This window comes from Neomonachus schauinslandi, chromosome 3, assembly GCF_002201575.2.
Source record: "Neomonachus schauinslandi chromosome 3, ASM220157v2, whole genome shotgun sequence".
Lineage (NCBI taxonomy): Eukaryota > Metazoa > Chordata > Mammalia > Carnivora > Phocidae > Neomonachus > Neomonachus schauinslandi.
Window position 1 is genome coordinate 149,759,217 of NC_058405.1, and position 113,952 is coordinate 149,873,168.

Genomic DNA, 113,952 nt, shown 5'->3' on the forward strand with positions numbered 1-113,952 from the left:
CTCTCTTACATGCAACAAAAAGTCTCCTAAAACATTGACTTCATGAGTGTTTTGACAACAAAGCACAATCATAATCCTTTTTTCAAGTTCAATTATCTGAACTCTCTAGAATCTGAACTACAATGAAGATCCCAGAAGTAATCATACCACATATCCAAGTACTACAAGCTGTGTTTTTGGCCAGAGGGGTGCAGAGTATCACTCCTAGCTGTGCCTGACACTCCTAACTATCCCCTCCTCAAAAAACAGTCATTCACCAAATATCTATTGGGCAGCAGCTACATATTCTATATCAGGCCAAATGCTGAAGGTTTGAAAGCCATCGAGACAGAGCCCCTGCCTCCTAGGAGCTTTCAATCTAACGGAGAAGTTGGGTAAGTAGAGTGTACTGTATTCCCCTGACGTACGCTGGTGAAAGAATTCAGTCTTCTGTAACATCACTCTCAGTGAAAACCTCAGCGTTGAAAAGGAAATAATAATACTATGCAGATGCTATTTGTTTAGTATTTCAAGAAGCCAAGCATAAGCGTTAGCTACAAAAATCTCAAACATTTTGAAGGTATGACTAACTTAAATTCTTTTGAAGATTTTGGATGAATGTTGCAGGGTTCTAGATGAAGAAGAAACAATGTCTTTCAAGATGCTTACATATCTAACCCAATGAAATAGATTACACACAATTTAACTTCCTTCTACTGGTTGTGTGGAATGGGTCATATAGTACCCCCCCAAGTGTGATAGGATCATGTTGGATTTTTGACCAGGTTATCTATGTTGACAGTATAGCAAAGTCCTTATTGTCAAGGAAACAAGCCTTACTTAGATACTGTCAGAGATCAGTTATAATGTCAACTGACGTTAAAAAATTAAATCTTTATATTAATATTTTACTACTTTTATATTAATTATGCATCACAGATCATATGCTGTTTTTGTTAATATGGTATTCAGAAAGGCTTATAAAAGTAACTTTCATCTGATTACAAATTAACACATATTTATTGCAGAATATTTAGATAATAGACTAATATGGTGTCACTTAATCCACAAAACCATTTTATTGCCATAGTTATAACTTTTATATTTTAAATTTTTTAGATCCTTCCTTGCTCTATCAGCAGGAAGTCTAACATAGATTCTCCCCAAATTGTCTAAAGGCTCCAGGGGCTTAGTCCAAAGGTGAATAAGGCTGAGTCATATTTCCAGTGCAGGGTTGAGAAGGAATTGGTCTAGACCCTTTCACCAGTGCACAGTCCATGGTATGGGAATGCCCATGATGGTCATGGCCATTGTGCAGACGTTGGTGGGGTCTGATCTGGGGCTCTGCAGTTACAGCTCTCTTAAGAGTCCTTCACATACTCATACATTGGGCCAGGATGGCTGTGTCCCAAGGAGATTCCAACTTAGCTGTGTGCTAGGCTTCCTCCAATAGTGCCTAGGCCCTTAGTTTAAGTCAGAACACCAACTTAGGTCTGCCCATTTCTAAAGATAATTTTCTTTCAGGGCTTCATTATTCTTCTCTGATAACAAGCTTTAGCCAGACTCCCCTGATAAATCTCAAAAAGTACAGGTGAGTATCTGTCTCTGTCTTCCCAGTCAGTCAAAGCTCCATACTCAAATTGTCCAGCTATTTCATCAGGAATCAATTTTATGGTCATTGTAATGTGTGGCAATAGGTGGTCACCACAGAGTAAGTTGACTATATAGATTACAAGGAAAAAAAAATAAAAATAGAGCGGCTGGCAGAGGGAGAAGCAGGCTTCCAGCTGAGCAAGGATCCCAATGTGGGGCTCGATCCCAGGACCCTGGGATCATGATGAGAGCCAAAGTCAGACGCTTAACCAACTGAGCCACCCAAGCATCCCAACATTTACTTCATTCAAGGCACAGATTGAATGTCACTTCTCTCTGATCTCATCCTCTGGTGGAAGCTCCACCTACTCCGACCCACCCCAATCTGTACCTCTCTAAAGTCACTTATCTTATGCCCTGTATTGTTCTTATTTTTGCTCTTAAGTAAGAATTTCGTTTTACTCAACTTTTTATCCTCCATGTCAACTGCGGCAGTGTTTTCCTTGCAAATAGTGCATACTTGACAAATACTTGTTGGAAAATATATGGATGCACAAGCTATAGAAAGATGACATATCAATTTACTTAGCCCAAATTCTTTAACTTTATTAAAATCAAAATGATAAATGTCAAGTACCTATTACATGTAAGACACCAGGTATTTACAACTTCAAACTTTTCTTAAAATCTACTTGGAAAAAGTGCAGATGTGAAAAATTATAAAGAGTAACAAATAAATACCCACATACCCGCCATCCATATTAAGGAAGAACATTGGGGGTTACTCTTTCCAGGTCTTTATGTTTTAACCATATTACACATTACTTATAATGTGTGTTTGCTGCATTATTTAAGATTATTAGATTCTGATGTAGAAAATAAGAGAAACAAATACACAGGAAGAAGAATGAAACTAAGAATCGAAGCAAATAGCTTAAGAGGCAAGCAAAATATATGTTAAACAAGAAGAAGTTAGTAACCTATGAGATAGGCTAGACATAGATAAAGTAGAGCATTTGCATAATGAACATAATCAGAAAAGGATTGAAAGAATAAGAGACTCCAAATAGTCATGATACATAAATATATATGAGGCCATGAATCATCAAATATTCATGACACACTGAAGATACATGAGGCATATGAGGCATTTGTTATTATCAAGGTCTTATTTCAGGCAACCATTGGCTCCTCATGTCCTCTGTGCAAGGAATGCAAAATAGAATCCATAGCCGTCCATCAGGCTTATATGTGAGCTACAGCTATCAGCCAGAAGCACGTGATTCCAAGCCTACAGAGCTACTGTGTGTTTTGACTTCAAACACCTTCTGAGTGTTCAACTCTCAATTCTGGTCCTTGCAAATATACCCTTAGCAAGGAAGACAGAAGGGACTGAGGACCGGGTAGTGTCATCCTTCTACCCTGCCTACAACATGTTTTAAATGTGTTAACCTAACCTATCTTTTCACCTTGCTTCTTGCTGTGTGTTTTCAATTGATTTAATAAACCAGGTGATTTAAACATCTTATTTTGGTCTGTAAGCCTTTCTGTTTTGTAATCTCTTGGATAGCTTGCTTGTTACTGTACTTAAAGACTTCCATTGTGCAAAGGTAGTTTCCCACACAACAACAGTATTTACAAGTTTTAATCTGGATATAAATGGCATCATATTGTACATATTCATCTGCAATGTGCTTTTTTACTCACTATCATATTTGTGAGAATCTTCCAGAGACATATGTAGATCTATTTCATTTATTTTCACACTATATCCACTATATGAATATGTCACAATTTGTTCATGAATTCTTCCGTTCATCTAATGTAGGCTGCTTCCAATTTTTTACTATTGCAATCAAGGCTGCTGTGAATATTCTTGTACATATCTTCTTAGGCACATAACTCCTTAGGATGATCTCAGAATATAACCAAGAGTGCAAATTTCTGGGTCAAAGAGTATGCATATCTTTAACTTGACTAAATATTGTTAATTGCTCAACAAAGCGATTGCTTCAATTTATACTCTTATCAGAAGTATATGAGTCCCTATGTTCTTTTTTTTTTATTTGAGACAGAGAGAATGAGAGACAGAGAGCACGAGAGGGAAGAGGGTCAGAGGGAGAAGCAGACTCCCCGCTGAGCAGGGAGCCCGATGCGGGACTCGATCCCGGGACTCCAGGATCATGACCCGAGCCGAAGGCAGTCGCCTAACCAACTGAGCCACCCAGGTGCCCTGAGTCCCTATGTTCTTAATCCTAGCCAACAGTTTGTGTTGTCATACTTTAAAATTTTGGCTAATCCAATGAATGGAGGCACTCTGGTTACAAAGAAGTAATGACTGTGACAGTGAAAAAACCTTATAGTATTCTTTCAGTACTTCAATTATGAGGAAAAAATATGTGCAAATTTTGTCTATTTTTGAACTTTCCCATTCTCTGTTTAAGGCCAAGTAAAGTTTCCCCTTTTTCTTTCCAACTCCATGAACACCAAAGAAAAAACAACTTTGCAACAAAATTTGCCATTTTTTTCCTGTAGGGAGTAGGGTTGGGAAGAATACCACGTTGGTTGCTTTATGTCACAAAAGTATCCCTCTGATTATAAAGGGGCACAAGAACAAAAACTTAGCTGTATCCATGCAAATCAGCCATCATTAAGCATACGCCACAATGATAGTGGGTCAGTAGCTGAACAACTATTACTCATAGGCTGAGAATGCATTCACTTAAAAAATTCTAGAAAGTTGCTCCTTGTCCCACAATACCTATCATAAGGGCTTCTTCCATGCCTTAAATTAGACTATTAGAATGTACTGGGAGTCAAAATTTTCATACTTAAGAAACCTCCCAAAGAAACTATATCTCAAAAAATACATTTAGTACTTAGAAATCGCTAGCACCTTTATTTGTCACATCTCTTTCAAAAGCACGGATGGATGGGACACAGGACCTGTAAGTTCTATCGGATTTAAGATGGAGAGCACCCCCAACATCTTCCTCTCCCTAAACTAGCACTTTCAGACAGGCAAATCTTTGTTAATTTCTTGCTTAAGCCTTTTGGATCACTCCCCAACAGCCCTAACGTTCTCAAACGTGGTCTAGGGGTCCCTTTTGCCTTTGATCCTCTAACAATTATAATTGTTTAAAAAAATGCAAATTCATTAGTCCCAGCCCAGGCCTACTCAATCAGAATGTCTGAGCCCTGGAATTGCGTTTTCTATAATTTACCCAGCTTGATTTTTTTCTTTTTTGCGATTGAGAAATATAACACACATTAAGTGCTAAAACCAGAAATATGCAGTTCAATAAATGATTACAAAGTGAACACCCATATAAATGCCCAGCCAGCGCTTCAGAAGACACCCCCCCACCCCCACTTCGGGGCACATGCGTGGCTCAGTTGGTTAAGCATCCAACTCTTGGTTTCAGCTGAGGTCATGATCTCAAGGTTGTGGGACCGAGCCCTGCGTTGGGTTCCATGCTCAGTGGGGAGTCGGCTTGAGATTCTCTCTCCCCTTCTCCCTCTGCCCCTCCCCCTACTCACGCACACATTACTGCTCTCTCTCTCATGAGTAAATCTTAAAAAAAAAAAAGCCCCCCTCATTCCCCTTTCAATCCTGCCCCTCTTCCCAACTATAACTACTAACTTGCTGTCTAGCACTAGCAGCTTGCTTTCTGCACGCACTGAAGCGAGAACTAGTGACAGGATACAATCCACACTGCTTCTTGTGCAGGACTTGGTCTTGCAACCTCATCTTCTGCCTCTGCCCTCTTCACATGTCCTTCCCAAGTCTTTTGGAACCAGTTATGTTTCAGTTTACAATTACTGCCCTCAGTCAATGCTCACGCTTCATGCGGTTTCACTGCCTCCAGACTTGCTGGGGAATGCCTGTACTTCCTGAGTCTTTCTAGCAAATTCGTCCTTCAAGACCTGTCCAGTTGTCACTTCCTTATAAGCCTCATGATGTTTGTCCCTCCGCCCCACCCAAGGCAGAACCATGAGTCTTTCCATCGTGACTAGGAAGATCTATGTGGAGCAACTATTCTTTTACACGTCGGCTCGCCCTCCTGGACCGGGAATTAGGGCAGAAAAATTTTTTTTCAATCCTCGGGAGCATGTAGGCTTAGTGTGTGTGCCTCAGTAGGTGCTTAATTGTTGAACAAATGAATAATCTCCAGGTATGAACACCTGTGGAAAAGGAGCACACCACAACACTAACACGTCCAGGTCTGTCTGGATCGGATGACGTTCTTCCTTCAGGAAGTAACCTCCAGCGTCAGGAGAATACTGGGTGCCAGAGAGGAGGGCGAAACCAGTGGGATGAAATGCAAAGAGAGAGGCGGGAAGCTAGAGTGAGGTTGCCTGCAGAGCCCTGAGAGTAAGGAGCAGTCAGACCACTCCAGGCAGTCTGAGGGAGGGGGTGGGTGGTGGCAGAGGGGTGGGGGGGAGGTCTCCTTCCTTGCCTGAGTTCCCCCCCCACCCCTTTTTTCTCCGACAGGACTTCTAGTTGTTAGACTGTTGTGCTGTGTGGGAAGCCTAGATTGTCCAGGCTTCTTCACAACACCTTTTCCTGCCTCTGAATTGTCCCCAGACCGTCCACCGGCTTCTGAATGTCGACTCTTGCTTGAGAAATGCCCCTCATGAGTAACCTGCCTTTTCTTGACCTTAGCATACAAGGAAGGTAGAGCATTCAGTTCTTCAAAACTCCTACCCATCCACAGTATGTGTGAGTAGGAGTGTAGGGTGAAAATGAGACACACAGAGGGGCCTTGTGGAACTGCCCTGGTGCTCGGAGGATCTGGATCGGAAGTACCGGGCAGCCTGCCACGGGAATCCTCACAGCGATGGAAACAGTCCTTACACAAATGAGCCTCAACTGTTAGGCACGCTGAGAGGTCGCAAGAACAGGAATGAGAAGAATGACTCAAATTTTACATAATCCAGAAAAGATACTGTAAAATAAAATTTTAAAATCTATCAAAAAGTAGTCTGAAAAAGAGCCACTGCCATGGCTGGATCCCTGGGATGCGGGTAGGGGTGGCTTTCAGTTTGGAGGTGATCAAGGCCAGCACAGAGCTGGCCTTCCTGGGAGATAGGTGTGTTTGTGAAATGCAGGAAGGCTGGGGCCCTGCCCACTGCACTCTTGCAGATAGTGGGCCCCTCTGTCCTCCCCTAAAGAACCACAGTTGCCTACAGAAGGGTCTCGAGCAGCACTGGACCAGCACTGTACATGGTGGGCCCAGCTTTCTGCAGCAGAACAGGGGCAGTGAGAAACAGTGACATCAGAGGCTGCTCAGACACCAAGTCTGTCATTCTTTGGATGTGGAAGCCCAGATGAAAGAAATGAATACCACTCTTTGAATTACTGTGCAAAAGCCCTGGGACTGTGTAAGTCTCGGTAGTAGGGGCAACCACAAGTAGATACATGCTTGAATGATTAATCAGAAAAAAAAACCAAAGAGATATGACTGTATTTGTAATATGAGATTAAAGCAGTTCAAGCAAGCTAAACCTCTATCTCTACATCTATCGGACACGTGGAAGACTCTCAAGACATAATTATACAGGATGGATTACATACAAAGAGCTCAACACATATTTGCTAAATAAGTTCTTGATTTTTGTTGCCCTCTTCAATTTCATTTTAATTTTTATTTCATTGTAAACTGCTTTTGAAGCAGAATCTTTGTTAAAAATAACTCTTAAATTTTCCCCGATTTTCAAAGTAATGCATGTTTGTTGCTGAAATTTTTGAAAATTAAAAAAGCATAAAAAATTAAAATGACCTATAATACCATCACCCAGAGATAATTATGCTAACATTTGGTAAACGTCTTCCCTTATTTATTTAGGTAGAGAGATTACGGATTGCTTTGCTGTTCTATTTTGACTAGTAACATTATATCATGAGCATTTCCCAATATTATTCAATTGAATATTTTCCATCATATTGATGTGATATAACTTAAGTAATCCATTATTTTGGATGTTTAGGTTTTCAAATTTATAAATAATGTTGTGATTAATATCCTCTTCTTAAGTGTTTATAAACTTAGGATAATATCCTAGAAGTGAATCTGTTGGATCAAATAAAATGAATACTTTGAAACTATTGGTTCAATTTGCTAAATTGCCCTTCTAAAAGGTTGTTTCCCTTTTTACCAGAAATGTGCATAAGAGCTCCTAACCTTACCAAGAGCAGGATGATTTGGAAAATTTTATTTAAGGAATATATTTTACAGCTGGAAACAACTCTCACTCTGTCACTATTAGAGATGTTGTTTCAGTAGGAAATGAAAAAATATAGCAATAGATAGAAAACGAAGAAATCAAGGTCCTTATATTTTTTGACTTCCATAAATTATTGCCAGTTCCGGGCAAGGCGATGCTCACACTGTATAAATCTGGGTGCGCACAACAATGTAATTCAAACCACAAAGGTGTAATTTGGAAATTACATGTGAACAGAATGATGTCTGATTTACTTTTATTTCAATAGTTTTAAATCTCTTATTGTTCAGTACAGGCATTGCTCCTTCACTGTGTCTGCTCCTAGAAGGTAGTTAGTGTTGAGTACCTTGTTGTGACAAGTAGCCCAACTCATTAACACACTCAATTTCTTTATATCTAAACTAGTGCATGGTGGGTATTTTTTGAACCTGTTCTGCTTTTCTTTCCTTTTTCAGATATATACATGTACCTGATATATATGCCACCTCTCCCAATGCAACTAAAAGATAATATACAGGTGAATGTACAAGTGAAGAGAGAGCAGGATCATCACTGTTTCTCTGTCCCTACTTCCTGAGGATCCATCCCAAACGCTCCATCCCATCACTGCCATTTGTCTCAGGTCAAGAGCACACTTTTGTGGAATTTATGTGCAGATGATCTCTGTCTCTTCTTTGTTCTTCTTCAGGAGAGTCAGGTACTTGGGTAGTTTTCCTTTGTTTTTTGCTTCCACTTCTTTCAGCATAGTTATGTCCACTCTAGTCAGCTTCTCCCAAGTGCACAGTTACTTTCTGTCTCTTCCTCTCCCTCTACTTTCTTCCATCTCTTGCCCGCTTACTTCAAGGAAGGCTCTCTACCTTCACATGCTATTCCTATTCCCTTCCTCCTTTCATGAGCTGGAAAAAGCCCTGCATCTTGGCTGCCACGTCACACACTTTTGGCAAGGAAAAAACCAAAATCTTTCATCCACCCTCATGTGTAATGCTTAAAAGAGGTGCTCTAGCTGGTGGGTCCTCTGCCTGCAGAGTGTAGGCCTGAAGAAAGAGAGAAGCTAGGAGAAAGATGGAAGAGGGAGTATAGACTTGCTAGAATCTCAGCCAACTGGGTGGAGAACAAAAGCCAAACATGGGACTGTGAGGAACAAGAAAGCCCAGAATAAGGTGTGCAAATGAAAGATGATTTGGATAAATTCCAGAGACTGTGAGCAGAATATTTTTCACCTACTCTCCACCCCCTGCTTTGTGGAGTTGGCTGGGAATTATTAGTGGCCAGTGTCTTAGTTCATTCAGGCTGCCATAACAAAAATACCACAGACTGAGTGGCTTGAACAACAAACATTTATTTCTTCACTATCTGGAGGTACAAGATCAAGGTACTGGCACTGGCAGATGATTTGGGGTCTTGTAAGGAGCCACTTTCTGGTTCATAGATGCTATCTTCTTGTTATGTCCTCAGGTGTTAGAAGGGGCAAGAGAACTCTTTGGGGTCTCCTTAATAAGGACACTCTCTGGGGCGCCTGAATGGCTCAGTCGGTTAAGAGTCTGCCTTCGGCTCAGGTCATGATCTCAGGGTCCCAAGATCAAGCCCTGTAACGTGCTCCCTGCTCAGCAGGGAGTCTGCTTCTCCCCTCTGCCCCTCACTTCTCCTGCTCTTTCTCTCTCAAATAAATATCTTAAAAAAAAAACCAGTCAGATTAAAAAAAAAGGACACTCTGATTGATAAGGGTCTTACCCTCATGACCCACTTCCTAACAGTGGGGATTAGCATTTCAACAAATGACTTTGGTGGGCGGGGGCCAAAGACATTTAGTTCATCACAACCAGGAACAAGTGGACAGTAGTCAGTGTTGTGGAGACCTGAAACAGTGTTATGGAACAGTTAACTATACAAGTCCTGCACAGTGGATGCCAGAGAAGGCAAAAGGTGGGAGAAGCGACAGTAGCTGAGCTGTAACCACTGCTGCTAGAGAGGACAAAGGAGGAAGAAAAACCAGGCCCAATTCCTTAAAAAGTGTCCAGAAATTGTCTTTGCAAAATTTTCCTTACATGCTCTTCTATCTTAAACACAAATTTTTAAAATAAAACCAAAATTACTCCTCATTCAACTAAACGTTTGGCTGTATTTACTGTTCAATATTATATCAGTGTTTTTTTGCTGTTCGTATTAGCAATGTATAGTGTAAATGTCTTTATCTGCAGAAGTCAACCAACTGTGTTAGATGACTTCTAAGATCCTACCTGGTCACCGCAAAGTCTGTAATTCTGTATTTTCACTAGCATTTTACAAGCATTTGTAGCCCATGCTGGGAATCTATCTCATTCCTTTTTGTCACCCCAATAGGGATGGCAATACAAGTTAAAAATAACCAACTTATAAATAAGCTATTAGAACTAAACTAGTTGTATGTTGAATTTCTGCAAAGTATTTGAACTATTATGAATATACACAAGAGGCTGAATTAGGTGAACGTCATAATCCTTACATCTTAAAATTCTACAGTGTCTTAAAATGCAATGTCTGAAGATATGCATTTTTTTTTTTAGAAGAGCAAGTATTTTTAGAGTCATGGCTCTTGAAATGATCAGTATTAAATATATTCTTACCAGCTTACCTTTAAGAAACTAGTTTATAATTGCAGTATTTTAAAGTAGTCAAATCTCCATACAGTTAAAAATCTACTTAATCTACAACAGACATCCAAAGCTTTAAATTTCATATTGCAAAGTAAGGGTAATTTTAATTATATTTCTGGTAATATGAATATTATACATGACTCAGTTAATTGAGGGCCACCACCACATAGAGTGGAAAATTCGTTAAGTATAGAATTGTTCTGAGGCGGTAATAGGAGAACCGGAGGATACCATTATATTCTTGTAGGTCATAAGCCATAATATTATTCTTTCTCTCCCCTAAGAACATTTTAAATCTATTATGAATTCTTTTGTTTTGAATCACTGAAGCATTTTAAAGTAGGAAATCTTTCTGAAAGTAATAAATTAATGCTCTTTCAGTGAAATTTTCACTCAAATGTCAGAACCACTACCAAATTTGTACTTTTTTTTTTACTAAAAACTTTTTTAGTTTCATAACGTGGAAAAGGTTTTGTCCAAAGAACTCCTTATTTTTGCAAATGTACTAATCAAGTACTTAAGTATTTTTTTTAAAGATGTTATTTATTTGAGATAGAGAGTGAGAGAAAGCGCACCAGGGGAGGAGGAGGTGGGGAAGGGTAGAGGGAGAGGGAGAAGCAGACTCTCTGCTGAGCAGGGAGCCCAAAGTAGGCCTCAATCCCAGGACCCTGAGATCATGACTGGAACTGAAGGCAGACGCTCAACCAACTGAGCTACCCCAGGCACTCCTGAAGTACTTTTAATAATAATATTTTAAAAATCCTGGCACCGCCTGGGTGGCTCAGTCGTTAAGCGTCTGCCTTCGGCTCGGGTCATGGTCCCAGGGTCCTGGGATCCAGCCCTGCATCAGGCTTCCTGCTCGGTGGGGAGCCTGCTTCTTCCTCTCCCACTCCCCCCTGCTTGTGTTCCCTCTCTCGCTCTCTTTCTCGGTCAAATAAATAAATAAAATCTTAAAAAAAAATCCTGTTAAACAAATACGTTATTGAATTCAAGAGAAGTATAAGACACACTTACAGGATAGAATGGGATATGGAACAATCAGAATCTATAATTGCTACCTTATGGGATGGAGTGCCTTTCCCTAACAAACCACCAGGGCCTGGCAATGGGAGATAACTCTGTGTGTCCAGGGTGTGGGGAGGGGGTGGAACCAGAGGTGGTGTTTAGGGTGGCATGGGTGACAGAAGTGGTGAGGAGGTCAGTAGGAACCATGCTTCTTTATTTGAGTTGTCTCAGATGCAGATGAATGCCTCCATTCTCTTTGTGAACAGCCATACTGACTACACTGTTGTCATACGGACACTGTAGACATAGAGAACTGGATGCCTAAAAGCTTAAAAATTTATCTTTTCTTCATTTTCCTTCCTCCCACCACTTCCCCCAGCACCAGAGAGTGTTTAAGGCAATGCAAAGTGGGCCAAAAATACCATTCTTAATGTGGGAAGAATATACTATCTAAACGTGCCCAGAAAACAAACAAGAGGGGATTTTAGTGTTTAACTGTAGAAATACAGTAGCCCCAGATTTCACTTTCCATGGTTTCCGTAACCCATGGTCCAGAAGTAGATGACCCTCCTTCCGACATAACATCAGAAGGCCAACAGTAGGCTGAAACTATGTCACATGCCTAGTCATTCACCTCACTTCATCTCATCACCACAAGAAGGGTTAGTATAGCACAATAAGATATTTTGAGAAAAAGAGACATTTATGTAACTTTTATTACAGTATATTATTATAATTGTTCTATCGTATCATTAGTTACAGTTGTTAATCTCTTACTTGCCTAATTTATAAATTTATCATAGTTACAGGAAAAAATATATATAGGATTTGGTACTATTTGTGGCCTCAGACATTCACTGGGTGCCTTGAAACCTCTCCCCCATGGTTAAGGGGGAGCTATTGTAACTAGTCACAAGGCAGAAGAAAAAATATCTGCCTTAACATATTTCCTTTTCAGCATCATGTTCAATACTGGCCAAACACATACAGGCTCAGGAAGAGAATTTAATGTCGTTTCCGCCAACTCTGAAACAATTCTACTGGGAGGCTCAATAGTCCAGGTTAAGACTGGTCATTTCGTGACTTGTGAATTATTAATTGTACAAATTTACAGAAGAAAATCTGGAATCAAGATTCCAGAGAGAAACTAGAATTTTGCAGATTTCATTGCTTGAAAATTTCTTAACTGTATCTTTCCACGAAATTGTCTTTATTTTATAACCTGTTAACTGTCTCTTTAGCAGAACAAGGTCCACAGCAGCAAAACCATGACAATCAGGCTAAGACAAACCTCCAGCGGTGATTTCTTCAGTTGAACAATTTGAGGAAGCAAGCATGCTTATTCATTTGATACATCAACACAACTACTTCATACAGAACCTTTCGCTCACACTGGAAAAAGAGGCTTAATTATATACATCCCATTGTGGTATTACTCATTCTTTCAACATGTTTTTGAAAAGAAGAAAAGAAGAAAAAAAAAGTTCACTAATAAGGTCTTTTTCTTTCAATGTTATCATCCCATCCGTTGCTGCAACATAAAGATGTGGTATGAAGAATTTCCCATCTCAAAGAATGCCTTGTATCCCCACCAGCAAAGTAGGCACACTCTGGGAGGCCAGCCAGGATGTGGGAATGGCTTCCTATAAAACTGGATTTCTATATGTATGTTAATACGGGATTCTACCTGTATTTGCAGTAGTTGTAGATTTTCTAAATGTGTTCTATCCTTCAAGAGCACATTGCTAAAATTCGGGGAATTCTTTCATTTTCTCGTTTTTGCAAAGAGAAGATAGATTCTAAAATTTCCTTTTTTTTTTGGCAATAGTTGAAGTACATTTATGGAGGTGTTTCAATACTTTATTTGGTTAGAAAAGTTTATGCAAACCAAACTCAAAAATTCTATAGAGTGCCTCGGGAACTCTATTTTAATATACCCCAGGACTGTTCTAAGCGCCATCGGATTTCTTCACCATGGAAATAGAAAATATTAACCAGTAAAATAACAGGCAGTTTTTCAGGAGGGCTGAGAAGGGTGGAATTAAGTTACCCAGCAAGCAAGACAATCGTCAAAGCTGCACTTCGGGTTTGTCGGTTCCCACTCTTCCCCTCCTCCCCGACTCCCAACGCCGAGACAGAGCCGTGGAGGGGCAAGATGGGCGAGGCAGAGATTCTCTAGAATCCCCCGTTTTTTCTCCAGCGCTGCGCACCTGCCGCCCCCACTCCGTGCGGTCGCAACCAACTTCCCGCAGGACGCCTGGGACCGAAGGGCAAGGGGCGCACCTGGCGCACCAGCCTCCCCTGCGGGGGCGAGCTCGGCGCCCAGATTAGTGGGCCGAGGGCGCTTTCTATTTTTTTTCAAGTCAGCCTCCCGGAGGATGTTGGATTTGGCGGGGTGTGCTCTTTGAAATACTATATTGGGAACCTCACACATTAAAAAAGAATTTTTTTTTTTTTTAAATTGCAAATCTTCCCGGTTCACTATGCAGCTGGAGAGCAGGCCCGAGTTGGTGTCCCCTCCCGCCCTCCACCCCCGCTTCCCTCCTTCCCGCCCCCTCCCCCCGCCCGGAGCGGGACTCGCGGGAGCCGCCCCCTCCCGAGCGCCCACTTGGTTCCTCCCAGCTGCCGTGTGAATGGGCCGCCCTCCGGGTTCCGCGGAGGGGGCGGCGGGAAGAGGCCGAGCCCGGGCCCCGGCGGCCGCCGCCCCCGCCCCCGCCCCCGCCCCGCGGCGGCCCACGCCGGGATCTGCGTCACTCGGCCGCGCGTGGGCGGGAGCCGGAGCGGCGAATGTAGCAAGAGCGGAATCTCCCAATGTGACAGCGCGCGGGGGGTGGAGGCGGCGGAGGCGGGCGGGGGAGGGGGAGGATACAGTGCGCGCCGGGAGGAGAAGGGAAGGGAGGAAGACGGAGGACGCGGCGGGGGAGGTGCCGCTGCCACCGCCCGCGCGCCTGAGCCCGGAGGAGCCGCCGCCGCCGCCAACGCGGCCGAGCGGAGCGCCGTCGGGGCTGGCGGGCAGGAAGAAGCGGCGGGTCCGAGCTGGGGGGGGAGCAGGGAGAGCGCGCCCACCACCTTCCCTTCCCCCCTCGATGGGAGCGGGGGCGTCCCGGCCACCGCAGCCGCCTGAGGAGGGAGAGCTGGGGGCCGTCACTTCGGAGTTGGGGCTGAGCCGTCCTCGCGGGAGAGCGTGCCAAGACCGCTGCAGCCGCTGGCCGAGTACGTACCTGCTCGCTGTACGCCAAGTACGAGACGCGTTGGCGCTCGTGCGGCCGCGGGCGAACTTGGGGCGGCAGAAACGCCGGGCCGCGCGGGCACTCGGGGGCCGGCGTCCAGGGGAACGGGCCCCGCGCGGCCGCCACCGGAAGGAGAGGGCGGCATCTGGATCGTGTGGGCGATTCCCAGAGTAATTCGGTGCGCCGGGGCAGCGAGAAGAGGGCGAGCAGGGCAGCGGGCCTGAGTTGCGCGTCTTCCCTCCCGAAAAAGCCGGGGGGTGCGAGTCCATTCTCCTAACGCAACTGGGGTCGTCGCGCGGGGCGCGGGGGTTGCGTGGTGTATTGTGCGTGGTGGGTGCGCGCGCCGGCCCCCGAGTTTTGCAGCTATCTTCCCCAAGGCCAGAATCTTTTTGTTGGTTTGTTTACTTTATTAAAATGTTGCACTTACAGTCTTAGTTTTTGTCTTGGGTATCCTCTCCTTCTGAATATAGTTTTATAAAAGCGGAAGGAGAGTTTTGCTTGGAAGTGGCTTACAGAAACTTGGCACCAAGGTGCAGGGAAGCGAGAGACTCGTGCTCGCTAAGGCCGAGTGTGGAATTTGCAAACACATGTGGGACATACAAGCCTTGATGCAGAGTTGTGTGACCGTATTCATGGAGAAATAAAGTGCAATCAGATTTATGATTTTCAACCTCAGTGTTCACAAAATTAAGATATGAAACGATACTTCCAAGTAAGCCTAAATGTTCTAAGATCGGAAAAGGATAATTGAGTTGGAATATGCACGAATAGGTTCTGCATACCAACTTTGCAGCAGGTGATCAGAAGGAATCTTTGACTTGCGTATAGGTTTATCCCACTCCTTGAGATCCGGCGGGCATGGAAAATTGGGGGGTAGCTGTCAATATAAAATTTCTTGAGAAAGAGTTGATTTGGAGTAACCTGTCACTACCAGTTGGTTTGCCAGTGACTGTCTGCAAACTTAAGGAGTGCAAAGATCAGAAGCTGAGAGGGAAATTCTCAGATCTTGTTTAAAAATATTTTGGCAGTTTTAATAGATAATATTAGATTGCATAGGAACAGAGGAACGGAATTTAAAATAGATTAGTCACGTAGGAAATGCTAGGCTGTTTTGTTAGAAAAGTGTGCACACAGTGAATTACCTTCTTAGATTTTCACTTTTTTGAAAATTTTCCCTTGTAAGACATACCAAATTATGACACGTCATAATTTATATGTGGGTTTCAAGACGAAATACTAGAAAAGGGATGCTTAGGATTTATTTTGGGGTGGAGGTTGATATTTTCCTGAAGACTTAAAAGAACTGCTTTCAATCTAGTGCCAGTAAAAGTGGCTCTTAGATTCAAGGGTATCCATTTTCCTCCATTTTTCAGTATTGAGACATCTTAATATTGTCCTTTAAATTTAAAAATTATGTTTTCCTTACGGGTATTAATATGCATATAAAGGTTCTTTTAGGAATACATGGCTGTCTGGCAAGGTCAGCCTTCTTTATTCTTGTTTGGGTGTTGGATGCTGGACAATTAGGTCTTGAAAGAAAATAATTTTAAGGAACCATTGGAAAGTTTCTTGTTTTAATTTTATTAGTTAAGGATCTTGTACGAAAGTTAATATGCTGTCCTGGTATTGGAAACGCTTCATATTCCTTGGCTCTGGTGATTCCCTGTTATATGTGAATGAATCAATAATAAAAACATTGAGGCATTCTAGATTTTTTATTTTATTTCATTTTGCCTGCTAATTGTGGATGTAATTAAAATGACAGAAATCCTTAGGAATACTATAGCTGATAAAAGGAAATTTAGTGAGTTTATATGTCTAATAAATAATTTGATATATTTAATAAGTAATTTGCATCTTCTTTTAGAGAATTATTAAATCAATTATCTCGACTAAATTAATTTAAAATTCTCCCTTTTTGTGACTAGTAAATAACACCCATCGTCCTATAGGGAAGTTAATATATTTTCATTCCCCTGGTTAGAGAATCAGTTAAAGTATTTGGTATTTTAATCACACTTTAAGGACATAATGGTTTATTGTTCAAGATTTTGGGGGTTTGCACTGTGGATGCTTTGAAAGAACAAATTAAATGTATTACAAAGTGGGAGAGACCTTTGAAGAATCTGTTGCTTGAACTTTAAATATTTAAAGTAAAAGGTAGTTAGTTGGATGGAAACAGATATGTGTCAGTTTTTGTGTCTCTTGACCTAAACTCTGTTCTAAGACTTGGGCCTCCTCTATCCCATTAGAAGTCTTTTTGTTTTGTTAGTGCTGTTCATGTGCATCATGAATATGGTTTTATGTTACTTTCATGGGAATGAGCTTTCTTTTTTTAAGATTTTATTTATTTGAGAGAGATTGAGACATCTGTTGATCACGAGCAGGGGGGAAGGGTAGAGGGAGAAGCAGACTTCCCAGTGAGCAGGGAGCCCGATGTGGGACTCTATCCAAGGACCCTGGGACCAATGACCTGAGCCAAAGGCAGATGCTTAACGACTGAGCTACCCAGGCGCTCCGGAAACGAGCATTTTATAATATGTTTTGAACAATCTAAGATCCTGCTAATGTATAATTGTCTTGCATATGCATATTTCATCGTGGAGTTTATTAAATATATTAAGGAATAAATAATACCCTTTCAAGCATAATATAAGATTCTTAGCCCCTTTGTTTTGGATTTAATTTTATCTTATCTGCTTCTTTCATTCTTTTTAGTGGAATGAAGAATAGTAGTTATGATATTAAATGCAAATTTTCTTTTTGATCTGACATGTTCAAAAACTAGTACAATAGTAGAATATACTCTCTTAAACTTAATGAAACAAGTGGGAAATCTGAGAAGTTGGTGCTGGAAAAAATAGTAATCCTCATCTTGTCAGAATTCTCACAGCTAAAACATGGCATTAAGCTTTCAAATTGTCATTTCTCCAATACCTTGTATTTAGAGGGCTGCACAGTTAATTTGCACAGTATGTTAATTTAATTTTAAGGAGAAATTTCTGGAAAAAGTACGCCTTCTACATGCTCAGAGGACATTAATGTTTGTTGAATGACTTGTCTGATGGTTGATTGAAGAATTTCTAGCCATATCCTGTGAAGGGATCTGTAAGACATTTTTTCCTCCAGGTTTATTCAGAATTCAGAAAAAAATCAATGGAGGGTACATTTTAAGTTCTGCAAATTACCATTAATTCATTAGGAGCTATATGTTTAACTCATAGCTATGATAGTAATAAGATGCTGAATATTTTAAGATCACTGAATGCTTACTAATAAATTTGTCTAGGTAAATTATTTGGTACTTGGAACATATAAACACCAACTCTTACAATCTGAAGTAACCCATGATGTAGCTGAATTTTATATTTAATTATTTTAGCTTGAGTTCTAGCACTAGGACAGAAGTTTGGAAGAATTCATTTCCTAGGCTTAAGACTTATCCTTCCCTAAGCCAACCTCTGGCTTGTCATAAACCTTTTCCGGTTCAACCTGTAGTGTACCCACTACTCCCTTCTCACCAGGCCCCTTTCTTCCAAACTTGGTGGTGCTTCCAAGGCTTTAAATGCGGCTCTGCCCTCAGTTTCCTTATTCCTTCCGTACCATTTCCAGTCCCTGTCTTTCATTCCTTTAGCGTGCACTGGATCTCTATCTAGATGTTAAAAGGAAAACAGTCTGGTGGAACTAATTCACCTTAATCTGTAAATGACTCATGAGCTAACTCTTCCCAAATTTTTTTCACATTTTTTATAAATCTGTAAGAGGCTGCTGTTAACTTAGACAGTTTTAAAGTAAAAATTTCAGGCTCTGTTGGGAGGAAGGAATTTATAGTCCTTTGCATAAAAAATAATTCAGATCTTACTGGGATTCTGCCCTTGCTTTCTCCTCACTCCTGAAGAGTCTCTGTTCTTTGGAATGCCACAGACTTCATAAAAGTGTTTGTATACTGTGTGTGTGTGTGTGTGTGTGTGTGTATTTCCTACATAAAGAAGAGGAGGATTCAAGAGTAGTGATTATGAATCCATTTGATACTTGTTTTGTTTTGTTTTTTTTAAAGAATTTATTTGTCAGAGAGAGACAGCGAGAGAGGGAACACAAGCAGGGGGAGTGGAGAGGGAGAAGCAGGCTTCCCGCAGAGCAGGGAGCCTGATGCGGGGCTCCATCCCAGGACCCCGGGATCATGACCTGAGCCGAAGGCAGACGCTTAACGACTGAGCCACCCAGGCGCCCCCATTTGATATTTGTTATTTGTGGATAACTTATATTGCATTTTAACTTACAGGAACAAAGAAGGAAAAAACCTAGAATCTTTATGATCTTTTAAAATGCTGGTGTTGGGACTGGACTAACACATGAAGTATATTATAGTAGTAATCACATGTAGTTCCTGTTCTGGGAATACATCCTTAGGTCTTTTGGAAAAATAGCCATGTTATGGAAATCCAAATACAGCCTTATAAGAAAGAAGTATTGAGGATGAGAGAATGTAAAAGCTTTTAGGAAAAGTAGTAGCTAGAGATGGGTCATTTGGACACCATTGGGGCACCAGTTTACACAGAGAGCATTCCTTTTGGAATATGAAAGGAGACTGCTGATCAGATTCTGTCTCAAAGTTGGGTTTCATTCAACAACAACCTTTATAGAGATGTTATCCTACATTGAACACTTGGCTGGAAGTGGGGGATAGAAGATGAATGAGACCCAGTTTCTACCCTCAGGGAGCTTATATCCTCTATTCTGCAGAGCCTGGTGAGGTTGCGTCTTTATTCCATGGCTCCTTATGTATAACACTTAGCATAGCATTTATCACAGTGTTTAAGTGTCTGCTTATTTGTCTTCCTTCATCCTCTTAGCTCATTCTCCACGAAGGATCATTTGAGTAAGTGGGGAAAAAAATGAGAGAGAAAGTAGTGAAGGGTTCAGAGAAGGGACAGGACACCTACACCAAGGGGGTGTGGGAAAGATTTTATGGAAGAGGCCAGTGGAGGTGGGCAGGAGGGAGTATGCCTGGCACAGGGGCTGGGAAGTGGGAGGCACATTGAAGGAATGCCCGGTGTATCTGTTTGGCATAAGCACAGGGCCATGTTAGGGATCAGACAGAAGGCTGGAAAGGTATAGGTTTGGGTCTGGGATGCCTGTAGGAGAAGTTTGGGTATCTTTCTCTTTGCAATGGGGAAATTTGCACAGGTGGGTAAAGAGCCACACCTGTACTTTAGGAAGATAAAGTTGGTATTGCAGTGGGAGGTGTATTGAAGGTAAGGAAGCTGTTTTCAAAGTTGAAGCAAGAAGCAGTGAAAACTAGAATTAGGTGCTTTTGAGGCAGAGAAAGAAAAAGGATGGCGATGTGGCTTAAGGAGATGAAGATTTGAGGAAGGAGGAAGAAGAAGAAAGCACAAAGATGAAAGAGTAGTGATGCGACTAAAGAAGAGCATTGGGAAGAGTAGATTTGGGATGCCGGAAGAAGGGAGGAAAATAGATACTTGCTTTTGGACTTAAAAAGTTGAGATTTTGACAATCTCCAGGTGGTAGTCGAAATGCAAAATTATCAGAAAAATGATTTGTGCTGATGGTTCTCAAACTTGTCCATTATGAAGATCACTCTTTAAAAAATTACAGATGTTCACTGCTACTTTTTCTTTTAGTATTTGTTGATTGAGAATACGTATACTGTAATGATGACAGCTACTATGAATTCGGTTATGCTTTTAAGTGAGTTTATAAGGCAGGGAAGAGATCATAGTGTGCCATTAGCAAAGTCAGGTAGAGCGCATTGTCAAGCTGTAGAGAGGTTAGAGGGAGAGGCCAGTGATAACTCAGTAGTTACTTGAGAGCTTTGATCGAGTCCTAGGACCATAAGGTAGACTGAAGCTTCTTGGAATGGTTTGAGGCAGTGAAGGCCTCTGTCCTACACTGAATCCCCACATCCCAGCTTGGAGAATGTCAGAGAAGTTTTACTTCCCATAGGCATATTGAGTGCTTCCTTGTGGTTTAAGGACAAAATAGGAGTTGACCAGTCAAGTTTTCTGGGCCAAGCTAACCCCTTATTTCATTGAGCAAGTTTGAATCTGACAGATGACTGATCCTACCCGGTTAGGAGGCACAGTTCTGTTTTGTTTTATTTTTTAAGGTTCTGGAACAACCATTACCATTTAAAATAGATTAATGAATAACAAATGATAACAAATGACAACAAATGGCCTTAAACGAACGAATTGTTGCTTAATTCCTCTTCCTCTGGAACTGACCAGGCTGGGCAGTGTTTAAGCTGGTGCAAGTGGAGATTGCTGTGTATAGGTAGCAGGTCTTTGGTTTGGATTTTGAATGCAGTAAAAATTAGTAACTGGTTTCTCTTAACTGTGGAATTCATGAAAAGGTCAGACTCAGCATGGTTGTTACAGCATCCTGAAAAGGCCAGGTAACAGTAGTTTTCAACTGAGTATTTACCTCTACTATTAGCTACCTCTTTATAGTGTTGTTGTTACATCTTCTCCTATCTACTTCAGAGTGAAGAGCTGCAGCTAGAGGCTTGCTCTTGATTTATGTGACCTTCATGTTGAAGCATGAATAGATACAGCGTTTGTAAAAACAGAAAATCTCATCTTTTAAGAATTTTCTTTTAAATCAAATCAAGTTAATGTATGAAGTGGTGGGTGTTTAAATGATCACAACAGGCTTTTGTACGAAACTGAAACATTTTCCTAAAGCAAAAGCTTAAGGAGAAAACTCCTTTCCCAGCAGTAAGTCTGGGCCCTTAGAAGCCTCTTGGGACTGTGACTAGCTCACTTATGTCTTTCATCTGGTATCTTGACTTTGGAAATGCACACTTGGTCCTATCAGTCATTACAGAGATAGTATAATAATTACTACCTTCTTTTTTTTTTTTTTTTTTAAAGATTTTATTTATTTGAGAGAGAATGAGAGAGAGAGAGAGAGCACATGAGAGGGGGGAGGGTCAGGGGGGGAAGCAGACTCCCTGCTGAGCAGGGAGCCCGATGCGGGACTCGATCCCGGGACTCCAGGATCATGACCTGAGCCGAAGGCAGCCGCCTAACCAACTGAGCCACCCAGGCACCCTAATTACTACCTTCTTATTGGTACTGCTTTCTTACCCCCTTAGGAACTAGGGGGTTTCCTTTCTTTCTGGGTAAAGATGAGAAAAGGATAAAAATTGTGAAATTAATTATTTCCAAAATTAGAGACATTTTAGAAGAATAAAACTTAAATTTGGGTCTTTAATTCTCCTTAAGTTTCTCTTTTATGTTTATCTAACATATTTTTTTCTTATTGCTAATAAAAAGATTCAAAAACTATTCTTACAGATTTTTTCACATAGTCTTTCCTCTGTTCCATAATTTTGGGGAGCACATATGATGAGATAATTGATGACACCATAAACCTTGCAAGGTTATAGCCCTCCTAAAAAAAAAAAAAAAGATTGTGTGAACACGGGGTTTGACTGATGAATCACTGACCTCTACCTCTGAAACCAATAATACATTATATGATAATTAATTGAATTTAAAAAAAGATTGTGTGCATGCGCACATGTGTGGTTATATGTGTATATGTATTTTTTTTTTATACTCGAGTTGAAAGCCTTTGAAGCTCTTGCATTAGGTGTATGATGGGAAAGGAAGTTTCCTTTCTCCTCCCTCAGACACTTTCTAGAAGTCCTTCCATTTGGTATAATACAGTTCAATATAGACTTTAACTTGTGTCTATAATTCCCAAGAGTTGTCTTTTTGTGGGTTAGTGTCCAGTGGGATGATACACACTCTCCCTGGAGAGTCTCCCTGGAGTGGGACGGTAAGCCTCTGTGGGTGATTTAGAAGATGCAAGAATGTTTTTATCCAGAGGGGTAAAGTGGCCTGAACCTAAAGGTAGATTTAAAGAATCTGGATGATCACGGAACATGTAGGAGTTTGTGGTGCCCAGAAGGTATACTAAATAGGGATCTTCTAGTGTAGCTTGCCAGATTTGCCAAATCATGGGAGTCTCCTAAGATACAACTCAGTGACCTGGGAAATTGTATTTTTTAAAGATTTTATTTATTTGTCAGAGAGAGAGAGCACGCACAAGCAGGGGGAGTGCTCTGGCAGGCAGAGGAAGAGGAGACTCCCTGCTGAGCAAGGAACCTGATAAGGGACTCGATCCCAGGAGGATCATGACCTGAGCAGAAGGCAGACCCTTAACCAACTGAGCCACCCAGGCATCCTGGAAATTTTATTTTTTATTAGCACTCCAAGTGACGGTCCTGGGTGCTAGCAGAAAGCTGCTGCTCCCCAATTCAATCTTTTTTTGGTATCTCTCGGGAAGTCGTCAAGTCACCTGGAAACACCCTTGTAAAATAAGGACCATAAAATTTGAGGAGGTCACTAGTTGATCAGAGCAGATTGTGGATGACACAGAGGTTCCTGAAGATGGGGCTTCCCGGAAGTCAGTCCTTAGGGTTGTAGGGAGATACGTTCTCCTTGAATGGGATGACTGAGACTAGAATTTTGATAGCATTCTGATTGATGGCATAAAGAACAAGTCCCAGATTTGGTGACCTCCTGGCCTTCAGAGATGTTCCTGATATTCCTCTGCTTGCCTTATCTCCCAGTTAACTGTTGCTCTGTACTATTTTGAATTAAGAGTGGAGCTTCCATTTTCCTCTGATGTACATATATATTCTTTTGCCCTTCTGTAATTTTCAACATAGAGAGCCACAGGGTCCTTTTTAATTCTAAATGTACAAGTTGATTACAACATGTTTGTGTCTCTTAAATGGAAGTACTTGGCCAACTCCTCTTCGTATGTGGGAGGTCTCCAGGCAACTGTGAATAACTTTTAAAGGCTGCTAAGAGGTCAAGAAGTGCTTTGCTGGGTCTTGTTCTGTCTCTTTAAAAGCAGGCTTCTTGGTCTTGATTGGGCCCTAAAATTATGTTTCTTCCTTGACTCTGTCTTGGGCTCTCTGTTGCTTCTTTGGAGGGCTCTTCCACCCTCCTCTGCTCCATCCTTTATCTCTAACCCTTATACACACTGAGATTCCAGTCTGTTACTTTGCATGCAGGGCAGATCTATTGAAGCATTCTACCTTACGCCATTTTCAGGTGCCAAATGTTTATTTTTTATAGCGAGAGCAGGAACACAAGCAAGGGGGAGTGGGAGAGGGAGAAGGAGGAAGCAGGCTTCCCGCTGATCACGACCTGAGCCGAAGGCAGACACTTAACGACTGAGCCACCCAGGCACCCCCAAGTGCCAATGTTTAAAAGAGAGTCCCATCATCCTGATTTTTTCTGTACCCCGATGCCTGTCGCAGTTCTTAGACTCTCAGAGATGTAATCCCATGGTCAGTCTATTACTCTTTTCTTCATGGACTCACAAAAAAGTGTCAAAAAATGGTAGCCATTTCCTTTCCTTCATCACTTGTACCTAAGTGATCACCAAATCTTGTCATTTATTTCTTCGAATTTTTCCTGCTTTTTTTCTCAGTTCTTAAATATACCACCTATCTTCTCACCTCCAATTCACACTGAAATCCATTTTCCTCTGCCTACCAGACTAATCTCGCTAACTTTTCTTTATAAAATGGGAATTATTATACCAGTCTCGCAGGGCTGCTGCAAGGATTACAGATCTTTTTTTTTTTTTTTTAGTTTTTTTTTTTTTTTTTTTAATTTTTTTTTTTTTTTTTGACAGAGAGAGAGACAGCAAGAGAGGGAACACAAGCAGGGGGAGTGGGAGAGGGAGAAGCAGGCTTCCCGCTGAGCAGGGAGCCCGATGTGGGGCTCGATCTCAGGACCCTGGGATCATGATCTGAGCCAAAGGCAGATGCATAACAACTGAGCCACCCAGGTGCCCCAGGATTACAGATCGTCTTGACTTACAGTTGGGATTACATTCCAGTAAACCTATCATACGTTGAAAAATGTTATGAGTTGCATTTAGTGCACCTAACTTACTGATCATGATAGCTTAGCCCAGCCCACCTTAAATGTGCTCAGAACACTTACCTTACCTTGCAGTTGGGCAAAATCATCTAACACAAAGCCTATTTTATAGTAAAGTGTGAATATCCCGTGTAATTTATTGAATACTGTTCTCAAAGTGAAAAACAACGCTTGGTATGGGTACGGAATGATTGTAAGCACATCGGTGGTTATCCTCAATTGTGAGGCTGACTGGGAGCTTTGGCTCACTCTTGTTACCTGGCATCACAAGTATCACTAGCCCAGGAGAAGATCACAATTCAAAATGGTATGGTTTCTACTCAATGCGTGTGGCTTTCACACCATCATAAAGCTGAAAAAGCGTTAAGTTGAACCTGTAAGTTGGGGGCCATCTGTAGATGTAAAGTGTTTATCATGTTGTCTAATGCAAAATAAGTATTCGGCAGATGGTAGCATAAAATACTTATTACCTCCTTCTGAATATGATTATTCTTGGCTTCACCTTCCATACCATGGAAGCAAGCAGTAAAGTGAATAGTCAAAAATACGGGATGTAGAGCCCTTTGAGAGCCTTCGTTTGAGTCCTTAGACTTCTGCTTAACCAGTTGTGAGATTTCAGGCAAATTACTTATATTCTTTATATTTTTCACTTTAAAATGGAAACAATTATACTGACCACTAGGATTGGTAGAAGAAGAAAATGAGATAACTTTTGTGGAGGGGGAATGCTTCCTTAACAGCTGCTTTGCAGATGCGCCTTGTTTTTGTTCTTCCCGTACTGCATTTGTGAATCCTGTAGTGTCTGACAAGGAGGTGTAAGAATTTTGGAGCAAGTGTGATGAGTGTTTCCTCTCTTCTTCTTGCAGGTTAAGTCCATCCACAGTAATGGCCGCGGCCTTACCCAGGACCCTGGGGGAGTTGCAGCTGTATAGAATATTACAAAAAGCCAATCTGCTTTCTTACTTTGATGCCTTTATTCAACAAGGTGGCGATGATGTGCAGCAACTCTGTGAAGCCGGAGAAGAGGAATTCTTGGAAATCATGGCACTTGTGGGCATGGCTAGCAAACCCCTTCATGTTCGAAGGCTACAGAAGGCTTTGAGAGACTGGGTTACAAACCCCGGCCTTTTCAATCAGCCGCTGACTTCCCTGCCTGTCAGTAGCATACCCATCTATAAGTTACCAGAGGGGTCACCAACGTGGCTGGGAATATCCTGCAGCAGTTACGAAAGGAATAGCAATGCCCGGGAACCTCATTTAAAAATCCCCAAGTGCGCTGCCACCACCTGTGTGCAGAGCCTGGGACAGGGGAAATCCGACGTGGTGGGGAGCTTAGTGCTGCACGGTGTCGCTGAGTCCAGACTCTGGCAAGGCCACCATGCCACCGAGAGCGAGCACAGCCTCTCCCCAGCCGACCTGGGCTCCCCAGCTTCCCCAAGAGAAAGCAGCGAGGCGCTGGATGCCGCTGCCGCGCTCTCTGTGGCCGAGTGTGTGGAGCGGATGGCCCCCACGCTGCCGAAAAGTGACTTGCATGAAGTGAAAGAGCTGCTAAAAACCAACAAGAAGTTGGCCAAAATGATTGGTCACATCTTTGAGATGAGTGATGATGATCCACACAAAGAGGAGGAAATTCGAAAATACAGTGCAATATATGGCAGGTTTGACTCAAAGAGAAAGGATGGGAAACATCTCACGCTTCATGAGGTAAAAGCCCACGTTTTTCTTTGTATGTATGTGGTGTGTTTTGCTTCTTAGAGGTAAGTTTGGAAATATTTTGCAGCAAAGGAGATGCGCTCCCTGAAAACAGTACTAAACACCTTTAGGTGTTAGCAAAATATTAACTCTTTCATGAAAATAGACCATATTTTTTGTGTTAGGGTGTTTTTGTGTTGAACTCAAACGTGCTGAGCATTGGAGCTACAGTGTAGGGTGACTTTTGGAAAAGTGTCAGAATTTAAGCAGTGAAAGCATAAAGTCTTTGCACTTAAAGGCAGTTTGTTTTTTAATTAAGAAATAAAATAGGAGGGCGCCTGGGTGGCTCAGTTGGTCAAGCGACTGCCTTCGGCTCAGGTCATGATCCTGGAGTCCCGGGATCGAGTCCCGCATCGGGCTCCCTGCTCAGCGGGGAGTCTGCTTCTCCCTCTGACCCTCTTCCCTCTCATGCTCTCTCTCATTCTCTCTCTCAAATAAATAAATAAAATCTTTAAAAAAAAAAATAAAATAAAGTAGGATTTTCAATTATAACCATTCATTTAAAGGGCATTTGGGGCGCCTGCATGGTTCAGTCAGTTAAGCATCTGACTTTTGATTTCGGCTCAGGTCATGATCTCAGGGTCATGAGATCGAGCCTTGCATAGGGCCCCACGCTGGGCCTGGAGCCTGCTTAAGATGTCTCTGCCCCTCCCCTCTGTCTTTTAAATAAATAGGTAGATAGATCAATAGATAGCATTTTTGTAGATTTTAGGAAAAAAAAGTGTAAGAAAATGACCAGAACTCAAAAGTAATTTTCAGCTAGCATAGACAATAAAATTATATTAGATGAATGTTGTAAGTATTATTATGGGTTTGAAAATTGTTTGGGTTTGACATTTGGCATTAAAATTCTCATCATTGTATATTTGTAGCACTCTATCCAGAAATATTCTCCTTGAGTAGAAGAATGCATACATACCTCTTTTGCATGTATTCCCTTTTTCTTCTAGTCCATCTGGTCAGTGCATCATTTTTACCATGGAGCGCAAGTATAAGCTTAAGTCTGTTCTGATATGTTTTCCCACAAGTAGAATGACCTTCCCTTTCCTTTCCATTTTTACCCTACATACACTACTGTCATAGTAACTTCAACATTTTATTGTACTTATTTGTAGACTAGTCTGTTCCTCACAGTATACTTTGGTTTTCTTCAAGGCAGAGATAATGTCTCATTCATTTTTATATCCTCAGGGTCTAACACCACTATACATGCTTGGCAAATAAATGCATTTTCAAAGTTAAAAAGGCTATTTTATTTTAATTAATTTATTTTTTAAAATTTTATTATGTTATGTTAGTCACCATACATTACATCATTAGTTTTTGATGTAGTGTTCCATGATTCATTGTTTGCATATAACATCCAGTGCTCCATGCAATACATGCCGCCGCCGTGCTCTCTGTGGCCGAGTGTGTGGAGCGGATGGCCCCCACGCTGCCGAAAAGTGACTTGCATGAAGTGAAAGAGCTGCTAAAAACCAACAAGAAGTTGGCCAAAATGATTGGTCACATCTTTGAGATGAGTGATGATGATCCACACAAAGAGGAGGAAATTCGAAAATACAGTGCAATATATGGCAGGTTTGACTCAAAGAGAAAGGATGGGAAACATCTCACGCTTCATCTTTAATACCCATCACCAGGCTGACCCATCCCCCCACCCCCCTCCCTTCTGTAACCCTCAGTTTGTTTCCTGGAGTCCAGAGTCTCTCATGGTTTGTCTCCCTCTCTGATTTACCCCCCTTCATTTTTCCCTTCCTACTACCTCTTTTTTTTTTTTAAACATATAATGTATTATTTGTTTCAGAGGTAAAGGTCTGTGATTCATCAGTCTTACACAATTCACAGCGCTCACCATAGCATGTACCTTCCCCAATGTCTATCACCCAGCCACCCCATATCCCGCACCCCCCCACCCCTCCAGCAACCCTCAGTTTGTTTCCTGAGATTCAGAATTCCTCGTATCAGTGAGATCATATGATACTTGTCTTTCTCTGATTGACTTACTTCGCTTAGCATAATACCCTCTAGTTCCATTGACATTGTTGCAAATGGCAAGATTTTGTTGTTTTTTGGTTTTTTTTGATGGTTGCATAATATTCCTGTGTGTGTGTGTGTCTGTGTGTGTGTGTGTGTACACACCACATCGTCTTTATCCATTCATCTGTTGGACATCTAGGCTCTTTCCATAGTTTGGCTATTGTGGACATTGCTGCTATAAACATTGGGGTGCACATACCCCTTTGGATCACTATATTTGTATCTTTGGGGTAAATACCCAGTAGTGCAATTGCTGGGTCGTAGGGTAGCTCTATTTTCAACTTTTTGAGGAACCTCCATACTGTTTTCCAGAGTGACTGCACCAGCTTGCATTCCCACCAACAATGTAGGAGGGTTCCCCTTTCTCCGCATCCCCGCCAGCATCTGTCATTTCCTGACTTGTTGATTTTAGCCATTCTGACTGGTGTGAGGTGGTATCTCATTGAGGTTTTGATTTGGATTTCCCTGATGCTGAGTGATGTTGAGCACTTTTTCATGTGTTGTTGGCCATTTGGATGTCTTCTTTGGAAAAATGTCTGTTCATGTCTTCTGCCCATTTGTTGATTGGATTCTTTGTTCTTTGGGTGTTGAGTTTGATAAGTTCTTCATAGATTTTGGATACTAGCCCCTTATCTGATATGTCATTTGCAAATATCTTCTCCCATTCTCTCCCATTAATTTGGGAAAAACTGACATATTTATAATAACGAAAACTCCCATACAGTAGTATAGTATATATATTTACGTATTTACATCTTTTATATTTGTCAGTAATTTTATAGTTCTTTATTCACATATCACATAGGTTTTGCACATTTCTTTTTAGGTCAAAAACTACGTAGTATGGGGTGTCTGGGTGGCTCAGTCCTTAAGCATCTGCCTTCTACTCAGGTCATGATCCCAGGGTCCTGGGATTGAGCCCCACATCGGGCTCCCTGCTCCGCGGGAAGCCTGCTTCTCCCTCTCCCACTCCCCCTGCTTGTGTTCCCTCTCTCGCTGTCTCTCTGTCAAATAAATAAATAAAAATCTTTATTAAACAAAAAAAAACCTAGTATATATATACATATTAAATGTCTGTTCTAGATATTTAAGCTTTTATTTTGTTTAATAGAGAATATGCAAATATATAAGATTTAAAAGGGATATAATTGTAAATGAAGTTTTTTTCCACCTTTTAAAAAATTACTGTCACTGGCTGATTTTTGTATATTAATCTTGTTTTCAGCAATTTCACTATCATCTTTTTAAATAAATGCTTTTAGATGTCAATGCATACTGGAGCTTAAAATAAGGAAATTGGTTAGCAAAATGCTTTAAGTAACAGAGAATCTGTGATTTGATCTATTTTGGGCATATCCTTTTGCAATTGTCATATGTATTGTTGCCATACAGTAACTGACTCACAAGAACTTAGGAATCCATCTAGAAAACACACTTAGCATTATAATTCAGACACACTTCGATGCTTTCATTACCCATGAATTAATGGAGGAATCTACCAAAAGGCTATTATGGTTGTCATTAATAGAAAACAAAGGGCAAAACATGTTGCCAATTTTAGTTTCATGCTTTAATCTAGTTTTAATATAATTTTTTAAATGGCACACAAAGTTGAGTCAGTATTTTTATCAAAGTGAAAGTATGTTAAAGAGATGACTTTAATAAACCAAATCAACCTCACTTTTTTTTCTTTTTTAAGTCCTAACCTACTTTTAAAAAATAGAAAAATTATTTCACACTTGGCTTTTGCTAAAGGGTTCTTTGCTTCTTTGGATAAATAGGTACAGATGGTATTTAGGTAATGAGATTATCATGAGTTTCCCAAAATAAGAGAACACTCAAAATGAATGCTAGTAGGCTGAGATGTGGGGGTGGGGGCTTTAGAATATGTGGCTTGTATTTTTGAAACTTAGACCACTTGTTATTTGTAACTCAAGTATGTGAATCTGATCCAAAAATACAGTTTAAGATAGATGTTTATGAATCAGGACGCTTCCTTCAAACTAGTAACCATTCAGCAGCTTGGTGGAAATTATGAAATCTTGAGAGAATTAAAAGAAAGGAGGTATTACATTAAGTGTACTTCTAGGTATGATAATTTCACATTTTCTCACTTGACTATTTAAAATGAGTGAAAGATATTTGAGTTTTTCTAAATTCCTAACATTAAAGAACAATACTGGTTTGTCTTCAGTTTCCAAATAAGGAAATATATGACTCATTGTTAAGTCACTGTTAGTATTTGAGAGTTTTTTCCTATTACACCCTTTGGACACTGTTCTTTCATCTTTCAAGGCCTACAGCTGTAATACGTAGGTCATAAGTGGATGAAAATCAAAAAGTTATCTACACCTGAAAACATTTTTCAACTCTAAAAGTATATAAAATTCTTTTTCTTGTATGCATTTTTATACTTGTTTCCAAATGTACTGTTTATCAGGCAGTAAAGAATTATGAAATTAATCATTGTTATAATAAACACTGTTTTTTTCCTTAAAGCTAAAGAATCAGCGATGGTCTTAGTACCTGGCTAGGTATGGCCTGGTTTATAGGAGTCAGACCATGAAGATAGTGTGAGTGGCTGGGCCTAGAACCACACTCATTGTTGATGTGAGGCAGGTGCTAAGGGACAAACCCCCAAAGTATTAGAAGGATGTCCAGGCAGGCAGAATGTATCATTTCTCCAGAGATGTGTTATGTGGTAAGCTAGACAAGCAGAGTGTGTGTCAGATCTTAAATCAGTGAATGGATGAGGAGAGAGAAACTGGAAGTTGAGAATAGCAAGGCAGTGGAGAATGTAGGAACTTGTAATATTCAGAAATACAAGCAAGTAGGCAGCTTGGCATTATAGAATATTTGTCCAATAGCAACTTCTAATCAAAGAGTTCCGGAACTCAAAGATGGGAAGAGGAGGATGTAGAGTCAGTGGGTAAGTTGTAGACCTCCTGGAAATTCTACAGGAACTGAAGTGCGTGTGTTACTATAAGGACCTAGGCCCGTAGAATATGCCACATTTAGGTCAGTTTTCCTTGTAGCGTTGAGAAGTCAAGGCTGAAGCTTTCAGAGGAGTCAAGCCATCTTAGTTTTGAGAGGGGAGGACTCTTGAATCTGGGAACCCCATAGACCTGAACACATTAATAGTAAGTTATGATGCTTTATTCTAAACTCTTAGAATGCGTAGATTTCAGCATCAAATACTTGAAAAGAAATGTGGGGTCTTTTTAAATCATTTTAAAAAATGGATTATAGGACTATCGGGGTAGTCTGTTTTTGAGTCATCTTGATAAGTTACATTTTTCTAAATATGTCCATTTCATCTTAAGTTTTCAAACTTATTATCATAAAGTTGTTTTTACTTTTTAAGACCTAATATTGTTTGTCCATTTATCTTTTTTTTTTTAAGATTTGTTTATTTGAGAGCGTGTGTACACATGAGTGGGGGGAGGGGCAGAGGGAGAGAATGTTCAAGTGGGACTCCTTCCCACAACCTGTGAGATCATGATCTGAGCCAAAACCAAGAGTCCAAAGCTTAACCAACTGAGCCACCCAGGCGCCCCCAGTTGTCTCTTTTTTTTCCCTGATCAATTTTGCTAGAGGTTTGTCTGTTTTTATTCCTCTTTTCCCGGGTGTGCAAACTACAGCCTGTGGGCCAAATGTGGCCCACCTCCTGATTTTGCAATAAATCGTTATTAGAACACAGCCAGGCCAATTTGTGTATGTGTTGTCTGTGGCTGCTTTTGAGCTACAACCTCAGAGTTGAGTAGTTGTAACAAAGACTATTTGGCCTGTTAAGCCTAAAATCTTTACCATCTGATCTTTTATAGAAAAAGCTTTCTAACTCCTGATCTTTTTGAAGGAGGAACTTTTGGCTTAGTTGATATTCTTAGTTGATATCTTAGTTGTGCTGTGTCTATGTGTGTGTTCACTTATACTTTCTTACGGTTCTTTATTGTTCCTTTCTAACTTAAATTGGGTGCCTATTAGTTCATTGATGTTTAGCTGTTCTTTTCTAATGTAAGCAATTAAGGCTATAAATTCTCACTATATACTGATTTGGTGTTAATTCCCAAACTTTTGGTATGAAGTCCCCCCCCATTACTTCTCTTTTTATTTATGATTTCTTACCCATGAATTATCATTTCCAAATATGAGGGCTGTTCCTTAATTCTTTTTTTTTTTTTTTTTTTTAAGATGTTATTTATTTGACAGACAGCGAGAGAGGGAACATAAGCAGGGGCAGTGGGAGAGGGAGAAGCAGGCTTCCCGCTGAGCAGGGAGCCCGATGGGGGGCTCGATCCCAGGACCCTGGGGTCATGACCTGAGCTGAAGGCAGACACTTAACCACTGAGCCAGCCAGGCGCCCCCTTAATTATTTTTCTAATGATTTTTAAGTGAATTACATTGTGGTCAGAGCACATGGTTTGCATATATTAAAATTTGTTGAGATTTTAGTTATGGCTCAGTATGTGGTCAGTGTTTTTTTATGTGTTTCTGTAGGTAGAGCGTTCTGTATGTGTCTATTTTAACAAGCTTATTCTAAAGCTTTTTTGTGTGTGAAAATCAACTACTGTGATTGTGGAGTTGTCTGTTTCTGTTTGTATTTTGCAGTAACAATCTTTAATAACCCATTTTGCTTTAAAAGCCTATTTTGTTTGATAATAATATAAGTACATTGTTTTCATTTTGTTAGTAATTGCTTGTTACATCTTTTTACCATTCTTTTACTTTCAGTTTTTCTGAATCCATGTTTTACATACATCTCTTATAAATACCAATAGTTGAATTAAAAAAAAAACCTAGGCAAATTTTGTCTTTTAACTGGAACATTTGGCCTATTTACATTTTTTAAAATGACCAATATTTTGAATTTATTTCCCTTATTTTATTTTGTATTTCTGTCCCTCCCTCTCTTTAGATCTGATTTACTATCTGGACTTAGTTTCCTTTAGCCTGAAGTACATCATGTAGAATTTTCTTAACGGAGGCCTACTGATGGCAGATTCTGTCCTACCGCAACCCACTGGAAAACCTCTTTATTTTGCCCTCGTTCTTAATTGCTGTTTATTCTGGCTATCAAATTCTATATTGTCAGTTAACTTCCCTTAGTAATTGAAGATATTTCCTTGGCTTTTGGTTTTTATTACTGTGTTTCCAAGTCAATATTATCTATTGTTTTTTTGAAATCTGTTTGCCTCTGCCCCAATTTTTTCTCTCCTTCTGATTTCTCAGTTCTTGGTGTTTTTTTACTGTATTATTCTTTAGTCATATTTTCAACTCTTTTTATTTTTCTCAAGTCTTTGAGGGTCTTATTCTGCTGTCATTCCTGCTGGTTTTTACTTTTGATGTTATTTCTTTGGATGTTTTATGATTTCTGTCTATAACTCCTAATTCTTGGAACTGTGGGAATGTTTTGAGGCCTAGGAAGAAAATTGATTACTCTAGAGGTTATTTGCTTTTGCTTCTACCAGGCACCTGTTTTCTGCACAACACAACTCTAGAACCCTGTGAAAAAAATTCTCAGCCCACATTGTGTGAATTAGGGCTGAAAATCATGTGAGGGCTCATTTGGGGGTTTATGAAATCTCAAGGGAGTATCTTCTGTTTTCTCCTATTCAGTAACGGGGTTCAAGACAGGTAATTTCCCTTGCATTCTCCTGGGAGTACAGGTGTATTTCTAATTCAGGCTACCAGTGGGTGTGTAGTGGTTTGGGATTTCAGCTTTGTGGAGGGAGGGGTCTCAGACTCCTCACCTTTGGTGGATCCTGGGTTTTTCCTCCTATTCTCTTCCCACACTAATCAACCCTATGAGGTTGTGAAGCTTAGGGTCATTTGGTTTAGCACCTGTCCTCAACTTGCTCCCTTTGAGATACTGTCTTCATTTATTTTAGCCCGAACAGAATAGTCCTTACAGTTGTCTTGCTGGTTTATTGATGCATTTAAGATATTTTTCTCCTCCCATTTTTATCCAACATTTTTAGTTGTTTTCTATGAGGAGGCCAATCATTCCCTCCCAGTGCTGGAAATGAAAGCCTTGATTGCCTTTTGAGCCTCCCTATCACACAGCATTCTCATGGTATTTTTATGCTAACAATACCAAATGGAAAGTCACAGTCATTTGATTGTTAAAGGCTATAATTTTAACTATCAGTAAAGAAAACTTAACTCTAGTTATAAATGATAGAAAGCTAACTTTAAGAAATATTTAACATAAAAATATGAATGGAATTTTGGTATTTTTAGCCAAAAAAAGAGGAACTGGAGGAAGTAAACCAATTAGAATATCTATTTTACATTTTTAACAAAACTAGAAACTTAGGGGTACCTGGATGGCTCAGTTGGTTAAATATCTGACTCTTGATCTCAGCTCAGGTCTTGATCTCAGGGTCGTGAGTTCAAGCCCCACCTTGAGCTCCACACTGGGCATGATGCCTACTTAAAAAAACTAGAAACTTGGAATTTTTACTTCTTTTTTTTTTTTTTTTTTTAACTTTAAGTAGGCTCCCACACCCAGTGTGGGACTCATGACCCTGGGATCAAGAGTCACATGCTCCACCGACTGAACCAGCCAGGTGCCCCTAGAAACTTAAAATTTTTAAAAAGCTAGTATGGTACTGCAGTGACTACTATATTAGAGTATTTGTATAATTTAAAAAAATACATCATAATACTTATTTAATTATTAACAATTTGGGGTGTAAAATACAGAAAACACTGACAAAATACATTTTTGAGAGGGAACCCTTAAGAGTCAGCTTCTTATTACAACTTGGGGTAAGCTATAGTTATTTCTGCAGCCTCAGTTTTATTTTTATTTTATTTTTTAAAGATTTTACTTATTTGAGAGAGACAGAGACAGACAGACATAGCGAGAGAGAGCACAGGTGGGGAGGAGAGGGAGAAGCAGGGTCCCCGCTGAGCAGGGAGCCCAACATGGGGCTCGATCCCAGGACCCTGGGATCGTGCCCCGGGCTCAAGGCAGACGCTTAACTGACTGAGCCACGGGCGCCCCTGCAGCCTCAGTTTTAATACCAGAAGTCTCCTTAAGGGCTTGGAGAGCTCAGTCTACTTTTTGATCTCTTGAAGCCTGAATTCAGTAACAGTATGTGTTGTGTTTGTGTTTTTGGTTTCTGGTAGGATGATGGAATACTAGAACACTGTTTTCAGTTTATGTTGAAAGGTTATTTTCTGTGGTTGTGCATAAGGTGGTGCCTCTGAAATGTTGTCATTTAAAATACCTTACCGACAATCACCAGTTCTCCGTACAAATTAAGGGTATGAGTACAAGAAAGAAAGGGCTACATAAAGAGGGGTTTGAGAAGGTCTTCAAGGTCATTGTAGCTACTGCTTTGCTGAAAAGGGGAGAAGATTGAAAATACATTGTTCCTATTATGCTTTCATATTCAGTTGTAGGTTTAAAATAGGAGGCCTGGGTTTATTATAACCTTGTCCATAGCAAAATTATTTGAGAATTAGACAATGTAAATTACAGGTAGAAATCTGGGGAAGGGGATGTTAGATATATGATTTATATCATACACCATAACACATTCTAAATGGTTTCAATAGTTAAGTGGAAAAAATAAAATTATTAGGCTAAATTGCAGGAAAACATTCGTGTATTATTAGGGTGAGAAAGGGAGTTTCTCTGCACCCAAGACAAAAACCATAAGGCTAATGATAAACTATGAAAAAGAAAAGCCACTGCATATGAAGAGTTAATGCTCTTAACCCATAAAGAATTCCTAAAGTCCATAAGAAACAAAATAGTGCAATAGAAGAAACCGGCAACTGCCATGAGCAAGCAAATTTTAAAATAATTTAAAAGTATAAGAAAAAGGTTCAGTTTTATAGTCAAAGAAATGTAAATTATAACCAAATGATATGGAAAATACATCAAATTGGTAAAGCTTTTCAAATAAAATAACCCAGTGTTGGTTGATTGTGGATAATGGATTTTCATATAATTGTTGGTAGTGTTATGATTTGGAGCAATTTTCCTGGAGAGTAATTTGGTGAAATACATAAATCTTTTAAAATTTAGTATATTCTGTGACCTAACAAGTTTATTCTTAGGAGTTTATTCCAAGAAAATAATTAAATATGTGTGCAAAGATACACAGTTAAGAATGTTCCTTGCAGCTTACTTTGTAACACATGAAAAAGTGGGGGTAGTTTAATGTTCAGAGTGAGGTTGATTTAAATAATACATTGCTCTTTCCTACAATGGAATATCATATGTCTAGGTAGTAAAAATGATACAGTAAAGAATATTTAAATTCATTTATCAGTCAACAAATATTTATTGAATATCCAACCCATGCCAGATGCTGATGTAAACAAGCCAAGTTTCTGCCTTAACACATGATAAAAGCAAAAAATACAGCATACATAAGTGAAAAAAGGTGATTAAAAATCTATATTCACGTACATGTTTGTATGTACACAGATATTAGAGTAATATATATTAAAATATTAATAGGTGGGGTGCCTGGGTGACTCAGTTGGTTAAGCATCTGCCTTCTGCTCAGGTTATGATCCCAGGGTCCTGGGATCTAGCCCCGCATCGGGCTCCCTGCTCTGTGCTTTTCCTTCTGCCTCTGCCCCCCCACCCCCCCGTCTCTCATGAATAAATAAATAAAATCTTAAAAAATAAATAAATAAAATATTAATAGATGGAAGGTTTGCATTCTGCATTGCAACCATTCTGCATTGCATTAATAGACAGAAGGTTGAATTTCTTCTATTGCTTCTCTGTATTTTTGAAAATTCTAAATACGTAACATTTTTGTGAACAAAATGGGATGCCTGGGTAGGGAGGAAGTAAATACCTGCTTTTTTATGAAAGGAAAACAAGAACTAATATTAAGACCAACTTTGTGCCAGGTGTGTCTCATTTATTTCTTGTTAGTCCCTTGAGGTAGTTCCCATTTTGATTATCCTATTTTTGCCTCTGAGAACACTGAGGCTCTGAGAAGCCCAGAGTCACACAGATGGTAAGTGATGGAGCAGGACTCACCTCAGATCTGTCTGCCATCACACCATTCTCTTTGCTGTCAGTCATGTCTGCAATGAGTGTTTCTTGCTTTTTAAAAAAAATTTGATGTAGCACTTGGCAATTCCCTACATCTATTTAAATTGGCAAAATTATGTGAAAAAACCTTTTCTGATTTATTAAACAATTACAGATTTTGAATTTAGGATAACGTTTGCTATTTTAAATTTCAGTACAAGGTGTTTTGTCAAGTAGCAACTCTGTATTGGCATTATTTAACACTTAGATAACAGAGTGGAATTAGGTGAATTTTAGAGAATTGGTGATTCCAATTCCAATTAGTGATTTCCTTTATGGCCCTAATCTGTGATACTCTGTTTTTTTACTAAGTAATTTGATAAATATTTAACTCATATCATCAAATTTTTATTCCTTCCTAAGAATTTTCATATCTGTTCACATTAAAAAAAATCTTTCAGATCATGTATACTCACTTTTAGTTAGGGAAATATTATCAACAAAGCATATCAAATTCTTGGCTTTTCATAAAAATTAGATACAGAACATTTTTTACTTTATTTTGCTTATTTTCTATAAACTCATGGCTAAACAAAAATAAATTAAACATATAAATACATAAAACCAAGGTGACTTTTGATTAATTTGAGTTCTGAGAGATGGCAGGTGAAGTGACTATTAGCCTTAGGACTAATAAGGAATAAAGAAAGACCCATCCTGATTTTTATAAACTATGATCTCATTATATAGTGATGTGACATTTTTATATCCTTAAGTGAAACATTTTTCTTATTGATGAAATAAAGATGTTTATAATTTTTAAACTTTGTTTTGGATACACAGCTCACTGTTAATGAAGCGGCTGCTCAGCTCTGTGTGAAGGATAATGCCCTGCTGACAAGAAGAGATGAACTGTTTGCCCTGGCTAGGCAGATTTCTCGAGAAGTCACCTACAAATACACCTACAGAACCACCAAGTAAGTGTCTAACTAATTGACAGGATTTTGCATTGCTTGATAGAAGTGGAACTTAAAACACTACCCACTGATAGAATATAAGCATTTTTCAAAAAGTAGAAGTGTGATGTGATTGTGGTTCTATAAAATTAAAGAGTGAAGTGACTTTTCAAAACATTGCTAATGTGGTTTTTGTTGTTTTAATTCTGTTTTGTCTTTCTTTTGAAAGGCAGTTCCCTAGCACTGTAGCGTTGTTCTGGTAGTGGTTTTAGACATTCTTCTCACACAGATGCTTTGGTTTTGAGTGTGATGATGAGATTTAGTTATTTGTATACCCACTAACTATATGAACTTGTTGAACTCTTGGAGGAAATAAAGTGGTTTCTTTTGCAAGGTGTTTGCAGTCTAATGAGATTAGTTGACTAGATGAAAAGACTCCATTGGCCAGTATTTAAGGGAGAATTGGAATATGCCAGACTATATGGAATATGGACATGTGTTTGAAATATGAAAGTAGAATATGGAATATTTGAAGTAAAACACATGTTGAAAAGCAGTGGTGGTTTTAAAATTTAATATAAACACATCTTACTATTCTTCATCTCATCTTCACTTAAATCCTAAGCAAGATGGCATAGTACCATTTCAGTTTTAGTCACTTGTTCCCCGTGGACCCCGATTTCTAGTTCACCATCAGTTGTGTCCTGCTTCTTCTCTGAGTAGATGCGCATGACCCCTGGCGTTAGAGTAATTGAATGTGTGTTGAAAAACCACATCCTGAGCCCTAATAAGTACAGGGGATGGAGTCTTGGAATCCAAATTTTCACAAGTGGCCCAGATTATTCTTGTGCCTATTCAGGTTTGAAAAGCCACTGTTGAGGCATTTACTGTCATTATGTCCCCTAACTCATAGCAGCTTCCTTTGCTACCTTGCCTTAAGAGCCCACATATTTACAAACTGACACAAAGTAAAATTATGCAGACTAAATGAACAGGCTAAGAATATTATAGAATTATTTATAAGATTTTTTTTAAGTTGGATAATCGAGAGCTGATGTAGTGATTTTTTTTTATTTTTTCACTGTATTACACAAAATTTTCGGCCTGCTTTATTTAAGTAATTTAATCAAAGTAATACATGTACATGATTTAAGGAATCCTATAGTGCACAGGGCTTTACTGAAAACTCAGCAGTTTCCCTGCCCCACCCCTGCCTCCTTCTGAATACCACACCCCAGAGGCAACTGCTTTCAACACTTTTTAGCTGTTCCTTGTAGTATTTATATTTATATACTTAAATATATTTTTAAATAGGGGTGCTTTTTTTTTTTTTTTAAAGATTTTATATATTTATTTGACAGAGACAGACACAGCGAGAGAGGGAACACAAGCACGGGGAGTGGGAGGGAGAAGCAGGCTTCCTGCATAGCAGGGAGCCCGACACGGGCTCGATCCCAGGACGCTGGGATCGTGACCTGAGCCAAAGGCAGACACTTAACAACTGAGCCACCCAGGCGCCCCTAAATAGGGGTGCCTTTAAAAAGTTAAAAATATATTTAACTTAAAAAGTTAATATGGTGGTTTCAGGATAAAATGATGGCTCAGTCGGTTAAGCGTCTGCCTTCAGCTCAGGTCATGATCTCAGAGTCCTGAGATCGAGTGCCGAGTCAGGCTCCCTGCTCGACGGGGAGTCTGCTTCTCCCTCTCCTTCTGCTTCTCCCTCTCCCTCTGCTGCTCCCCGTTTGTGTTTTCTCACTCTGTCAAATAAATGAATAAAAAATATTAAAAAATACATATATTTTTTAAAATATATAACATGTTTACATAATTTAGAAGCCAAAACTATGTGAATACGTAATATAAAAAGTTGCACTCCTTTTCTGGTCTCTTTTTAACTTCTTCCTCCTCAATAGAAGTAGTTTTATTAGTTTCTTTTTCATCTTTCCAACGTGTGTTAATGCCCTTGCAAACATATATATTTTCTCATTTTTTACCTTTTTTCCAAAAAAAAAGAATTGGTAGTATATGTCTGCATTATTCTATATTTTGCTTTTAACATGTCTTGGAGATCTCGTCATGGTAGTATGTACACATCTTCATTATTTTTTTTACAGCACCATGGTATTGCATTGTGTGGATGTACTATGATTTTTTTTTTAGTATGAATTTTTTTTTTAAGATTATTTTTAAAAGATTATTGTGAAAGAGAGAGAGAGAGCACACGTGCGCAAGCAGGGGGTGGGGCAGAAGAAGCAGATTCCCCACTGGGCTCAATTCCATGATCCCAGGATCGTGACCTAAGCTAAAGGCAGACTGAGCCACCCAGGCGCTCCACCATGATTTATCTAACCAGTCCCCTATTGATGGATACTTGAGTTGTTTCTAGTCTTTTATCATTATAAATAGCATCATAATAAATAATGTCATACATACTTTGTTGATTCTGAAATGTACTTTTTTTTACATTTTAACATCTTTTACTTTGAGGGATAATTTATAATTGATGGCTTATTACAGTTTAATTGGCAGTAGTATTTCATATATCTGTAGGTACCTCTGGGATAGAGTCCCAGCAGAGAGATCCGTAGGTCAAGGGAAAATACATCTGTAGTTTCAATAGATAGACAACATGCATTTGAATCTTACGTAGCCTTAAGCATTCATCTTAAATGGCCACTTTGGTCATTTTATCCTGAAGTGTTCCTACTGATCCATAAAAAGATACCATGCAATACAATCCTCCTTGATTTTTTTTTTTCCCTTTTTCATTATGTGATGATCATTACATGTTTATTGAGTACTTATTTTGTGGGGAAGTTCTTAGGTAGTGGCCTTTTAAAATGTGTAATATAATGGTGTCTGCATATTTCCCTAATGTTAATTTAGAAATGATGAAAAGTCTTTTTTGTTATGTCAGTGTTCTTTATGAATGTCTTATTTCTGGTGTAAGGGTTTCAAGGGTATATGTTTTGGTGGAAGTTCATAGATTGAGATGTCTTTAGAATAAAATTTGTTACTTTCTCAAGTTTTTCTCTCTCCCATTCCATTCAGGTCAAAATGTGGAGAAAGAGATGAATTATCCCCGAAGAGAATTAAAGTGGAGGTAAGATTATGCATGTTTTCTTATGCTAATAATATTTGCTAGTTCAAACTGAAAAAAAGGATGTTCCATAAACAAATGAAAAATGTGAATGAATTGTGGAATCTTTAAGACAATACAGAATTTTGTTGCTTTGAAGTATCTAATTTGAACTAGAATACTAAAGAAATTCTTAGAAGGAAATAATAATGAACTTGATGTCCAGTCAGTTTATCACAGGTTGATTTGTCAGTAGGTGTTTCTTACAGATTTAAAACTCTCCTGGTTAAATGATTTTTTTAATAATCTTATGTATATCATTAGTCATCTTATCAAATACATTTATTTTTTTAAAATTTATATTATTATGTTAATCACTATACATTACATCATTAGTTTTTGATGTAGTGTTCCATGATTCATTGTTTGCGTATAACACCCAGTGCTCCATTCAATACGTGCCCTCCTTAATACCCATCACTGGGTTCACCCATCCCCCCACCCCCCTCCCCTCTAGAACCCTCAGGGTTTTTTTTGTTTTTGTTTTTTAAAGATTTTATTTATTTGACAGAGAGAGACACAGCAAGAGAGGGAACACAAGCAGGGGGAGTGGGAGGGAGAAGCAGGCTTCCTGCGGAGCAGGGAGCCCGATTTGGGGCTCGATCCCAGGATGCTAGGATCATGACCTGAGCCGAAGGCAGACGCCTAACGACTGAGCCACCCAGGCGCCCCAGAACCCTCAGTTTATCTCTCAGAGTCCATAGTCTCTCATGGTTCATCTCCCCCTCCAATTTTCAAATACATTTAGAGGAGCTAAAGGTTATTTATATTCACGATCTGAGGGAAATGACAATTTAGTAGCTCCAAGTAATGGAGACTTTCCTATAATCAAGCCTCTTTTAGAGGATCATGTTGAGGCTGAACTTTTTTTTTTTTTTTAAGATTTATTTATTTGAGAGAGAGAGAGAATGAGCAGGGGGAGGGGCAGATTGAGAGGGAGACAAGTGGACTCCCCACTGAGCTGGGAGCCTGACGCAAGGCTCAGTCCCAGGACCCTGAGATTATGACCTGAGCCAAAATCAAGAGTCTGATGGTTTAACTGACTGAGCCACCCAGGTGTCCCGAGATTGTCCTTCTGATTTTAGGCCTGCAAGACATAAGGTGGGAGTTGAGGAAGAAAAAAAATAGCTTTTCTTAGGGTTGTCAGAACTATAGAATGATTTCAAAACTACTGTTCCTTAATTTGGATTGAATGTCTGTTTTATTTATTTATTTTATTTATTTATTTATTTTTTAAAGCTTTTATTTATTTATTTGACAGAGAGAGACACAGCGAGAGAGGGAACACAAGCAAGGGGAGTGGGAGAGGGAGAAGCAGGCTCCCCACAGAGCAGGGAGCCCGATGTGGGACTCGATCCCAGGACCCCGGGATCATGACCTGAGCCGAAGGCAGTCGCTCAACCGACTGAGCCACCCAGGCGCCCTGAATGTCTGTTTTAAAGGCCAGTCTGCAGCAGAGTAGAAATTTGAAGTCTGAGAGCTCCTTCCTTTTTTTTTCTTGGGCAGGGGATGGGGGTCTGTACTCTCTTAGACATCCATTATTTTCAAGTTAAAGCAGATAAGCTGTGTTTGACTACCCTAAATTCTTCTCATTATTTTAACTAAGTATCTGTTTGCATATAGTCTTTCAGTCACACCAAAGCTACAAATACCTTTTTTTTTTTTAAAGATTTTATTTTTGAGAGAGAGTACGCGTATATGCGCGTGCACACACACAGGCGGGGTGGGGGGCGGGGCGGAGGGGGAAGCAGACTCCCCGCTGAGCACGGCGCCCCCCGCGGGACTGAATCCCGGGACCATGGGTTCATGACCCGAGCCGAAGGCAGACACCTAACCAACTGAGCCACCCAGGTATCCCCGCAATTATCTTGTAAAAATGTAAATCCCTTTCTCACTTTCTCACTTAAATCTTTCCAGTGGCTTTCTACTGTACCTAGGATAAAATATACACTTGTAGAGACGTCTAAGACCCTACATGATCTGACTCTGACTTTGTATCTCTAACCTCATCTGCTACCACACTTCCCCATTCTTACTGTGTCCCAGCTACACTGACCCACTTTCTGTTGCTGGAACATGCCACACTCTTTTTGCCTCAGCACTCACTGTTCCCCTACCTAGATCTTTCTGTAGCTCTTCACATGGCTTCAGCTCATAGCTGAGAGTTTCCTCTGACTTCCCTGCCTCCCTTTCTAAAAGGGCACCCTTACCTCAAAATCACATTTAGGCTCATTCTCCTGGTTTGTTTTGTTTGTTTTCATAGAACTTACTGGTATCTGAAACTATTACGTATTTGTTTTTATGATCAGTCTGCCCCATTGGATGAGCATACAGCTCTTACCTGTCTACTACTTTATATTCAGATTTGATAATAGCGTCTTGCAGTTAATAGGCACTTAATAAGATCAGGTGAAAGAGTGAATGGCTATGGTTAAGCATTTTTGACTTCTTAAAAACTTTACCCTAAAGCAGTGGTTCTCAAAGAAGAGAAGAATTTCTCTTAATCTCTTAAAGGCCACACTTTAAAAAATTGTGCTTATATTTGTAATCAGTGGTCACTGTTGGCTCTCGAGTAATGTTTAAGATTCCTTAGCATCTGATACCATGCAAAAAAATTGCTGAAATTATCTAAAAGGCCATTAGAAGATAATCTAACTAGTGATGACATAGTTTTATCCTACTGCATCCCAAGATAATGAACAAGAGAGGATCCCTGTAGATTCAGTGACTCTGCCACTGAAAGGGAAGGCAGGTGAACATAGAGACTGCTAAGAAGGCATGTGCCATCCGAGGATTAAGAGGAAAGAAGGTACAAAACCTGCCCAGGGACCAGGAAGAGTAGTCAGCTGCTGGGGTAGAAATTCTGTCCGCCTCTTTCTCATTGTTGGCCCTCTATGTAATTCTGACTCGGCCTCTTCTCACATTTAAGCCCTGGTTTCCTTTTGTGTCTGTGTTCAAAGATCACATTTAAGTTTGTACGTTTAAGTTTGACATCTGTTTGAGCTGTCATTTTTTCTTGTTAGGCTGTATTGATAAGTCTTTCTGACCTCCTTGGTGGCCCTTACCGAAATTTAAGCAAAGTGTTTTTGTATCCAGTGCAATGTTTTGAGTTTCCTTTTAGTAGCTCAGAGTGTTGGGTTATAGCATTAGGTGTGACCCTTCTATTCCTTTAAATATGTTCCACTAGAGATAATTGATAGTTCTGTTTGGTTAGTTTATTGTTTTACTAGCATTCACAAAGCCACTTGAACAGTTCTGGACTTAGAATTAAGATAATCGGTGTTTCCTTTTTCTGTGAATAATAGTTCTAACCCTTCCTAAATAAGACAAGTGACTCATCAACCCAGGCTACTTTAAATGCTCTTTATAGACTCTAAAGTCTTGATTTTGTTTCCCAAAAATAAATAGGGACTTGAGCTTTTAATTTAGGACAATAGTTTACTTTTTTTTGCTGGTTTGTTTTAAATTTTGTTTTGTTTTTCAAAAGCACTGATGCATTGCAGGGCAACAGTATCTCTCCAGAGTGTGTGTGTGTTATGCATGTGTATACCTACACATGGATCCAGTGTAATCCTTTGCAAAATATACAGTAGTGGCATCAATCCTTGTCTAAATTCTCTGTGTACTGTAATTCAGATCTAAGATACCAGAGCTACTCATTTGATTCCAGAAGCTGACACTGAGGTAGTTTGTGTTGTGTAGGATTGTTACTCCCTTAACGACATTTCATCAAGTATTAGTGTGTGGTTTATACCTACTTTCTTTTTTTTTTTAAAGAATTTATTTATTTGAGACAGAGAGAATGAGAGACAGCATGAGAGGGAGGAGGATCAGAGGGAGAAGCAGACTCCCTGCCGAGCAGGGAGCCCGATGCGGGACTCGATCCCGGGACTCCAGGATCATGACCTGAGCTGAAGGCAGTCGCTTAACCAACTGAGCCACCCAGGCGCCCTATACCTACTTTCTATGTGGCTACCAGCGAGGGCGAGAATTCCTGGCACTAGAAGAGATTAGGGGAGGCTCCATTGAGGAGATACTGTTTGAGCTGGGTTTTAAAAGAAAGGTAGGGTTTCAGAAGGTAAAGATGTGGGGTGGAGGGGCATTACAAAGATGGACTGGCATGGGCAAAGACAGAGGAAAGAAAATACTGTGCATGTTTAGAGAACAATGAGACCAATTTGTTCAGAATTTATGACTGACACCAAGGGCTTCATAAGTAAAACTAGAAAGATTTTAGAATTCTTTGAACATACTGTTTCTTATTTCATTTGAATTACTAATTCTCTATTAAAAGAACATGCTTATAAAGGTAAGCTTAGCACATTATAAATTATAGCAGATTACTAATTACTAGGCCCAAGTTAATGAGAATTTTTTCTTTCATTTTCATTTTTCTAAAATCCTTGACAGTAACCAATTAGCATACGTGCCAAATTGCTGACTTTTCATCTTAAAAAGATAATTTTTGCAGTGAACAAAAAGAAATGTAATGTCCAGTAGATAAAATGGAAATGACATCAGAGATAGACTTGTAAGGGAAAGGAACCTTTTCTTTCCTGCCATTACCAGTGCATTAGGACACACTGACAAAACTAGCACTTTGTTCAGGCGCAGCAAGGTGTGTTCTTGTTGCCAAAGGCTGTAATTTCCTGGTCTGTTTGTGAAGGGTTGGGTAGAAGTTTTAAAATCCTTGTCTAATTTTTTTCCTCTTATTATGTAGCAGGTTGTTCCCCTTAAAGGATAGTTAGCTATGTATTTGATTGCTTTTGTTTTGTTGTTATTGTTTAGTATAGGATACTTATTGTAGTGAAGTACTCAGGATAATCTGTTGTCCTTAAATAATGCCCCTTCCTACAGCGAATGTTAGACATTAGGAAACAGAGAGATTTTGACCTTTCTATAATTCTGAGAATAATGAAGTAGACACAGAGGAAAAAGCCTGCTAGCTTGGGAAGGCTGTAGGGTAACCCATCACTTGGAACGAAGCCTCTAAGGAAGGTGCCTCTTCAGCCCTGTATGTTAGTAAGCGACGTTTGGGAATATTTCTCCTGTCCGGGCCGGATGAATAGCTTGTCCACCTGGAATACAACCCTTGGTGTGGATCCACTTTGAGCTAAAATGAAAATGAATTATGTTTGTTGTTTTCTTTTTCATCAGAGACCTCAAATCTAGCTTGGGGACACTTGCAAAAATAACTTTTTTATTGAATCTGTTAATGCCTGTCCCTGCTAGGCGTTTGAAATTCATTATCACAAACCTTGTTTATCCTTATATGGAGGCTTTAGGATTTCCATTTATAGCCAAAGAGACACCCAGAGAGTCTCAGTGACTCGCTCAAACTGCCACATTGCTCTCCGGTGGCAGAGCCAGGCCTTCAAATCTAGGTCTGACTCCTAAACTGCAAAGCAGTACCACCTTCCCCCTTCCTGATGAGCATTCATAGAGCACCTTCGGTGTAAGAAACGCTATTAGGATAATACCTTTTATCCTGCTAGCAGGGTGTGGAAGGCCAGGTATGTGCAGAAATGATAGTCTTTAGGAAAGTGGGAGAGAGGGGCAGTTAGCAATTTCTGTTTCAAGGAGGCATATCCAAGCAATTGTTAAGTTTTGAGTGGGAAGTTTAACCATATACAAAATATATTTAAATATAAGACATTGCCATTTGACAGACTGATTGTTTAGAATGAGGAGAAGCACGGTGTTGGGAAGATAAACAGTAAATCAAGAAAAATTAGTTTGATTATACCTATGAGAATATATTTAAGACAGCTTGACAACTAGTTAAAGGAGATAAAAACCAGCACCCAAAGTCCCTGGCACTCATGCCTTTTAAAAATATTAATTAAAAGTGGATTCAGTTGACAGCCTTTATTTTTCATTAAGAACATAATGTGTTCTATGAACAAATCCTGTCATTACCTTCCGTGTTTGTAGTAGTATCTTGGAAGAGAGGAAGAATATGTCAGAGAACCCGTCTTGGGACTGGCCACGGAGTTGACTAAATGGGCTGTTGCTGTTCAGATCTCATCTGTAGGTTTTCTTCATTCACTGAAATTGCTGGAGACTAGGCAGAGAGATGGAAGGTGACAGCATTCTTGATCCTGTGTGGGCTGGGAGTGCAAAGCAATCAGAGATAACTGGATGAAAGAAATGCAGTTTGTTAATAGAGACCAGAAAGTCAGAGAATTGGGGCTTGAAGAAGACAGACTTAGAGGAAACATCTGCTAGCAGTTCCCGTGGGGTGGGGGTGGGAGAGGGAGGCAGGGGGAGGGAAAAGGGTCAGAACATCCACCTACGCTGTTACCAAGCTTGTTGAAAGAAAGCTGCTCTAATTTGATGTAGACTCTTCCCCTCTGGATCAGAAAAACAGAAGCATTACAATCTATTCATATAGAAAGTGTGAGTAAAAAAAAAGAAAAGAAAAGAAAATGCACGTGTGAGGCTGAGAACATCTGCTGGAACAAGCCATTTTAAAGACAGCTAAGCAGTAGCTTAAAGCAGCTTGCTGGTATTTGGGGGCAAGGTTGAGGAGGAATGGGGGTGGAGACCAATGGGATGAGAGTAATTAGGTCATGAACAGCATCCCACCCTGTGTCTTTCATTTTCTCAGTGCTCAGAATCAGGATCTCACCAGTAAGGGAACACTGTGATTAATGGCAGTAGCCAAGAATATGACATGAAGATAAATTGCTCATAGCATGGTACAGCTGGTTCTTGGGAAAAAAGCTTGAGAGACATATAACAAAAGTCCTGCACCAAACATCATGTGAAAGAGACCAGTTTCTTGGGAATGTTCTCACTCTTCTTTCTAAGCCATATGTTTTGGATACCTGAAAACATAGGTCATGAAGTGATAGCTACTCAGTCCTATAGTTCGCCCGTAATGAACCATCAAAGACTGTGGGAGCAAATCAGAATGACTCATGTACTCGGTTTCAGAGAGATCACCGATTAGTTGGATATGGTAGTTTATTGCTCTTTGCATGTTTTTACTTCTCTTTATTAATGAGGAGCAGTGTCCGTTTCCCAAAAACTTTCACATGTAGATTTTGAAGTTCCCCCTTCCAGCTTTTCCATATTCTCATGGTTAAATAATCCTTACAGTGGTGCCACCATATGTTTGTATAGCAATGTGCACTTTTCCAAGAGTTACCATTTGCATTACTGCATTTAATCCCCACGAATCTCCAATGGGTGGATAAAGCAGATGGTTTAATCTCTGTTTAAAAATTGGGAACACTGGAAATAATGAGGTTAACTTTCCTGCCTGGGATCACACATCTAGTTCTTGACACAGAAGACTAGATCGCTCTTTCTTCTGTAAGTTCCTTTGAAAACAGCCCTGGCATATTGGAGGTTCTGGCCTGGGCACACTTCACCCAGGGCTCGTTGAAAAGCCAGAACTACATATTGTCCCCCGCACATTCAGATTGGGTTTTCAGAAATGCAGATCTGGTTCGTTTCTTCCCTGAGACCTGCAGTGGCTTCTCTTTGAATTTAAGATAAAAATCGACAATTCTTAACATGGCTTACAAGGTCTCTCAGAATTTGGCCCCGCATATCCAACTTCTCTCACCGCTCCCTCTTTCTCAGTATATTCCCTCTGTTAGCTATATTAAATATTCTCCAGCTTCTCAGGTGTGTTGTCCTGTTCTTTTTGCCTCTGGCTTTTATATGCTGCTCTCTTTCCCTAGAGAATCCTCTTCTTTCAAGTCTCAGCCTAGACATCTTGCCCTCTTAGAAGACTTCCTGACACACTGTCCTCCACTATGCTCTGGATCTCCGTGTCCTTTTCTCTCTCTAGATTGTTTGTCAGAAGGGCAGGAGTCATTGACTACCCAGCATTGAGTACAGAATCTAGAACCTATTAGGCAAATGAGAGATTTTTGGTGAGTGAATAAACAAGTATTTCCAGATTTCCGTTGTTCTTTCCAATAGAACTGTTCCTTACCAATATGGTCAAAATTTTCTTGCTCGTTTTAGTGTTAAATACCCAAGATGTCTTATACTATGTAAGTAATCTCTAAGATAGCTATACTACGTAAATATCCCCGAAATTTATCTTATTCCCCCTGTATCATAGAGATGCAGTAGGTCACTTATAGCATGCTATCTATTTTACTATGATTAAATCTGGTAGCTTTGTTATTATTATTTTTTAGATTTTATTTATTTATTTGACAGAGACACAGCGAGAGAGGGAACACGAGCAGGGGGAATGGGAGAGGGAGAAGCAGGCTCCCCACTGACCAGGACCCTGGGATCATGACCTGAGCCTAAGGCAGACGCCTAATGACTGAGCCACCCAGGCGCCCCTAAATCTGGTAGCTTTAAAGGGGAACTTAATAAATATCAGTAACAAACATTTATTGGGTAATATCTATGTGCCAAGCATTGTGCTAAGTGTTCTTCATGAATTTTTTGGTTCCTTAAAATGGTTCTAAAGTTAGTTGAGTAGACACAGAAAGATGAAATAGTCTGTCCAGTATCACAGTAAATAAGTAGTAGAATTGGGTTTTGAACTTAGTGTAAATCATAGAGTTAAACCAGTTCAGCTTATGAAAAATCGAGCTGTAAGAGGTGTGCCTCTGTTTCCTGCTGTGAGTTTTATAAATTCGGTAACTCTGGGATTTTATAGTTTGAGCAGAGGCTTTGAAGCCAGTGTCCATAGCAGTAAAATGGGAGGAACCTAGGGTTGTCTATGGTGGGGATTAAATTAGATGATAAGTGTAAAACACAGAACATAGTTGGGAACTGGGGGTACATGGTAGTCACCTGGAAAATGATAGCTTCTCTGCTTTTCCAAGTGTTCTCCTAGCTTCCCTCGTTGAACAACCCTAACAGATAGGTGCTCTTCACTTAAAGGAGAGACTGCTAAAGAGAAAGTTAGATTTGTAGGTCTAAATAAGTTCTTAGAGAAACATGGAATGACTAAACAAGTGTCCTTTTCACTTAGATTTAGATTGTATCCACGTGTATAAAGTTCATACTAGCTCAGTTAATGATTATATTCCATACATTGCTCTGAGTCAAAGGTCCTTGGTCTTGTGGGGGCCTAGAAAGGTAACTATTTTCAATACTTTAAAAATGCTGTTTGGGGTGCTTGGGTGGCTCAGTTGGTTGGGTGTCTGCCTTTGGCTGGGGTTGTGATCCCGGGGTCTTGGGATCCCCACGTTGGGCTCCCTGCTCAGCGGGGGGTCTGCTTCTCCTTCTGCCCCTCCCCCTGCTCGTGCTTGCTCTCTCTCTGGTGCACGCACACACACACTCTCTCAAATAAATAAATAAATAAGTAAATGCTGATTGTATGTTGGCCCACCATAAAGCTACATAAGACTATCTCAAGATGTCAAATTTATTTGCCCTGACTCTATTTCATTTCATGTCTTTGAATTTAAAAATGGCAAATTATTACTTAAGAAATGAATTTTGGTAGAGGAAATCTTTGAAAACAAGAGATCCACAGTGGAGAAATAAGACCCTGATGGGGGAGAAACTCTTGAATCAGTATCTCTTATTTCAAATAAGATAAAATATTTTGTTATTATTACATCTCTTTCTGCTATGTTAGTATAAGAGCTTTGGTTTTTAGTGATTTACCCTTTGCTACAAATATATAGCTCATGAAACTAGGGGAGAAATATTTTGGAGGTCAGTGACCATTTCTGTGAGGAGTCCTTTAATGGTTTTTAGTAAAGTTGCTAAAACAACGCTGTTGTGATGTTTGTCGATATAAATTTCGTGTGAAGCAATAAATGAGCAAAAAAACCACATAACAACCTGTAAAAAGTAGTAGATGGAGTGGCTCTTATATATATAAAGTATAGAATGAAAATCATTTAAGTTGATGTATTGTCCAGGAGGAGAGTGCCCCAAGTAAGCTCTGTTTAATGTAAGAAGTTAGTATGTATTGATACACTTACTTAGCAGTGAGTACATGCTAAAGGCCGTCTCTTACCTGCTTCTCACAACAACCCTAACTGATAGGTGCTCTTCTCTGTATTTCTCATATGAGGAGACTAACGTTCTAAAAGGTTGAGTTACTTCTCCAGTGTTAACTAGTAAGTGGTAGAATTGGAACATGAGTGCAGGTCTTTCTTCCTTTCTTCTTCCTCTTTTTTTTTTTTTTTAAGATTTATTTATTTGAGAGAGAGAGAGAGTGTGTGTGTGTGAGCAAGCGGTGGGGGGACAGGGACAGGGAGAGGGAGGGAAAGAGAGAGAGTCTTGAAGCAGACTCCCTGCTGAGCAGGGAGCCTGACGCAGGGCTCGATCTCGTGACCCTGAGATCATGACCTGAGCTGAAATCAAGAGTTGGCTGCTTAACCAACTGAGCCACGCAGGTTCCCCGAGTGCAGGTCGTTCTAATTCAGATCCCCATTGCCTGTCATATGAAATGTTGGAAGGAGAAATGACAAATCAGCGTGGAAGAATTCTTCAGAAATTCAGGTTGGGATTATTGGGTAGCACTTTGAAGAAAATTTACATTGGTTCTTTATCACATTACATATAACAAAATAAATTCCTGATGGGTTAGAGAGTTAAATTTAAAAAACAAAGCAGACAGGTAAAGCTTTATAATACTAGAGGGTAGATTTGAGCATTTATCAAATCTCTAAAGAATGCCTTTCTGAAGCTTGTAGTGATAGAAGAATTTACAAAATAGGAGTATATAAAACTACAATATACAAAATTAAAAAATTTTTGAATACCAATTCAATTAAGAAAAAAACAGCACCCAGTGCTGGCAAGAAAAACTTATGGTCTGATTAACCAGTAAAGGCTCTTAGGGGAAGTAGTGAATATTCATAAAAATGTTCATCCCTTTGCAGTAATTGTACTAGGAATCTACTGTACTAGGTAATCTAAGCTATGGAAAATGCTATTTCTATGAAAATACTTTTGCAGTGTTTTTCAACCCAAAAATAAGAAAAAGAATCTAAATGTCCAATGTGAAAATAGTGATTATTACTAGTTGAACCACTAGATGAAATGCTGTATGAAACGTTATATAACCACTATTAATGCTCATGAAGTCTGCATTCTCATGTAGATGTGTCTTATTATCTTTTTCATTTATATTTTTGGTGAGGTTACAACTGTAGAAATAAGGTAATTGTACCATAAAAGACTGAAAGGAAGGAAGTATTGTACATTAAAATCTTAATCATGATTACTTGGGCAGTAGGATTAAAGCGGGTTTTTTTGCCCTGTTTTCTGAGTTGTTGATATTTTATTTACAAACTCTAAGTAAAAAGGACTTTTATTCTTTGACGCATAGGATGGATTTCCAGATTTCCAGGACTCCGTGCAAACGCTCTTCCAGCAGGCTAAGGCTAAGAGTGAAGAACTCACTGCTCTCAGTTCACAGGTGACGTAAACCACCAGTTAACATTTCATAATAATATCTGTAGATTGAAAAATAAATGGGTGCTTCAGCTAGCTTCAGTTTTAAGCATCTGAGGGCGGGGTTTATTTCTGGTTGTTTTTGAAATGTCATCTGATCCACAGCTGTATCAACAAGATAGCAATAACAACATAGTTTGATTTGGTTATGAGCAGAATCTGATATAGTAATACTTATTCTTTGTAGTTTTGTAGGAAGAAAGATTCTCTACTTAAGAAAACTTAAAAGAGGGGCGCCTGGGTGGCTCAGTTGGTTAAGCGACTGCCTTCGGCTCAGGTCATGATCCTGGAGTCCCGGGATCGAGTCCCGCATCAGGCTCCCTGCTCAGCAGGGAGTCTGCTTCTCCCACTGACCCTTCCCCTCTCATGCTCTCTGTCTCCCATTCTCTCTCTCAGATAAATAAATAAAACCTTTAAAAAAAAAAAAAAAGAAAACTTAAAAGAAGCAATTTGATACCAGGAAGAAAGCCATGTTGACAATGGCTGTGTGTAATACAACTCTGAGATAAAATAGTACTAGTTCTCAATAAAACATTATTCATTGGCATTGTAGCTATCGTTAAGTCATTTTGATTCATGTATGAGAAAAAATTCTTACCTTAATATGTACCTTCAGGGGCTTTTGCTATTATTTAGTTGTTGTATCCTGAAATTACTTTTAAAAAGTCATTTCTACAAATACCACCTTTTAGCACTATAAGTTTTATTCCTCTTGATCTTCTGCCTGGCGACTGCTCTTGGTCAAATTCAGTAGTGCCAAGTTTTGTTTTTTTCTTCTTAAGAGGATGAAAAATATACTTCCTCCTTAGAAATCTTACTGACATTTTATGTAAGTTCAGATGAATTGCTTCTGATTCAATTATTTAAGTTCAAATGAATTGAAATTACAGCTCCTTTTGATCTGGTTTATGTACATTCAGAAAAATAGTGTAAGCTTTTATCCTATTCCATGAATTAGTATTTTTCACTTACTGATTTTTACTATTGTGAATCAGGATTTTTTGTAACTAATTTTATAGAGCACCTTCCTTGTACTACTCTTTTATATGGCATGCAGTGATTCATATCTGCATTTTGACTATTAACCTCCTTGGCAAAATATCACAAATGCACTGATTTGAATATCACAGATAAGTGATTTAGAGCAGTACATAAAGAAGGAACTTACAAAACACATGCAAAGATGAATTTCTATTTACTTGTGTATTTTAAACGTGTCTTTCTATGATTGGTTGGGAAATACTGCAGTTTCATTCCATGATGAAGGGGAAGAGTCTCGTTGGCACTGGTGTTTTTCCTTCGTAATTTGCATTGTTTGATTTTGGTGGGAGGGGTGTTTGGCTTGTCCTTCTAGACAGCCATTTTACACCTTTTCTCCCCCAACATACTGTCATCCTATCAGAGTATGTGTAGTGCCAAATCCTAAAATAAAAATGCCAAGATCTCACCCTGTGTGTTAGAAGCAGTTTGTGGCAGATGTTGCTGTTGCTCTGAGGTTCTTTTTAAAAAATATATTTTAAAGGACTCAGTACTTCGGGAAACAAAGCTAAGGTTATTTTGCCTTTGAGCTGAAATGGAATTCTCTTTAAAGGATCAGCAGGAGGATTTTTTTTTTTTTTTTTTTCTCTTGCACAGAATCCAACATTTTATGTTTTAACATGATGATATAGACATCTAAGCGTATTTATGGAACGTGTATACCACATGAAGTGTGAACTAATTTAATGAATACTAAATATATTTGCTGGAGTCTGAAATTGGCATCTTTAAACCATTAAAAAAACTGTAGAATGTTTTAGTTCCTGATTTTATTTTTGCTTTACTTACTAGCAGCCTGAAAAGGTGATGGCAAAGCAGATGGAGTTCCTTTGCACCCCAGCTGGCTATGAGAGACTGCAGCATGCTGAGAGGAGGCTCTCAGCAGGACTCTACAGGCAGGCCTCAGAAGAGCACAGCCCGAACGGCGTGGCTTCTGACAACTCGGAGGGGCAAGGTGGATCTTAGATGGCCTGCGCTTTGTGAGCCAGTGACTCTGTGCACTGTACAGAGAAACAAAAGTTGGCTTATTTTTAAATCCTGATATTTTATAGAGATTATGTTATACATTCCCTATAAAAATTCGTTTTTCAGTTGTCTCTTTTTCAAAAAAAGGAAAGGATTCATCCTGCAGATTCAACTAGCAAAAGTTTTGGGGTTTTTTTGTTTGTACGTTTGTTTGCTTTTTTACCTTATTATCCCTAAACTAGTTGACACGTGCAGTTGACCCGTATTTTGTACAGGGTGAGTGGGAATGGGACGTGTAAACAGTATAGATCCTTTTCCCCAAAGAAACTGATGCCATGGGAGACGTTTATCAGTTTTTAAAAGATCACAGCTTCATATTTTCTTTGATTTCAAAAACAAATTTGTCTATGAAGTTTATAACATTTGGTCCCTACGAGAATACAGTAACCGCTTCTAAAGTACTGTGACAAGAGTAGAGAGGTTTGTAGAGATGGTGTAAGAATGGAGAGACTTGCAGAAATTTTGTGTTCTTTCAGGCTTTAGGTTGGCCTACAGTCCCTATGAAACTATATTTGGTGTGGTACGTTGGAAACTGTTTAAACTCTTAAGTTTAGAAAGCTGTGATTCATGAATATTTTTATCATTTAAAAAATTATTTTCATTTTTTTGTATTGACAAATGAAGAAAATCTCAAGTCATTGTCATTTACTCATAGTCTCTTCCAGTGTGCCAGGCATGCTTCTAGGCACCACAGATGGATCAGGGACGTTAAGTCCCTGCTGGCTTGGAGCTTACACTCTAGTAGAAGAAGATGCACAGTATATAATATAGAAATATATCCTCCAGTTTCAAGTAGTGATGGGTGTTTGAAGAAAAACAATTTTGTGTAGGACCTTCTTGTTTTACATATTACTGTTAAACTTTTCTAGAGAGTGGCTATCATTGTCAAAAAAAAAAAAACCAGATTTCTTTCTAAGTGAGAATACTATCTTTACAAGCATTCTCCAAGTGTAGGGTAAAATATGTCAGCAGATCAGAGTGCTGGAGGAGAAGCGCATTCTTCCTTTTTAAAAATATTACAGAAACTGTTTAGTTGAGGTCTTGTTTAACTTCTCTAGTCATTGTTGACAGTTAAGAGTTAAGAAGCAAAAGTAAAATTAATGAAAGACTAGATGACTCTAATTTGTGAAACCAGGATAATGTCATGTGGGGTGGCAGTGTGCTAAGTGTGTGGATTTAGGTTTATGACAGAGAAGGTGATTTGGCATATAAAGTGTTTTTACCATATCTGTGCTATTTCTGTCTTCATGGATTTGCCATAGGTTTTGTTGTTTAGTAATAGGCAATTGCTTGAAGCCAACTCTGTCTCTCTAGTACTTGTTACTATGTGTTAATGTCTTGGTAAGCTGTGCACTGGTAAGAAAATGCCTTACAGAGGGGATGTATTCTATGTCAGAGTTGGAGTACTAACTGGAAATCTCAGTCTTTTGTTTAGTTCATGTTTCACTCTGAAAAATGTCCTGGGAGAATTGTAAACCTTGGAATTAGCATGAATTGCCATTTCCTTCCTAAATTATTATTTAAAATATTTCTCTAGCTTTTATTTAAATTCTTCACTGCCTGTTGGCTTTTCCTTACTCCTTTCCTAAGGAGTGTTCAGGCAATTTGTGAAAACTTATTTTTAAGAAAAATCATAGTATGTTTTTAATATTAATCAGATTGCTTTTTTTTTTTCCCTTTTCTTTAGGAGAAAGACCTTTGAATCTCCGAATGCCTAATTTACAGAACAGACAGCCCCATCATTTTGTGGTGGATGGAGAGCTGAGTAGACTTTACTCCAGTGAGGCGAAGTCCCAGTCGGGTAAGAATATGGGATGTGATTAGAGAGAGTGACACTTGAATAAGACATCTTTAAATTCTATTTTCTGACCTCCCACTATCTCCACTCCTCCTTCCCCCGACTCCCAGCCAAAAAAAAGGGTCATTACTAACAATGTTACTAGTCAGTTTTTCTCCCCTTGGAAATAATAGATTGCCATAATAATGGCCAGTCCTTTTTAGAACATGGTATTCCAAAGAATTGACAGGGAAAAAACTCATGAAGGATGATACTATTTTGATTAGCTATTACACAAATGGTGCCTTTCATATAAAATTTTAAACCAAATAATACATGGCTGATTTGAGTCATGTAATTGCCTTTTTCCAGCCTTTCATACTGTGAAATTGATAGATTACATGTTTGCTCTCACACTAAGACAACCTTGTATACCAAAATCTAAACTTTTCTTGCAGATGCATTTTGGGGATGATATTTATATTTCAGAAGTAAACAACTCCATAAAACGATAAGCTGTTCCTTATTATAGTTCGATATTTGACCATTTTTCCCCAAGAAAAAGTGAGTTAGACAAAGTATTAGAGAGCAGCACCGTTTGGAAGTATCTGGTATCGGGGCGCCTGGGTGGCTCAGTCGTTAGGCATCTGCCTTCGGCTCAGGTCATGGTCCCGGGGTCCTGGGATCGAGCCCCGCGTCGGGCTCCCTGCTCTGCGGGAAGCCTGTTTCTCCCTCTCCCACGTCCCCTGCTTATGTTCCCTCTCTCGCTGTGTCTCTCCCTGTCAAATAAATAAAAGTCTTAAAAAAAAAGTATCTGGTATCATTCCATCTTTGAGTTAAAGTAGCTTTAGGAGTCACTTGAACGCTGTTGCTTCATCTGTAAAATAGACATAATTTCTACTGCGTAGAATAGTTACGAGTATTAAACAAGGTAGCACATATGAATTGCCTAGCTGATAGGAATTCAGTAAACGGTAGCTACTATTTTTATACTCTTGCTAAATTTTGCCGAGAGTAAATTCATAAATGGAACTGCTTAATTTCAGATAAGCTATTAGTTTTGGTTACACTTTTAGAATCCTTTTCAAAGTGTACGTGTGTATGCAGACGTGTGTGTGGATAATGTATCTTCCAGTATTAGTACTTTACATAAGTATTACATTTTATTGTCATTCTGCAGTGTTTTTGTGAGGTTGAAATAACTATACTCACATAACTCCAAGAAATGAATCCTTATGAAAGTAGTCTTCATTCTTTGATCCCCATTTCTCCCGCCCTAACGTGTGGCTAGAACTTTTAATAAGAGTTCCATGTTTGAACATTGAAGATGTTTTCTGTGTCATTTTTTACTGATAGTAATTAAATATTTTAGCTAGTAACTTTGTTGTCGATGCATGACCAGTTTTATTTTACATATTTTTTTATCATGCTGAACCAAGCATTAAAGAAAAACATGGTCTATATGCTAAGTGTTTTTTCGTGCCTTTCATGATTTAACTCTCATGCCAGCCTATATAGATACTATCCCCATTTTATAGAAGAAGAAAGACATTAAGGCCTAGAGAGGTATGTAAGTTGCCTGGAGATGTACACAGCTAGTAATTGGCAGAGATGGGATTTAAATCCAGAATCCAAGCTCATAACTGCAACTCTATAAACATAAAATTTTTGTATGGAATTACAGAATTATGAATAGTTGATACTGTTTGCTATGGAGTTTGGGGGTTTGTTTCATGAGTTGGAATTTGTGTTTTGTGATCCATTGATTTAAAGTATCAACACACTTTGTGTTTTCATTTTTATGCAGAGAATCTTGGGATTTTAAAAGACTACCCTCACTCAGCTTTTACTTTAGAAAAGAAAGTTATCAAAACAGAGCCTGAAGATTCAAGATAGCTGTGATTCTCCCACTGTTCTCTGGAAATGGCACTCAATTTAAGGATAATGCTCCATCATAGAAATAAGCCTTAATAACCAACGTTGCCTCATTCAGCTCAAACAGATTTCATAGCCAAAGCATAAGGACTGATTCGTAGTCTGCGGAAACCAGGAAGACAAAACAACAGCCACAAAAGAGAAAATTGAGAGAATGTTGCAGTCTGTAACAGAAATACTGATCCATTCATATTCCTGTGTAAGTTGTTTTATGTGGAAAAGCTTACAAATTAATATTGTAAGCATTCATTATTTAAGAATGTACGATGTATTTGTGTAATTTATAGAAGTAAAATCTAGATGTGGAGACATGTTTGGTCCAATAAATGTGGATACAGTTTTATTTTACTTGAAACTTCACTGTCTACTTTAAGTGTGTTTAGCATAAATATTATTATATGTTAGAGTTTAGAATCTTTGCAGTCGTAAAGAAAGTTTAAGTGATGTAGTTATTGGCAAGGTTGCAGTGACTTTGAAAAAAATGGAAAGCAAATGCTCAATTTAAACCAAGGAAAATATTGTGGATTTAATATTGGATAAAACTGATTTTGTTTAACAGGAAATGTGTCATTTTTAGTAGTAAAATGTCACTTTTGCTGGCTCAGTCAGGCGCATTTATGTAATTAATAAATACTAAAGTAAAGTTAAAAAATGAGCAATAGAGTAGAAAATCTCTCTTAGTTGATGAGGGTTGCATCATATCATTATCTCATAATAAAAATAGGAAGCTATTCCTTGGACAGAGAACTTGAAACAGGTGAACTGATGTATAAAAGCCGTGACTTAAACATTGCTGTTTAAGAATGTGTTAAATAGATTAAGACATAGTAAGTTAACCCCAAATGTGATAAGGATGGTGACTGTTAAAAAGGCTATAATTATATAGTAGAGTAAGAACCATTTTATATCTAGAAATTCTTGATGTCCTGGATGGAGTCAGAGAAAGTAGGCGGCTCTCCCTTGGGGAATGTTTTCCCATCCAGACCATCCAAGTGTGGACAATCACCTCTTCCACATTTGCAGGCATAATTCTGTGGAGGTCTAGTTGACACCTGGATTCATTATTTATTTTACAGTTTTGTATACCTTTCATATTTGTGTATGCAGTTTTTTCTTAAAATTAATTTTAGCTTGAAAGTATATTTTAATTCCTTCCCCCTATTTAATAAATGGGCTCCGTGCATATTTATGGGGGTGTACTTAAATGTTAATAATGTCCTTGCATACTTATGAGAATTTCACATTGGAATCCATAGTTAAAAAAAATACCGTTTCTACCAATTTACATTTTTTCCTTTTGGTTAAGAGAAGACATTTGACAACTTTACCTACTTCCTCCAGATTCATCTAAACCCAGATATTGCTGAGAACAGCATCCTGAGTTGGAATATGTGGTGTTTTTTTGTTTTTAGTTCTGCTCTAGGTCATAACTGTAAAAAATATTAAGTCATAATCTGTTATACTAAAATTCATCAGCCAAATGTTAGATGAAACGTCTGGACTGTAGTCTCTGATCACTGTCACATATATAATTGCTTTTTTATTTTGATTTGTAGAATAGCTTTATAGTAGAAACACCAGTAAACAACTTTTATACTATTGAAAGGCTCTTTTCCCTACCTAAATGTTTTAATTGTACCATAGTGTTTTGCCCACTGAAGAAGCTTTTTATGGACCTTGCAACTTTGTTGCTAGCTTAAGGTTGATTATTGTGGTTGTATTGTTCACTGTGTGTAGAAATAGTATGAGTACGATTTAAATAGATTGTTCAGTTTTTAATATTAGCCATAGAACTGGTTAGTATCTCAGTAGTTTCATGAAACGTTTCCTGTATTCTAATCTATTTTGAGAAATTTTGTGGGTTTTTTTTTTAATTGTGTCTTACAGTTCAAGTTTGTAGATTTTAATAAGCAACAATTTTTAAAGATGTGGTAATCTTCCAGTTAATATTTATCCGTCTTTCATGGCCCCACAAACTGCATCTTTAAATCCATAAATAAGTTTCCTTAAGTATCACACTTTCCTGGTCTTTCAAGCTTAATGATAAGGGGGAAGCACAAGAAAAATTTCAGTAGAATACAGTTTTTATTTTGTAAACACTAATGTATTAAATTTGCTATACATTGAAGCAAATAATATATATTTTTATTTGAATTGTATATATGAATTGGATGTTATAACTAGTTGATTTTTTCATTGTGTTAGAGGTATTTTCACTGAACAAGGTCAATTGGTTACCTCAGTATTACAGCCAATATAGTCCAAGGGACCATTTCTCCCCAAGTCTGTGTTGTACTTTATTATGTGAAGTCTGCGTTTCTGTGACTCTTAAATCTGTTGGTGAGGTGGGACGAGTGCACTTGCTTCCTGTGGCAATAAAGATTTTCTGTGCCTCACACACTTATGTGTATATAACTTTCTGCAAAGCACTTTTCACAGTAGGTGATACTAGCCTCCCCTCTCCGATTATTTGGGCTGGGCTCGGGTGTAAGGGGCCGGGCCCAGGACTTAAGTCTTAGGACAAAATATTACTATCAGCTACCTTCATTTCTAGAAAGTTATTTGGCAAACGTACTCAGTTGACTCTGGTCTGTCGGGGGATGGGGTTTGGTTTATATTCTCACTTAAAAGAGGTTTACAAAGACATTGTAAAAGCTATCCACCATATCTAACCAACTAAATTAATAAAAGGAACATTAGGATTTAACATTTATATTAATATTTGTAAACTGTTAATGCGATGTGGCCTCAGTATTACAGCTAATTATAGGATATTGAGCTAACCTATGGTAGAGAATGAGCAAAAGCTTTGCAATGAAGTTTTGTTTTTTGAGAGAGTGAGATCGAGAGCCGGGGGGAGAGAGGGAGAGAGAATTTAATTAGGCTTTGTGGCCAGTGAGGAGCCTGACTTGGGGCTCGATCTCACGACCCTGAGATCATGACCTGAGCTGAAATCAAGAGTCGGATGCTTAACTGACTGAGCCACCCAGGCGCCCCTGCAGTGAGGTTTTAATTGATGCATTTGGTAGATTAGTGAAGCGCTTCATGGGGTCCCAACACTGTGCTAGATGGTAGGGTGAGGGTGGAGGCCACAGAGGAAACGTAAGGTGTGATCCTTGCCCTTTGTGAATCCAATACCTAGTTGAATGGGAACTAATACCACTCAGATAAAATACAAATTTCAATGTTACAGACTTGGAATGAATAAGGAGCTGACATTTTAAGTGTATTCTGTGTTCAGTAGGCACTGTGGTAGTAGGCACTTTACAGGTGAAAGCAAACATTAGCCTGAGATGCAGAAGAGATCAGCCAGAACTAGAATAGTTAACAGAAAGAAGTGAGATGTGCTAGAAAAACATAGTGGTAGTGCATTTCTTTCACTTTGAGGCCACTCAAAAATTATTAGTCTTAGCCAGTTAGATCTGCTTGCCAGGATAAGAATTCTTTTTGATGTCCCACTGAACCTGTCAAAAGGCAGAGGGGGGAAATGTGCTTTTTCATTGTCCTTAATTAGTAAGACCACTTGGGTAAAAGCTTAGGATTTGGTGATTATGGGGCTACTGGCACCTAATGTGTGTTTACAATTATAGTTGTTGGTATTTAAGACTTAAAACCTAAATAAGCATGCAAGGAATTTTCTCACCTGTAGTCTGCTCACTTGGTTACTCAAATGTTAAAGTTACTGACACGATACCTCTTTTGCTTGTAACTTCACTTAATACTGCACTGAGTCTTCAAAAGAAAATCAAGGTATTAACCTAATGAAACTAGGACATCTGTCTCTTATAGGAAATGAATTTGGTAGTAAACATCTAAGTTAGAATTGAGTAAATGTTTTATGTTTGTAAAAGCTTAAAGCATATAACCAAATATGGTAGCTGCTATTCAACTAAAAACCACCTTATGGTCCAGTGGTGTGCATGGGTGTTGTTTCAGAGAAGCCAAGCTTATTTATTCATTATTATCTGTGGGTGTCCTCATAAATGAGATTCTCAAATGGGCCTCCAAAATTAATAAAAGAATGATCCAATGTCCAGAAATTTGTTTTTATTGTAAATATGTTTAATCTTTAAAAAAAAAACAAACAACTTACTGTTAACTATTTCCTTACTGACTCTGTAAGATCATTCTTATTTTACAAAGAAGTGATCAAAAACTAAATGCTAAGGCTAGGATTTTTTTTTACTTTTTGTGTGCAGTGGTTAAAGCTTTAAAACCTCTGACTTCGTTTCTACTGACCTATGAATATTTAAAAAAAAAATACCTTGAAGGTCTTTTTATTTTTTGTATGCAGAAAAAGCTAATCAGAAATTTGTTTTTTAAGTTGAACTTGCAAATCTTTATCAGTTTAGCAAATCACTTTTAAGGGAACTATGAACAATGATTGGTTCTATTTACAGAATTGGTTAACTAAGCTCTTTTATTTCTTTATTCTTTAATATTCTCCCTGTCTTTTAAAGGCCACAAATTTTTTAAGTACTAAAACAGCATCCTATTGAATTTTGGGTCTCCTGGTTGTATCTATTTGGTCACAGTTTCCAAGGTTATTCTTCTGACCACTAAATATCTCCTTCCAACATATTACTCCAATAATGTTAAAGGTTTAGTCTTTATAAGTTCATCTTCAATTAAAGGAAATGTTTATAGCAATTGGATAAAACCCTCAAACAAGGAACATCAGAAATGAATCACATAAAATACTAATCTTAGGGGTTTTTTTTCAACATAACATGAAATGTTTAGTTATGATCCTTTTTCCATTGTATTCTTTTTTTCCCATTTTATTCTTATTGCCTGATTCCAGACACTTCAGTGAGAAATTGCCTATTTAATTTTTTTACTTTATTAGACAACTGCTATTTAAGTTTTCCAGTGTAACTTCTCCAAAAAAAAATGACTTCTTCACAAACTCAGAGTTAATTGAATGCTGCCATCAAACATGTTCCAAAATGCAGATGAAATAAATATAACACTTGTTCAAGATAAGATGGTAGTGCTATACAAATGTTGACCTCAGCCCAAGAATTTTCCTTACCAACTTATGAAGAGTGGCAAATTTTATGAATGTCCTGATAATCCAAACAATTTGGTAAACAGCCTGGTTTTACTGTGGGTGAGCACCAATGATGGTGTAAGTTAGATTGTGCTTCATATTTACACATTCTGAAACTTTATGAGTCATCTTTGCATTAAAAGTTTGCACCTCATAAATTTATGTTTAAAGTGCCATGTTCGACACCCACACGCAATCCTAAGCAAGCAAGGCCATTGTCAACAACTGTCACAGATACCCTCTGCTGACAGGTCACTTAGGCTCAAGTACGTAGGAAGATATTTAAGTAGTGCATATGTAGGTGGAATCTTACCGGGAACTGGCTCAGCAGAAGCATTTTATAATTTTCTGAGACTCCCTACCACCCTCAACTGTGAACTGTTAAACCAGACACCTGTGGTCTAGCCCCACCCTCTGCTATTTATCGTCCTTCCCAGAAGACTGTGATTTCTTTGGTAGCATATTATACTGTAGGGCCCTTCAGAGCCTCATCATTTTAGTTAACGTTTTTTAAAAAGCACACTCTTTCCACCTTCAGGTCCGCAACAACATAATATAAGGATGTTTTCCATCAACAGTTAAAATGGACTAGGTCGTCCTTTTCCTTTCTGAATTCAGCCAGTTTTTCTGTCATGAGAACGTGTCCATATATTGAATTTTTTTGCATGCATTGGCTTAACTCTCAGATTGGACCACATCTTTTATTTTTTTTTTTTTATGAGAAGACAAAAGACAGTTTGTATAATGAAAAAGATAACCACAGAGATAGCCAGGTAGTTCAATTTTTAGGGTATTAAAAAGGCAATTTGCACGTATTTTAAAAATTAGCATTTCAATGTGAGATAAATTTGAGGTTACCTAATTTATTCAGAGAATCAAAAATTAATATGTTGTAATATTTAAAGGTGAGAAGAAAGATCTCATTTCCCAAGACTTTAAACAAATAAATCACTTTCTCCTGTGTTCCCTTATTAAAAAGACAACTAGTTCTGCTTTGGAAAGCAAAAGATCTCAAATTGAGGCTTACAGTCTTACTCCAGTGGTTATTGTGTTACTGCCGGATGTCAAATTTACCATTTCCCAGCCCTGGGCCAACTGCTATACATTTAATCCTCTGCAACTCCAGGAGGTAATTATTAACCCATTTTGCAGATTACACTGTTAGGAGCTCTTAGTAACTTGGGCCAGTCTGTTTGATTGCACAGTCCCCATGCACCCTATCCTGTCAAATTTCCTTTGAGCCAGGTGTCTGGCCTTCACTTTTGTAAGTGTTTTGCATTCTAGCATAGTAAACACTTTAAAGTGCAGATGAAGCTTAACTAAACACATAGAAACAACTAGGCTATGAGTACTGATCAGCTGGTTAGTTGTTAGTGGTCCAGATTCCAGCAGAAGCTTCCTAAAGGAAGTAAATATCAAGCCATTCTGAAGGCGGGTATTTGAGCAGAGAAGTAAAAGGACATTGCACTGCCTGGGCCAGGCCCGGGTTGGGGAACAGGAACGTCACATTCAAGTACCATTGGGAAATGTAATGGACTAGAGCAAAGAATTCAAGCAAAAATTTCATTAGAGATGAAACATCTAGAAAAGAGAATGTCCATTAAATGAAATCTTTTGAAACTTCTATGAAGTTCTCCTTTATTTGGGATGTAATTAGAAGCTTTTCAGAAGGGTAGTGAAAGTCCAAAAATGTTTGGAACACAAGAGCAAAGTAATACAAATTGGATCTTTGAAATAAGGTGTTGAGGGCTGGAATCTGGCACTGAGGTAGGGAAGTAGTGACTAGGATATTGCTGCAGTGTCCAACACTCAGGTGGCCAAAGGGAGCAGTGAGAATAAGGACCAAGGGGAACAAGAATGATGGCCACCCAATCGTGCAATAATTCATTCACTCAGCAAACACTTGTTAAACAGCCATCTGCTTGAAAATATCCGGGCACAATGTTAGGAACTGGGAACACAAAGATCTTAAGACATTGTCCCTTCCCTTGAGGGACACTCACTAATAGAGGAAGACAGCGATCAAGATCATTGATGATAAAGCAGCAGGACTTGATAACAGACTAAATGGCTCATCAGAAAGGAACATACCAGTTGGATGGAGATTATCCAGTGCCTCTGACCCTGGGAAAAGTAAAGGAGTAGCAAACTTAGGAAAGAAAAGAGTTCAGTGTTCGATAATACTTTGTTTCACACACGTTCTGTTTTGGAGTTGTAGGTACATGTGAGTAGGGCTGCCATGTAGGCAGCAAGCGATAGCAAAAAAAAGATAATATAAAAAGTCCAAGCTAGAGTTAAGGACTTTTGAGAATTTGAAATCATTTTCCTAGAGAGACTCCACCAAGAGCAAAGTCTGTTATATAGATAAGCTGATAATCCACAAATAAACCTTAATACCATGATGAAAGGTTAAGGTGTGTTTTCAGTGTGTTCAGAGGGAGGAGAGACAGGAGGGATTCAGAGAAAGAAACACATTTGCTAGATTTGGAACCAGGGTTCATTTAACTCCATTTACATCTCCAAATTTCACCCACAAATTATTAATTACAAAGAGAAAAAGCTAATTTTACAATTGTGAAATCTAGCCCATTCTCCTTTCCTGAACTGAGTGCAAAAATTATGGAAATAGTACTTTCACTTAAAGCTTGCAGTTGTGACCTAATTAATCCTTTTCACACCCTGCAAGTTTGGCATTATTTTCCTTGTTTTATGAAAGGAAAAACTGCTCCAAGAGATTTAGGAACTCACTGATACCTAGAGAAGGAATTAGTTTATAGGTGATAATTGCTTCTGCTTTGGTTTCTGTCCCTAAGGAGGAAGGAAATTAGACTGTACATTTAAAAAACACAGGTTGCCTCCAGCTCCTTTATGTGAGCCAATGTGCCAGCTTCTAATGAGACAAACATGGAAGGGTTGAAGAAGCAGCAGCATGGGCCTTGATGGCTTAAGATAAATTCAAAATCAAATATCTGAGTATTGTACTTTATTTCTTAAATGGAAGGTCTTTTTTTAAGATAGAGAAATCATGTTTTGTTAAAACGTTTTTTTGAAACTCAAGGGTTTTCTAAATACAACAAAAATGATCATCACTAACATTTTTAAGGCACATCTAAGGACATAAGAACAAATTAAGGTACGATTCCTGAACTCCAAACATTCATGACCTAAACAACATTATTCTGAACAAATGCAAAGAGTAAGAACCACAAACTGCCCACCACCCAGATCCATTCTCTGTCTTCACTCAAGAGCATGAATACCAAAAAACGGATATCACTGCGGGCCATTGTGGGAGCTGCCTTCCACAGGGAGCTCTTTTTGACGTGTTGAGTTTGAAGGCCTCAGTTGGTCTTAGTAGAGCTATTTAGGATTTACTTGGAAACAAAAGTCTAGACATTGAAAAGTCTGGAGCTCAGGTCAAGTGCTCCAGAACTCAGTGCACCTAGAATCCTTAAGCTCCTCATCCCAGCTCCTGTCAATAGTCTGCATCTCAAAAGACTAAAGTAGGGTCCTATAAAATCTCATTGGGAACACCAAACTTTACAGCAGAACAGATTTGTGTAAAAGACATTTGTTTTGTTTTTCTATGTGTTTCAGTAAAATTACCTTTTAATAGTAAAATACTGATGATTCTCAACCCATGATGCCAGGCCACCATCACAATCATTTGGCTATTTATAATAATCTTGTGTTTGTTTTAAAACACTACTTTTATTTTATCACTGCTTATGTACAGTTTTTAAGCCTTCAGAAACAGCAAAAATCAAGAATGAAGAGAATGTTTAGAAGACAGTAACAATTCACCAATGAATATATCTTTAAAGATTTGAAATATGTTTCAACCTCTAGAATGTACTTGTTTTCCTCATGCTAAAGGCGGCTTTGAGGTAGGGTTAGAACACTCTAGTAGCTGAAGTTCATACTCTCCCTGATCTCACAGAAATGATGAACTCTGATGACTTTAATTCCATGACAGGCAACTTGATACATCTGCTCTTTGCTTCTGCCACCAAAGGGAGTGGATGCATGCATAGCAGAGCTAACAAGGTGTATGTGCCCCACCACATCCTGGCAGTTTGGGAAGACAGGCCTGCCCCAACTCAAAGAACATGAGAATCAAGAGTAAAGACCTATAAAAATTCAAATTTTAGTAGTCTACAAAGTCATTAACTTTTATAAAAAAAACCTCTGAGTTAAGGAAATTAGCCTCATTCTTTGAAATTTGCTGTCTTTAACTTAACAAGAATAGCTTTTAAAATTCACTTGATTCTCTCAAAACCTCTCACAAGATGTCCATTTTATGTTTGTTTGACTGCAGGTGGGGCACCAGAATTCTAATAAGGTAAATGCTACCATATGGGTGGTGATACACACAGATGGAAGAGTGTAAGGAACCTTCCCTATTGAAAGAGTATAGAATGTTGAGAGCACATGTCCTGTTCTCAAAATGAACCCAGGTCTCCCTGTTAAGTGACTTGTTAACAGTCTCACAGCCTCTAAGTGACAGAGCTGGGACAAGACCCTCCCTGGTCTAGCGCTCTTTCCCCTGCACCACTTTGCTTCTCCACTAGGGAAGACTTGTGTTACTTCCCCAAACAAAAAGCTTCTTACTTCTTATTAGTGGTTAGAGACAATTCAAAAAACATTAACTTGAGTCCTGGTGCATCTACCATTTATTTGACCGCCACCAACACATCACTTTATATCTCAGGTCTAAAGCTACATTTCCCTCATCCAGAGCGGTACACTTTGGCAGTTCAAAGCCAAGTGCTACAGATCAAAGGACTGGGCGTCAAAAAGCCTCCGTTTTATAACTGGTTTTATCTTCAGGTGATGAGACGTTTAAGCGAGTCATTAAAACTTTTTGACCTTCAGTCTTCTCATTTGTAAAATGTAAATCATAAGAGATATTCTCCAAATTCCAAGGTTGTTGTGGGATTATGGCATGTAAAAAAACACAAAGGTGCTCTAAAATTGTCAGTCTTATTTACGAGGAACAGATACTGCCTTACCTGATTCCATGAGTATCCCAAGAATCTATGATGCTATCTTACAATGTTTGTTATTGCTAATAGTTACTGAGGAAAGAAATTCTTGGAATCTGCAACTTTTCTTTCCATTAAAGGACATGCTTTACTTGTTACAATCCTACTTAAAAAAATAAAGGGCTTTAAAAAAAATTAATAAAGGGGCTTTTTTATTTGAGCATTTAGGAGGTGCTGTCTGCAGCAAAAGAATATTGACTAAGGTTCAGGACATCAGGATTCCAGTCCTGGGCTCTGCCATTGTCTTTATATGTGGCTTACTGGGTCACATCTTTGCGATGCTGTCATTCCTCATCTGTAAAAAAAAGGTTGGACTTTCACAGGTTTCTAGTAACATGTGCCCTTTGATAATCTGATGAAGTCTATTGATCCCCTCCTCATAATATATACAGACCTTTTGCATACATTTCAGTGGACTCATAGCCTCACCCAATATATAATGGACTCCAGGTTAAGAAGCCCTAACCTCCTTGATCTCTTCTAGATTTAATCATCTAGAAGGGTACAACCAAGCTGTCCGCATCTATTTTGGACAAGGATGGCATTTCATTTCCAGGTAGCTTTTTTATTCATTGGAGTTCAACCTGAATCCTACAAATGGTAGGAGATTTCTGGTACTAGGTCACCCGACAAATAGTTGAAATTTGTGAGGAAAAGGATCCGATGGCCTCAATATTATTTAAAATGAGAACTCAATCTATCATCTCATATCTTTTGGCTCTCACATCTAGGCCTACAATGAAAATAAAATGGCACTTGGTAAAACAAGTTCTTAAATCTCTCTTCATATTGAAAAGCAAATTGAAGAAATTGAAATACATCTCTCTGCTTGAAAAAATACATGGGAAGGGAAAAAACAAACTTGGATTATCTTCTTTTTATTTGCTATTCCCTGTTTTGAGAATCAGGTGAATGGGTGGCAGGCTACATACTCTATCTTACACGATGACTGGCTCCTACAGTGAGCTCTTTATTGAGCTCATTCAAATCAGTTTAAGCACACAGAAAGTTTTTTTGGAAGGATACAAGGATATCTCAAGGAACCCAGGACAGGAGGTCAGTGCAGCTTCGGGAAGAACTGAAGCCCAAGAAGCTGGGGATTTTGAAGCGAAAGTTATTCTCTCCTCCTGTATCACTGAAGCTGAAGGCTTCCCACTCTGCCCTTCCCTCTGCATGTCTGTCAGACCAGCAGCAGCTGCTTCAGGCTGCTCATGGCTGCCTGGCTCAGCCTGACAATGACTTTCTGTCCAGACTTCAACCAGGACGGATGAGAGTCTGGAAAGCCCAATTCCGAATTCCCTACTGAGAGAATGTAATCACTCCAGCTTAAGGCAGGGATACCTTCCAGTGAGCTGTGAGAAGTTGGGTCACATCACTGTTTGCTTAGAAGGAGCCATGGGACCAAAATTCCCAAGAAGGGGGCGTGCACAATTTCCCTAAAAGGAAAGGGTCAGACAGTGAGAACACAATACAGGAAGGAAACAACTTGCATCCCTAGGATACGGCAGACCTCAAAGCAAGGCAAGGTAGTCAACAACATCAGAGCATCCTGTAGTGACTGAGGATGGAACACTGCCTCTTGCTCCCAAGGTCCACTCTCTTCTTGCTAATCCTCAATGCTCAGAGGAAGCCCTTAGCAGGAGAAGACATCCGAGGCCAGCAACTACCAGTTGGCATACGGGAGCTAGTATATTATCTTGTCCACATCTCTTTCCAGATGCATACCGACACATAAGATTGTATGTTGCAACCACATTCTGATATCCTTATCAAGAAAATATTAACTACAGAGTTGCAATAAATAATACAGATTTTCATAATTAAAAGTTTTGGGCCATTTAACCACCTATTACTGTCTATAGTGTTTTTTTTTTTCAAGACAGGAAAATGTAGATTAGCTTTGAAACTATAAAACTGTATTCATTAGCACCATTTTGGTTGCTAAATATATAAGCTCACTTGAGCTAGCTGAAGAAAAATTAGAAATTTATTTTAGAAATACAGTGATGTTTAAGGATATGAGGATAAAAGGGTTCTAGCTGGGCAGAAACTGGGAAGCTAAAAAGTGTCAGGAACCCCCATCATCCTCTCCTCACTATCTTTCAGTATTGTCCCTGACAACTGGCTTTTACCTGCTTCTAATTCACAAGGTGGAATAGGACTGCCAAAAATAGTGAGTTTACCTACTTAGTGAGGTGATTTCTTGAAATATGAATCTGTGAGTTTGTTTCTGTTTTGTATTTCCTTCTGCTCCCCCAGAGCCATCCACATTGACTAAAGGAGAATTAGGGAGGTTCCAGCCAATATGCAAATATAAAGAAACAGTCAGTGCTTTTTTTTTTTTTTCTTATTTAAAAAAGAGGTTCTTTTGTAAGAGTCTATCAGAAACAATAGTTCTGGAAGCCAAGCTTTTTTTTTTTTTTTTTTTTTTAAGAGCCATTTAAGGTTCACAGCCAAATCAAAGGGAACTTACAGAGATTTCCCATATATTCCCTGCCCTCACACATGCATAGAAGCCAAAGCTTTTGATCTGAATGAGGTGAGTTTTTGTTGAGGGGAGAAAAGCATTGTGAGAATTGGAAGGAAAGGCCTTTAAGGAAGTAGGGCATAGAATTTATGTTCTAATAATAATACATAGGAAAGAGACTGGAAGAAAACCATGACTGTAATTACCCCCTTCCCAGGAAGAAAGGAGGTGAGATCAGTGGAGCCAGGGAGAGGGGAGCAGGACCTTGGGGGAGCCATGTGGATGGAGACAGAGTTGGTCTAGAGAGGCCATGAGTACCTTACACCAGGGTTGGGAGCCACCTGGGGGAACCCAGCTGGCCTGCAGGTCATGGGTCACTACTGGAGTAAGCCCCCACTCGCCATGGTCCTTTGTGCCAAGGAGCCACAATTAGTTGGGCTTAGTTGCTGTGCTACCTTTAGAGGCCCTTCCGCTGATGGCAGTGAGCACATCACCTCACCTCGGCCCATCCAGCAGAAGGGGTCCTCCTGGACTCAGGAATTTGAGGACATCCATCTGATCTCTCCACATTCATAACTGGCCTTTCCAACAGAGCAGGACATCCCTAAGCTTTCCACCACAGAAGGTGGGCCCTGACCTCAGGGGCAGGTAGTGGTAGTGGGCAAAGGATGCCACTGGCCCAGTACTTGGCTATTACTGGATGGATAGTGGAGAACTTGACCTTGTCACAGGGTCACATAGATTGCTGCTATCTCCAAGTCCAATTCCAAATTGCCACGGAAGGGATTCTAATTGGCTTAGCCTGAGTCAAGTGTATACACCAGTTCAACCAACTGTGGAAAGAGGAGTGGAGATTCATCTACTCTAGGTGGTGGGGATATTTTAGGGGAATGTTCTAGACTGGGCATATATTCCAAAGTGCTTTCATATGAAACTCTTTACACAGTTATAATTCATAGCATCAGATTATTACATATATGTTAGCTCTCAGACTTATAAAAGTTAATGAACTATTATATAATCTTGGATGCAGTATTTCTGTGCCCCAATTTTTTCACTTAAACTATAAAGACACTGGTAGAAGTATCTTGAATGTTTCTTATAACTCTTTATTTAAGATTCTATGGTTCTCTTTATCTCACCATATCTGTAGATGGCTACAGGCTGATCATTCAAAGAGCCAGTATTAAAAAATTAAATCCTGTGCTAAAATCACCAATACATACAGGCAAACACATGATGTACCTCCTCACCACCGGCCCAGTGTGTCACCACCCACACCCATCCTGCTCACTCTCACCATGCACACGGACATTCATATACCAGAGGTTGCTTGTTTCCATTCTTCTGGATTAAAGTCCTTGTCCTGAAACTGTGATAGGAGAGAGGACATTTTGTAGGATAGATGGGCTGAGGTGGAGGGAGGAGAACGCTGGAAAGGGCAGAGTGAAGTCTCTCCTCTAAATCCCTTGGCCTGATTTGAGGTCCTCTGTGCAGTGAGGAGCTGGAGGCTGGAGCTGAGTGAGTTAGTCAAGAAGAATTTGTGAGATTTGGAGTACGGCCAGAGCTGCTTCAGGATCCCAGTTGACAAGTGTGGCTGGAGCATGGCCAAGACACCCCAGAGACCGGCAGCTGTGGGAGCAGACCCTACACCCTGGACAAAGACTCTGGAGATCTCATAGGCTGGTGGCTATACAGTGAGCTTTCTCCCTGCAGCCTTCTGAGGAGCAGATGTCATGAAGCTGAAGCTGAAGAGGAGAAGAAGAAAGCAAGCCCGGGGTGCATGTCAAGCCGGGTGCTGGCATGGTTTGGGAATACCACTTACTTGGGACTCACTTTGCTGGAGAGCCCATGTGCAGCCCTGACTCAAAAGTTCATTTCCAGATGTTACAGGGTGAATTCTATCCCCCTAAAAATTCATAGGTTGAAGTTTTAACTCCCCGGTACTTCAGAATGTAACCATATTTGGAGACAGGGTCTTTAAAGAGCTAATTAAATTGAAATGGGGTGATGAGTGGGCCCTAATCTAATACGATTGCTGCCCTTATAGAAAGAGGAAATTGAGGCACAGACACACACAGAGGGCAGGAGACAGAGAAGGTGGCCAACTACAAGATGATGGGGAGAGAGGCCGGAACAGATCCTTCCTTCACAGCCCTCAGAGGGAACCAGCTCTGCTGACACCTTGATCTTGGACTTTTAGCCTCTAGAATTGTAAGAAAATTATTTTCTGTTGGCTAAGCCACTGGGTTTGTGGTACTTTGTTACAGCAGCCCTAGAAAACTAACATTGTTTTCCAGAGGAAATTTCTTGATTTCTGAATTTTACAAACTTCCTAATAAAACAGACTAAAAGACTCATTGAATTATAACTATCTTTTTTTCTAGGAACAGGGAGGAGACATTAATAGTATCCATGTAAACTAAACATGTCACTACAGAACAAAAAAAAAGCTCAACTTTTCAGCCCAACTAGTGACTGATGACATCACAAATAGTGAAACGGCCAGTTTCAAATAATTTCATAGCAATGTTCTCTGAAAGAAACCAACAAACTGTTTAATTATTGAGTCCTACAGGATTTCCCACAAAAGGAATTCTTTTAAACTCAGACCTGGTTTAAAAGGTAACTAGCCTGTTGATTGTCCTGGGACTCTAGTCTATAGGAATTCACATAGACACACTGGAACAAATTGGGAATATGGTGATGATTAATTGCTTAACAGGTTAAATGTAAGTTGTTCTGCTCCTTTGGTGTTCTTGAGTAGAAATATCAAACAATCTCTAGTGAGTATCTTGCAACATACAAATGCCTATTGTATACTGCAATTTTAAGTTGGATACCAAACATGAGATCAGCGGATGGTTTCCTGAAGTCTCAACCAGCTAAAATTATGTCACCAGGGGTGCTTGGGTGGTGCAGTTGGTTAAGCGTCCAACTCTTGGTTTTGGTTCAGGTCGTGATCTCAAGGTGGTGGGATCGGGCCCTGTGTGGGGTTCTGGGCTCAGCATGGAGTCTGGTTAAGACTCTCTCTCCTTTGCCCTTCCCCCTGTGTGCATTCTCTCTCCCTCTCTCTCTCTTACATTGATAAATTAATCTTTAAAAAATAAATAAAATAAAATTATGACACCAAATATGGCAAGGCATGATGCTGTCTACTGGAAACAAGTGATTTGTTTTATTACCTACATTTTGAGCACTTAATAGTAAGTTTCCTACTTCAAAAAACTGCAAAATAAAACTGGAAGAAGAGAAAGACAGAGGGACAGAGAGAGAACTATAGTATAGATAAGTTGGATCTTTTGGCCAAATTATTTTAGTCTTGACTTTGGGCTCTAGGACTAAATCCCTGAAGAAGGTGTCTTTCTCTTGTTTCTTTTAAGTTTTTTGCACAGAATACATTTCATTTTCTGATTGTGATTTGAAAAAATTAAATAGAACAGTTTTGGCTGTCTGCTGGGTCAGATAATTACTTTAAGATTCTATAACTGAAAGCTAATTGAAACTGGAACAGTATTCTTTTCCAAATGAAGCAAATTCCAATGGGTTCAGCAAAATAAAGTTGGACTGATATTAGTGACAGCAGTGATGGAAAAACTGAAAGGTGAAAATGTGCTACATTCAGGTTATGTAATAAATAAATTCTTTTGAACATAAGGAAGTATACAGCTTTTGTTAATAAAATATCAGTTTATCCCCAACCCTATTAAACACATATGGAACAATATTTAAAGAATATTGGCTTGGGGCACCTGGGTGGCTCAGATGGTGAAGCGTCTGCCTTCGGCTCAGGTCATGATCTCAGGGTCCTGGGATCGAGTCCCGCATCGGGCTCCCTGCTCCTCGGGAGCCTGCTTCTCCCTCTGCCTCTCTCTCTCTCTCTCTGTCTGTCATGAATAAATAAATAAAATCTTTAAAAAAAAAAAAAGAATATTGGCTTGAATTTGTGATATCTTTGTTAGGTTATGCTTATATTATCTTCCCTATATATTGAGAAGATATATGAGTATATTTTTTGCCTTCTTTCCCTATGTAAATGATTTATTTCAGCAAAGATTCCACTTATGGTACCCTAAATCTCTACTCATCTACCCTGAGCCTCCAGCTATGAAAGTCCAAAGGGAAATTTCATATCAGAATCCCTATTATTCATCACCAGAGAATGATGAGGCCCCTCCTATCTTTTTTTTTTCCTGACACATACTAGACATTTATTGAATGAGTAAATATGAATGAATAAATTTGAGTTTTGCCTACTTCATATAAGGGATGAAGGCCTTCAAAAACATCACTTAACAGTATTCGTATCTCATGGGCCTGTCTATTGCATGCAATCCCAGGCACAGGCTGATCTTCCAGTCATGGCAGGTAAGCAGGGATAACTTAGTAGAGATGCAGAATCTAACACGAGCAGTTCCGCTGCAGCAGTGGTGGGGTGTCCGAGAGATGGGTGTTCTTGGAGGTGCCCAACATGGAGGGGTCCGTGTCCAGCGAATCAGACATCTTGTCACTAATGGCATCTACCAGCCGCTCGAAGGCCTGCCTCACACTGATGTTCTCCTTGGCGCTGGCTTTAAAGAAGTCAAACCCAAGCTGCTCTGCAAGGAGCCAGCCCTTCTCGGCGGGAACAACCCTCTCTTCCTCCATGTCACACTTGTGCCCAACCAGGATAACCTGTGCATTGTCCCAGGAGTAGGTCTTGATCTGAGTAGCCCAATCTTGGATAGCATTGAAGGAATCCTCACTGGTAATGTCATACATCAGAATGAAGCCCATGGCCCCACGGTAATAGGCTGTGGTGATGGTCCGGTACCGCTCTTGTCCAGCTGTGTCCCAGATCTGCAGCTCCACTCGTTTTTCATGGCTGTAGACTGTATTCACCTTGAAGTCAATGCCCACAGTGCTGACGAAGGCTGGGGTAAAGGTGTCATCAGCATAGCGGAAGAGGAAGGAAGTTTTGCCAATGCTGCTGTTGCTGATGATGAGCAGTTTGAACATGCAGTCAAAATTCTGGTCGGAAGCATCTTTGACTCCAGCTTTACTATCAGTCACTGAAGCCATCTGCTCCAAATGTTGTCTCAGGATTGGGGTGGAACCCAGTTCCTCCCATTCATTCCTTCTGCAAATACTTACTGAGCACGTTGCTCTGGGTCAAGCCCGGTGCTGGGTATAGGGACTACAAATATGAATCAGAAATGGTGTATGACCTCTGAGTGGCCACAGATTAGAGTGAAAAAGCATGTAAACACAGGGTAACAAGTCAGTAGACAAGTCATAAGACGGAGGGAAGCCTTGGCCCAGGAAGCCCACAAGAAACATCTGATATCTAACCCAATTTGAAGGCACGATGGTCAAGAGAGTCTACCATAGGAGGCAGCTCCTGAGCTGAATTTTGAAAAGAAAAAGCCAAAACAGTAAACACATGAATACTCCAGGAAAGGCTCAGCACAGGGCTATCATTCCTGTTTCAAAAATGTTCATGGCTCCCCATGGCTCTAAAGATCAAGCCCAAACTGTTTAACTTGACAAAGAACCAACTAACCAAAGAATAAACTCTCTAAACTTTATCCTCCCCTAAGCCTTCTCCCTACCAACCTGTGCCACTTTTATACCAAATTACACTTTAAATATGCCATGTTATTTCTTGCTTTGTCCCTTTAGACATGTATTCTTTCTGTTCACAACACTCTTCTAATAAACTCCTCTTCATCCTTATAGACCCAAATGCAGTCTCACCTTCCCTGTGCATGGCAGAGGTATACGTGCCCTCCTGCCTCTACGCCCCCTGAGCACACTAACAGCACTGGTATCATTTCACAACTGTTTACTCTTCCAGCTCCTCCATCAGACCAAGCATCTTGGACCTAATGTACTTCATTTCTGCATCTCTAGCCTCTAGCGCAAGTCCTAGTACATAATCAGCACTCAGTAAATGTGTGCTGGATTAATAAAAGTTACATCATCCCTCTGGGACTCAATGTCATTATCTGGAAAATGGAAAGGACAATTTCTGCCCTGCTTTTCTTACAGGGCTGTTATAGGACTCAAATGAGATAAAAATAAGTAAGACCTTAGTAAACTGGTAAGTCCCACACAGCTGTGAACATAAGTCATTATTGTTCCAAAACTCTTAAATCCTTGATCCTTTATTTATTTGCTCACTCATCCATTCAGCAAGTATTTACTTATGTGCCAGGCCTTCCCTGAGATCCCAGCTCTCTCAAACCTGCCACCTTTCCTAGAACACTTTGGATCTGAACCCCATAATCTAGCACTTGGTCCCATAGTCCTATTTGAGTAGCAGGTGCCCTACTTCTCCACCTGCAATCTCTCCTTATGCTCAGCACTGGGTTCTTGGACAGGTGTGTAAGTGATCAGAAAAGGGTGGGAGGACAGCCCTCACATGAGATAATGTCCAGGGTGTCACTCTTTTTAGAAATTCCTGTTTTAGAAGGAAATAGCCAACAAAACCAAAAGACAACAGACAGAATGGGAGCAGATATTTGCAAATGACATATCAGATAAAGAGCTAGTATCCAAAAATCTATAAAGAACTTATCAAACTCAACACCCAAAGAACAAATAATCCGATCAAGAAATGGGCAGAAGATATGAACAGACATTTCTCCAAAGAAGACATCCAAATGGCCAACAGACACATGAAAAAAATGCTCAACATCACTCATCACAATGAGATACCACCTCGCATCAGTCAGAATGGCTAAAATTAACAAGTCAGGAAATGACAGATGTTGGCAGGGATGCGGAGAAAGGGGAACCCTCCTACACTGTTGGTGGGAATGCAAGCTGGTACAGCCACTCTGGAAAACATTATGGAGGTTCCTCAAAAAGTTGAAAATAGAGCCATTCTACGACCCAGCAATTGCACTACTGGGTATTTACGCCAAAGATACAAATGTAGTGATCTGAAGGGGCACCTGCACCCCAATGTTTATAGCAGTAATGTCCACAATAGCCAAACTATGGAAAAAGCCCAGATGTCCATCAACATGAATGGATAAAGAAGATGTGGTATATATACATAGTGGAATACTACTCAGCCATCAAAAAATGAAATCTTGCCATTTGCAACAATGAGGATGGAAATAGAGGGTGTTATACTAAGCAAAATAAGCCAATCAGAGAAGATAATTATCATATGATCTCGCTGATATGTGGAATTTAAGAAACAAAATAGAGGATCATAGGGGAAGAGAGGAAAAAAATAAAACAAGATGAAATCAGAGAGGGAGACAAACCAGACTCTTAAGCATAGGAAACAAACTGAAGGCTGCTGGAGGGGAAAAGGGTGGGGGGATGGGGTAACTGAATGAAGGACACTAAGGAGGGCACGTGATGTAAGGAGCACTGGGTATTACATGCAACTGATTAATCACTGACCTCTACCTCTGAACCTGATAATACATTATATGCCAATTAATTGAATTTAAATTTTAAAAATTTTAATAAATAAAAGAAATTCCTTTTTTTAAATCATTTTTTTTAAAGATTTTATTTATTTATTTGAGAGAGAGAAAATGAGAGACAGAGAGCATGAGAGGGAGGAGGGTCAGAGGGAGAAGCATACTCCCTGCCGAGCAGGGAGCCCGATGCGGGACTGGATCCTGGGACTCCAGGATAATGACCTGAGCCGAAGGCAGTCGCTTAACCAACTGAGCCACCCAGGCGCCCAAAGAAATTCCTTTTTTTGTTCCCCAAAGGAAAAGAAAGAGATTTTGACTGGTGGATTTAGCTCTATACACCTCTCAGGTGAGGGCTGTAAGGACAAGGAACTGACAAATGTAGAGAAGTTTAAAGCTCTCTTGAAGAAAGGTCAAATATGTAGGATTATTAATAGCCCTTTAATGATGTAGAAAAGATGTTAGGGTTTGAAGCCGATGGCCAAGAAAGAATTTTTGAGACGTCTTTGGTGCAAAAAGGTGATTTTATTAAAGCATGGGGACAGGACCCATGGGCAGAAAGAGTTGCTGTCCCCTCCTATCTGTTTTTAGGATGTTTTCTACTAACATATGGATACAGTCTGGGAATCCAGTGTGACCATCTCTACACCTCATCATGTTCTTTGTTTCTGTAGACAGTAGGTCTCCTCATTACTGCTGTTAACCAGGTATGACCAGTTCTAGTAATCCGCTTGAGGGCAGAGCACCCTCCAGCTCTGTCTCTGCCTGATCCCTTGGCTTGCCATTCCCTATTTAATGAAATAAATAGAGCCTCCATGAAATGGTTTGTTGTTGTTATTGTTTTTCTCCATGGGAATGTCAAATCCCAGGATAGCAGGGCAGTGTGAGAGAAACCCTGGTTGTGTTTCTATCCAAGGTATTTCCTTGTCCCATCTTAGGAAAGCCCCTTCCCAACTTGGGCTTTAAAGGAAAGATGTCTTCTGTAGATACATCCTCCTGTCCTTTCCCCACCTCCATCTTCCCCTACTCCTCATTAAGGGGCTCATCCTCTCTCTTGGGAAATCTCTCCCATAGGAGGAAGAGGCTTTGACAAGGTGTTCTTCGGGGCACTGATGCTGGTTCAGTCAGCTCTGGAGCGGAGGGACAGACTCTAGGCCCCTGAATGAGGGTGAAATTGGATGTTCTAATCCCAGTTTCATCTCCCCACCATGAGAACTGCAATCGGTTTCCCTTGCTAGTAACCTAGAAGTAATCACACCTCACCAATGTAAGCATTACTTTTTGTGCAAGACAACACAATCTAAACTCACATAGAAGAAAGGATATTTCTCCTATTAGCATGGCTTTTTTCTTACTCTTTTCAGAAAAATGGAACCCACTGTTTTTGAGGGCAAGAAACACTTGTTTCTTTACTGGGCCCAACTTGAAGATTTAAGTCACCAAACCAGCTGTCCAAGAAGGTGGCTCAGGCTTCACTCAGATTCTTTGGATTCCAAGTTTCCCATTGATAGGACTGTGACAATGAGGGGGATATTCTAGTGCATCCCATCTCTCTCTATTGTGCTCATATAGCAATTATATAACTTCTCCTTTACAACTTATGTGAGGAGGTACATAGGGACTTTGTGGGATATGCATAGATAAAAGAGACAATCTGAATTCTAGGAGTGTAGAAATGAACAAGTTGATATAGCAACTAGTCATGATATAAAAAAATGAAATAACTAATAAGTTGCAAATGAGGATGGAGGGGAGTTGATTTTAACTGGGGAGGGTTGATTTTGATCAGAAAAGATTTTTTGGAAGTGGTATCATTTAATATCCTTCAATAGGAGTAGGGTTTTGATAGGTGAACAATGGCATTAAGGTCAGATGAAATAACATACAAAGGCCTAGAGTATTAAAGAATATGGTACTGTTGTGGGGAACAGTATAAGTAAAGCAACAAAAATGCATTTTCAATTTTGAGAAAAAGAATCTTCTCATCTGGGGCACCTGGGTGGCTCAGTCGTTAAGCGTCTGCCTTCGGCTCGGGTCGTGATCGCAGAGTCCTGGGATCGAGCCCTGCATCGGGCTCCCTGCTCGGCGGGGAGCCTGCTTCTCCCTCTCCCACTCCCCCTGCTTGTGTTCCCTCTCTCACTGTGTCTCTCTCTGTCAAATAAATATACAAAATCTTAAAAAAAAAAAAAAAAAGAATCTTCTCATCTAATTTTTGGTTGAGAGATGTAACTCTACGTTACCGAGAAGGCTGGATTGGAAAGACACATATCAAATACTTGTTAGGGCTGGTGAGCTCTGCTTGGACATATCATGCTTCCTTAAGGTCATCTATAGCTAGCAGAAATCCAGTCCTGTCATTTCTATGCCTTAGAGGATCTTCTCTGTTGTTTGAGGCCTTGTATCTCCCCATCGGTGCTATTAACCAATTTTGAATTCTCCTAGTAATACATAGAGAGGGTCAAAGTCTCTCTTTGTATTGTATTACACTAGAAATACCCTTGAAAGTACATAGTAGAAACATAGGTAACTTTACAGTTAGAAAAGAAAAACCATTAAAGCAAGTAATGTGCTAATATCACTTTAATATTTACCTTATTATTCATGATGGTTATTATGTATGTTTGAAGATCCATAAAATTGATTTTCTACACACTGGGGAATAAATGGGCTATTTAAAACCAGAGGCTCACAAACAAATCCCCTGAGGTGCATGAGAGCACATTTCCCTCCTGATAATCACCCACAATTAGAACAGATTCTTGCAGATACATAAATTAAAGCAATAAAATGAGATAACTATAAATAGCACTGCTTATTCACACTGAAAGAATCGAGCTGTAAACTACAAATCCTTGCTCAAAATAACTTTGTTCTATAGTTGCAAGCACTGATAAGAATAGGCTATGGAATCTCCAGATGGGAAGAAATCCTAGTCTTTTCTTCCAAACTAGATTGGATCAAACCTCCCAAAGGCATAAGAATCTGTCTTGCTCTGATCAGCCATATCAGTGAGCATCCACAGATGAGGCTGAAAAAGAATTGAGAGTGCTAACGGGTGTTTCTTACTTACTGGTCACACCTATACAGTATTCCTCTCTGAAGAGGTGAGAACTGGGCAGAGGCCAGCAGATGTCACACGCTGTGCCAATGCTCAGGGACAGAGGATCTCTTCTTACCCCCGGTTGGCTTGGTTGAGAACTCTGTCCTGAAGAGGCTTCTGAGATACTAAATCTGAAATCAGGATACCAGTCTGGAGGTCTGTGGGGAGACCAAGAGCCAAGATATGGAACCAAAATAGGACAAAGATTCAAAATCAGGGATTCTAAAGGGGTTGGGGTAGACGGGCTGGGTCCCTTTAAAAGATCTGGAATGAGGTGGACCACACTTCCATTCCTGGGTATTAAGTAGAGATACTATTTCCTCAGAGCAAGTTTTCTTAACATGAACTGCTTGAAAGACAATTGACTAATTAAAGAACATGTTTTGCATAACACAAATTTCCTACAATTATAATCAAGAACTAGCACCAAAATAAGAAAAATGAAAATGCTATGGCTCACACAGGCTAGGAATACATTGCTGCTTTGTGTGCTGGCGCTCATTTAACTCTGCTTTCTTTTGTTATACTAATTCTGTGTTTTGTTTGTAATAACAATGAAAGTGATAATAATTGTGTATAAAAAACTCTAGATCCTAGCCCTCTCCCATGCAAATAGTTATGTTTATAACAAATTTTTTGATAACGTGAGCTTTCCATAGGAGTACAATTTATGCACTATGTATGGCAGAATAGATATTTCATTTACATTTCTTTGCTTTAAATTTAATATTATTCATTTCAAAAATACAGAAAATGGCAAGAAGTATATCTGGAAAGACACACCCTCAAGGACTTTACAATCCAGTGTAGATAAGACCTGCTCATTTCTCCAGCTATTCAATCAGCCATGCTTTCCTCAAAAAAAAAAAAAAAAAAAAACCACAAAAAACTCTTTTAAATTATGTTTTTAGAACTATCAAGTCTTAGAGATGAAAACAAAGTCAGAATCTATCATCTGGTTCCAGCTATCTTCTCAGGTGTGAAATATGAGAAATCATGAGTAAAGGAAGTGCTGAGGCCACAGAGAGGGTGGGCAGGTACTGCCAATACTGGGCAAGATTTGGGCCAGGAAGATCCCGCTTGGCAGTTCAGAGGTGGAGTCAGGATGGGGGAAGAGACTCCTTGCTTGCTTTATCTAGTGCTATGGAGAAGCCAATCTTTACTGCACTGAAGATTTAATCGTACTGAAGTTAGAATTCTCAGAAAAAATATATTTGCCAACTTCATGAGTAAATGCCATTTCTTTCTTTTCTTTTCTTTTCATTTTTTTAAATGCCATTTCTTTTATGATGTGTTTTTGCAATGCAAATTATTGTATGTTCTTTTGAGAAATGTGTCACTAAAATTCTGATGGCTTCAATATTTGATGAGGCAGCACAGTGTACAGCCCTGCATGGTACATACTAAAAGGGATTTAGATCAGTAAACTGTGCTAGAAAATTAAAAGAACATTAGATTTTGATCTCAGAATTTCAACTGTAATGAACTATATTCAGGCATTTTTTTCTGTGAGGCAGTTTGTGCTTTTTATATATTTCTTTTCAATGAGTGCAACAGGCTTGCAAGATAGAGATTACTGTAGAGATGAAGACAGGAAAGTCCACAGTGGGTGTAACCTGCCTATGGTAAAACACAGCAGGTATTAGCCAAGTAAGGATTTAAACAGGGTCTGATCTACTGCAAAGTCAGGAAAAAAATTATGGGAGAAATAGTTGTTCCTGCAATTTTTATACTCATTTTAAGAGAAAATCTTTTTATTTACTTATTTTTTTAAGCTCTTCAGCGGAGTCTTCAGGATCCTCGTAATGAAACCCTGGTAAACTAACCTAATCATTTCTTATAAATTGAAACTCAATATTCCTGTTGTCTCAATATCACCTGGGGAGTATCTTTTATAAAACCCTACAAAAATAGAACATCTACAAAAAAAGAAATTTAATCTGTCTTCTTTTAAAAGATAACACTAATTTTATTAATTTAATCTTCTGACATTTCAAAACATGAATCATATTTATCATAAAATAATATATTCACATTATATTTTAAAAATATAGCAATTAGAGATGAAAGAAACCAATTCTAACTCCGTTAGACTAAAAAGGCAAATGCTTGCATGCTGTTGTGATTTGTACATTTCATAGTTTTTTTCTTATGCGTATTTTTAATATATTATGAATTCAGACTGTCCCCTTTTCACCTGTTAACCTTAACATATAAGAACTGGTAATTTAATCTTGACTCTTTGGTTAACGCAAATAAGACTAGAAAGAGTGGGTAGAAAGAAAAAGAACAAAAAGAATGGATAAAAGCTTCCTTCAGCCCTTAATATGTTAAATTCTAATTTTTTCTGAAGGCCTCATCCCATCCCCAATATGTAAGTGGGTTTAAATATCTTAGTTATAAGCTCAGGCAGCTACAACAAAATACCATAGACCGGATGGCTTAAACAGTAGACATTTATTTCTCAGAGTTCTAAGATCAAGGTGTTGGCAGATTATTCTGTGTCCAGTGAGGACCTGCTTTCCGGGTTGCAGACCATGACCTCTCACTGTGTGCTTGTATGGCTTTTCCTTGATGCATGCACTTGGAGAGAGAGAGCTCTCTGTCTTCCTCTTCTTATAAAGGGCACTAATCTCATCATGAGGTCCTACCTTCATGACCTCATCTAAATCTAATTACCTTTTAAAGGCCTCATCTCCAAATATTGTCACTTGGGAGGTAGGGCTTCGACATATGAATCGTGGGAGGACACGAATATTCAGCCCCAAATAACAAGAAAACTATAGTTTAACACAGAGTAAAGGCCATGATTGTGCTGTAAGCAGAGTCCAAAAAGTTCAACCAAGGAAAATGGGGCCAGTGTTATTGTGAGGGGAGTGAACGACCTGGGTGATGGGAAACTGTCACTAGTTACATCACATCTGAACTTGAGCTATCACGGGGCATGTTATCTCTCTGGTTTTGAAGGACCTCTTATACAATCCTATTGTATAACAATAGGTTCTGAGCTAATAAAGATGATGCCCCTAGTCTTCCCTTGCTGGATATTATTTCAGCCATTTTAAACTGTGTGTTTAAGGCTGATAGGTTCCATTTTCAATGCCAGTTCTAATTAGTTAGTGATGGCCACCTGAGCACTGCATTGAAGAGAATGCAGAGGCCATGCCTTGGCTGAGAGGAATCTACAGCCTGATTGATTAGTACTGTCCAGAATGACTGTGGGAAGGAAGGATGTAGGTGTGCATAATGTAATTTGGCCTTCCGGGGTTTTAGGCATGTTAGTGTTACTACTAATGAGGCCATTCAGGGAGATCCTTCCAGAGAGGCTGAGGCAGAGAGGGAAAGTTGCCCGAAAGGATTGCCAAAGAGAATCTGAGAGAGGAACCAAAGCTGGTGACCTGAGTCAGGAAGAACTTGATTATTCCATGGATTCAGAGTAAGCCAATCACTAATGCCCTATAAATATGAAGAACTAGGCTCTCTATCCAGTTAGAAATTAGGGGGCAGTTCAAGAGGGGGCTGAAACAGGAAATGCCTGAGGCCCACTCTGGTGATTTGTAAGAGCAAACAAGCTTGCAGAATAGATACCCACCATTAGTGCCACACAGCTGGGGGTGGGATGAGGCTGAGAAGTTGAACTTCACCTAAAGCAGTAGTTCTCAATGCTGACTGCATCTCAGATTTACCTAGGGACTTTTACAACTATACCTCTGCCTGTGATCCACCTTAGAGAAGATAAGTAAGGGGGGTGAGCCCAGGTATTTTAGCTTAAAAGCTTCCTAGAATATTGTGGGCCACTGGCCTAAAGGAAGAAGAACGAGTATACTGGTATTCCCAATTAATGAGACGGATCTGAAAGCCTATTGTGGAAGAGAAGGATCAAGAATGGATCATGGTGAAAGAATTTGAGAAGGCCTCCATCCTTACTACCAACTAGTAGCTCACTGAACTCCATCTTGAGCTATATCTGGAAGTTTTGAGGCCTAAAGGGAGGACTTCATTCAGTACCTTCTCTACCAAGTCTGGAACTGAAAGGAGAGGGTGAGCAGAAAGTAGGATCTGGAAGTAGGATAGGAAAAAGCCAAAGAGAAACATGGAGAAACAACAAGGAAGCCAAAAGTTCTCCCAGTCTTTAAATATGTTTGTAAAATACTACTCAGGGTCTGGATGCATGAGAAAATCAGGTGAAGGAGATGGAGACACTTAGCTTAGAGGAAAGAAGCAACAGGGACCGTAACTGTCTTTAAATGTTTAAATGAAAAGTCATAACTGCCTGATCTTCTGATAAAGCCAGCCATGTGCCAAATTCTAGAGTAAGCAAAATCCGAAACTCTTGGCATAAAGAGAGGGTTAGACTTTGTTAGTGTGGCTCTAAAAGCAGAATTAGGATTGAGGGGTTTAAAGTTCCAAGGATGCAGAATTCAGTTCAACCACAAGAACTTTCTATATGAGGTACATTGTATAAAGGTAAAAGGGCTTTAATCTGATGCACTGAGTCTAAGTCCTGTATCTACCACTATTAACTGTGCAATCCTGAGAAATGTACTTAAGCTCTCTGCGTTACTATTTCCTCACCAATAAAATACAGGCAATAATACAGTTTTGAGGCTCATATGTGATCATATATATAAAGGCCCAAATATAATATCTAGTTTTGAGCAGGTAAAATGTTTCAGATGTTTTTCCTGCTCTCTCCTCACTTACCAGTTGAGGGTCTGCTCGTACCATATATGGGCTGGTCCAGCTCTGTGCAATTTGGTAAATGGAAAAGAGAATTGGAAGGAGAGGCAGAGCAGAGAGAAGGGGTAGAGTGCAGAATCTTCCATGACCAACATTTAGCATTTGGTAATGGATATGTGGTTTTACCCTGGATCAAAGGGATGCCATGGAAGGCAGCCACACATGGAAGGCAGCCAGGTGTCTCACTAACATCCCACCCAAGAGAGGTGGCTGCCAGGAAAGTCGACCCTGGCCACGAGAAACAGTGGGGTGAATCACCAAGAATAGGAGCAGATGGTAGAAATGGGTGAAGTGGGAGCCCTCCTATTGGGCCTTTGGAAAATTCACATAAGCACCAATGAGGGAACCAGATTTGGATGTCTGCCACAGAAAGGGAGCCAACAGCTGGCACTTCCACAGAGGCCTTCAACACCCCAGGCAGGTGAGAAACACTTGTCTGTCCCTCCTGTCCCTCTTCCCTGTCTCCACACAGAGAGGAGGAGGTGGGCCACAGAGGGGCGTGGCCCAGGGGTAGGTAAGCCCCTCCGTGGTAGGGGAGCTGGCCAGGGCTGGGAGAGGGAACATGGTCATTGTATTGAAGCAAGACTGAAGATTTAAATTGGACTAAACTGGATTGGGCTTTTTATCCCTGAAAGCGAGGAGAACTCTAGAGGTCTGCCAGAGATACTGTCAGGGGGCACAACAGGGAGATTGTGAACAGTGCAGAGTTGAAGGCAGTGATTGTAGAAAAACAAAATCATTTCATATTTCACCTTCTTATGAACTAGGATTGTTTGATAAACCAGATGCAGTAGCTAATATTTTCATTAACAACAAAGTGGCAAAGAGGAAAGACTAAATGATAGAGCTTTGGGGAAATGCCCTGGTGATGAGTCACTCACTGTGTGATGATGCGGGTGGGTTTCCCCTGAAGGGACTGGAACTGCTCGCCCACCAGTGGTCCTCAACAGAGGTCAGCGGTGGGGCAAGAAATCAGAACTCTGGGACCTGGAGCCCAACTGCCTGGATCTCCCAGGAAGGGCACCTTCTGAGGCCCTGGGGAGCTCCCCAGGCACGTGGGCTGCTAGGAATGACATGCTTCCTCATGGAGGGGATGGAGCATTGACTTATTCTCTGTTTTCCCTTTCCCATTCATTGTCCCTGACTTTCATTAAGCTTTGATCAACTTCTTGCATGTTTTGACTTTTGATGTCCTGAGGAGAATGAAGGGAAAAGCTCCTCAACCACACTTGGGGCAAAGTAGCACAGATGAGGATTGTGACTCCTGCCCTGAGGCCACAGTGGTGGTGGCAGCCTTGGGCACTAGCTGCCAAGAGCTTTGCCCCAAAAGTAACCATCACACAGCAGCCAATTACGTCGGAGGTAGTGGCCAAAATAGGGGTACTTGAGGGAGATGGGTTGCTGATACACATGACAGGGGACCCGGAGAGGTTCTCAAGATTCTTAAGCACAGCAGGAGACACTGAGGGTGGGGGACTAATTTATGTCAATGAAACTAGTGTGAGTTAAACCATATCATTTGAGTTACACTATAATTGGAGTTATCCAACAATGGAATGAGCTCCTTGCTACTACAAGTGTTTGAAAGATAAATATCTTCCTTTTAGGGAATCCTCTGAGGGTGTTCCTGTGACATTTATTTATTCAACATGTGTTTATTTTGCATTTACCGTATATCAAGCATTGTGCTAAGCTTACCCACAGTCTCTAGTAGTAACTGTGGAAACTGAGGAAACTGAAGCTTAAAAGTTACATAAGTTGTTTAAGATCGTAACAGCTAATGAGCAGTAGAGATAGGGTGTGACAACAGGTTGCTGAGCTCTAACCATTACCTTGCACTCGCTCCAAAGGTGAGTATGCTAGAGTACACCGTCTAGTGAGGGAGGCTGAAACAATGACAGACTGATTCACTGATGCAGTTATGCACAAATTATTATGGGGCAAGGAGAAGAGGGAATGGAGGGGATGGTCAGGAGTGGCTTCTTAGAGGATGTGTCTCCAAGACTGTGTCTTAAATGATGTGTAGGAGTTAGAAGAGGAAGGGAGCACCATGTGAGACGGTGAGAGGAAGCTGACATTCCAGACAGAGGAGCCAAGTGAAATGATTCTCACACAAGGCTAGTTCAATAAATATTGGTTGAGTAGCTGAATAACAGTATGGACAAGTCAAGACACAACATAGCTTTGAGGGGACAGGGGTGGGGGCATTCCAAGCACGTCAGCAAGAAATGCAAAGGGCAAGGTGGGTAATGTCAGTGAGGCTGCAAATATCCCGGAAGGCCATGAGCTAGATTGGGGGGAAAAAAAAAAAAAGCAGCTATGGGGGCAGCAGATATGTCTGGAGGTTGCTTTCCAAGAGTAGATTTTGGAATCTAAGATTTTTGAGGTGGAGCACTTTCAGATGATGAGAAGATGCATGGGGTCACTGTGGCAGGGTTGTCTGAAATAAACAGGTGGTAAAGGCCATTGGAGTTTGAAGAATATTCCAACATTTCGCAGCTAGGGGGATTCCTTACAACATTAGGAATCAATAATTCTATTAATTACCTGGCTTTTCTTGAAATGAATGAGTTTGTAAAATGTTTTACTATCAAATTGTCAACATAGGTTTAAGGATAGAACACACAGTTTAGCTAGAGGGCTGCGAAAGTCTTAGCCACTAAAGGCGTCTTTGGTGTTTATAGAAATCTTGAGGAGCTTCCTCCAGTCCCATACATCCTCTTCTTAGACACCTTCCTGGTGTGTGAGGCACAGGTGATAACTATCAGTATAAAAAGTCGCATCTGAACACGGTTACACAAACAGAGCACCTCCGAGCACTTTAGTATGTTTTTACCTCTGAACAACTGACCTTGCGGAGGTCATGATTTCTTGTCACATGAACCCCTATCACACCCTGCTATTCTTCTGTTCAGAAAAGCAACACAGATCCCAACCATGTCTAAGAAGCTGGAATAAATGGGTTCACTGCCAACTATAATTATTAAAGCTTGACTTTTCACTTCTCCCCAATAAGAAGAAAGCATAGAAACACAAACACATCATTTGAGTCAAACTGAGAAGACCAATTTTGATCATCAGAAGGGGCAATGCGGCAGAAATGGGAGATCGTCTTTGACAACTAAATTAAACATTGACTTTGTCAACTGCTACCTGTTTCTTCATAGCTGCAAAGCTTCTGGGGAAAAGATTGTTCTGGGCTCAGAATCCTCATAAGTTTCTGTATCTTCTGGGTGAAACTCAAAAAGATGGTTCCTATGGGACATAATCCCTACTCAATCTAAGTCTTGGAGACAGGATTGTGTGTGTATTGTGTGTGCGTCTCACTGCCACACTCTTCCCCTGCCGCTCACTGCGAAAGATCACGTTGATCTCAATTCTATCATTTGAGAAAAACATTCCCAACCTTAAAAAAAAAATGGCCTCAAATTTCAACTTTTGAATTTTTATGGTTGACTTACAAAGGGCTAAAGACTGAGGGGGAGCATGGGAGGTTTGGAATGGAAATACTGACTGCGTTCTGACCTTACTGATGCTGACAAGCGTCTACTCCACTTAAATCTCACAGATGCAAACACGAGTTTCTTGTGGGGTTATTGGTGAGAGAGACAGCACACGTACTGATTTCACTGGAAATTCCCAGGTGAAAAGACCCTTGCTAATATTCTGAAAAGTGGGTCTCCAGGCTCTGATACTCTCACTGACCATCAAAGTAATGCATCCCTGACCAGTGTAACTTGTGAGAACAGAGAGAAACAAATCTCCTTTAACCACGTGACCACCAAGGAGGAAGAAGCCCCTGCTAGTATGTAGGAGCTTCTCGGTGGGTACCCAGTGTATAAGTCCAGGAAACAGCAAAGGCCTCTACAAATGGCCTAGTGTTCCCAAGTGTCTTCTGCCTTTAAAGAACATTTCTTGGAAACTTGGATTGAAAAGCTTCCATTATTTTTCTCTTTCAGGAAATGATTCACGGTATTTCCAAAACCAACAGAATCTCTCTCACACAGCAGAATATTTGAATTCCCAAAGCAGGAATTGCTCTTTGCAGACCTCCACAGACTCCTTATTCATTACGTTCATGCCTGTTGGTCTCTTATGCACTATTGATTCTGGCTCTTCAGAGCCAAATAAAATGAAGACTATATCTTTTAAAGGTTCATTTTCTTAATTAAAAAAAAAAAATCTCCAGTCTCCCTGCAGCACATCCAGGTTCTGGTTCTGTTTTCTAGGAGAGGGATTTTATGATGCAGAGGAGACATATGTGGGGTAGTGGAAAGAACACCAGAGATCAGACTCATCAGATCTCGGGCCTGCATCTGTTACTTACTGGCAGTGGAACTCTAGGTTCATCCTGTAACCCCTAAGCCTCAATTTCCTCAATTATAAGAATTGTCACGTTGCCTGCTGAAGTTTACATAAGATCAGAAGACTTAATATTTGTAAAAGAGATGTGAAAACCAAGATATCAAGCAAAATGATGTTTGAATATTAATTTGAGTACTTGGAAACTGGACACCTTCTCAATTAAGGGCTAGGATGCTACCTCTGTCTGCCCATGGAGCAGATTCCAGGGTCCTGGGCAAAGCATTCCAATGAAGAATTCCTCTAAGTAGTTGGTGGTGTTGGTAATCGTATTTAGGCAGATGTTAGTGCAAAGAGAAAAGTCGGGCTGTACTGAGGGCCCTCAGGTGCCAAGATGCTTTAGAAATAGTCTGTCCTATGTGTCCTATATACTCTTATAGCTTGTCATATATACCTATACATCCTTATTGCTTGAATTTAGATGCCCTGAACTTGAATTTCTATTAGAACTCCCAACATCTTCAAAGTGGTTGGATCAAATTAACAAAGGAGCAATGGTGTCATTTATGCAACCAACTCAATTCATCATGCCTTCTGAGATGCTGGGGTGTGCCAACCACAGGAAAAACACTCGTTGAACCAGCTTTCTGGGGGTTGCCTACAGAGGGCTCAATTCCTTCCCTGCCTAGGAATTGCTCTCAGCTGAAAGGGGCTCACAATGCCTAGTCAATGTGGGAGTAGGGAGGTCTGGCCCCCTGGGCTCCTTTAGGACATGTCTGAAGGACCATCCAGTTGCAGAGCTCTCTGTGGGATTGACTGAGGCCTTTGCCACAACTGCTTCATGGTTCAACTTGCCCCTCTGCCCAGTCCTGCTCCGTTTCCTTCCGTACAGGTCATGTTCTGCCTATGCAGAAAAGAGTTAACTTAGCCGCCGGAGACTGTTATCCTCTGAAACACCTTTCAGAGGTATAACTTGGGCCCTTGGCTGGCCTGGGAACTTGGGTTTCAGTAGGGTTTATGCCATTCCCAGAACTGATAAGAGCAGCTCGCTGTGCCTAAATTGTTGTAGAAACAACGTGATGTATGCTAAATACCTCCTTTCCTTCTGGGAGTCTGGATTTCGGTATGTGCGAGGCCAGAGGTACCTATGTGACCAGCGTCCAATAAAAAACCTGGGCACTGAATCTCTAATGAACTTCCCTAGTGGACACCATTTTGCATGTGCTGCCACACAAGTTCTGTGTGACTCCATGGGGAGAGAGGCAGAAGCTTGTGCTTGGTTTCCTCAGGACTTCATCCCATGCACCTTTTCCCCTTGCTGGTTTTTCTTTATATCCTTTTGCTGTAATAACTTATATCTGCAAGTATGGCTATGTGCCAAGTCCCGTTAGCTCTCCTAGTGAATCACCAAACTCCTCAAAAAATGTCCTGCATGCAAATCTTCATTATCTCAGAAAACTTGGCCTCAGTGACCCACTTCTTCATGGCTCCCCGAGACCTATTTTCCCTGTAGCTTTATTTCAGTTAATTGTACCACTGTTCTTCCAGTCTTTTAATCTTATAATCTCAGAATCAAAATTCTCCCATCCAACTACCTGATAGCCCTTCCAAATATATCTCTATTATCCAAAGATATCTCTGTATCATATTTAGGAGATATATTTAGGTATATTTAGGTGCCTAAATATGTCCTCTACATTTTCACTGCCATCATGGCCATAATTTAGGCCATGATACTTTCCATCTAGATAATCACATCAGTTCCCTAACTGTTCTCTTCCCAATCACACTGATACACAAGTTAATCTTTCTAATGTAAATCTTGGAATAAGTGAGTTAACTTTTTTTTCTTTTAAGATTTTATTTATTTATTTGAGAGAGAGAGAGAGGGAGAGTGCAGGAGCTGGGGAGGGCAGAGGGAGAAGGAGACTCCCCACTGAGCAGGGAGGATCCAGGACCACAGGATCATGACCCGAGCCGAAGGCAGATGCTTTACCGACTGAGCCATCCAGGCGCCACTGTTCTTTGTTTTTTAAAAAGGCTTATTTATTTATTTATTTATTTATTTATTTTAGAGAGAGAGTGTGTGTATGTGCATGAGCAGGGGGACGGGCAGAGGGAGAGAGAGAGGGGGAAAGCAGACTCCCCACTGAACACAGAGTGGGATGCTGCTCAATTGATGTCAGGACCCTGAGCTGAAACCGAGAGTCCGACACCACTGACTGAGCCACCCAGGCGCCCCATTGAAGCCAAACTAAAACAAAATAACTTCAGTTTTTTCTCATTGATTTCAGAACAATGTTAAACTTCTTAGCAAGGCATTAAAGCCCCTGAGAAACTGGCCTCAGTCACTAAGCCAGTCTTATTCTTTCCCTCTCAAGGGGCTAAACCTCTCACTGTTTACTAAACAATCTTTGTATTTTTTGTCTCCTTTTCCCTTTGTTTATGCTATTCATTCCCTCTCAAAAGGGCCCTTACCCATCTTCTCTTATCAAGATTTTAAATGCCAAACTTCTTTTGAGAAGCTTCCTCCGTAGAACCTTGCCAGTCTGCCTTAAGGCAGAATTCAAGTCTCATCCTCAGCTCTTGGACAGCAAAAATAGATTACTGTGTCTCTACCCCTTTGGATGTGAATCTCTGAAAATAATAACAAGGCTTCCTCTCCTTTCTCCTTTGAGCTTAATCAATAGATTTGGCTAAACAAGAGCAAGAGAAAATTATTGAGCAAGAGTTCTTAATCCTTATGGCAGATAGAGAATCATTCATAATTTATAAACTGTATGCTCTGGGCCAGTGGTCTTCAAATGTTCTGGTTTATGTACCCCCAAACAAATGTGAACACGTATCTTCAATTTCATATGTACTTGTGTATATGTTAAATTGTACCAACATTTTCCATACATCATAGAACAGACATAAATAGTGATGTTCAAAAGATGAGATGAAAAGTAGGTGTAGAAAGTTCTAATATTTCCAAGCCATGCCCCAGTGACTCCCTGTACATTGAGGTGTGTGCACTCTTTTTTGGAGAACCCTGCTTCCCACTACCAGGACTATGTGCTTAGTTTCCCCTTTGTGACCTCTGCCTTGAATCAAAATACTTTTTTTTTTTCAGTTGTGTTACAAGCAAAGCTAGGAAATATAATTTCTCTGTGGCTCGGGTGCAAAACGTTTATCTTTCTCAAGGGAAAGATGAATTTCACCAGCAGTGAAGGTCCTGGTGGTTTAGCTGCCCTTTGTAGCCAGAGATTATCCAAAGGACATCTTAGTCTTATTTTTATTACAGAAGACAGCTATTCAGACAGTCCCTGAAGACTTTTGGTGTTGTTGTTGGGTGGTTGTGTGTTCAAACCACATCTCTGATATGCTGTATGATAAGAAAGACTTTTTAAAGTCTGGGTTGGGCTGCAGGCAGGTTGAGGCAAAATGTTTTTCTCTTAGTAATGGCAGATCCAGTTTGATAATGTACAACTTTAAGTTGCGGCAGTGACCTTAAAAATGTGAAGCTCTCAGCTCACTTTGCTGTCACAACAGACTTTTGAGCAATCCAAGCAGAAAAAAAATGCAAGTGCAAGAAACATGTAAAGGGGGGGTGTGGCATAAAAATAACCATAGAAAATTTTTGGAAAATGTGGTCAAATGCATATTAGCATCAAGCATAAACTTGAGAATATGACACAGAAGGAAGTTCAAAAAACAAGTATGTTACAAAAGAACATTTACACAACTTTGGATTAAGTATCTTTGAACTTGAATTAATAAGGAAAGAGAACCCAAAAAGACAGAAACTTGCTGTTTTATGATAAATCTTTGGGCTGGTATTCTGGAACACTTTCTCTGCATAACTCTAAAGTGATTGCATTAATATTGACATCATCTGAGGCTTTTGTAGTTACAAATGGACTCTCTACTTCTACAAACAAGGCTTACTGGAAACCACTACATTGAAAGTCATTAAAACATAGCACAATGACTCCAAAAGGCAAGCTGAGCCGTCATTAATTGCCATTTCACACACATCCCACACACCCCACACAACAGAGGTAAAGATGGGCTGCAGTTCACATTCTAGCTCTGAGTCTGATCCAATCACCAGCCCACCACTAGGAATGGACAGTTTGGGGTTTATAGCAAATGCACCTTTCCCTGGGGAAATTTCATTTCAGTTAAAAGAAGTGAAGCAGAAAGGGAATATAATTAATTGCTTTCTTCTCCTCAGCTGTGCTGGTATATTCTCTGTCTACCCAGGTTCCCCAGGCATTACACTTTGCCCTGTACACCACTCCATTCTCACATTGCTCCAGGGAAAGCAGAAGCAGAGAGGAAGTGGAGAAAAGCCTGTCAGACTCTCTAACAATCACTTCAGTGCATGATGAAGTAGATGCAGACTACAAGGGTGCAGTTAGAGGCTACTAGGTCATCGTGTTCTTCCATAGCAAAGCTTGGGTACACAAAAACAAATGTATATCAAGTTGTACAGGTAATTAATAGAGATGTATCTGCCTGTTCTGCAAGTATTTGAGGAGTTTAAGAGTGAAATATAACTCATACAATAGTTTATACAATAGTTGATGTTTCTGGAAAAGCTACAGATAATCTTGGAATGCAACTAGTCCGTTAATATAGAAAAAGTCTAAAAAAGAAATGATTTTTATGCCTCTCTGGAGTGGAGTTATAGTGTGTATTTTAAGATCTTCTGTTCTGTTGATCTTAGATCAAATCAGGAATGAAAAAAGCACCTCATTTATTCAGTAGCTGGTAAACCAAGAGAAGGGATACACCAAGATTTATGTTTTTCCTTAATTCTAGGAAAATAGTAATATTTGATATTTGTAATTCAGGCTGCCTGGATAAATGGTTCAACATTCAATTTTCTAATAGGATGCAAAGTCGCTAATAATACCAAGTAAGGAAACACCAGACAGAAGCATAGATTGTAACTAAATGGTGAGATGGCAACTAAGAGACATCAGCAATATGGGAATATTTTTTTCTGACACCAAGATAAATTTTGAAGCAGGAGACCTCATCCAGCCAGTCAGAATTTGCCAGTGGCTTTTAAGGTCAACTTGGTAAAACTGTAAGCCATTTGTTGTTACTGTGCTTCTTTCTTCATTCACTGTCCATCCTTAACACCCTGTCTCCATGCTTTAGGAAAGAGAAGACAACTTAGAGTCAAATACTCTGCATGGACCTAGACTGACCAAACTCAACCTCCACATCTCTTTTCCCAGAGGCTATTAGGGCCTTTGAGAAAAGAAAAGTAATTCCTCCTCACACAAAACTCATTTTACTATTCTGGATTCAGTCAGGAAAACAGAAACCATGGTCAGTATTTCAAACATGAGGGATTTAATACAGGAAGTTGTTTACAAAGTGTTGGAAGGGCTGAAAGAGCAAAAGGAAGGAGGGGAGATACGCAGAGTTAGGAAAACTCCTGATGCTTCTAAGCTTGTACCCACGAGCCTGTTCCTGTCCCTGGGCGGCTATGGATGTGGTCACTTCAGGGACTGGAATTGTCAGAAATTTCCCTCCGTGGCTAGGGCTATAAACGGTAAAGAGATTCTGTTGCTGCCTGGGCAGCTGGAGCCTGCAGCCCTACTGCCCTGTCTGTTGTTACTGAATGTAGAAGTACAACACTTCTCCCTTCCTCTGATCTTTCCCAATGCCTGCCATTGGCAGATGCCAACAGGAGGCCACTGGCAGGGAGTCTGAGAAACATAATGTGCAGACCTCAGGCCCCAAGGAATACCGAACAGATTACAAAGGTTAAGTATAAAGCTGAAAAACAACAGATAAATAATCAACACAGTCAGGCAACTTGCTCTAAACCAAAGCTTCCTAAACTTTCTTTTAGTTCATAGTATATATAGAAATTGGGATAAACTGGAGGAGATTTGAGGACTTCTACGTGGGACTTGGTAAAAGCATCTATTACATTTTATTTATATTATAATTATGATGAATAAATACAATATAAAGTATAAGGGAAGATATTAGATACTGAATTAGTCTGAAATTTCCAAATAAAATGTTTAAGTTTAATTTGATAAACATGAGTTTGCCTCCTTAAACATGACATTTTATGTGTGAATTATCCTTGAAATGGCTACACGTAATTCTTTTTTTTTTTAATTTTTTTTTAAATTTTATTTATTTTTGAGAGAGAGAGAATGACAGAGAGAGAGAGAATGAGAGGGGTGAGGGTCAGAGGGAGAAGCAGACTCCCTGCTGAGCAGGGAGCCTGATGTGGGACTTGATCCCGGGACCCCAGGATCATGACCTGAGCCGAAGGCAGTCGCTTAACCAACTGAGCCACCCAGGCACCCCGCTACACGTAATTCTTATCAATGCTCTTCAGTAAAGAGCTCTTCAAATTGTTGATAGTCACTATTAATAAGAAATTGTTCACAAATGGGTGACAGAAAAAAATAAAAAAAACTTAAAATAACATTTTCATTTCCATTCAGAAATTCACTACTTTTGAAAACATAAAAACCAATAGCTTTTCCTTTTCTTCATTGGCAAACATAATGTTGACATTTCTTGTGATGACATGGTTTTTGAATTCTATAAAAAATTTTCAAATTCACTTAATGTGTTTCTATCACACATGCATTGTCAGTATGGTTACTCTGCAGGTAACTTGGATGTCCCTAAAATGACACATTGTTTGCAAATAGACAGGAGCATTGAATAAATGTGAAAATAGAGACTTAGGGCAAATGCTGGGTCGGGAGCTACACTGGTCAGAAGCCCCTGCCCAAGCTGACCAAAGCCACTTTCTCTGCCTCTTGGGCACCCACAGCACAGACTCCCCCAGCAGGACCAGAGCCTCTTCATTCATGTTAAGTCCATGTTGGTGTGCTCTCAGTGGCCTGCTGAAGGAGGTGCCAGGTGGTAAAGCATGGCCTTGACTGCAATCTCTGCATCTTGGCAGAATGGGGGTAAAAGATATTGTTCTGCTTGCCATCTGTAGGAATCTTGGGGCACACTATCCCACACATTCAACTCCACTAAGGAATCAGTGTCTAGAATACAATTAGATCCATTCACAGGGCACAAATTGGGCAGCTATACCCTCAAGACCAGGAAGAAATACATGGTTTTACCTACTGTGGGCTTCAAAAGTTTATTTGAGTCTAGTTCTGCTTGAAACTCCTTTCACTGATTTCTACAAACCTGCACTTATTCAAAATATACAGAGACATACGTTGACAAAAATTCTGAACAGATTTCTGTATCTTTGTAGCAGATTTTTGCATTGCAGCTTTGAAATAAGAATGCTGGAAAACTATCCGTTGGTTAGTGGGGTTGGCAGTTCTAAGTTGGCTCCCAGTGATCCTTCCTCCCGGTCTTCATGCCTGTGAGTGTGGGTTGGACCTAGTGGTTTGCTTCTAATGAATAGAATATAGCAAACAGTGATGGGATGTCACCACCAGGATTAGGCACCAATGTGACACTTGCTTGCATCTTGTTTACTTTCTTTTGGTCTCTCACTTGCTCACTCTGATTGAAGCCAGTTGCTATGTTATGAACTGCCCTAGGGGAGGCCCTCCTGGCAAGAAACCAAGAGAGATCTTCAGTCAACAGCCAGAGAAGAACTGAGACCCTTAGTCCTCTTAGCCTGGAAGAACTGAATCTTGCCAACAATCATGGAAGTGAATTTGGAAGCAGATCTTCCCCATTTGAACCTTGAAATGACTGCAGCCCTAGTTGATTATTTGATTGAAGCTTTGTAAGAAATCTTTTTTTTTTTTTTTTAAGATTTTATTTAACAGTGAGATAGATAGAGCACAGGTAGGCAGAGCGGCAGGCAGAGGGAGAGGGAGAAGCATACTCCCACTGAGCAAGGAGCCCAATGTGGGACTCGATCCCAGGACCTCAGCCGAAGGCAGCCGCTTAACCGACTGAGCCACTCAGGGACCCAAAGCTTTGTAAGAAATCTTGAGCCAGGAGACCTGAGCTAAGCTGTACCCAGATTCTTGGCCATAGAAATTGTGAGATAATATTTGTTACTTTAAATTGCTAAATTTGGGGCTAATTTGTTCCTCAGCAGAGTAGTTGGGAAACATATGTAGGAGAGCATCTTTTTGTAGGGAAAGGCATAATCACTTTGTGAGTGTACTTTCTCTTTGCCTTTTCTCTTGCTCTTGGGTGAAAAGTACGCAAACCTGATGGTTGGAGTACTGGAAACCATCTCAGAGCATACAGATGAGTGTCTCATTGTAAGAATGGCATGAAAGTCATTTCTCATATCATAATCACTCCTGTGCTTAAACATAGGGAGTAGAATGGAAAGCAGAATCATTCTAAGTAAACTTTTCTTTCTTTGCCCCTGCCCTCTCTCATATAGCTAAATTTGCATAAGTTAAAGGTACATTACGATATACCCTCTGCGTTTAACCTGTCTTCATCTACCACTTTAGAAAGCCATCAATTTCTATTGTATACCTATATGCCAGAGATTTCTTTAAAAGGGTTAAAAATTCCTGAAAGCCAATAGTAATTTGCATGGTAGTCCTATGAGTTAAGAGCATTTTTTTTTTTTTTTGCATTTTATGTAGTATGTGTCCTTATGTGTGCTAGGCAGTGAAAGATAGAAATGGGGAGAGGTTGCCTTACTAGCAGTGGCCCTATCCATCCTTGAACTCCTTAACTATTGGCTTAGATCCATTGAGTTTGCCAGGTTAGTTCAACTGTGATAACCTGACCCAGCCACTAGGTGAGTCATATTGTCCAGGTACATTCTGACACTAAGGGTACATTTAAGAGGCACAGAAAGCTATGTAAGTATCAGGTGACTGTTCAGGTGAAGCAGGAATGGCTCCTGAAGCATGAGACTGAAGAAGGGTGTCCCAGTCTCAAGCCAAAGTTGGGATTAGCCACACAGTGTTAAAATTCAAAGGCATCATTGAGAGAGCATCTCAGAAGCGAGCAATATTTACTTGTGAATTCAAGGAATATAAAAAAGTTTATAGGTTTCAGTTTCCCCCCCTCCAAAAGGAAAAGTTTTTTTAGGTCTCATGGAGAAATGTAAAATCTTAGAACTTACATCATCCAATTCACTGAACTGAAAAACATCAATGAGAGAGTGATATTGATTTTAGCCATGAAAATGTTAATATATAGGCATATTTATGAAGCCACTCACTAAAGGCAGCTTTAAAATTTTTCATCTTGAAATGATACTTCAAGCTGTATTGCAAAGGTAGGTAATGATTCCTGGATTGGGACTGATTATCATTGATGACTGTCATTTTACAAGTGGGAAAATGGAGGATGAAAAAGATCCAGAGATTTGCCCAAAGTCACGGTGCTGATGATATCTCTAGGGCTTCAACCAAGCCTTTGACTTCCCAATTCCTGCACCATTTTAGGAAATTTAGGAGGGAGTCAGGGTAGACTAGTTTGGAACTTGAGTGACTATTAGTTGCCTATAAAATGTTTTGTATTGGACAACTGTTTTTACTTGATTGTGACAGCAACTACTGCTAATTCCCTTTTAAAAATTTGAGTTAAAATTGATAAAGTGGGCTCTCCCTCTCCATCCACCTCTCCTCTCACTCATGCTCTCTCTCTCAAATAAATAAAAAATTAAAAAATCTAAAAAAAATTGTGATAAAGTGGGTTTGGATTTGTTAGGTTTTGATATAGTCTTCATTCCAGTGGTCATGGGCTTAGAAGTTCTGTTTCTAGGGAAGGAAGAAGAATGGATCTTGAAGATAACTTACTGTTTTTGCCACAACACACTTGGCTCTGTCTGCAGTGTTTTTATTTCCTTCTCTGCTTAGCAAACTCTAGTTCATCCCTATAGGTTTAGCTCAATTATCATCCTTCCTGCAAAGCCTTCTCTCTGTTTTCTTACTGGGTTTTATAAATCCTTCCATCTTGACACTTTCTTGTTATTCATTTAGCAAGTTTTAAGTCCCTCCATATGTTAGGCATTATTCTGGGAACTGGGGATTTAGCAGTGACCAAAACAAAGTCCTTTCCTTTGCAAAGCTTATTGCATCATAATTATTTAGTATCTTTTGTACTCTAAGGCTGTCTCAAATTGAGAGAAGGGCAATATTCAAACTTCAAGCATTTTTATTCCCAACTGAATGTATAAATCTATTATCCAGGACTAAGATACAATCACTGGATAAGGCTTCAAAAGTACTTCATATTCTTTCCTATTAATCACAAAGGTAATATTTATGGTTTACAAATCATCTCTTTTAGGGAGTCACGGACCTTGGAAGGACCTTGAGGATTATTTAATTAAACCACTTCAGTTCAGATGAGAAGTCTGAGTATTGAATCACAAGATTTTATTTGCTCAGGATTATGTGCCAAGTTAACGTCAGGGCTAGAAGTAGAATCCAAGAATATTTATTCTTATACAGGTTCCTTTGATGTGTTGCATTTTGTGAAAAAGTATCACACTGAAAAATATAATTTAGTTATGTTTATAAAATCATCCTTTCTAAAAATTATAGCATTAAAGTTCAGGTAAAAAAAAGTATTACAAGAATAGGGATATGTTGGTGTGTGTGTGATAGTGTTAAGGACATTTTCTAATTCCAATATGTGGGGGGGAAAAGATATAAATAATTTGAATATAAACATATTGGAGAATGGTAATATAGAGTTGTAAAACGTCAAGTTACATTGTAAGCGTGATAGATGACATATCACAACAAGGTCTACACAGTCCTTCCCTAAAATTTTATGGATTCCATTAGAGATCTTCTTTATGTTAATTTGAGATCTGTGATAGTGCACACACACACACTCAAAAACCTGAAAATCAGTGTTTTAACTGAAAACTGATATAAAAATAAGCCATCATGCACAGTTTTTAGCAAGCACTGAACTCTAACACAGATCCTTGCTCTTTGAACCTTTGCTCTCACATACCAACAGATGCAGTCTAAACACATGCCCCCACGTTCACACCTACAACATTCAGCCCCTCACCTGCCCCTCAGACACAGTTCTGACACATCAGCTCCATTTCCTTCATCCATGGGAGATAGCGTGAAGGAGAAATGAAAGTCAGGAGCACAGATGCATGATGTACAAATGTGTGTATTATGCAAAGCCTATGGGAAAAAGCTTTGAATGAAATAGCAAAAATTTATTTCAGAAAAATTAACTTTGGTAAAATCAGTGAAAATATAGCCAGCTCCTCCAGCTTAAATTCATGAGACTAGAAAGCAAGATTGTGATTCAGAGTTTAATACAATCCATTTTTGGTAACAATATATTTAAACAAGTACAACACATTGATAATTTCCTGAGGAAAAGGGCTTAAAACAGTACTATTAAATTAGTTCTAATAGTCCTAAAAAGAAGAAAATAATAGTTTTCTTTCTTTTTTTGAGGTTTTTGGGTTTTGCTTATATCTTCTTTTCTTTTTTTTTTCATCGTAAGTGTACTCTTTGATCCCCATCCCCTATCCCTCCCCCCCCGACCTCCCCTCTGGTAACCATCAGTTTGTTCTTTATAATTTAAGAATCTGTTTCTTGGTTTGCCCCTTTCTCTCTCCCTTTTCTTTCCTTTGCTCATTTGTTTTGTTTCTTAAATTCCACATATGAGTGAAATCATATTATATTTGTCTTTCTCTGACTGACTTATTTCGCTTAGTGTAATACTCTCTAGCTCCATCCATGTTGTTGCAAATGGCAGGATTTCATTCTTTTTTATGGCCAAGTAATATTCCTTTATATGTATATATAAAGGATATATATATCGCATCTTTTTTATCCATTCATCAGTTGATGGACACTTGGTCTACTTCCATAATTTGGCTATTATAAAGAATGCTGCTATAAACATAAGGGTGCATGTATTCCTTTGAATTAATGTTTTTGTATTTTGGGGATAAATACCCAGTAGTGTGTAGTTCTATTTTTAACTTTTTGAGGAACCTCCATACTATTTTCCACAGTGGCTGCACCAGTTTGCATTCCCACCAATAGTGCACCAGGGTTCCTTTTTCTCCACATCCTTGCCAACACTTGCTGTTTCTTGAGTTTTTGATTTTAGCCGTTCTGACAGGTTATGAGGTGGTATCTTATTATAGTTTTGATTTGCATTTCCCTGATGATGAGTGATGTTGAGCATCTTTTCATGTGTCTGTTGGTCATCTATCTAGATATTCTATGGAGATATGCCTGTTCATGTCTTCTGCTCATTTTCAAATTGGATTATTTGTTTTTTGAGTATTGAGTTGTATCAGTTATTTATATATTTTGGATGCAAACCTTTTTTTGGATATATCATTTGCAAATATCTTCTCCCATTCAATAGGTCTTTTAGTTTTGTTGATTGTTTCCTTTGCTGTGCAGAAGCTTTTTATTTTGATATAGTCCCAATAGTTTATTTTTGCTTTTATTTCCCTTGTCTCAGGAGACATATCTAGAAAAATGTTGCTACAGACATGTCAGAGGTTACTGCTTGTGCTATCTACAAGGATTTTTATGGTTTTAGGTCTCACATTTTGGTATTTAGTCCATTTTTAGTTTATTTTTGTGTGTGGTGAAAGAAAGTGGTCCAGTTTCATTCTTTTGCATTGTAGCTGTCCAGTTTTCCCAACACCACTTGTTCAAGAGACTGTCTTTTTCCCATTCTATATTCATTCTTCCTTTGTTGAAGATTAATTGACCATACAGTTGTAGATTTATTTCTGGATTTTCTGTTCTATTCTGTTGATCTATGTGTCTATTTTTATGCCGGTACCATACTGTTTTCATTACTACTACTTTGTAATGTAACTTGAAATCTGGAATTGTGATTCTTCCAGTTTTTTCTTTTTCAAGATTGCTCTGGCTATTTGGGGTCTTTTGTGGTTCCTTACAAATTTTAGGATTGTTTAGTTCTAGTTCTGTGAAAGATGCTGTTGGTATTTTGATAGGGATTGCATTAAATCTGTAGATTGCTTTAGGTAGTATAGACACTTCAACAATATTTCTTCTTCAACCCATGGAATGTCTTTCCAATTCTTCACATTGTCTTGATTTTTTTTCATCAGTGTTTTATAGTTTTCAGAGTACAAGTCTTTCACCTTTTGGATTAAGTTTATTCCAGATATTTTATAGTATTTGGTGCAATTGTAAATGGAATTGTTTTCTTAATTTCACTTTTTTTTTTCCCTTAAGATTTTATTTATTTATTTGACAGAGAGAGACACAGTGAGAGAAGGAATACAAGCAGGGGGAGTGGGAGAGGGAGAAGCAGGCTTCCTGCTGAGCAGGGAGCCCAACATAGGGCTCGATCCCAGGACCCTGGGATCATGACCTGAGCCGAAGGCAGACGCTTAATGACTGAGCCACCAAGGCGCCCTTTAATTTCACTTTCTGCTGATTCATTATTAATGTATAGGAATGCAACAGATTTCTGCACCTTAATTTTGTATCCTGAGACTTTACTGAATTCATTTATCAGTTTTAGTGGCTTTTTGGTGTAGTCTTTAGAGTTTTCTATGCAGTATCATGTCATCTGCAAATAGAGTTTTACTTCTTCCTTATGAATTTGGATGCCTTTTATTTCTTTATGTTGTCTAATTGCTGTGGCTAGGACTTCCAATAATATGTTGAATAAAAGTGGTGAGAGTGGACATCCTTGTCTTGTTCCTGTCCTTAGGGGAAAAGCTCTCAGTTTTTCACCATTGAGTATGATGTTGGCTTTGCGTTTTCCTATAAGGCCTTTATTATGTTGAGATAAACCTACTTTGCTTAGTGTTTTTATCATGAATGGATGTTATATTTTGTCAAATGCTTTTTCTGCATCTATTGAAATGATCATATGGTTTTTATCCTTTCTCTTATTGATGTGACATATCATGTTGATTGTTTTGTGAATATTGAACCACTGTTGCATCCCAGGAATAAATATCCCAGGAATAAATAAAGATCATGGCATATGATTTTTTAAATGTATTGTATTCCATTTGCTAATTTTGACAATTTCTGCATCTATAATCATGAGAGATATTGGCATATATTTCTTTTTTTTGGTGGTATCTTTATCTGGCTTTGGTATCAGTGTGATACTGGCCTCATACAATGAACTTGGAAGTTTTCCTGACTCTTGTATTTTTTGGAATAGTTTGAGAAGAACAGATATTAACTCTTCTTTAAATGTTTGGTTGAATTCATCTATGAAGCTATCTGGTCCTAAACTTTTGTTTTTTGGGAGGTTTTTGATTACTGATTCAATTGCACTGCTGGTAATTGGTCTGTTCAAATTTTCTTTTTCTTCCTGCTTTAGTTTTGGTAGTTTATATGTTTCTAGAAATTTATCCACTTCTTCTAAGTTGTCTAATATGTTAGCATATTGGTTTTCATGATTCTATTATAATTGTTTGTATTTCTGTGGTGTTGGTTGTTATTTCTCCTCTTTCATTTATTTTGTTATTTCTCCTCTTTTATTTGTTTATTTTGTTATTTCTCCTCTTTTATTTGTTTATTTTGTTTATTTAGGTTCTGTCTCTCTCTCTTTTATTTTTGTTGAGTCTGGCTATAGGTTTATCAATTTTGTTCATCTTTTCAAAGGACCAGCTCCTGGTTTCATTGATTTTTTTTTTTTTTTAGTTTCATTTATTTCTGCTTCTAATCTTTATTATTTCCTTCCTTCTGTTGGTTTTGGGTTTTTTGTTGTTGTTGTTGTTGTTCATTTTCTAGCTCCTTTAGGTGTAAAGTTAGGTTGTTTATTTGAGATTTTTTTTTGCTTTTTGAGGTAGGCCTGTATTGCTATAAACTTCCCTCTTAGAACCACTTTTGCTGCATCCCTTGGGGCTATTGTGTTCTCACTTTCATTTGTTTCCATGTAATTTTTTATTTCTTCTTTGACTTCTTGGATGACCCAACATGTTATTTAACCTCCATTTATTTGTGGTCTTTCCAGATTTTTTCTTGCTGTTGATTTCAACTTTCATAACATTGTGATCAGAAAAGATGCATAGTATGACTTTGATTTTTAAAGATTTGTTGAAACTTGTTCTTTGACCTAATATGTGATGTATTCTGGAAAGTATTCCATGTGCACTTGAAAAGAATATGTATTCTGGTGTTTTAGGATGGAATGTTCAGAATACGTCTGTTAAAACTATCTGGTCCAATGTGTCATTCAAAGCCACTGTTTCCTTGTTAATTTTCTGTTTGGATGATCTATCAATGTGAATGAGGTGTTAAGGTCCCCTACTATTATTGTATTACTATTATTTTGTTTATGTTTGTTATGAATGTTTTGTGATTTTGGGTGCTGCCATGTTGGGTACATATTTACAATTGTTGTATCCTCTTGTCGGATTGTCCCTTTTATTATTATATAGTGTCCTTCTTTGTCTCTTGTTACAGTCTTTGTTTTAAGGTCTATTTTGTCCAATAAAAGTATTGCTACCCTGCCTTTCTTTTGACATCCATTTGCATGATAAATATTTCTCTATCCCCTCACTTTCAATCTGAAGATGTCTTTTGGTCTGAAATGAGTCTCCTGTAGGCAGCATATAGGTGGGTCTTATTTTTTTATCTACTCTGTCACCTTATGTCTTTTTCTTTCTTTCTTTTTTTGAGAGCGAGCATGAGCAGGGGTGAGAGGCAGAGGGACAGAGAGAATCTTAGGCAGGCTCCATACTCAGTTTGGGCCTGATGAGGGGCTCAATCTCATTACCCTGAGATCATGACCTGAGCTGAAATCAAGACCCTGACTCTTAACTGACTGAGCCACCCAAGCACCCCTGTCACCCTATGTCTTTTGATTGGAGCTTTTAGTCATTTATATTCAAAGTAATTACTAATAAGTATGTACTTATTGCCATTTTGTTACTCATTTTGTGGCTGTTTTGTAGTTCTTCTCTTTTCTTCTCTTTCTCTCTTCTTTCACAGTTAGTTGGCTTTTTGTAGTGATAAACTTGGATTCCTTTCTCTTTATTTTTTGCATATCTATGACTGGTTTTTAATTTGTGGCTACCAGTAGGTTTGTATATAACATCTTCTGCATATAGCAGTCTATATTAAGTTGATGGAAGCTTAAATTTAAACCCATTCTTTACTCCTCTCTCTACCATGTTTTAGGTATATGGTGTCACATTTTACATCCTTTTATTTTGTGAATCCCTTGACTGATTTTTAAGAGATACTGATTTTTACTGCTTTTGTGTGTTTTTTCTTTTCATACTTTCACTTATGGTCTTTCCTTTCCTCTCAAAGTGTCCCCTTTAATATTGTAGGGCTGGTTTGGTGATAATGAAATCATTTAGTTTTTTTGTTTGTTTGAGAAACTCGTTATCTCTCCCTCTATTCTGAATGATAGCCTTGCTAGATACAGTATTCTTGGCTGCAGATTTCAGCACTTTGAATATATCATGCCACTCACCTCTGGCCTGCAAAGTTTCTGCTGAAAAATCTACTGATAGCCTTATGTGTTTCCCTTGTATGTAACTGTCTTTTCTCTTGCTTCTTACAATTTTTTTTTCTTTATCACTACTTTTTTGCCATTTTGATTACTATGTGTCTTGGTGTGGACCTCCTTGGGTTGTTTTGGGGGGCATCTCTGTGCCTCCTGGATCTGGATATCTGTTTCCTTCCCCAAATTAGGTAAGTTTTCAGCTATTACTTCTTCAAATTTTCTGTCCCCTTTTCTCTCTCTTCTTCTGAGATCCCTATAATGCGAATGTTATTATGCTTGATGGAGTTACTGAGTTCCCTAAGACTATTCTCAATTTGCATAATTTCCTTTCCTCTCATTTGTTCAACTTGATTACTTTCCATTACTCTGTCTTCCAGGTTGTTAATTCATTCTTCTGCTTCATCTAGTCTGCTATATATTACATCAAATGTATTTTAAATTTCATTTATTGTGTTCTTAATCTCTTATTGGTTCTTTTTTATCTCTGTGTTAAGGGTTTCACTGATGTCTTCCACTCTTTTCTCAAGCCCAGTTTCTTTATGATCATTACTTTAAATTCTCTATCAGGCATGTTACTTATATCCATTTTGCCTTGGTCTCTTGCAGTGGTTTGGTTCTGTTCTTTCATTTGGGAGATATTTATCTTTCTCTCATTTTGTCTGACTTTCTTCATCTGTTTCTCTGTGTTAAGAAAGTCAGCTACTTCTCTTACTTTAAATGATAATAGCCTTATGAAGAAGAGGTCTTGATGGTGCAGGAAAACTCTAAATTTAACTCTCTACTGGTTTTCCCTACAGCCTGAACTTTTTCTGAATTGTGTACTATATTTAGATTTAGGAAGACATAATTAGATCAAATATTAGATTTTTAAAGCATATGAATACGGTAAACCATCAATGCCAAAAATACACAAGACAAAAACCATGACAAATCCAAAATTAGTAAAATAGATGTTATAAATCTCTCTGAAAGTGGTGTCCATTGACTGTTACTGACAAAGCATTTGTATTTTACATGATAAATTTTTGTTTATCAAGGATCTTGGAGGCTCTATCAAGCAATAAAATTATGAACAACAGGATAGAAAGATGAATACTTTCTTTATTAATGAGTGGATGTAGCTCACCTTCAGCACAGGCTAAGACTCTAAAGAATGAGTGGGATTCTTTTGGTTACTAGTGGCAGGAAAACTGACCCCATTTGGCCTAAAAGGAAATTTATTGTCTTGTCTAACTAGAAAGCCCAAGTGTAAGTCCCAAGGCTTCAAGTATAGCTGGATTCAAGCAAAACAATCCATTAGTGCTCCAACCATTCATTCTGCTTTCTGCATGGCTTCAGTATGAGGTTTCACACAGTAGTGCTCCAGTCCTTCTATCCTCTTAGGTTCAAGATGAAAAAACAAGAGCAAGTTCGCTTTCCCAAGAACTCAAAGTTACTGACTTGAGTCTCGTTCTCATCCCTGAACCAATCATTGTGGCTAAGGGAACATGATGCACTGACTAGCTTAAGCCTAAGGAGTATTTCACCTCTAAGGACAGAGGCGTAGCCTTGCTCAAGCACGTGGACTGAAGAGAGGGAGAGTGAGGAAAGAATAAAACTTACTATGAAAATTGGGATCTGTTGCTGGAAGATGGAATGGATGGGATTCTGGAATACAAGTCACACATGCCTATTTTATGAGGAATCTCAATTGTGGCCATGGAGATATAGTTTTGCTGGCTCTGTTAGTACCAATTAAAAAATGGTCCTAGATCAAAGGTGATGATAAAAATGTATAGTGAATCCACTATTTATAAGGCAGGTGTGCCACTGGATCATCAGTTTCCATTGCTGTACAATGACAATTATACCACTTACAACTCATTTTTTTTGGTGAGGATTAATAAGCCAATGCATGTGAAAACATAGGTGGTTAATAAAGGTCATTTGTCTTCCTATTTTCCTTTGACTCAAATTTTCCTTTCTTAGGTTTGGATTTATTCAAAATAGGAAGTATGCCTAACTCATTTTTTTAAATCTCCAGAACCTGAGACAGTAGCTTAGTATAGTGAAAACTTAACGTGTGCTGAAAAACTAAATAGGTGTATTAGTTAGATTATAGGATAGGCTACTGTAACAGAGACCATGCTATATAATGGATCAAACAAGATAGATGTTTATTTCTCTCTCATAGAGCAGTCTGGAGCTTTTGCACAGTTTTTGGTAGGAAGGCAACTCTCCCATAGATCATGCAGCCTTCTATCTTATTCCACCTTTCCCTTGTTTTCTTTGTGGGCAAGGTTGAAGCGTGCTGACCATCATCACAACTGTGGTCCAGCCTACGGGAAGTGGGAAGAAGATATAACGGGCAAATAGCTTACTTTTAAGAATGTGATACAAATATTGTGCACATCTCTTCTACTCACATCCTCTCAGACATTAGTCATGTGGCTACAATGAGCTACAAAGAATGTTGAGGAAGATAGCTTCTAGCAAGGCAGTCATAAGTCAGCTATGGAGTATCCATTATGAAAAAAGATGAGGAGATAGGAGATCAATGTGTGGTCTCTGTCACATGCAGCCATGTGAAGGTCAGAGACACTGGAGCAGTGGGTACCAGTTTTCTCACAATGTCACTGGCAATGAAAAAGCAAAGGAAATGCTACTTGGAAAGAACTGTGGGTCATAGTTTCAGAGTGTTAGATGTAAATGTGCCTCTCTGTGTTAAGGCTAAAGATGGAAGTTAAACTAATGGAATTTTATGCTTAGCAAATTGACTAAGTATAATCTTTTTTTTAAAGATTTTATTTATTTATTTATTTGAGAGAGAGAGAGACAGAAAGAGGAACAGAGAGCATGAGCAGGGGAGAGGGGGGCAGGGAGAAGGAGAAGCAGGCTCCCTGCCGAGCAGGGAGCCCAATGTGGGGCTTGATCCCAGGACCCTGGGATCATGACCTGAGCTGAAGGCAGACACAACCGACTGAGCCACACAGGTGCCTCAACTAAGTATAATCTTAAATGAATTCTAGAAAGCACTTATTTCTTTTAACTCAACTTACCTAAGTTTATTAGGTTGGAAGTATAAACTTAGAATTTATTTATTGTTAAAGGGTTACTTTTCTAAGAATGATTCATCCTCATTTGATCATTTCTTCATATTAAAGTTCTAAGGAATGTAGGAAGCATTATTTGAGCTAAGAATTATATTTTCAACTAAAGATATATAAAAGAATCTTAATTACAGTCTGTTCCATGTTGAAGAGAGCTGCCCTAAATCAAATATGACATATTTAGGCAATTAGATGTCCCAGAAAATCTGGGGCAGTCTAATTTTAGATATCTGTTGTTGTTACCAATCCTATAAAACATTTTTGAGCATGCATCACCAATATATGTGTATTTATTTATATATCTATGTACTAATATATATGTATGAACTGACATGTTGTGCACATTATAAAACATACAACAAAAAAGAAAAAATTTTAAAAGATTTTATGTATGTATGTATATATTTTATTTATTTTATTTTTTTTAAGATTTTATTTATTTATTTATTTGAGAGAGAGAGAATGAGATAGAGAGAGTATGAGAGGAGGGAGGGTCAGAGGGAGAAACAGACTGCCCACTGAGCAAGGAGCCTGATGCAGGACTCGATCCTGGAACTCCAGGATCATGACCGGAGCCAAAGGCAGTTGCTTAATCAACTGAGCCACCCAGGCGCCCTGTATGTATATATTTTAGACAGAGGGAGAGAGAGAGAGAGAGAGAGCGCTTGAGCAGGGGGAGGGGCAAAGGGAAAGGGAAAGAATCTCAAGCAGACTTTGCACTGAACATGGAGCCTGATGTGGGGCTCAATCTCATTACCCTGAGATCACAACCAGAGCCAAAACCAAGGGTTGGACATTTAACCGACTGAGCCACCCAGGGACCCCCAAAAAAGAAATTTTTAAAGGATGAGCTAAACTAATTGCAAATAGAAGTTTTAATACTCATTTCTTACATCCTCTTAGGGCTCATGCACACACAACATGAAAATCATTGCCTAGTCAATAATAGAGGCTAGACCAGAACCCAGGTCTCCTGACTAACAGTTAAGTGGTCTTTCCTCTTAACTGCATTGCCTTTCATCTTTATAATGTTCCATGTAACTAAAGTTTTGTTCTAGACAAGATGGAGTAGGTGCATCTCATTTTATACCTCCTGCTAATAACAATAACAATACCAAAAAATCCTGAATGAAATATATAAGTCATTTACTAGAAGATCAGAAAAGTGGAAAAAAGTGAATTAGCTAGACATCTTGAGACTTGAGGAATGGCCTGGTAGTGAGTTTCCTGGGCTCTTTTCTTGCTCTCAATATATCCAGGTCTGTATGCTAAAAATATTTGTAACCTTGAAACAACAGGGGGCAGAGACAAAAAAGCAAACAACAACAACCGAAAAACAAACAAAAACAGCAACGACCACAAAAATAAGAAAATCTTATTTGTCTAGCCGAAGGACTGGGAAAGGAGAAGCCCAACCCAATAGAACAGGAACTTCTTACCTATATGTGGTAGGCAGAATTCTAAGATGTACCTCCAAGTTTCCTACCATTGAGTAGATATCCTGACCTGGAACTGTGAATTTGATGGACATGACCTCTGTGGTTAGGCTATGTTATATGGCATGGTGGACATTAAGATAAGGAGATTATCCAGGTGATCCTGGCCTAATCTCATGAGCCCTTTAAAAGTTAAGAGTTTTCTTTGCCTGGTAGTAGAAGGGGAAGTCAGAGAAATTCAAAGCATGAGAAGCATTTGATATGAGGGTGGTTTCCTATTGCTAAGATGGAGGAGTCCACATGGCAAAGATCTGAGAATGGCCTCTAGGAGCTGAATGTGGCCCCTGCTGACAGGTAGCAAGACTCGGGGATCTTAGCCTTAACAACTGAAAGGAAATGAACTCTGCCAGCAATGTGAAAGAGGTGGAAGTGTATCTTTCTCTAGTTGAAGCTCCAGGTGGGGATGTGGCTGGACCACATCTTGATTTTAGCCTTATGAGACATCGAGCTATGGGATTCTTTTTTTTTTTTTTTTAAAGATTTTATTTATTTATTTGCGAGAGAGAGAATGAGAGACAGAGAGCATGATAGGGAGGAGGGTCAGAGGGAGAAGCAGACTCCCTGCCGAGCAGGGAGCCCGATGCAGGACTCGATCCTGGGACTCCAGGATCATGACCTGAGCCAAAGGCAGTCGCTTAACCAACTGAGCCACCCAGGCGCCCGAGCTATGGGATTCTTAACTAAGGAAACCATGAGATAATAAATTTTTGTTGTTTTAAACCAATAAGTTATTGTTAATTTCCTTGATCTTGAGATAAAACTTACGAAAAAGCTATGTACTCCCTCATCCCTATGGTGCTCCAGTAGTGGGGCTGGTTGGCAGAACTTTAACTAACTTCTACCATGTATTAGTTTCCTATTGCTGTTATAAAAAATTACCAAAAATTAGTGGCTTAAAACAATGCAAATTTATTATCTTACAGTTCTAGAGATCAGAAAGCCAAAGTGGGTCTTACTGGGCTAAAATCAAGGTGTCCATAGAATAGCCTTCTTTCTGGAAGCCTTTCTGGAGGCTTTGGGGAGAATCAATTTCCTTGCCTTTCCAGCTTTTAGAGGCTGCCTGCATGCCTTGGCTCATGGCCCCTTCCTCTATCTTTAAAGCACATCACTCCAACCTCTACTTCTGTGATCACATCTCCCCTCTTTTTTTGATCCTTTTGCCTTCTTTCTATAAAGACACTTGTGATTACATTGGGCCCACCTTGAAATCCGAGCTAATCTTCCCATATCAAGATCCTTAACTTAATCACATTTGCAAAGTCTCTTTTACCATGTAAGGTAACATATTCATAGGTTCTAAGGATTAGGATGTAGACAATTTGTGTGTGTGTGTGTATCATTGTTCTGTCACCACAACTCCCTACAGAGTAACACTCTAGAGGCTTTATAAACCAAATTGACATTTGAATCATAGCCCACAAAAGTGGGCTAGGCCATACATTCTGAACATAAATAGGTTAAGTACATGCTCAATTAGGATATCTTTTTTTTAGAGGAGAGAAAGAGTGAATGGGGTGGGGGAGGGGCAGAGGGTGAGGGAGAGAGAGAATCCCAAGTGAGCTCCATGCCCAGTGCAGAGGCTAACATGGGGCTTGATCCCACAACCCTGAGATCACAACCTGAGCTGAAATCAAGAGTTAGACACCTAACTGCCTGAACCACTCAGGCTCCCCTCAGTTAGGATATCTAAATAGGAATCAGACTCTTATGATATCCAACTGTCCAGGATATAGTACAAAACTGCTCACCATATTAGGCAAATTTCAACTCCAGTAAGAAAATATAATCAACAGATGTCAACATCAAGATGATGAAGATGTTGGAATTATCAGACAAAGATTTTAAAGCAGCTATTATAAAAACATTCTAATAAGCAATTGCAAATACTCAAGTCAAATGAAGAAGAAACAAAAAATCTTAGCAAATTTTATAGAAGATATAAAGATAAACCAAATGGAAATTTTAGAATTTAAAAATATAATAACTGAACTAAAAAATTCATTAGATGGGTGTTTTAATTGAACCTAGGATTTAATTTCTAAAAGTGACTAAATGATAACACTGACAGGTCAGTGCCATTGAAAGAAGAGTTTAAGAGGTATGCTGCCATGCAAGTCTACATGAAGAAGTACTAGAGTCAGTCAGGAGGCAGGAGGAGTGAGAGGAAA

General features: G+C 39.3%; 2 protein-coding genes across 4 annotated transcripts; one reads left to right on the forward strand and one right to left on the reverse strand.

The window, feature by feature from the left end:
* Positions 1-14,223: 14,223 nt before the first annotated feature.
* Positions 14,224-61,071, forward strand: NAB1 (NGFI-A binding protein 1). 3 transcript variants are annotated; one of them, XM_021703051.1, is made up of 8 exons: positions 14,224-14,651; positions 25,467-26,304; positions 38,246-38,379; positions 41,410-41,461; positions 52,773-52,862; positions 54,728-54,890; positions 56,649-56,762; positions 58,546-61,071. In XM_021703051.1, the coding sequence occupies exons 2-8, from the start codon at positions 25,486-25,488 to the stop codon at positions 58,632-58,634; spliced, it is 1,461 nt and encodes a 486-aa protein (XP_021558726.1). In that variant the 5' UTR covers positions 14,224-14,651; positions 25,467-25,485; the 3' UTR covers positions 58,635-61,071. The 3 variants fall into 3 exon arrangements, with proteins under 3 accessions (XP_021558726.1, XP_021558727.1, XP_044769625.1); XM_021703052.1 differs by having other exon boundaries at positions 54,731-54,890; XM_044913690.1 differs by lacking the exon at positions 14,224-14,651 and having other exon boundaries at positions 25,379-26,304.
* Positions 61,072-75,639: 14,568 nt separating this feature from the next.
* LOC110592265 (ras-related protein Rab-3B-like) lies at positions 75,640-76,299 on the reverse strand. The gene has a single exon (XM_044913364.1). It carries the CDS (start codon positions 76,297-76,299, stop codon positions 75,640-75,642), a length of 660 nt encoding a protein of 219 aa, XP_044769299.1.
* Positions 76,300-113,952: the final 37,653 nt, after the last annotated feature.

Bases quoted from the DNA above. Each gene is read 5' to 3' on its own strand.
- NAB1 (XM_021703051.1), top strand. From the start codon at position 25,486: ATGGCCGCGGCCTTACCCAGGACCCTGGGGGAGTTGCAGCTGTATAGA. The intron at 26,305-38,245 runs GTAAAAGCCCAC...TTGGATACACAG, and splicing joins AACATCTCACGCTTCATGAG to CTCACTGTTAATGAAGCGGC. The intron at 52,863-54,727 runs GTGACGTAAACC...TTTACTTACTAG, and splicing joins TCACTGCTCTCAGTTCACAG to CAGCCTGAAAAGGTGATGGC.
- LOC110592265 (XM_044913364.1), bottom strand. From the start codon at position 76,299: ATGGCTTCAGTGACTGATAGTAAAGCTGGAGTCAAAGATGCTTCCGAC.